The sequence below is a fragment of the Rhipicephalus microplus genome, chromosome 6 (genome assembly GCF_043290135.1).
Source record: "Rhipicephalus microplus isolate Deutch F79 chromosome 6, USDA_Rmic, whole genome shotgun sequence".
In the NCBI taxonomy this organism is placed as follows: Eukaryota; Metazoa; Arthropoda; class Arachnida; order Ixodida; family Ixodidae; genus Rhipicephalus; species Rhipicephalus microplus.
In genome coordinates, this window is record NC_134705.1 from 108741090 (window position 1) to 108885268 (window position 144179).

Here is a 144179-nt window from a genome sequence, read left to right on the forward strand (position 1 = left end):
TGCATTTGGGGGTGCAACTGTGCGTCTCACGGGCAGATTCTAGAATGTTCATCCCGCTCTTGTGGTACTTTTCTTTTTTCTTCTTGCTCTTGCGGCATACGTCGGCTTGGTGCCCCACTTGGCCGCAAGCGTAGCAGATATCCACCTGCCTTCTCTACAGCGAGCATTCCATGTACGCCTACACGCACGCGACGTGCCTTGGTACGCGTGAACATTCAAACAATACGACCACGGCTCGCGTGTTCTTGATTCTCTTCACGTCAATTGCTGTTGGATTACGGCTGTTCACAATTGCCTCGTCGAGTTGGGGCTCAGTGATCGACGGGTCTATGTTTCTAAGTACCCCTTTGCCGGTATTCTCCGGAGCCGCTACGTAGGCAGATACCTCGAAGGCTCGAAAGCTTTCGTGTATTCTTCGTATGGTTGCACAAGCCTTGGCAATTGTTGTCCCTGGAGTAGAAACAACGATAATGTTTTGTACCTTGTTCAAGTAAACGACGTCTTACTCTGCCTGTTGGTCCATGAGAGTTGCGGCCATAATCAAGGAATTCGAGAGTGCGAAGTGGTCCACTATGCAAACGTGCATGCCTCCCTTGGGACGGAAAATAACCCTGAGGTGTTCTATCGGAATGCCGGGCAGTCGGGAGCTGACTACAACCCTCTGAAATGTTGATGGCGTTCGTTTGTAAGGTCCTTTTTTCTTAGTCGCGTCTTCACTTTTCGCGCCAGACGCAGGCGTCACGTTCCTCGCCTGGTCTGGTCGTCTTTGATTACCATAGGTAATAATCTAGCCCGCGTCGAAAAGATCATCTTGCGTAGCGTGCATTCCTTCCACTGCGATTGTCTGGGGCATTGCGTCTGGTTTCGTCGAACGCGGACCTGACGGGGCCCGGCTCTGCGGCGTGTGCGCCGTAGTCCTGGTCAGTTCTAATGTCGAGCCTAGATGCGGTCAGACTCAGCAGCCGGTGCACCGCGTCGACTGGTCGAAACCTGATAAGGTTTCGAAACATTCACTCACTGCGGAAACTGCAATATCCTCGTAACGAGCACTGAAGGGCCGTTCACGTAGGTCCAAAAACTTGGCACTAGTTGTCGAAAAGATGGCTGAAATCACAAAGAAGTGGGAGCTGACACAGACATGTTCGCACTCCTCGGCGCCACCTCGCGTCTCTTGCAAGCCGACCAGCCCAGCGCGCCAGCTTTTCCACAACTCGCACCGCCAAGGAACACTTCACACCTGGTCACCAGCCCTCAAAAGGATCCTGCGCTGTTCGCAGGGCTTCCAGGTGATGACGTTGAAGACTGGCTCGAGGTGTATGACCACGTGAGTGCCATCAACTGAGATGAGCCCGCGAAACTCACAGTTATATTTGGGACACGAGAAGGATGGCCAGTCGGTACACGGCGCATGAATAAAAGGGAAGTTAAGGAAAAGAGGCTGCCCATACAAAGACTAAGCCGTTCTTCTCGGAACGCGTCTTCCTCGTCGAACACCGTGAGCCTTGTTCACCGCACCTTGTGCTGGGGAGTCACCCGCATGGCGGTAGCGCTCTCACCGTGAGCCAGACGGAGAAATAACTGGTCGCTGTCGTGATACGGCTCCCGACAAGATAATGTGACGCCATGCTGTAACAATATGTGTGGATATACGGCATAATCGTGCCTACCAATGCCAGACAGCCGACCAGCCGTTTAGACAGGCTTGTTGTCGCACTGAAATATCATTTAAGCTGTACGTCGTTGAAATGATAGATTTCTGCGTAGCCAATGCTCGGAGGATAGCAAAGTGTGGGAACGCAAAGGCAAAGACCCATCTCTGAGGAGAGGGCAGTTGTTTGCTCTATTGGTGCAGAATCGAGTAGGGGTTCGTCCTACGACGCTGTCTCAGGTGAAACGGGAGGTATTTAATGAAGAGAAATAGAGAAAAGGGAAGCTTTGTGTTCGGGCATCAGATCGGGAAGCAGGAACAGAGGTTGTACTTAGCGCAGACTCTAATCCGAGGTTGATACTACGTTGAAAGGGGACAAAGATCGTGCTTTGCGCAGACTATGATCCAAGGTCGATACTACATCGATACGTTGGTGTCGATGTGCTGAGTATACGAAGGGCTCGGCAAGTAACGCTGACATTAATATTAATACAGCCCAGTGCTTACTGTGTGGTCAGTTTAGTGGTCACTCCGGCCTTTGTTTTCAAATAAGTGTCAGTGTGTAACTAAACAAAAATTTGCCAAGCAGTGAGCAAGCAGTCTAGTCCTTCAACGTGTCGTCGTGATTATCTGAACCATCGGGATTACATCCATCGTCCCAATCTTGACTCTCACCTACGTTGAATTCTACTTGAGTGGCGACGCAAAGCGTGGTTTTTAACCACGCGCCAGATTTTCCGACACGGCTCGCCTTTTACCCGTCAGCTCTACCGGATTTTCGCCAACCCGCCATTGCGCTTGGATATCGCCAAGAAGAGGCTTGGTGCACGTGTTCAACGCCCCGGCGAGCCTTACACTTCTTACATCGAAGATGCTCTGGCCCTTTGCCGCCGCATCAACAACTATATGGCGGGAAACGACCGTGTGCGCCACCTGATAAAAGACATTGTGACTGTCGCTTTTGATGCGCCTGTGGTGCCGAATCCTCAGACCGTAGCCGATGTTGTCGCTACCTGTCACTGCCTTGAGGAGCTTCTGACCACTCGGGTGTAACCTAATATTTCTGATCTGCGCTCGAGTCATGACACAGTAGAGCTGCGCGCATCGATCCTCTCTATCATCTGCCAGGAACTTCATGCACAGGCTTCACCTCGCCACCTTGATATTCGAACGACGCCACCGGCTGCTAGTTTACGCGACGTCATGAGGGAGGAAGTGGCCTTGATCACTGGCACACCACTTCCAAGCTCACATCCCGTGCCCATACTAAGTTAGCTCACGTTGCTTCAACGACGTCTGCTCCCCACCAAAGCTTTGCCACAGTGACTGTATGCCACACCTGTTCCGAGCTCACAACCTGTGGCCAAGCCAACTTATGCTCAAGAAGCTGCTAGGACACCTGCTCCCCAGCAAAGCCCAATGCAGCTACCAGCACCCGATGTGCATGGTCCGCTTAACTCACTCGCACCACGACCATGTTCCCAGCCTTACAACGCCTGGTGCACTACGCGGCCGACTTGCTTCTATCGCTGCATCTGTGGTCATCTTTGAAGGTTTTGCCGAAGCCATCAGCAAGACGAAAGACGAAGCCACGATGACTTTGAACGGGACGACGTCTGCTCCACGTGACGACCCTATCGCCGGCTGTATCAGAACAGCACACGTCGGTCGCCGTCTCCGCAGAACTTTGGCTCAGTTGGCAGTTCCCATTTCTCACTCCGTCGCTCACCTTCAACGATGCGGCGTTCTTCTTCTCCCCTCCGACCTTCTGCTTCAATTCCAGACCAACAACTGGAAAGCTGAACTGTGCAGCTTCGGAAGAGAAAGCTGCATATTTTAAACTGCGTCAAACTCCTCTGGACCGGCCATCAAATGTTTTATTGGTGTATGTTGAAGGTATACAGACAGGGGCACTGGTAGACACAGGTGCATCACTTTCCGTGATTAGTGCAGACTTTTGTGCCCGCTTGAAATAAGTTAGGACGCCATAAGATGGCCCTCCCCTTCGTTGCGCATATTGAGTTACTATTCAGCCTTCAAGTGATTGTTTAACGACGGTAAAGCATTGGTCACCACCTTGAACCCAACTTCTTTGCCAGTGATGCAACCCCAGGGCCCTGCTGTGCGCTGCTTCGCTGACAGCGAGCCTTTTTCGCTGGTTCTCCTTCACGCTGAATCACCGCCTTTGCCTGCTACAACTAATATCAAGGCTACCACTGTTGCTTTAGATGCTACCATAACTCCTCACCTCACTGCCGAGCAAAAGAGAGACCTCTTAGACCTTCTCCAAAAGCATAGCCTTTCGTTTGACGTACATTTCAAAGTTCTGGGCCGCACCTCCATTGCAGAGCAAAGCATCGAAACCGAAGGCAGCTCCATTGTGCGCCGCATTGTGCGGCTTCGGCGGAACAAAAAATCATTGAGAAAAACGTCGGCGACATGCTCAAACGGGATATTATTCGACCTTCATCCAACTCTTGGTCATCTCCTGTGCTGTTGGTCCGGAAAAAGGATGACTCTGTTCGTTTTTGTGTTGAATAAAGAGCGCTCAATGAGATCACGAAAAACGATGTATATCCGTGGCCACGCATAGATGATGCCCTGGACTCCCTACAAGGCGCAGAATATTTATTCAGCCTTTACCTCCGATCCGGGTTTTGGCAAATACCTATGCGTCAAGCAGACAAGGAGAAAACGGCGTTTGCAACGCCTAACGGGCTTTACGAGTATAACGTCATGCCTTTTAGCTTATGCAATGCTCCAGCAACATTCGAGCGCATGATGATACTGTCTTACGTGGTTTCATGTGCAAAATCGGCTTATGTTTATTAGACGACATCGTAATTTATTCTTCTGCTTTTCCTCGGCACCTTAAGCGTTTGGACGAAGGTCTAACGTGCATTTCGAATGCTGCCCTTCAGCTCAATACAAAAAAGTGCCACTTCGTCAGCAAAAGCATAAAAATATTGGGTCACCTTCTCAGCAAAGATGGCGTTTGACCCGACCCCGACAAGTTTGCTGCCGTAATTAGTTTTCCAGGTCCGGGCAATCAAAAACGATTGCGAAGTTTCGTGTGCCTGGCGTCTTACCTGCTTATCAGTCCTTTTGATGCCATCGCGGTGCCGTTACTCAAGCTTCTGACGTCAGGAATGGCTTTCACTTGGACTGACGAGTGCGAGTGTGCTTTCCAAGCCTTTATGGGTGCTTTGACATCAGACCCAATCCTTTGTCACTTCGTTGAGTGTGTGCCCACTTTCCTGCTCACAGATGCCAGTGGCCACAGAATCGATGCTGTCCTCCTCCAGCGCAACGACACTTCGCGTGAGTGAGCAGTTGCGTATGCCAGCCGCACACTAACACCTGCGGAGCAGAACTACCTGTTAACAGAGCAGGAATGTCTCGCTGTCTTTTGGGCCATCGAAAAGTTTCAACCTTATCTGTATGGACGATACTTTACTGTGATTACAGGCCACCATTCTCTATGCTGGTTGTCCTCACTAAAGAGTTTGTCTGGGTGCCTCGGTCGCTGGATACTCTGTTTGCAAGAGTGCACTTTTGACATTGTATACAGTTCTGGCTAACAGCATCAAGATGCCGACACTCTCTCTTGCTGCCCTCTCCCACTTTCATCTCCAACCACGCATCCTCGCCACTTTCATCTCCAACCACGAATCCTCAATGCCCCTCAGGTGATCAAGCGGCTTCCTCTTCACCCACGTTATCACCCCTGGCAGTTGCTGGGTCACTATCTTTAAACAGCATCGTCCAGTTTGCCGCGTGCCAACGTGACGACCCCTTCTGTAACCGCATCATCGGATACTTAAATGGCTCGTCTTCTCCCGCTAATGCCACAATACGTCGTCAGCTACGGCAGTTCAAGCTAGAGAACAACGTCCTGCAGTGCTATACTTACAATGCGGATAAGCGTCGGTGGGTGCCAGGACTTCCCCACTCACAGCGAAAACAAGTTCTCGAAGCATTGCACGACGACCCATCAGCTGGACACTTAGGATTTAGGAAGACCTACAACCACGTTAGGAGCCCTTTCTTTTGGCCTGGTCTTTCTATTCTGTGGCTTATTATGTCGCTTCTGGCGCACTTTGTCAACGCCTGAAACAACCAACGTTAGCTCGTGCAGGCTTATTACAACCCATTTCATGTCCCGATACACCTTTTGTCGTTTTCGGAATAGACCTCGTCGGGCCACTTCCGGTAACGCCAGTGGGCCACCGCTGGATCGTCACAGCTGTCGACCACCTCACACGATACGCGAAGACCGCTCCTCCACGCACTATGTCTGCCTCAGACGTTGCCGCCTTCTTTTTAGAAGCAATTGTGTTGCGTCGTGGTGCACATCGCGCGTTATTGATTGACCGAGGCAAGGCCTTTCTGTCCACGATTCTTGACGAAATTCTAAAAACTTGTGGCACAGTTCATAGGACCACATACGTTTACCACCCACAGACAAATGGCCTGACAGAACAATTCCACCGGACTCTAACCGACATGATATTCAAGTACATCGGACCGAACCACGATAACTGGGACAAAATCTTGCCATTTGTAACGTTTGCACACAACACCACTGTTCAACGAAGCACCGCGTATTCACCTTTCTTCCTCGTCTATGTTCGTGCGCCGACAGTCACCATTGACGCCTCTTTCTTCAATGTAACGACAAAAGCGTCCACGACTAAGCCAGAACATTTTGTCTCCAGGCTCGCTGACATACGGCAACGTGCTCAACTCAACATGGAGGCCAGTCAACAAGACCGCAAGCAACACTATAACAGCTTTCGTCGAGACGTCACCTTCCAACCTGGAGATGAAGTACTACTTTAGACACCTGTTCGTACACCCTGATTGTGTGAAAAGTTTCAGTCACGCTTTCTCGGATCTTACGTTTTTTGTGAACGAACATCTCCTGTCTATGACCTTGTTACTTCCGTAGAGGGTTCCTCGGACCGTCGTTACCGTGCCTCCGAGATAGTCCACGTTTCACGTCTGAAACTTTTTTTTCGCCATACTTTTCCCGCCTAAGTCTCGGCCGGGCTGGCCGCTTAAGTGCACGGGGAAAAAGATTGTGAGCATTATTTATGCGTCCCATTTTTTATCTGCACATGCTCATCATCACCACTGCAATTCAGGTTGTGGGGCACATACTCGAGACAATATAAAAGTCTTCAGGGGAGGGAACGCCATCTTTATATATATATATATATATATATATATATATATATATATATATATATATATATATATATATATATGTATAAATATATATATTTATATATATATATATATATATATATATAGTGGGAGTAATAATTCAATGGGCCAGTTAGTCTTCGTGAAGGTATGGGATATGGCACAACGGGAGCGTTGTCAACAAGGATAAATGTACTTATTTCCCAACAGTTTCGGGAGGGGTCCTCCCTTCATCAGGGGATGAGTTATACTGTTGGGAAACTGTTAGGAAATAAATATATTTATCCTTGTTGACAACGCTCCCGTTGTGCCATATCCCATATATATATATATATATATATATATATATAAGGCATATTTTAGAAATATACACAGAGACTGTGTGCAGTGGATAGCGTGTCCGGCTTTTGTTTTTTTGTTTCCGGTGGTAATGGGTTCGACTCCACTTTGCAGAATTTTTTTCTTGTTTTCGGAAGTGAATTTTATGATAGTAATACGTAATTGAAGCCATGGTGAGCCCCGGAAAAAAGGGTTGTGTTAAAATTGATAGCGACCAAACTAGATCTGAGAAATAGGCTGTCTGACAAAGTGCCTGATGTAGGCACATCGATGAATAAATGGTGCACTGTGTGACGTGAATGGACTGTAGAAAAGACAGCACTGCAAAGATCTCGTCTTGCGTTGTTCAATTGAGTATTGTCGCGTTTCACGATCAATTATTTGATCCGACAAGTGAATATTGGCATTGCCTTTATAGCCACCTACAGACATTCGACGCCGTGTGTTAAGAAAGTACTGTTACACAAGAAAATCAGTTACACTGCAGCGACGAGTAGAACAATTATTTCCATTCTCTATTACACCCTATGTTTATGCTCCAATGCAAATACAATAACAGAAAGTAGGCTCCCACGATCACAGGTTGAAATACATTTATTAGTATAACGCCACTGACACGGACTAAGTATTTTGTGGTGATGTGAATTTCACCATCGATATTTCATGGAAAAAACAATGGACCCATAACGTGGCGGAGAGCTTTGGCCTATCTTTTCCGAATTGGGGGCAGCCCGCTACATGCTAGTTCACACCCCGACGGACTTAAATAAATTTTTTTCAATATCATATTGTGTCATTGTTAAAAAAGCAACCATCTTAGCATTATTATTCATACCAATGAAAGAACGTAAACTTTAGTATGGGCCACCCATCGGGGCTGATTATAGAACAAAAAAGAAATTGTACATTTTTTGCAGTAGACTTTCTTCAGATACAATTTTTCTTTGACGTCTTTCTTAGAACTCATTCCACGTCTCTTGTTTCACTGGTGCGTATAGGTAGGGGAGATATGTATTATGTGGCACGGTATTTTTTGGCCAAATAAATCATAATAATACATTTAGTAGTGCATTCTCAAAACATCGAAAGTATTGAATATAGTACAGAAATTGAAGACTTGCCGTTTCAGCACGAGTGAAGCCAGGGGGAAATGCTGAGGCTAATCATGCCTGAAAAAGCGACGGTGCACCAATAAAACATAAATACAGGCAAGTACATACAAGTAATATTTCCTTTTTACAAAGTATTTAGAAGTTAGTGTTTGCAAGTAGACGGTTGTTTGTGTACTTTTCAGCGTGATTTCAACCGAGGTTTACCCAAATTAACGTTACACCTTTTCAGAATAATCCGGTGAGTGGCGGGCTGTGAAACACGCAAAACTCTAAACAATTTTCGTGCGAGCAAGGTTAATCTGCAGGTTTGTGCAGCTTGTCAGTAATAGAGTATGGTTAAACCAGGCTACTCTACATTTCAGCATGTTACTCAGATTTTATTATTTGAAGGTATGTTCGGAATTGTGAATTTCTTGAGAATAATGACAACATTTACGAAATACTCTTCTGATTGGTGGAAACACTATATCAAAAGAGGACGTAGACAGCCTTATCAGACTTCGACGTGTCGTTGTCGACTTTACGACATAGAGCCAGCACGTCCTGTATATACGAAATATGCGGCCCTGTGGACGTCTGAACACGTATAGACAACTCTTTTTTTGTAGCCGCCTTTCGACCGATGCGCTTCCCAAGTAAGTCGTGAAGCTTCGCCTTGAATGTGTCCCAACTGCCCATCTGCTCCTCATGGTTCTCGTACCAGACTTTGGCCGTGCCTTTCAGATAAATTAGCACGTTGGTCAACATGAGAGTCGGGTCATACCGGTTGAGCCCAGTGGTACATTCGTAGTCAGCTATCCAGTTGTCAACATCAACGTCGTCGGTACCGCAGAACCTTCCTGGCTGCTTCGTATGCGTCGGCACGCACGTAGTTGGGGGTTGGGTTGGTGAAGGCGTTGCCGTGGATGATAAAAGCGTTGCCGAGGCCGATAGAGAGCTGGCCGTGGGACCAGTTCAGTATTTCATCACGCGAACTCCGATTTGACGACCACTGCGGAGCTCCATTGTAAGGCGCTTTGTTACCCAGCACGTCCACAATTTCGTTACGGGGATTACAAACCCACGGAAGAGAGAAACGAATGTACTTCTAATATTTACAAGTAGGTGTGACACCCAAGGGCAGCTAGCATCTGGCGCGACCATACGGTAAGCACTGGGCTGTATTAATAATAATGTCGGCGTTACTTGCCGAGCCCTACGTATACTCCGCACATCGACACCAACGCCTCGATGTAGTATCCACCTTGGAACATAGTCTCGTCTTGTCTCCTAGGAGATCTTGGAACATAGTCTGCACAAAGCACGACCTTTGTCGTCTTTCAATGTAGTATCAACCTCGGATTATAGTCTGCGCTAAGCAAGACTTATGTTCCCGCTTCCCAATCGCTTGCCCAAACACCAAGCTCCCCTTCTCTCCATTAATTTCTCTTCATTAATTACCGCCCGTCTTATCTGGGCCAGCCTCATGGGACGAACCCCTACTTGATGCTGCACCAATGGGGCAAACAACTGCTCTTTCCTCAGAGATGGGTCTCCACCTCTGCGTTCCAATCTTTGATATCCTCCGAGCATCGGCTACGAAGACATCCATCATTTCAACGACGTACAGCTTTAATGGTACACCAGTGCGACAACAAGCCTGTCTAGACGGCCGGTCGGCTGTCTGGAGTTAGTAGGCACGCTTTAGCCGTATATCCACACGTATTGTTACAGGATGGCGTCACATTATCTTGTCGGGAGCCGTATTGCGACAGCGACCAGTTATTTCTCCGTCTGGCTCACCGTGAGGGCACTACCGCCATGCGGGTGACTTCCCAGCCCAAGATACGGTGAACAAAGACTCACGGGGTTCGACGACAAAGACGCGTTCTGAGGAGAACGGCTTAGCCTTCGTCTGGGCAGCGTCTTTTCATTATCTTCCTTTGTTGTCAGGCACCGTCTACCGACTGACCATTCTTCGCTTGTCCTGAATATAACTGCGAGTTTCGCAGGCTCATCCCAGTTGATGGCACTCGCGCGGTCATACACCTCGAACCAGTATTCATCGTCGTCACCTGGAAGCCCTGCGAAGAGCGTAGGATACTTTTGAGGGCTGGTGATCAGGTAAGAAGGGTTCCTTGGCGGTGCGAGTGGTGGCAAAGCTGGCGCGCTGGGCTGGTCGGCTTGCGAGAGACACGAGGTGGTGCCGAGGAGTGCGGGCATGTCTGTGTCGGCTCCCACTTCTTTATGTGATTTCAGCCATCTTTTCGACAACTTGTGCCAAGTTTCGAACTTAAGTGAGCGGCCCTACAGCGCTCTTTACGAAGATATTGCCGTTTCCGCAGTGAGTGAATGTTTCGAGACTTCATCAGGTTGTGACCAGTCGACGCGGTGCATCGGCTGCTGAGTCTGACCGCTTCTAGGCTCGACATTAGAGCTGACCACGACTACGGCGGACACACAGTACAGCCGGCCCAGTGAAGTCCGCGTTCGACGAAACCATAAGAAAACATTCGAAAAACATTCGACAACATCGTGAGTAATCTGAAAGAGGCGGTTCACAAGGCAAGCAAAGAAATCTCCGTGGAGTTGGTGGTACCCGCAATAGACTCTAGGCTAGTACATTTCCTGGAGGCCAAGAACGCACTTCATAACAGATGGAAGAAACAAAAGCTGAACCGGCGGCTCAGAGCCAAAATATCCCAAATCACAAGAACTTAGAACAGCATGCCAAGAAACTCGCTGCACCGCAATGGAATGAGGTCTGCAACGAAGCAGACGGCAAAATGCGCAAAGGAAGCAAATGGGCCCTACACAAGAATCTGTTTACTGACAGCACAAAGTCATCTAAAAGCAGCGCCCGGTTGTAAATCGAGAGACTCGTCTACATGAACACTTCGGAAGGCTGCGATCTACAAACCTTTGCTGACGAATTGGCGGACATATACTTACCACTTGAAGGAAAATCTATACCGTGGGACAATCCTACATCTGAATATCAGGGAACCCCACAGACTGCGTTAGGTAGACCTTTTGAAGTTGCGGAGGTCGTGCAAGCCTTGAGGGACCTCAACGAATGGTCGGCGCCCGTCCCAGATGGAATCTCAAACAAGCTTCTTAGAAACCTTGACGACGCAGCGATAGACGTCCTGACAGAAAAGATCAATCAAGTATGGTCTGATGGCAATGTCCTGGAGGGGTGAAGAACGGCTAAGGTCGTTCTCATACCTAAACCAGGAATGCCGCTGGGACCAGAAAAACATGCGCCCGATATCACTTACATCAAGCCTGGGGAATGTGGCGGAACATGTCATTCATAATTGTATTAGCGGACACATTGAGGACGAAGGCCTCTTTCGCCTCAATATGGTGAGCTTCTGCAAATCCTTTTTGACAGACGACGCTATGCTTCTCATCAAGAGGGCCATACTCGATAACACGTCTCTAGAATTCAAAATGATATTGGCGGTCGATCTGAGGAAGGCCTTTCTCACACTGAAGCATGAGCACATTCTTAATGAGGTTTCCAAGTTGAGCCTCGGCGAAGAGTTTTCCAACTTTGTCAAGTCTTTCTTGGCAGATCGGAAAGCTACAATCAGTATGAGCCAAATCAAGAGCAAAGAGTACACACTGGGTAACGTTGGTACACCTTAAGGATCAGTGTTGTCCCCGCTTTTATTCAACATTACAATGCACAACCTGTCTCAGTGGCTCCCCGACGTTCCAGGCATTGGCTATGCAGTATACGCGAACGACTTCACCATATGGTCCGCGGAGGGCCCACTTGGGAAGCTGGAGGGAAATCTACAACGAGCACTCGATGCCACTGAGGACTTCCTGACGAGCACGGGGATGGAGCTATCTTCTGATAACTCGGACCTCCTCCTGCACAAGCGTTTTCCGAGGCGGGGGCAGAGATTTATGGGAAGCCTATTAGTCTGCGATTGAGAAGTGAAAAACCAATTCACATCTGTGAATCACTAAAGGTTCTAGGCATGACAATGGGAAAATACAGCAACAACAACATCGAGGCACTCAGATGTCTCGAGAAGAGCGCTAACAGCTTCAGTAGGGTCATCTCTAGAGTTGCCAACAAAAGAGAAGGGCTGAAGGAGGATAATCTCATAACAGCCTTTCATACGTTCCTCTTCAGCCACATTATTTACGCCGCGCCTTTCCTAAAACTTACAAAAAAGGAACTTAATAAGATCGACGCCCTAATCAGAACGGTGCTAAAGCGGTTCTCAAATAAGCACAAACACGGAGCGGCTCTTACGCTCAGACTGGATAACACAACAACGGAGCTCTTTGAAGCTCAACAAAAAGCGCAGCTATGCCGATTGTCACTTGCCAAAGCAGGCAACAGGATAGTCTCAGAAGCTGGGCTACAACCCCTCTTTATGCCACAAGAAAAAGGGAGTATATCTGCTGAGATAAGAGGGGCCATATGTGTCGACCCGGTCACCAGGAAGAACCATCCGGTGCACAACGAAGGGCGCCGACGAGCAAGGGCTGAGTACACCATGAGGAAGATTGGGCGCTCAAGCTCAGCTGCCCTCTTTGTCGATGCAGCCTTATACTGGAAGAAGGATGCGTTTGTCGTCACTGTTATTAATGAGAAAGGATGCCTAGTAAATGCGGCCACGGCGATCACCAGATTTACTCACGAAGCCGAGGAGCTCGCAATCCCGGTTGCTATTCACGAACGAAAAAAGGGATGTCACTATATTTTGGACTCAAGAACAGCCATCCAGTCATTGTCATACGGCTTTGTCTCTACTACGGCTGCTCACATCACGAATAAGGTACCTACTTAGGAAAATGATGTGGAAGTTTCATTGACACATATTGCATGGTTCCCGGACCATATGTGTAATCTCTCGTCTTACCCGACCGGAGATCCGAACTAGAGGGCTCAGCTACCCGCGGCGGTGGGCGGCCCTCTCAGAGGGGTAGCGAACGAGAATGTATGAACTTCAAGGATCAATTGATTACATTTCACGAGATCACCACAGCTGATAAACTAGGGTACAGAGTTTTCCATCTTCCACACCTTTAGTTGAATGAAGGTCAAGCAGTTACACTTCGGCAACTACAGATGCAGACTTACATCACACCAACCATACTGCACAGACTCGACCCAGATTTTTCACCTCGCTGCCCGCACTGTCATCACGAGTACTGTAATTTCGAATACATGCTCTGGTTGTGCCCCTTGAATTCGGGGTCACAACTACCAGACCAAACCTTGGCCGTCCAGAAGGCCTGGGACATCGCCGAGAGAATGATCCCGGCACCATCCTGGGCGGAGCCACCTGGCTGAGCTAGCGGGGCCTCCGGTGCCGTCCAGTCTCTTCCACCTTTGGACCAAAATAGAGTTCTCACTCACTCACTCACTCACTCACTCACTCACTCACTCGGCTTGCGACATTACCATACCCAATTCGTTTAAGTGGCGGCCTGAAGGAATCTGCAGGGATGTGTTCTAGAAGACGCTGGGGGTGTCCGAGAGCACGAGAGGACGCAGGAACCGGGCAGCAGTCTCCACCACTTGTAAGATGGCGTCCAGTAACCTCAACACGCTTCATTATTGTCTGGAAAGAACATATTTTAGGGTCCCTGCAGGAATCGTATGCAACTATGCTGCGTGGCAATCAGCATTCTACGCAGAGCCACGACGGGTCTGGAAGCTACTTTTCAGGTTGAACCCAGAGTTCATAAAACATCAATTGGGAATATAGTGCTTTCTATTAGTTTTTATAAACATCACATATGCACTAATATGATACAGCCTTCACATCAGGCAGAAAGAGGAAGCAACAAAATGGGAGAAGGCAGGGAGGTTAACCAGAAAGGCATCCGGTTGGCTACCCTACACTGGGGGATTAAGGAAGAGGACACATCAGGCAAACGTTAATTGTATTTAGGTGTCATGCAAGTTAATTTATGTAGGGAAGTAAGCGCTTCATATCTACTTATCGCTTCTGGTGTTCCTAATACTCATTTTCTTGCTGGCACTGTTGCGCAAGGTCAAGCGCTGCTTATGTACACTTCTGCAAGTGTTCAACACATGTCTGTGCATGCAGTAGTTGTACATATAATTTTCGTCATTTCAAAACATGTCGCTCTATAAAAAATATCAACATGGTCACCATCCCATCGCATGCCTCACATAACGTGATTTCCAAGGGTACGTAGGATCTGCCGAAACTTTTACTGTATCAATGCTATACTCGGCGACAACATTTCTTGGCGCTGAAGAAAAAGCTACGGAGGGGGAGCTTCTGCACATGTAGAACTACGCGTAGTAGTCCGTTTTAGTGCGTATCTCGTAACAATATGAAAAGTGACGGGGGCGCACCATTAGCGATTCATGTAGACGCAGACGCCGCTTAGCGTTAAACGTGCACGTAAAAAGGCGGGACTCTTTGGCCCGTTTGAAAACGCGAAGTCACAACGAATAAACTAAAGTAAATACGACTATCGTATTGGCGGGAGCGGCGCACTGGCTCAAATAGTTTTACGTAGAAAATAAAGGGCGAATTTTAATATTTCAAGGTAAAAATACGGGCGCTGTTGTGGAACTACATTCACTGGCGTTAAAAGGCCCACAATTTGGCTCTACAGTTTCCGCTCCAATTCCAAGAAAAGTTGTTGCCCAGTGTAGTTGAATACAAATTGTGACAGCCGTTATAACATTGCCTTAAGACGGCACTCGGCAACCGTCCAGATGCCGCCGATTAAATTACGGCCGTGGTGGTCTCATTTAGATGGTGGCGTAATGCTAGATGCCCCAGTACTGTGCAATGTTAGTGCACGTTAAAGAACACTGGACGGTCGAAGTTTACGAACATCTCTTTTAAGGCGTTCCCCTTTATCCTACCAGGTCTTGGAATGCAAAACACCATATTTTCAAAAGATTGTTATATTGTTGCGCGTATAGAAGGGTACTAAAGAAAGTGTATGGTATTGTAAACCTGGAACCTTGAGCTACCAGAGTATTTTGTTAGCAAATTGAAAGAGAAATGGTTCCCTGCAAAAATTCTCTTTTATTTTTGATCTAAATGGTTGCAACATGCTACATTATAGCGTGTACGAAGTGCAAGCGCTTTCACGTGGAGATTAATGGGTGGAGAAAACACCTGGACAAAAGTTTCAGATATTTGCACTAAAAACTCAACGGTGAATTTTATCATGACAAATTTCATTTCCAACACATTTCTACTTTCAATGCAGCGGAGTCTATAAAGTGTGACGCGTGGATACGTTGACAATATATTGATGAAATTCCATATATTCACAGTTATTTTAAGCTAGTTATACATTGTAAAAAAGAACTAAAATATAATAACTAAGAAAACATCTGTCATCATAAGTCAAGTCAAGGGCGGGCATAGCAGCATACAGTAAACGCTGCTCCAGATGTTTCATTGTAATATGTGTAATAGCTGTAATGTAATATCTGTAATGTAATAGTGCATGCAAATTATATATAGCATGTGGCATGAAGAAATATTCACTTCGCTTATTCGAGCAGAACTTTTTGGTCGCAAGATGAGCATAAAAGTTGGCTGCTTTTTGCTTTATTTCGTAGTAATAGTGCTGGCATTTTTCGTGGACGAATCAGTAAGTCCTAAAGAGAAAAAAGTAAGTAGGTATCTAGCAGTACTGAAGAATCGAAATACAATGACAAAAACTGATTTTCGGACTATGGGAGTCTTAAACTGATGCCTTCATTGCAGCTACTTATTCTTGGAACTTAGGCAATGTCTGTGAATATTTCTTTGCGGGTGTCTGTTGTTGTCTATTAATGAAGTCATGAGGTCGTCTGGGTTTTTATATTTTCTATAATAGGTGAAGATAATGTAACACTTGAATCTTTACTTCTTATTAATGCCACCGTGTCAAGCAAGTACTCATATCACTTGCGATAGGCACCATATGCCTATCATGCACCACGTAAAGACGTCTAAAAAGCCGGAATTCACTGACATGTGCTTTCAGTTAAGCATGTGGTGGTTAGCATTGCTTTTTTAGAGGCAAAGCTCCTTAAGCCAAGGGTCGTGCGTCCCCGATGTATGTAGTAGTAGAACAAGGCGGCCACTTCTCGTTTAGTACTTTGAATGTCAACTGGATGGCGGTACTTGTATATAATTAAAATATGATGAAAATATGCGAGATGGTGTCACTTGAAGAGCTTACTAGATGGACGGACAGACAGATGGACAAACGGACGAACGATGAACACACAGACAGACAGATGTACGGACAGACAGACAGACGGACGATCGCACAGACGCACAGACAGGCAGACGGAATGACAGACAGGTCGACGAATGCACGGACGCTTCAACAGATGCTTCAATGAATGCACGGATGGACGGACGCGCAGACGAACACATGAACGGACGCACAGATGGACGCGCAGTCGGACGGAAGCACAGACGGACGGACGCTCGAATGGTCTTACGAACGCTTTTTCCCACTCATAATCATTCACTTCATCGATATGCAGGGATTTTATTACATTCAAAAGCGGCAAGCTTGTCTCTGGAATTATATGTAATCTTGGTTGATTGAGGCGTGTCCTGCCGCCAGTTAGACACCGCAATATCACTGGCACATGCACGTTGTGGTCACAAGTCTTGAATTGCGTTCTCTTGTAGACGAAAGATGGGTTCGCCGGTTGAGTAGAGTATAATATCACATATTATTCAGCATTTCAATTTATTTTTCATTCATCAATTTTGAAGGATGACTATCGCAGTTGTGTTAACTAGCATATTTCTATACCTAAAGACATGATCGTTAGTCACCCTTCAGTATCGATAGATGAAAGAAAAAATTAACGGCTGAGTAATATGTGACATTTCGCTGCATCTATTAAACGAGTTATTGGTTTATTTGATGGAAAGTACGATGCTGTTTTTGCTGACGTGCAGCAATCATGCGGTGTTGAAAAGTATAAGTAATCGGTTTTCTTATTGAATAAAATTATTTTTCAGTCTGCGCTTGACCTTGTGTCATTTTCGTCTGTGTCCTCGCAAGTGTGTGCTATAGCATCACTATTCCGCAAAATTAACTAGGCTGTCTGCCCATATTACTGCGAGCCTTGTTGTCCGCGTCCATCACTGTGCACAAAATTGAAACCGAAATCCAACACCTGCACAAACTTCACTGTAAAAAATGACTTTATTTGTACGCCAACCAAGTACATTGTTAAAAATATATTGCAAAGGCATTTACTGCGGAGAATACAGCAGGTAAAAATGGTGGTCGTTTATCACCAGCCAACGTCGTCCTCTTTTGTCCCCTTACTTTATTATGCAAATGACTGCGACATCGTAATAATATGACAATACAATTCATGATCACATGCGCCGTCCGTCCATGAGTGCACTCGTGCATGCGCTCGTCCATCCGTCGATCTGTCTGTCCTTTCTACAAGTGGGCGACTTCAACGGGAAGAATATGGACCTTAAGACCTAGCCTCACCCACTCGTCATGATACACCTAATGAAGCTGTTTGAATTTTTTCAATTGAACTTAAGCTGGTACGGGCGCAATGAACACGTCACTTCTAAATAGGGAAAAAACCTAGCCTACTTTAAGCGATGCTTACATATTGCATGCACTGTTACAGGGCTTGCAGCCTAAAATCGCTAATCAGGCTTTTGCAATATGCCTCTAGCGATTGGCACCCACATCTTGATTAATTGTGTAACGTACTCAAATCAGCCTAAAATAAATAATGCCTGTTAAGGTTGGGCTTATATACCCGTTACAAAAGTGCATCTGTCTTGAAGGAATCACAAGATATCGTGTTTAGATTCACCTAGAACAATTGCCGGTTCTCGTTTTTCATAACACATAACATGGTTACGCTCCATTTGTTTAAGCTCGTCATGGCAAGCTTCCAGACTATAAATGCGGCAAGAACACGTCAATACATTAAGGCTATATCCGCCCCGACCAAATTTGATCTATGTTCGCTGTCAGCACTATTGATTGCAGAATGGAGCTTTTTTGCCAGGTCTATCATCTGGCTTGCAAAATCATCGCCATTTAAAGCTTCTCTAATGACGTTTATCTTTTTTTTTCAAAGAAAACCCTTCGTAGGTTAAACGTGTCTGCATATTTTGTAAAAAAAAAAAACGTTGATTGAGATGTGAGGTTTAACGTCCAGAAAGTAAAAAAAGTTAGAAATTGATACTATATATTGCAACAATGTCATTGCAAATATGCTTTGCTGGTTCATATTTCCAGCCTTTTTTGCTGTCTTCTCTGAATTGTGTTTCGTCCTTTACAACTTTTCGTATAAAGTTGTATTCATTGCTTCACGAGTTTGACGATGCTAAAAATGATAGAACTCTAAATATATGTTTCTAAAGTACTTCATATTTCAGTGTCCATTTTCACCTGCATAAGTTTACACAATTTTTTGTATTCACGTTTTATCCCCCCCCCCTCATATGTATTGCCGTTTTTAGGCCCATTACTCGTATCAAAATGGGAGTGAAGTAATCAGTCATATTTGTTGGATTTTGTACAACGTTGTAGACTGTTGGCTTTTTACGGCATCTTGATTGTCGCTTTTGATCAATAATTGATGTAGTTGGTAGTGGGCATTTGTATCTCTTCTGCCTTCTCAGTGGTGATGCTATTTTTTTCTAGGTTGCTCATCCACATTCTCAACCCTATGCACAGGCAAGTGAATTTATTTCAACGAAAACAGTGATGTTCGATGATAAGCCAAGTCACTATATCAATTACAATTCTCATAGAGATCAGAACAGACCCAGAGAACTGAAAGAAGAGCAAAAACTTTCAGGATGCGGAGCCAATATTATACGTATCGAGGTCAAACAACATGAAAATGTAAAGAAAGAATGCCCTTGACAATGCTCAAATGGTCGCTTCATTGAGAGTGTTTTACAGCAACAAATACCAGCGACAAATACCAGTTTATGTATGTCATAACTTTCATGTTGTCAGTTGTCATTCGAGTACTCCATACAGAAATATCACGCAATAGGAGTTTTTATGGACACCGAGTCAGCCCACCAGGCGCAAGGAAATGAGCAACGCATGTAAACAAATGTCATGTTCACACAAAAATCAAGTTATGATTTTGATTCATGATGAGACAAGCGCAAAAAATACACACACTCAGAGAGGACACAGACAAGCGCTTACTAGCAACTGAAATTTTTATTTCGAAGCGAACACTAATAAATACATCACACGCATGAACGTCACTTACCAACTTCCCCTGTCATCATCAAAAACTTGATAATACAAAATATGCACGCGCCCACAACCGGAAACAAACACGTACCCAAGAACTAAGAAAAGAAAACGTAAAAAACAAAGAAACATAAAAAACGAAACACAGATAAAAACACTGGGTTATGTGAAGTCCAAAAAAGCAAATTCCGCATCTGTTAGTAGACCTGACGTTTGGCTGACGCAACTGTCCCCTCCTTTTCTTATTTTATATGCTTCCATTATTTCTCTCGTCGTCCGCTTGTTGTGCCTGTCAATTATTCGTGTGTCGTAAAATTTCGGTTGGCATGTGCATTCCTTGCAGTGCATCGCTAAGTGTGAGTAAGAGGCCCACTTTAGTGAACTCTGATGTTCACAAAGGCGCACATTTATGCACCGACCCGTCTGACCAACGCATTCCTTTCCACATGTGAAAGGGGTTCCGTATACAACATCTTTTTTGCACTCAACGTACCTCCTGCCATGCTTTATGCTGCATTTTTTCGATTCCCCAGTTCCTTTCTTGATAGCTAGCCTTTCCACTGCTGGACAAATCTTTGATAACTTGTTTTCAGCTGAAAAAAAAAACCCGCACGCCATACCTTAATGCAACTTTTTTCAATCTATGTGAAATATTGTGCAGATACGGGATCACCACTGTCCGCTCTCTTTCACTCTCAACTTGTCTCCTTTCTTGGCTTGTGCCAATGATTGCATTTTTTATTTCCCGACGATTCTTCTCACAGGCCAAAAGGATACATACATCTTGGTAAGCGGCTCCCCTTAAGCGCTTGATATCCGCGGAAACCCTTTCATTCAATGAGTGTACGCACGATTTTATGAGGGTAGCTTTTATGCAAGAAGTTGCAATCCCATTCTTTACTATCTTAGAATGTGCCGAATGATAGCTCAGCAATGGTTTTTCCAATCTAGGGTGACACATCCAACACGGGTGAAAAGGAGACAAATACAATTTTTATTTCTAGGTCCAGAAACTGAAGGCGTTGTTCCTTTGGCACTTTAAAGGTAAACTGTAAGCCACACCCGTTTTTCCTAAAAGCTTTTAAAACAGTCACTAACGTGCTCATACCCGGATCTTTTAGGAAAAACGGGTGTGGCTTACAGTTTACCTTTGAAGTGCCAAAGGAACGACGCATTCAGTTTCTGGACCTAGAAATAAAAAGTAATTTGTCTCCTTTTCACACGTGTTGGATGTATCACCCTAGATCGGAAAAACTATTGCTGAGCTATGATTCGGCACATTCCAAGATAGTAAAGAATGGGATTGCAACTTCTTGCAAAAAAGCTGCCCTCATAAAATCGTGCGTACACTCATTGAATGAAAGTGTTTCCACGCAGATCAAGCGCTTGAGGGGAGCCGCTTACGAAGATGATTGTATCCTTTTGGCCTGTGAGAAGAATTGTCGGGAAATAAAAAATGCAATCATTGGCAAAAGCCAAGAGAGAAGACAAGTTGAGAGTGAAAGAGAGCGGACAGTGGTGATCCCTTATCTGCACAATATTTCACATAGATTGAAAAAAGTTGCAATAAGGTATTTCGTGCGGGTTGTTTTTTCAGCTGGAAACAAGTTATCAAAGATTTGTCCAGCAGTGGAAAGGCTAGCTAACAAGAAAGAAACTGGGGAATTGAAAAAATGCAGCATAAAGCATGGCAGGAGGTACGTTGAGTGCAAAAAAGATGTTGTATACGGAACTCCTTTCACATGTGGAAAGGAATACGTTGGTCAGACGGGTCGGTGCATAAATGTGCGCCTTCGTGAACATGTGAGTTCACTAAAGGGGGCCCCTTACTCACACTTAGCGATGCACTGCAAGGAATGCACATGCCAACCGAAATTTTACGACACACGAATTTTTGACAGGCACAACAAGCGGACGACGAGAGAAATAATGGAAGCATATAGAATAAGGAAAGGAGGGGACAGTTGCGTCAGCCAAACGTCAGGTCTACTAACAGATGCGGAATTTGCTTTTTTGGACTTCACATAACCCAGTGTTTTTATCTGTTTTTCGTTTTTCTATGTTTCTTTGTTTTTTACGTTTTCTTTTCTTAGTTCTTGGGTACGTGTTTGTTTCCGGTTGTGGGCGCGTGCATATTTTGTATTATCAAGTTTTTGATGATCACAGGGGAAGTTGGGAAGTGACGTTCATGCGTGTGATGTATTTATTAGTGTTCGCTCCGAAATAAAAATTTTAGTTGCTAGTAAGCGCTTGTCTGTGTCGTCTCTGAGTGTGTGTACTTTTTGCGCTTGTCTCTTCATGAACCATTACCAACACGCCCGAATGGCAGTCATCCTTTATGATTTTGATATTTACACCTTTATTTTATAATCGATATAGAGTCGTCTCGCATTATCAACGGTGGTGACTATCAAACTAGCCAACTGGCCGCGAGCACACTATTAGTGCCGTATGCATATTATTTTGCGCAATAAACTGACGTCATAATATTGATGTTCCAATCTTTCGTTCTCGTTTGATACAGTCAACTTAAAGAATATCAATTACATTGAGAATTAGGCTATCCAACCAGCCACTACCCTACAATGAGCACGTTATGTAAATCACGTCGTGCATAAAATTCCTGCAATGGTTTTTGTGCTAAGACCTTTCAATTACGTTGAAAGGTCTTAGCACAGAAACCATTGCAGGAATACTGTCCCCTCACGCGATACCAGTTTCAACGAATATCATTCTGGCCAACTGGTGGAGAACACAGCATGAACGCGGCATGCAATTGCTGTTGTCCACCATATTTAAGTAACGATTTTCGTGCTTCCCCCTATGAATCATGTATGTAATGCAGTCATATCACAAAATGCCCACTTTGGTGAAAATCGTTGAGACAAGCAAACTCGAGGACATCAAAAGTATCGCATGTAAACTACACTCTAAAACTTTTCCCGGAAAAGCTACTCAGATACCCCTACAATACTCTTTGCTCCAAAGAACGAAGTGCGCGTGAAAGATTGCACACGTCACGGCAAGGAGGGGCACTTTCCACTTTGTGGAGTTAAGTGCCTTTTTAAATCTGCATAAATGTTCGCGCTGTGTGCAAACGAGCCATCAGTGCCTACACAAGCCTGTTTCCTTTCGGACGGTGCCATTGTGGTGTGGCGTAGTGGTCAGTGCACGCGTATACTGACTTAGTGGTCGCGAGGTAAAATCGCGTGGGCTTGCTCGAAATTTTCCGAAGTTTATTTCTGAATGTGTTGCATGCACATAGATTGTACATGTCATCAACTCGCACATCGAAGGCTGGTTAAGTGAACCAAATTACGATTTTTTTCTTGCTTGCTGCTGCTATTTTGAGGAGTAACCCAGGAGACTGAGGTTGCTCCTTCACATTCGCTCCCGAAATGGTGAAATGGGCGTGGCAGGCTATTGGCTCCTCTAAATGAAGAGCTCCCCCTCCCCCAATATGGCATTTTCTCCCTTCATCTAACAGCACACTTCGCTGATTAAAGAGTAGGAACTTGGTTTCTTAACTCCTGTACCGGCAATTGTACTTATACATGATTCCTGCGGCTACAGAAGTTATCCTGAAGGCATCCAAAAAGTATCACATTTAAAGTATCTCGGACTCATTGCGTGAAACAATGGTGGAGTTTTTTTTTATTAAACAATCAGTTGCAAATGTTAACGTGCATGTATTATTGGCTTCTCATTGTTGTACTGAATTATTTTCAGTCCCAAAGGCGCCCCCACGTTCGTGGTTCAGCTCAGGCAAGTATTTCATTGTAATGCATTATTTTACATGTCCTGATCAAAAGTTTTACAGCATGATCATATGAAATAATTTTGTTACGAGAAGGAGACTCATTCGGAGGAGTAGTCATAAATGTATTTAAAGCTGGTTAAGTGAGCAGCGCCAGCCACAGAGATTAGCTCACGCCCGTCTATCTGCTTTGTCTTCTTCATCTCCATGCACTGGCACGTAGCATGAGCCCCGGCGGCAGAGGCACTACATGTCCCGGTACTTTAAAGGTCGTTATTTGACGCATTCTTGTAGGGCTTGATTTGCGAGACGTGTACATTATCACTGGACCACACAGCAGATGATGATGGATAGATTGGGCTGATATCCTAGATAACAGGTGTTACTTGCAGCACTACATGGTAAGGTCCCATGTAATGAGATTAATGTTTTTCTGATAGGCCCACATGACGATGAGGGGACCATAGTAAAATGAGGGTACTGGGAGCGAAATGTACCTCTCTATGTTCCGCATCGTACCGACGGCATTAGTTCGTTTGCGATGCCATCAGCCGAGCGCGGGCAGGCTGACGGGCATGATCGGCTTGCGCAATCGCGTCGCGGGCATAGTCGCTGGTCGACGGGTTATGAGTTGAGATGATTGTGTCCAGTGGTAAAGTCGGCTCTCTTCCGTACAATAAGTAGAATGGCGAAAAGTTCGCTGTGTTGTGACGGGTTGAATTATATGCGAATGTTGCGTAGGGAAAGGCAAGGTCTCAGTCTCGGTGGTCGGGCGACACGTACATGGCGAGCATATTTGTTAGGGTACGGCGAAATCATTCTGTGAGGTCGTTTGTTTGAAGGTGGTAAGCGGTTGTCAGTGTGTGTTGCGTGGAACAAGAACACAGAATGTCGGCGATGACTTGGGATAGAAATGCAGGACCACGGTGTGTGAGGAGCTGTCTCGGAGCACCATAAATCAATATAACGTCCCATAACAAAAAGTCAGTGACGTCTGTTGCACAGCTGGTCAGTGGGGCTCGCGTAATAGCATAGTCTGTAATTACAGCTATCCATTTGTTTCCCAGTGTCGATGTGGGAAAAGGACCAATCAAGTCTAACCCAACACGCTAAAGTGGTTCCGCGGGTGTATCGATTGGTTGAAGATGGCCAGCGGGTAGCAGCGACGGCGTTTCACGACGTTGGCATAGATCATACGTGGCGACGTATCAGCGTACCGAGCGATAAAGGCGTGGCCAGAAGAAACGGTGCCGGACGCGCTCGTACGAGCAGGATACGTCAAGGTGTTCGGCCGTGAGAGCGTAGTGAAGTTCTTTGAGAACACAGTGCCACAAATGCTTAGGCACACCAGTGAGAAGATCAGGCCCTTCAAGTAAGAAATCGCGGCGGTATAGCACACCTTTATTTGTGGCAGTAGATGAAGTGGCAAGCTAAAATTGACAACTGGAAGGCACGTACAATTCTCTGCGACGGACGAAATGGTATGCCGTAATGTAATGCCGGGGTTTATGAGGACATCAGTGGTAGGCGTCGGAACATAGTCACCTTTGTGAACTGGGGGTATTGAGGCGAGCTCTACGTGGGTCAGTGTTTGCGGAGGAAGGCGCGCAGTTCCCGATGTGCAGAGGCGACTTGGTCGTTGTGCAAGAGGTTATGTTGCGGTTAAGTGTACAGGGAGCGTACTGGTCGAACAGTCTATGAGGGCAGAATGCGCGCACAGGAAATGGAGGCCCAAGATTTCGTCGTGGGGGCATTTATCCTTGACAGCGAAGAAAACAATAGTGTGTCAATCTGCATAGCTTACATGAGTGGAGCACATTCCAACAATAGATGGTATTCCGCCATCCGCAACACGGGCAAACTGAGCGGTCGCAGGTGTGAAAACCTTCTTGAGTTTTCATTGAAAATCACTCGTCATCATGGAAAGTTGAGCGCCGATGTCGACAAGAGCAGCGACGTGTACGCCGTCTACTTGTACGTCTATAAGGTTACATTTTGTTTGTATCGTCAAGAGAAGATTTTATGTCAGTCAAAAAGATGCAGCGCCACTTCCGGGGGCTGCAAAATTTAGTTTTCCGTCGGGGTACTCCGTGGGAAGGCGGGGAAAGATGGTCGGTGGGGCAGTGGAGAACGAGACTCGTGACGTTAGGGGGAGGGAGAGCGGAAGTAGCGGTGTTCAGTAGCAGGTTCCTGGGCAAAATGATCACGGCTGGTTTCGTTGCGATAGGCGGGACGTGCATGGAAGGTACGAAAGAAAGCTTGTGCAGGAGGACCCCAGTGACTTCTGCAATGGCAAGAAATGTGCCCGATTCGGTGACACGAGAAGCAGATTGGCTTGTCATCATGTGTTTTCCATGTGGACAGATTACAGAAGAGTGAGGGAGAGCCACCCAAGAAGGGACATGCAGGCGTGTATTGGGGCGGGAATTTGGTGTGGGGAGGGTGTGAAATAGAGCCAATTCTCAAGCTGGCGGTTTCCTGCTGGACGAATCTTTGAATGAGGGGCAATGTAATTGGAAGGGAGGGGTCAGGGGACGTTGATCCCCCCTTAGCTGGAGCAGGCGCTTGAAGTTCCCGCATGACAAGTCGCGTCAAGTTGTCACAGGTGTCTGGTGGATGATATGTGTCGAGACACGAGGACATCGCAGTGGTGTTCTGAAGACGCTGGAACTGATGGGAGATGCGCCTGCGTTTTGCTTGCTGGAATGGGCGGCATTCTTGAATAATGGCATCAACAGATGACACATTGTTGCATACCATAAATTGAACGCATCGTCGGCGATACCCTTTCGAATTTGCGCAACTCTGTCAGGCTCGGGCGTGTTTTCATCAGCTAAGTGGTGTAGTGCCAGGACAGCCATAATGTAACTGATGTAGGATTCTGTGGAAGTTTGCACGTAGCTTGACTCATTCTTCGCAGCTTGACGACGAACAAAGGGGTTCCTAAAAAGCTCATGGATATATTCCTTAAAGCTGTCACAGCTTGTAATGTCATGCTCGTGGTTGTCGAACATAACACGAGGGGTTCCGCCGAGATAAAAGATGACGTTTGTGAGCTTAGCCGCGGGATCTCACCTGTAAAAGGTGCTGACGCGCTCATAGAGGCGTAGCCACTGGTCGACGTCAGAACCCTCACGGCCCGAGAACACGCCAGGGTCTTTGAGGGCGAAGAGCGACACGAAAGTTTTTGCGGGCGATAGGTTGACAGGCCGGGCAGAAGGGCGGGGGACCGGAGAGGATGCAGCCGAGTCTTGAGTGGTCGTGTTGAAAGCCGTGTGGGAGCGTCCACTTCGGAGTTCCGTGGCGAGCACGGGGATTGCACAACTTCACCAAATATGTTACGAGAAGGAGACTGACTCGGAGGAATAGTCACAAATTTATTTACGGCCGGTTAAATAAGCAGCGCCAGCCACAAAGATTACCTCGTGCCATTCTATCTGCTCTGTCCTCTTCATCTCCATTCACTGGCACGAAGCAATATTCAAGCTGATAACAAAAGACGAAACCACACAGAGGAAGTACCTTTAAAAAGGCACAATTTCTTTGTGCAAATGACGCTTAACGAAACCGCCATAATAACAAGAGCAAACTCTTCATCTAATCAGAAAAACACAGATGCGAGACCAGACAAGAAACTTCACACAGGAATGCCATGAATACGCAGCCGTAGACAGCATGAACGAAAAACTACGGCACGATAGATCAACAACTCACATCATAGACAGTCTCTTATATTAAATAGTATTGTAGGCTCTACGAGGTAATTGGGCGAATGCTCAGGCTCTCTCAGGCAATCATTCAAATCAATAAAAATGTGTACATCTCGAGCGCCACCGTCACTGCTCCTTTTCAGCGCCGAAATTTGTGTAAATAGAGCACGGTGGTTAATGGTGATACCGCGTTTTGAATGAGTTCAATTTTCTAGCGATAGAGCTTTGTGAGAGTGTTGAAAGTTTTTGGTATGTAGTGTTCTGTCTGTCACATATTTTCATGCCTTTTTAATATCGTTTTATTGCTGATTTCATGTGACCGTCCGGCATGTAACAACAGCAGGAACATCATTCTACGCCAGCAAAAATCACGTTCATTTAGAACGCTTTCACAGGATAACTTACCTGCAAAATATACCACCTTACCCCCCACCCCTCAATTCCCAACTCGAGGTGCTCATGCGAGCTTGGCCATCCACCAGTAAAGATTCTTGATCCCAGATGCAAGTGAACGTAGCCGTGTAGGTTCGTTTCTACATCGGTTACTTCTACTTGTGTGTTAACAGCGCTGAAATCTTCATTACAGAACACTTGTGCGTTGTAAGGCACAGCAACACCTGAAGAGATAGAGGACACCATCGAGAGTGACGAATGAATAGGTATCGATACGCAACAGACGGCACTGGAAGAAAGAGAAAGACGACGTTGGTGGCTGGTGGTTGATGAACTGTCGCCATCTTGTTCGCCGAGCACGGTGCATCGTATTTAATTTATTAAATAGGTTACCCGTAACATTATTGGTGGAGGAGGACGACTTCCGTACCTCGATGGAGACGCGCAGCGGTCGCAACACCGGAGACTCTTCGGCTACTTCAACTGCCAGTGCCTCATCCCCACCGGTCTCTCGATCCGAGTCGACAACCTACGTCACCCTGCCACCCCTGCGGGATCCTGGAATTTTCTCCGCTGATGGCACCATCGACGTTGACTCCTGGCTGCACCGGTACGAGCGAGTCAGTGCTACCAACCGCTAGGATCCCACGCTCATGCTCGCCAATGTTGTGTTCTACCTCGACGGCACGCCGCGGACATGGTTCAAAACCAACGAAACCGAAATCACAAGCTGGGATCTTTTCAAATCGAAGATCCGTGATGTTTTCGACGATTCATCTGGTCGTCAGCTAGCTGCCAAGAAGACTCTCGCCACTCGCGCCCAGACGTCTACTGAATCGTACGTCTCATACATTCTTGACGTCTTGGCGCTTTGTAGCAAGGTCGACCAGCGCATGTCAGAAGAAGAAAAAGTTAACCATGTCCTCAAAGGGATTGCTGACGATGCCTTCAACCTGCTGGTTTTTAATAATGTCACGAGCATCGGCACGATCTTGACAGAATGCCGCCGTCTAGAACAGGCTAAAGCCCACCGCGTCACCCACGGCATCACGCGCCTGCCGAACACAGCTGCTACTTCCTCTTGTGATGACTCCGTCCGCCCAGTTCCCTGATGTGACAACCTCACCCGCATCATTCGTCGTGAGGTCGAGGCAGTCCAACCAGTAGTTACTCAATTTCCAAAGCCTGAACCTTCACCGACCACTATATCACTGATACAAGCCGTCGTTCGTCAAGAATTATCCTACGTCGGCCTACACCCCATTCAACCAGTCTACTCTGCCGAGCCTTTTTATCGTCGTCCCTCTGCTCCTCGATTTGGTCCCAACTACTCTCGACAGCGCAATTTGTCCGAATGGCGTACACTGGACGACAAGCCCATATGCTTCAACTGCCGACGTGTCGGTCATATTGCTCGCCACTGCCGCAATCACTCGGCTCCGCCGGCACGCTATGGGCCTCCTATCCAGGCCACTTCTGACCACCAGTCGTCCTCAACATTTGATTTTGGTTCCCCTATGCCGACAACATCCTTTGATTCTGCCGCACCTCTGACGAGTCCTCGCTATATACGCCCACTCACCATCCCCTGCTCGCCGTCAATCTCGTTCGCCCCCACAACGCCGTCCTGCCTCTCCGACCTATTCGCAGCGCCCCCGACCGGAAAACTAGGCAGTGCAGCTTCTGGAGGTGGAGCTGCATTGACGACGACCTCTGCAAGAAATCATCGTGTAACGTTACCGACCACCCGGAATCTGTTGAACGTTACTTTAGACAATGTACCTGTGCGCGCGTTGATCGATACCGGCACGCATGTGTCCATAATGAGTGCTGCTCTTCGTCGCCGCCTAAAGAAAGTTGTCACAACCGCCTTGAACCGAGCCGTTCGAGTCGCCGACAGGGGAACTGCCGCGATTGTTGGCATGTGCTCTGCCCGTGCAACTATCTCCGATAGAAGCACTGCTGTTCTTTTCACCGTTATAGAAAATTGCCCTCATGAAGTAATTCTAGGCATGGATTTCCTAACCGCTCACTCGGCCCTTATAGATTGTTCACCCGGCTGTCTTGACCTTGAAATGCCTCTAATTTCTGATCTGACCAACCCACCCCAAAGTCGCCTTTGCTGCATTGATTTCGCACGCCTTCCGCCTAACTGTGTCACACATATCAACCTCTTCTCTACACCACCTGTACCTGATGGCGATTACATGGTGGCACCAATTCATGCCGTGATGCTTACGCATGGCGTCGCTGTTCCGCACACCATTTTGACAATCGTTGAAAACCGCACATGCCTTCCTATTGTCAATTTTGCCCTCACTGCCCAAATTCTTCCACAAGGTATTTCCCTGGCCGAAATTACTGCTCTAGAAGACCATACGGTTGAACCCTTCAGAGTGAATGATTGCTGCATCTCAGACCATGAACCAACTCTATCACGTTCATCGGGTGTCGACGTTGACCACATGGTACCATGAGACCTCGCTCCTGATCAAGCGGAAGCCCTTCATCACGTCCTGGCGTCCTATAGTGACATTTTCGACTTCGCCAGCACAGCTTTAAGCCGAACTAGTGTTCTTACTCATCGCATCAATACTGGTGACACGAGTCCCATTCACCGACGTCCATACCGTGTTTCCGCGTCCGAGCGCACAGTCATACAACAGGAAGTCGAAAAGATGCTTGCAAAAGACATAATCAAACCCTCTTGTGGCCCCTGGGCTTCTCCTGTCGTCCTGATCAGAAAGAAGGATGGAACACGGCGCTTTTGTGTAGATTATAGGCATCTCAACAAAATTACGAAGAAAGATGTTTATCCGTTGCCTAGAATCGACGATGCCTTAGACTGAAGGATGGAACATGGCGCTTTTGTGTAGATTATAGGCATCTCAACAAAATTACGACGAAAGATGTTTATCCGTTGCCTAGAACCGACGATGCCTTAGACTGCCTTTACGGTGCTACGTATTTTTCCACTATCGACCTTCGACCTGGCTATTGGCAGATCGCTGTGGATGAGATGGACCGTGAGAAGACCGCATTCGTCACTCCTGACGGGCTTTATCACTTCAAAGTTATGCCCTTTGGTCTCTGTAATGCGCCGCCCACATTCGAAAGAATGATGGACTGATTGCTCCAAGGGTTTAAATAGTCAACCTGCTTATGTTATTTAGACGACGTTATCGTTTTCTCGCCAACATTCAACTCCCATCTCAAGCGTTTATCGGCGATTCTTGAAGTTTTTCGTCGAGCCGGACTTCAACAGAACTCGTCGAAATGCCACTTTGCTCGTAGTCAAATAACCGTACTTGGCCACATCGTCGATGCCACAGGAGTCCGCCCGGATCCCGAGAAAATTCGCCCCGTCACGGACTTTCCTGTTCCGAAGTCAACGAAGGACGTTCGCAGTTTTGTGGGCTTGTGCTCCTACTTTCGACGGTTTGTTAAGGACTTCGCCATCATTGCACGCCCACTCACAAACCTCCTGAAGAAGGACACCCCGTTTTTATGGGGCGCTGGTCAAGCCTCATCTTTTTCCCAGCTTACGACGCTCCTTACAACACCGCCGATTTTAGCCCATTTCGATCCATCAGCTCCAACCGAGGTTCGCACTGACGCTAGTGGGCATGGGATCGGGGCAATGCTAATGCAACATAACGCGGACATGACCGTGTTATAGCATATGCAGGCCGCCTGCTATCTACAGCCGAGCGCAACTATTCAATCACGGAACGTGAGTGTCTCGCTCTTGTGTGGCAGTCGCCAAGTTTCGCCTATACTTATACGGGCGTCCATTCCGGGTAGTCACCGACCACCACGCGCTCTGCTGGCTGGGCTCACTCAAGGATCCCACAGGACGCCTCGCTCGTTGGTCCCTACGATTACAAGAATACACGTTCACCGTAACGTACAAAACAGGGTGGTCACACCAAGATGCTGATTGTTTATCACGCTACCCTGTGGAAGAGGCTGCCCATACTGACACCCTTCCAGACCTTCTGTCTGTGACGCAGCTACTCAACCTTGGCCACGAACAACGCCTGGATGCTTCCCTGCGAACCATCATTGGCAAGCTTGAGTCAAGGCCTCGCGACGCATCTCTGCAAATGTTCCTGGTAAAAGACGGCATCCTGTATCGCCGTAACCTCGATCCATATGGCCATGACTTGCTCCCCGTCATACCAGCACATCTTCGTGCGACTGTTTTCAAACAACTTCATGACGCTCCTTTAGCGGGCCACTTGGACGTCTCGCGCACATACGACCGTGTACGTCGTCGTTTCTTTTGGCTTGGTCTTGCCCGCTCTGTTCGACGCTACGTCGCTGCTTGTGAACCCTGCCAGCGCCGCAAAAAGCCATCTTCCCTACCAGCTGGAATCCTTCAGCCGATCGACATTCCCATTGAACCTTTTTTTCGAGTTGGCCTCGACCTGCTTGGCCCATTTCCGATCTCCAGCTCAGGCAACAAATGGATCACTGTCGCCACTGACTATGCGACACGGTACGCTATCACACGAGCACTTCCGACGAGTTGCGCAACCGATGTGGCGGACTTTCTGGTATATGATATTATTTTAGTACACGGAGCTCCACGCCAACTTCTCACTGACCGGGTCCGCACCTTCCTATGAGCTGTCGTTGAGGAAACCCTGCGCTCTTGCTCTGCCAAACACAAGTTTGCCACTTCGTACCATCCGTAAACAAACGGTCTTACAAAGCGCCTCAACCACACCATAACCGACATGCTTTCTAAATACGTAGCGGCTGCCCACCAGGACTGGGACGTTCATTTGCCATTTGTGACGTTCGCATATAATTCGTCACGTCACGACACTGCCGGCTATTCACCATTCTATCTTCTATACGGCCGAGAACCCACCCTACCATTTGACACCTTGCTGCCCTCGGTCACAGAGTATGCCGGCGAAGCCATCGCGAGCCGATCACGCACGCCAACTCGCCCGCAGCGGCCTGCAGGCTTCACAGGAGCACCAAAGACAGCTCTACGATTCCCATCATCGAAACGTGCACTTTTCACCGGGTTCCCTTGTCCTCCTCTGGTCCCCCACTCGGCGTGTAGGGCTTTCTGAAAAACTGCTGTCACGCTACACTGGACCATACCGCGTCGTTCGCCAGGTGACTGACGTTACATACGAGATCGTTCCAGCCGATTCAACGTCATCATCGTTCCCTTCGAGTGACATCGTGCACATAGCTCGACTCAAGTCTTATCACCCTCCTTCTACCGCATCCGAGTTGCTCAAGCACAGAGACGGTGCTTCTACCGCCGGGGGGTTATGATACGCAACAGCCGGCACAGCCTGTCTGGAAGAAAGAGAAAGACGACGTTGGTGGCTGGTGGTTGATGAACTGTCGCCATCTTGTTCGCCGAGCATAGTGCATCGTATTTAATTTAATAAAGAAGTTACCCGTAACAATATTTACACCACTTACCACCATTCTAGTGTGTGAAAACCCTTGCTTTAATGACGTACTAGTGTTTGTGGTACATAATATAACAAATAGCGCACTGCCTGTGTAAAAATGCCAAAATATAATGGGCTCTACATCAGAAAGGCCCATCATGCTTTTAAAAATGCAACCTACAGTTCACTAATATTGTTGAACCGATCTTAAATAAATGTTCAGTGGTGATATGCCTGCACTATGAATGATTAAATTATAGGTGGTTACGTGACGTCAAGTTTGCGAACAGTGACAACCTATAAGTTTGGTTGTTTCAGTTTGGTTACCTTGCCACTGCCAAGTAACGTTTCTTTTATTCGTCTGTCTTCATGTTTAAACTGAATTTTCTAATAATAAGGTCCCCTGTTCTTACCGTTGCCATGTTGCCTATTAGTTTTCATTCCTATTGTGTCTATCAAGGAAAAATGAGTCCTTAAAACTGTCCCCTATTTTAAGGTGCACTAATGTGCATTTTGTGAAATATGGCACGCAGACAATGCTTATTTTGACTGTGTAAATACTTCTGCTAAAATAACATACAATAGAGATAATGCGCAGGTGTGTGGAATACTCCATATTGGTTCACTATATATTTTTCAGTCTCCTCCGCCGTTATCTCACGCACCTTTCCCGATCAGTTCAATTAGGGTAAGTGTTTTACTTATGATCGCGAGAAAAATAAAGCACCATGCGGATGGGAAATGGTCGACACAGACATGCCGGACATCCCTTACTTAACCGCATCATGTTCTCTTTGTGCTAGCACTCATGAGTATTTTGCAACTTGCCCAATTCAGTACCCTATAATTATTTTATCCTGGGGAAAATTATGCTATTTTCGATGTTCGAAGAGGAGCTTACACAATGTCCATCTGATACAAAATGAAACACATATTCACGTGGCAATGATCGACAGTCGCACATAACTTGTATACATAAAAAAAATTGGGGGACCGTGGAGCTTCGCGTTTAAGAGTTGAGCCCGATAGCGAAATCCGGCCCCTGGTGAGCCCTTAAACTGCTAAGTGCATACTTATTTATATGTTTTGTTACATACACACGCACGCACACAAACATGCACACAGTAGATTGGACCAGCGCGTGCTTTTGACGCCTAATGAACTCGTTTTTGTCGTAACACCTGTTGAACGAGTTGCGTTAAAAAGACCCTGAAACACTTTTTAGTAACCATAAAATGAATTTACTAGAAGAGCTTATTGCCTCACGAATTGAATGCTGAAAAAAAAAATTACGGCACATTCACGGGGTGAATGATGATGAATGGGTGAAGCTCCGGAGGGATTCATCGGTAAACTGTGAATCTTCCGTGTAATTCGCCCAGTCGATCATCATGTGAAGACGTGAGAAACGCTGTGTGTGTATATACACAAATCAACTTTTATTTCTTCTTAGACGATGGATGGCTTGCGATGTCCCTTGCCTCGCGCGCTCGCACATCGGGATTCTGTCTGCGAGCGCGCGTTGCTGCCGCCTTGCGCTCTCTCCGCTGTGCAGCCTTATCCATCCGGCGACTCCGAGCGCGCGCCAACAGCGAACGGATTTTATTACAACGCTCCCCCTAGCGTACGTCGCCGCACTAAATCGAACGATTGCCTTCAACCAATGACACGCGCCATATGTGACATCATTCCTATTTTATAAGTTCTCGCGTCTTTCATCAACTACAAGTACCGCTTTCTAGTTTATAACATCTTGCATCTTTTCATCATCAGCTACAAGTACCACCATCTAGTAAACACTACAAGAACTAAACGAGAGGTGGCTACATACAGGAGACGGTACCACCATCTAGTGAACACTGCAAGAACTAAACTAGAGGTGGCTACATACAGGGGACGGTACCGCCATCTAGTGAACACTGCAAGAACTAAACTAGAGGTGGCTACATACAGGCTACAGGGGACGCACAGCCCACGCCCTAAGGAGCTTCGCCCCTAAAATTTTAAGAATCCGTGCAGTGCGAGGGGAGTTACTTGGGTTTGTCGGCAAGCTGCAATTGCATTGTTTCGTCTCTCGTCACAACGAAAGCGCTGGAAGCTAAGCAGGGAGAGGTGGCAGGGCGAAGAAGCTACAGCACCTCACGACCTTGAGTACTTTTTTTTTAACGCGCGGCTTTTTCAATGTGATCGCGTGCGCACGCTTGGGCAAATAGCGGCCTCCAGCGGCTATCTCGGTAAATTGATTTTTCGGTCACAGATGCACAGACGATTTCTCGCTCACAACGCTCACAACGGGGCTAACGCCGGCGACGGGTTTTCAGCGACACGAGCTCTCTAACGTTATCGCGTAAAAATTCTGGATAATTAGGTTTATTTGCAATCCTACCAGACGAATGAAAAATTCACTGCATATCCCCGCAGCGAATGATTAGGAGAGGGGCGAAGCTTCGGAGGGTTTTATAGGTAAATTGTGAATCCTTCGTCCTTTCATCCATTCATCCATCTGTCTCTCAGTCTGTCTGTCACTCCGTCCGTAAGTTTGTCACTCTTTTCGTCGTTGTGTCTGTGCGTAAGTCTGTCTGTCCATCTGCCCCTCCGTGTTCTGTATATCTGAGTCTCTCTCTAGCGTTCGTTCGCCTGCCTGACTGCCTGTGTGTCTGTCTGGCCATCTGTCTGTCCCTCCATCTCTCTGTAGCTACATCCATTCGTCCATCTGTCACTCCGTTGGTCTGTCTCTCTGTCCGTCTGTCCATCCGTCTGTCTGTATGACCATCCGTTCATTTCATCGTCAGTCCGTCCACAACTGCTGAGTGAATCATAGGAGTATGCGGTCCCGTACCAAGAGATACAAGCATGTACATACCCATGCCTTCAAGAGCTTCACACCTGAAACTTGAAAATCTGTTTGTGTGACTGTCCGCGCGTCTGTCTGTCCATTCGTCCATATGTACGTCTATCAGTTTGTGCGTACGTCTTTCCGTCTGTCGTCACCTGCTGGGTGAGTCATAGAACTAGGTGGTGACGTACCAAGAGAGACACGCCTGTGCAGACCAACGGCTTTCGGCACTTCGCCCCTGAAAAATCTACTAAAAACCTGTAGTATATCATGATGGGACCACCATTTACGTAATAAATGTAGCAGAAAAAACAAATAGCATCATATATACAAGGAATGTATGATGATGGACGGGGTGGAGCTTTGGAGGGTTCTATCAATAAACCGTCACCGTTATTGCTAAACTGTGCCCACCATCTGTCCTTCGTCTGCCTGTCTGTCTGTGTTCACCATGCGCTCGAATGTCTGCGTCTTTGTCTGTCTTTCGTTCGTCTGTCCGTTCATTCATTTATACGCCTGTGTGTCCGTCTGTCTGTTCGTCCATCTTTGTGTCCATCCAACCGTGTGTATCTGCCTATATGTCTGTCTTTGGATCCATCTGTGCGTTCGTCCGTCCACACAAGCTCAGTGAGTCATGGAACTAGGCAGTCACATACCGAATGAGACAACCATGTAGAGACCCACGGCTTTAGGAGCTTCGCCCCTAAAAGAACAGAAAATTAATTTTTTTACCACCACCATCATCATCCAGAGTATATCCGCAATAGTGCAAAGGCCTCTGCCCTACTGTGCCCGCCAACTCTTCCATGTATTTTCTACTGCCATGTTCACTCCTAAGCTTCTTGTTTTAATCTAGCCACCCAATTTTCGTCCTCCCCCTCTCAGATCTTCCTCTATTCTTGCAATCCAGTCAGTAACGCTTAATGACAACTGGTTATCCGGCTTTCGCGCTTCATCACTTGTCCATGTAGGGTTCACCAATGCCTACTAATTTAAAAATGAGATGAACGACAGCATAGAGTGGAACGACTGCACCTTCGATGAGGCGATTGATTATATTTTGTGTTACACCCTGACATAGACTAACAAGAGGTTTCACTTCTGCAATGTTCTAAATCAACTGGGCGGAAGTGATTCCACTGTCGAGAAGGTATTCGGACCATGGCGCTGTCCATCGAGGTTCCGAAAGAAAAGAAAAGCGCTGTTGAGTTTTCTCAAAGACACTGGTCTCTTTCATTGTCTGTCATGTGAAACGTGTAACTGTTCCGTGTTGGCCCATTCAGTCACTTTTTTCTCCTCCTCTATAACTTGCCTTCCTCCTCTCCTCTTACCCAGTGCAGCGTAGCCCACTGAGGCTAAGCTCTGCTGGAATTCCCCGTCTCTCTCCTTACTTCTTTTCTCTGTCATGTCAATTTCTGTTTTATTACAGCTAATATGTCCTTTTCACCAGATCGTTGCCTGACCCACTATGCTCTCTTCTTCTCTCTTAGGGTTACACTTGACACTTTCTTTTCCATTCCCGAAGCTATTAGGTGATAGAAAAATGCACGGGATAAATTGAACCCCTATATATAGGCTTCAGAGATTACAAAACATTTCATTTGGTCGAGATATCAGCCATTATGCAGGTATTACAAAATCAGGGCAGTCACAAAACATACAGAAACACCATGGAAGAAAACTGCTATGGACTTATAATCACCCTAGTCTTCTGTGAAGACAGCAACAGAAGGCCAGTGAAGAACGGTGTAAAGCTGGGAAACATGCTTTCCCCAGGCAATTCACGACGTACTTACAGAAGATTTTCAGGGTCCTACAGATTGGTAATCCCTTTGTTAAAACAAATGCCTCATTACTGTGAGGGTGAGCTTCGTGCCTATATTTCAACACTTGAAACAAGTGTGTTGTTATGCACTTCTGTTTCGTATTTTCACAGAAGCTTCCCAATGCGTCTTTAGGACATGGGAGCAACTCTCTTCTTCTTTTACACTCATCTCTCTATAATAACGTTATTTTACCGATATCGCTGTAGACGCTCTCACAGGGTTTTATTTAGAATTGCAAAAACAGCGTCTTTCGTGTATTATCAACCTCTCCTCCCCCTCCACGTCTAACCGCTGGCGCCATGTCAGTCACGCCTCCCCGTCACATTTGACTCCTGCCAGCGAATGTTTTCAGAAGGGCATTTGAACCACAAAATTAAGTGGAATCTCATTGACACCCGAAAGGTCAATTTTCATAATTTTATGAATAAAGGTCTCAAACAGTGCTGAAAAACGAAATTGAAGGCTCAATAACGTTCATTGTGACAACAATTTAGATAATAGACTTTTTTTTCACAAACAGGTATTCAAGCACAATAGCCCAAAACAGGCCTTTATAGGTCTAAAAACGCCATAATAGCCCTTATTCAGGTTGAGTTCATGCTCATCTATGAAAATGTATTGGAACAGGCATTTCGCTATATCCTGGTGTCTAAACGTTACATATCAAAGTGCACTTATCATTAACCTGTTTCTGTGAAGATACGTTTAATTTGCATTGGTTATACCGATTCCTTTAATAAAAAGAAGCACATTTCTACACATTTTTACTCCGATAAGAAAACATCTCTTGTCAGTAAGAAAAGAATGTAGATATGCCTAAGTGACCGATAATTCTGCAGGTGCTTTCAGGCGCCAAATTTATCTGCTCCAAATCAAGCTCATGCACGTACTTACACACGCAATTTACATCTTTATGTTTCAATTCACTAAACATATCTTGCAATTTCCTTCATTTTACTTTACATTTATTTCTATAGTTACCTTGATATACAGCCTGGCTCAACTGATATTCGCCATAGTTTGAAAACTTGTCGACTTAATTTACTACGACACAACCCGTGAGTAAAAAAGTGGTCAACTAGTAATTTATTAATACATACTGCAGGCTGTAGACCAAGTAGGAGTGGCTTGAAAGCTGTGCTTCTGTCACAGAACGAGCGCTAAAAATGAGCGCGCCGCCAAATTCTTGCGACAACGGGCAAAAGAAACGCCGCGAGGTCAAAAAAAAAGAAAACAAGCATCCAGGGCTCCCCGGGCGCGCGACGCCTCTCCTCTCGGAAGCGGCGAAGCGATGAACCTCCTCACCCCACAGCGGCGGCCGAGCAAGCCCGCGATTTTTCTAGGACGAAGGAGGCGTGGCTACGCTGAGATGAGTCATCCGACGCGGAGGGCAGTCGAACCGTCTCGCACCTCTCCCCAGCCTTCGTTGCGTATCGCGCCGACGAAATGACGAGAAATTTCTGGAAGGTGGCGCGGAAGGTATTTAATCGAGCGGCCGAGACGAGAAGCCAGGAGAAGACGGAAAGTTAGCGCCGGAGCGCGTAGGAATTCCGCCGTATAGTCGGCGAAGGTTCTGCCCGTAGTGACAGAACAGGAGGAGACGGAAGTGAGCGCCAGAGTGCGTAGAGAGTCCGCCGTGTAGTCGGCGAAGTTTTTGGTCCGTAGGGACGGCTCGAGCTACAGGCAAGAGCGTGGGTTTACCGCTATCGAGCGAAGACGCGGGCAACAGCTGCGTGTGTGAAGCCGACGGATTTCCGGCAAAGAAGTTTGAAGCTTGGAGAGTGGCCAATTGAGGACGCGAGGTTTCCTGGAAGAGAAACTTCGAGAGCTACGGAACGACAACAACGCTGGACTTTGAGTGAGTGATTCTCGGAAGAGTATCATTCAGACCTTTGTTCCAAGGACTTTGGACTGAATAGGTTTTCTATCGCTTTAGTCCTTAAGGGTCTTGGTTGTTCAATGCATGCGACTGCATTGTAGTGCGTATTGTTGACCGTGTCCGTTGTTTCAAGTGTGGCTGATTGTATTGTGTAGTACGTTGATTGATTGGTTTGATTGGTGACATATTGTACGTAACTAGTGTGGAGTGTGCATTTTTGTGTATTATTTTCGATCTGCCATTATTGAGAATATAATTTGTTTGTTTATCAACTCTCGGCTCTGTCTTGTTCTTTGGGCCACAGCCGGCGTCCGCTGGCGCACCAATAAGGACCACTTCTAAATTGTCCACGCTTTCGTGGTGCGGTTCGGGGGGCCGATACTTCGGCTCTTGGAATTAGCCCGGCGATCGCCTCCCTAATAAACGGGACATGTGTGACAGCTTCCGAAGCTAACTTCTACTATAACAGGGCTAGTCCTAGTGCAAGTATGTGTAGTCAAAGTTCTTTCTCGCATGAAGCGAAGAGAGTGGCATTCAGCGAAGTAACTTTGCGGGCTGCAAGGCACTTTTGTGGACAATGACCGCTTACTAAGAAATTTGATTGCAAAGCAGCTGGTATTAATTTCAAATAAACAACAAGCCATTCCCGGTCAGATAGGTGCCAGCGATTTATAAATTTTTTTGGGCAGTATTACTCTTGCAAATTTTGAGGGGGGGGCTGGACAGTTGCTCCTGCTTATATTTAGGTAGTGTTTGCAAAGGTGTTTTTCTGCTAGTTAGGTGGTCGGGCTCTTTTCTGTTCGAGTTTGACGCATCTGTGACGCTAAATAATTGTCAGACTAGGTCCCCCTTGATGCCCGCAATCGGCAGCCATATCCGAATTTGGCTGAGTATTATATCTTGATTCAGATAAAGTCATCACTGACGCTCCTGTGTAATATTCTCCTCGTGTGTTGTGCACGCCGTACTGAAAACATCGCATTACAGCGTGTTGCAAAAAACAATGCCTAATATATTGTGTTTGGCTCGGTTCACATTACTCCCTTCCTAAAGATCAATAAAACAGATGTCAATGTACATGGCGCTACAAATCGCTGTAAAATCATGAAGCATTGGCCTCTATAGGAACGTCCTTGATTGCAAAGAACAAAAATTTCATGGTGGTTTGAGCTAGTTGGTAGGTCATGACGAGTGTTTTAGGACAAGCTCAGAATGACGACGAAAGGACGAGTGCTTTTTGCCATTGTTCTCCTTATGTCATTGTTCTGAGCTTGTGCTGTAACAATCGTAGGAAATTCACCACTGATTATGCTATGACATAATGCGACTTCTGATAGCAGCTTCGTGTTGCGGCAAGGTAAACTGTGTCTGAAGTTTTCTGTTTCTTTAAACTGTCGTACACCTTATTATTCGCAATGTTTGTAGTATATGGCAGCAACCACTGCGTCAATATTCTTTTTACGAAAAGCGAGGCGCTCTGTGCGTATTTGTAAAGTGTTATGAGCACACTCGTGACGCGTCATGTGGTTGATGACAATGAAGAATTACGGGAGAGCATCATGCAGTGAACAGGAAACATTTACCGACACACTCGTTGACCACCTAACATTGCGCGCTGAGAGTTTGTTGCTTTGCGCTGTGTTAATTTACTACTCTGGCAATCTATCTTACATAAGCTAATGCGAATATTTGCCCGATATGATGCCTGTGTAGGCTTTTTCTGTGAGCAAGGTTGAAGAACTAGCGTAGCTCGAGGTTGAACGCTAATCGCACTCATTCACAGCGAGCTTTTTTCTATCTATATTTTTCATTTTTATCAATTACTTCTTCATGTCTATTAGTAACGCCACCAATGGTGATGGCAATAGCAACGTCGCTCAGTGAAAAAAAAAGTTTCATGCACTTCGTTGGAACTTCGCCCTAATGAAGTAGATGAAACCCAAGCAGAAAAATTGCTTACAAATAGAAAGGCAAGAGTATGCAGCTGTAGGCCACAAAGTGAAAAGCTACAGGGCTAATTCATGAGCACAGACTTCTTGAATAGAACTGGAGAATTATTACTGGCTCAAAAAAAAAGAACAGACAAAATAGGGGAGGAAAGGCACGGAGGTAAAGCAGTCCTAAAAAGAGTATTAAAGGAACACCGTACCACAGTCACCAAAGTGAGCGAATAAAAGTGCTCACCTGAACATAGCTCTCGCGTGGTAGTGTCACAACTTCTTGTTTTCAGTGACACAGCCTGTTTGATTAGACTATGACGCTTAAAGGTGCCATGCAAAACTTTTCCAGCGTTGTCACAAAGCGCTGCAGATCGGTTGTCGAAGCTACCAGCAACACGTGTGTCAATTAAATATAAGAGCACAGCAAGCTGAAAAAATTCTAAAAATCAGCAAAAAACAATGGCATATCAGCGGAGTACTTGATGAGGGGCGGCGAAGCGTCTGTCAGCTCGACCGTGGATCTGTTCATCCGCGCTTAAGCTCATCTGTTCGTTCTTGCTTTCATCCGTTCGTGCGTGCGTTCGTCCATACAACCATCCATGCGTCCGTCTGTGCATCCTTCGGTCCATCCGTGCTTTTGTCTATGCGATCGTGCGTGTGATCATTGGTGTGTCAGTCCATCCATGCGTTCATCCGTGGATGCTTCTGTCCATACTTTCATGCATACATCAGTTCATCCATCCGTGTTTTCATCCGTGCGTCATTCCGTACGTACGCCTGTCTGTTTGCATTTCTGTTTGTGCGTCCGTCGTTCATTCGCCTGTCTGTGTCCAACAGTCCGTCTGTCTGTTTCTGCATCTGTCCACCAATCTGTGCATACTAGTGAACACTAGAAGTACCACCTCTGACATCTTTTCATCTTATATTCATCATATATAAGTGCCGCCATGCAGATGACATTCCAAGGACTAAACGAGAGGTGGTTATACCTACTACTACTACTACATAAATAAGAGACGCAAAACCCTTGGCTTAAGATGGTTTGTCCCAAAAAAGGTCGCTTTCTTTTCTGTCGACAGATGAAGCTACGGGCTCAAAATCAATACGTCCCAGGCCTAGTATCAGTCATTGGCTGATTTGGGCAAATGAACTTAGTCGTTATTGGGGCCACCGTGGTATGCTGCAACTTGTCCACCCTTGCGTGCTCGATCGCAATGAAAATTCGCGCATTGGCAAATAAACGAAATGTTCAAGATGACGAAGCACACATGTCGTGTTTTCTTCTCTTGTACCATTTCTTCTTGTTTAGCTTCCAGCGCTTTCGTACGGAAAGGAGAAGAGAGAACGAAATTGCTGCATGCGACAAATCTTCGTATTCCCGCTTCTACTGGAAGAATCCATAAAATATTTGCGGCGATGGTCTCGCGAGGCCATACACACTTTAGTGAATCTTTTCAATGACTACGTAGAAATAAGTTGCAGGGCCACTAAAGAAATCAATAACTTTGTGTTAAATGAGTACGCGAACGTGCTTATATAAGCTGTTAATGGTGGTGGGCGCGTTCAGTAACAAGGTAGCCTGTGTGTCGTATATTATCATGCGTGGCTGTAAAATCGTTTCAATCTAATCGTCGAACGTGTACGAACGCTCAGTGCAGGGAATGTTAGCTAGAACCATAATTGTTGTAGGACGTTGTAATAAGGTATTGATGTGACACGCAAAACGAGTAGTTAGGACTTTTGTAGACCACATATTAGTGCCAGAGATAACGCTAGAGTAATCAACAATAAGCACGCAAAAAAACACACTTGTGTTCTGTTAACTGGTGTCTGGCAAATGTGCTGGTCACTATGGTACCGCTGGTGTTATGTGGCTGAATTCAAAATTTTTGGCGCACTTTGAGCAATACCAGTCAATAAAAACTCATTCCTGATGTTTCATACGTTAGATCATCACGGACACTGCTACGAGTTATCTCGCGGGTCATTTTTTGTGCCCGACGCAGCTTTGACGCTGAGAACTCAGCCGATATCACGAAGATACAAAGGCATCAGACGAACCATGAGCTAGCTTTTTGCGACCAGAAGACTAACCCGTACCCAATATAAAAGAAGCCACTATGTCGGCAGCTGTGTCACCTGATACGGCCATGATGCGGAAACTTGTGCTGCCGACGGATTTCTGTAAGTAGACGCTCGAAATCCCAGAAAAGCGAGCTGCAAACGTGCGAGCGGATTGCGACTTTCTACTAAAAGGACTGTGCCGAGTAGCAGCGTACCGGCATTGGTTTCTTGAAGAAACTACAAGAACCTCGGTACAGAACAGAAAGTCGTAACTAGTAGATGCCGCAATGGCTTAACAACCTCGTCTTATTTAACATACAACTAAATAACAAGCCTCTCACAAGGTGGCTGGTTGGTCCTCACCGCTTTACCAAGGTAGCCAGCTTCCCCGCGCACCAAAAATAAAGATATTGGCTCAGCCCCCCAAATCTTATGAACTGAGAAGATGCTGATGGAAATGAGTACTTCTCGGGCTTGCATTGCCCCACCATGGTGTCTAGTGGCTAAGGTACTCGGCTGCTGACCCGTAGGTCACGAGATGGAACCCTGGCTGCGGCGGCTGCATTTCTGATGGTGGTGGAAATGTAGTAGGCACGTTTGCTCAGATTTGTGGTCACGTTGAAGAACCCCAGGTGGTCAAAATCGGCGAAGTGCTCCACTACGGCGTCTCTCATAGTCATATGGTGGTTCTGGGACGGTAAATTTTACATATCAATCAATCGGGCTTGCGATAACATATCCTGAACCCGATAAAAAGCAATAGCCGTTTCTGAAATTCGCACACCAAGAATACCGATCAGTAGGCTGACTTGTCCCTGCTCCCTTCCAATTTGTATGGCATTCGTCAAGAGGCATCATTCTAGGCACAGGACCCCTAAACGTTCAAGGCACTGTCATCTGCATACCATAAGCGTCCAGGGACAATTAGGAATTTTCTAGGGTTTATACTTGAAAGATAGATCGTTATAAAACGTGCAGTACGGAATTAGATATAATGTGCTTTAGGCATGAATCGCTTGTTAAATTTGATTCTAAACAATGTTTACTACAAATGCAAATACTGCTTCTAAAATCCTCATCCAGTATAGATTATGTGTATGTGTGCATCTGAGTCAAAATTATCGTGTTATGTTGTGTTTTTTTCAGTCTCCACCGCCTTTAACCCACGCAACATCACCTGGTGGTGCAAGTTGGGTAAGTGCTTTATTTAGTGTTCGCGTTCACGAGATTACTCATGAACGCGAACATAACAGATTGTTCAGGAACTCACGTGGCCGCTAGCAATAAAGTTGGAATATTCGATGCCTTACGTATAAATACCGTGAAGCACGTCACTGCTTGTCAGTTGATCAACGACCGACGCTGTGTTCGCCGCTATGAGCACCATAGTGTATTGCCGTAATCAGACTTTCCGTTAACCGGCCACAAGTTTACATAAGAAACAGCTTGATGTTGGACGTACCCACAGCTGTCTTCGTTAACATCGCAACTCGCGTGACAAATGGCGGAGGTGCTTCTCGTTTAAATACCGAACACCCCCGTCAAACCGTGAACCCAGCTCAAGCCACAAAGAAGACAACGCAAAAAAAAACAAAAAATATCTTCATCGTAAAAACAGCTTCTGGCAGCATGATCTACCGCCAGAACACGGGCTTCTGCCGGAAAACACCAGGCGAACCAAGACTGCGACTTCACCGAAGGCACGTTGAATTAGTGAGAATTCTGTAGCCGTGCCGTTCTAGAATTAGTTTTTGTTCTAGTAAGAATTATATGTTTTGTAAAATGTGTCGTTCGCGTAGCAAATAGAAAGAATCGTTTGACGTTAGTTTAGGACGACAGACTGAATCTTTGAAAGTATGATTGCTTTCAGAATATCTGTGGTCGGAACCGGTATTAGGGAGTTTGCTTGCAGTAAAAGAATAAAAATATCTGCCTGTCATTATCTTTTCGCTGATAGGAATAACAAAAATGACAAATACTTAGGGAGTATTTGGGTCACATGACTACTCTACAAATATTGAGAATTTGGGATGTGCTTTTGCCAGAAAACTCTAAACGTAATTTTGCCAATTCACTTCATTGCCGTGCTAATAACAATATGTAACTACAAGCGTTACAAAACATTCTCGACAGAACACTGTTTTTTCAAAAAGAAAACACCATCATTTGCCAATTGTTAAAAAATACGGGCCTAAATCAGCTGGTAGTGATTTCAGTGGACAAACTGTTATTTAAACCCTAATGCGCATGCGTGAAAATGGGGAAATAAAAAACAACAGTACTGACGCAAGAGAGCCAAAATAATTTAGAGGCGTAAGAATTTAAAATCAATCGAGGCACGGCAGCACACAAATTTTGATGTCTGGCTTGCGACCCATGTCTTACTCGCAGGCTCCATACACATTGAAAAACAACATTCAACTTGCAATGTAACAGTACGTGAAAATGAGAGAAAGCGTTGACCGGCAACATCTATATTTATACATAAGATGTGTGAATGATGCACCGCTATCAGACATGAAGGTTGGTCTGGTTTAAACCTATCCGAGAAATACATCAATATTACAGTATTGGTATGGTATGGTAAACAATAAGCAGGTTTTGAAAATCAAACCTTTGATTGACGCAGGCGGCTTCCACATTTGAAGGGTAAGGTTTAACTTTGCCGCCATATTATGAGCCCGAACTAGGCGATTCGACTCCAACCTTTTCAATGCTACTGTAAAAAAACATACTTTTGTGATCACATGTGTAGGTTTACACCTCCCTAAATGTGCCGTTTTGTACTTCTTTCAGACTCCGCTCCCAGTAAGCCCCGTTAGTCCCGTTCCCGGTCCAAGTGGGGTAAGTGCTTGATTCATGCTGGCTAATGAAGGGCACTGCGATGCGAGACAAAGAAGAGCGAATGAGCAAATCCAAATGTTACTGTTGTACCATGTTCTGTCGGTGCTGCCTATGATTTTTAACGCTGTCGCGTTAAAGAGTTCTTTTCGGTGAAATTCTGGCATCTATATCAGTGTCCAACTGAGCGTCCTTGGCTGTGAGGAAAATCATATTGTGCATGATTGAAAAGTAGAGGAAGTATACTTTTGAAATCTAAGGCCAAATACAATGTGGACTTTAATTTCTGGCAGCCAATGACCCACACATTGGCAATCTTCCTTCTGAAAAACCTGCTCCTGACACTCTACGTTAAGGGCTGGTAATCATCGTTGCAGGAACAACTGGCCATGTCCCAACAGGATACTTGTGTGGCGTTTTATCTCGTAAACTTTAAAGAACTAACATTTTTCTGCAGTAAAAACATCACTTTTATGCAGGCTAAAGCAATTCCGGCTCAAAGTATGGTTCCTATTTTTTTTAATCTGTTGGAATTTGTTGGTGTTCAACTTCGTCAGAGCATACATTCGATTTTATTGATTTGTGGGGTTTAACGTCCCAAAACCACCATAAGATTTTGAGAGACGCCGTAGTGGAGGACTTCGTGATTTCGACCACCTGGGGTTCTTTACCGAGCACCCAAATCTGAGCACACGGGCATAGAACATTTCCACCTCCATCGGAAATGCAGCCGCCGTAGCTGAGATTCGAACCCACGACCAGCGGGTTAGCAGCCGAGGACCTTAGCCACTAGACCACCGCGGCGGGGCCGGACATTCCATTTTCTATGAGCGAAGTACAATAACGACTTCACGTTAAGATTTCCTGGATGAGCACGTTATCTGTGGGTTGATACATTCAGCAAAAATGCGTGGCGTCTCACCGTGTACCATGGGCCCTTTATTGCGGCTGTGCTCTAATTGAGATGGTCAAAAAAATCTGCGCCTAACCCGCAAAGTGAATGATGAAGGAGCCTGCTCGGATATGGTCGGGTAACCAGCAAATTCTCCTTACACATCTGTTATCATGATATTTATTTGACAACATTAATATATAGCTTACATACCCAATATTTTTTTACAGTTGGATGCATTTAATTAGTTTTGATCAACTACGAAAATTTGATATGCACAACAAACAGCTTCGGGTATGCTTGCAAGCGAGCCATATGCGCTTCTGCCTCCGGGGCAGCCACCATAGGGCCAGCGAACGAGCCTGAGCTCCAGCTGCGTGGCGAGCCTTCAAGTTGCTGCCTTGGCTTGTGGGTATTAGATGCGGCCGAGCGGTGACCAAGTGTGCTCAAAGCGTGAGCTCTCGGTGCCGTTGTCAGATAAGGAGACATGAAGCTAAGCGCTTTGTCCCAGGGTATCAGGTAACTCATCAAGCCATCATCATTCGAACGCCTATCTCGGCACTTCCTTCCGCCCCAGGGTCTTGTGAGAGAGAAGAGGAATGCACTCTTTAATTTTTTTGACCATGTACGTATATCTTCTTTATTTTCGCTGGTTTTGTTATGATCCTTGCAGATTGGGCACCGTCCAAGTCCCCTGATGCAACCTCTTCGTGATGTTCTGGCAAGTCTACTATTCAATTACAGCCTACGGAATTTTATGGTCAAAGTCTATTTATCTGCTTTGTAGACAGAGTAAACTGAAAACACAATGCTTGCTGGTATAAGAACTATAAGATAACATTTTTCGTTCATCTAACATATTTACGTCTTAACCTCTAAAAATTTAATAAAGTTTACGATCGGTCTCTAAATGTTTTAAATAAATGAATATTAGGCTGTCAATAAGTGTGTGAGTGTGATATATTTTAGGTGACAGTGACTCTATATTCTTCTTAGCCTGGCTCCCCCTCAAGTCCTGGATCTGCTGTGGCTGGTCCAAGTTGGGCAAGTGTGCGTAACTAATTCTAAGATATTTACGACATAACGTCTACGTGGCGTACAGCGAAGAGTAAATGTCACCAGGAGAACGGATGAATATCATCCAATTACCAGTTGATTCATGCGAGCAGAAATACGAGAGGATGCGGTGCGAGAACATGCGGCATTAGTACGCTTGCCTGCGGCATGAGACAAGACGCGCGAGCATGCGCGGGGGGGTGGGGAGATAGATGGCGTCACGTACGCCAGTTTTTTTAATGTTCTGCATTTAAAAAGCTGTCACGCAAGCACGCAGGACGAAGATTGTCGCTTCACAGGCATGGTGGCACGTCACAAGTTCCTACGATTAGTGTTACGTACGGGTACCGATATCCTCCCAAGCCCCCTCACCTGCCTGCTACCAACCGCGCTGAAGAACGCCTGATAGGTCCGTGTCTGCCACGTATGAGCGTTAGGCATTTGACTCACGTCAGTGGCCAGTATGGCATATTGAAAAGGCGGTGGGGTGTTAACGCGCCGATCAACGTGGTCAATACTGTGGAGTGCCGGCCACGGAGTGCCCAGCAACGCTGCCTTCGACGTGCACATCATTCATTAGTTCGTTGACAGGCTCTCCTGAAGAAATGGTCTCGCCAAGAAACGTTCCGCGCACCCCTAAGAAAGGTCCTCTAATGTGCTTTAATATGGCGATGACCTTTTTCAATCTCGTTGTCTTGCTTTTTTTTAATTCTCTATGAGATTAGTAATTCCAGGTCTCTCTCACCTTTCCTGTTTGTTTTTTATTCGCATCTTTCTTGCCTTCTCTTTCTTCCATGATTTCTGTCATATATATATATATATATATATATATGTTCGTTTCGTTCTGTATTTTAATTCATGATGTGTGTTACTTTCTCTTAATAGCTTCACAGTTTTTTTTCTTCATTTCAGTCTTTCCATTGCTTTTTTTTCCTCTCTGTAATTACACCGCCACAGAGGGCACTTCCATTATTAGAGGGTGACTGCCACGTGGCTCTGGTTGTATAAGTAGCTGGTGCGTTATCCAAGGGTAGCAGCTTTTGGTATCTTCTGGCGGCTGATCCTCTTTTCGTCGACTTTATTTTACGCAATTTCTAGACTACACTTAAATCGGTACAAATAATGCCTGTAATGACTTCCTTGGCGTCATAATTAACTGTTTTTTATTGAAAATGTGCATTTGGAGATGGCTGCGAGTTTGTTGTCTACAGATCTATATACGTGGTGCAGAATTTTTATTTGTTTAGAGCTTTGATTCCACATTGGCTTATCACGTTATCTTTCCTCGCGCAAGCGTACAATACCAATAATTGTAATCGGTTCCGCTGTTCGTGTCCTAGACAGGCAATGCCAGAAAGTGGCACAATGGAAAACACGAAAGAATTCCCCTCGACTCGAAGAAGCGCACTGTGGAGGTGGGTGTGAGTAAAAGAAAACGTGGGCAGAGAGACAATACTTTCGCGCAATTCCAAAGACAGCGGATTTTCTTGAATGAAAACACTTACGATTATGTGTCACTCGATGACTAGGAAGATTAATTTTCGAAGTGCTGAAAGGAAGAGGTGGGGGTTATACTTTTCTGTCCTCTTAAAGTGACAGGATTTACAGTGCCATTTAGCAGGATTTCGTTGACGCGAAAGATTACGGAGTCTGTCACAGCTGCCGAAACATACCAACTGGGCACCTCCGACTACATAGACCGTTGTTCCTATTCTTCTCTCCTTATTGCCAGGCTGACCAACCCTGCATCTCCACCATGATTTCACGAAACAGCGCCAAAGTTTCCGCATAGACAGTTACCACCTGTCATGTAAACAAGACAGGCGTGGATTGGAGAAATAAATCACCGACATTGCCATAAAAAACAAGAGAGCTCTCAGCACGTCGCCAGACTCACTTCGAAATTGACAGGACACACGACTCCCAAGTTCTAACAGCTGCCTGCATCTACCAAAAACCATTCGTTTCTTACGAAAGAGTTGCATCTGACGGGCTTGGCATCTCTTATAAATTTTTTTTTAATTCGGCGCATTCACTACCACTGTAGCCAATGATGCTTTTGATGGGAGTGGTAAATGCACTTCTAGGAACTGCCAAGGTAGTCCGTCACAGGGCGGACACAGGGCGGACAATAGTAACACTCTGGGTAATGTACGGTGAATTTTACGCCCAGGTGCCTACTGTAGTGATGGATTATTCCTTGCACGGCCAAAGCACAAAGAACTCACGTACAGAATGACCATCACTATAATTTTTCATTATTGTTTCTTCTATAAGAGCAGGTTTTGAACACAAAAAGTTCATAATAATCAATAATATTGTTCATAGCAGTTCTACGGATATTGTAATGAAATATATACACTGTTGTTGTTTACTTTTCCGTATTTTGCTTGATCATGTCGTTATCTTCTTTACAGCCTCAGCCCGTCTCAAGTCCTGGAGCGGCTGTTGCTAGTCCAAGTCAGGCAAGTGTTTTACCACAATGCAACAAATATTCTGTGTGTTCAAGAGCTCAGTTTTGGACGAAGTCGACCACTGGGAAGGAGAAGAAAGGGGGTCTGGTGTACGTTTTTAAGCGTGAATCTGCTAAAACAACGATGGCCATGACACTACCGGTGACCTTGCTAACAATGCTTGCCTCATTCGATCGTGCAGCTTTGCGTCAACCTTTTGCTTTACTTATTCGTTCGTTCGCCATAAAGACGAATGCTACACTCCTATAAAACGTTTAAAAAAAGCTTGCAACCACGTGCGTAATGTTAGTAACAGCAGCTGTTACTAATCTTGCTTGGGCATTACTAACCTTTTATGACCATTTTACTTCCCATGCTTACCAACGCTTGCAGCTTACAACGGTTACTGCGTTTCGCGCACTGTTGGTAACTTTTCGTCATGCACGTATTTATTCACCTTCTTAAACAAACCTTAGAGGTTATTACTACGAGCGTCTAACAACCTATTTAGCAGCACGGGGATGCATTCAAGCTCTTAGAGGCAATATATGTAAACTTCCTATTCAATGTTATGTCTTGCGTATTAGGCCGTGTTGAGGTGGTATTATGCAAAATAGACAAAACTAATTGCTTTTCTTATTATGCTTCATAGAAGTCACAGACTATGTTACATCGCTCATCATAAAAGGCTGTACGTTTCACAAGTTTTCCCACTTAATTTAAATTATACAACCTACAGCATAGCCACCCACCAGCACCAGCAGCATTTTTCAAAATTAAGGCTATAAATACTCCTAAAACCGCTCAGAAGCTGTACTTTTCGCGTGGACTTGTGTACGTCTTAAAAATAAAAAGAGTTGTGTAGGTGTGTTGATCTTCTTTGAGATAGTACGTGCGTAAATACTCAGTGTTATATTGAAAAGATTAAGCTTGCAAATACGACCGTTATAAAGCGGGTTATTCGTGAGGCAAAGTTATCGTGTCTAGTACATTTTTTTTCTGCTAGCAACCGTTACTACCTACGTTAGTTACCATAACTAACTCAGTAACGGTGGAGGCAGTAATGGTTACTAACCTCCGCGTTACTAACTTCCCTTACTAACCGGTTAGTAACATGTGTGACAAGTACATATTAAATCAAACTTAGTAAGTACTACCACCTTTTTTTAAAGAGTGTACAAGCTCTGCAGCTGGGACCCGCATTTTCTTCAGCAATAGTTTGGTGCTTAATACCCAGATAGTGTCAATTTTTTTTATCTTCATAAGTAGGAGTGTCATTGCCAGAGCGGTCGCTAATAAGTATGCACACTACAGCGGCAGTCAATAGAGCTGCCAGTACTAGTGGTAAATGCACCCATAAAAACGGCTACCGTAGTCAGTGCCCTTCGGGTGAGCCCTGCTGACGAACAGAGGTAGCCCACGTAAATAGTCATAATACATAAGTAAGTCTACAATATGTACTTATTTACAGATTCTGTGTTCAGTAAAGCATTGAGGCGCTTACTGACGGCGCATGAAAAATGACCGTGGTAGCATGACGACAGGACAAAAGGGCGGCCGCGGGAATAGAAAGGGTAATGATCCGCGTTGACTTACTTGGACCATAAACATATTGTCACGTTATCACAAATAACACTTATCCTATGCTGTTAGAACACTGGACTTACAACCGAACCGATCCTTGTTTTCGTTCACCTTCTTCTGTGGCTAACACCCTCGGGGTGCCGTACGAAGCATGGCACATATCCACGGTGGAGTATTGACCAATTATTCGGAATTTTAAATTAGGTAGATAATTTGAATTGTGCGTAATATATCAATAGTTTTTATTTGTGCTTTGCAATCGGGCTAGCAGGCTAGACTTCTGAATTGCCTGATATTAGCAATGTCAAACACATTTCATGCACTCCTATGATATATATATATGTGTGTGTGTGTGTGTGTGTGTGTGTGCGTGCGTACGTGTGTGTGTGTGTGCGTGTGTGTGTGTGCGTGTGTGTGTGCGTGTGTGTGTGTGTGTGTGTGTGTGTGTGTGTGTGTGTGTTCAACGCTACCATAAGTAGGTTCCGAAGCCTAAATGCAACAGCTGATTGCATCAAAAAGTACTTTTTGACAATGTATAACTTCTGTATAGTATAACTTCTGTATAACTTCTGGTGCGTATAACTTCTGCCCCATCTTTTAGAGCTGAGTAACAATTGATCTGTTAATATGTGAGTACCTGCCTTATGTAAAAACACAACGTTCATTGTTTTCTATATCTTCGGGGACACAACAAAAAGGCAATATTGCCAAACCAGTCCTTATTAAATGAAGATTATTAGGGGGCACATGATCCATTGGTTGTTTCTTTGTTGGCACATTCCCACTGTGGCTGCTGGCTGAGTAACCTTGTAGATTACTAAATGTGGTAACTACACAATTAATATCCTTCAATTACTTGAATGTAGAAAGAAAAAACTTTCAACTTATCTTTCAAGAGTAAACAAAGTAAAATAATAAATTAAAATCAATATACATAAGAAAAATGAGGGCTACCATATCGCAAAACAGAAAATTTCAACTGGCCAGACAATAGAGTTTTCTCCTTCTGATCGAAATTTAATTCATTTATTTATATTATCATTATTATCGCAATAACAGTTTTAGCATAATAAAGCAAAATTTATTCCGGAATACGACATCAAATACGTTTTTGTGGCAGTGTCCGAAAGTGTAGGCACCGAAGCTTAGCAAACCTTTCGCAGATCAACTTACAACTAACTTTTCACCTTACCAATTATATCGCTAGTATTCGTCAAGCATATATCAAAGATGTTATATCAGAATGCGTTTAGATTCTTGAATAAAATACATACTGTTTCAAATACGTTTCTGTGGCAATGCACGACATCGTCTTCATACTTTTTCCTTGTAATTTTGTGTTTCAAAATGGCACATAAACACAGTGGCGTAGCAAAAGCTCATTCCGTGCCCATCGCAATATTTTTCTGCACAGTTGATGGAAAAATCAGATATAACAATGATTTTACACACTGACACGTTCACATCTATCACACCACTATCCTCCTTCATGCTACCACCAGGCCGTCTACAAAACATGCTCTGCGTCGCCATCACCCGCCAGTCTTTTCCGACTGTAACCTTGGCTTGTCACCGCCATATGAAAACCACCAAACAATGCTCGTCAACACCAACAGCCATCTGTCATCATTTTTCTTTTCCACTATCGTCAGCCATTGCAACCACTTCAGCTTCAACCACATCCACTATTCTTTCCACCTCACTAAGATTTTCACCTTACTCACCATTGATTCTAGCATCCACAAAGCAGGTTTTTAGAATGCGAAGCATTTCTTAGCGAACTTCGGCTACTTTGAGCGTATCCGTCCATGTATCCATCCATCCATCCATCCATCCATCCATCCATCCATCCATCCATCCATCCATCCATCGATCCATCCATCCATCCGTCCGACCATCCACCCATCAGTCCGACCATCCACCCATCCATCCATCCATCCAACCGTCCATCCATCCGACCGTCCATCCATTCATCCATCCGTCCAATCGTCCGACCGTCCATCCATCCGACCATCCGTCCATCCATTCATTCGTCCGACCGTCCATCCATCCATCCATCCATCCATCCATCCATCCATCCATCCATCCATCCATCCATCCATCCATCCGTCCGTCCGTCCGTCCATCTGTCCAGCCATCCATCCATCCATACGTCCGTCCGACCGTCCGTCCGTCCGTCCGTCCGTCCGTCCAGCCATCCATCCATCCATCCATCCATCCATCCGTCCGTCCGTCCGTCCGTCCGTTCGTCCGTCCAGCCATTCGTACGTCCGTCCGTCCGTCCATCCATCCATCTATCCATCCATCCATCTATTCATCTATATAGCCGCCTACGATGCTCTCCTAGCTGTTTCGACAGTAGTATCGATACCAAAATTTATATGGCATAAGATGACTGTATTAAAAACATATTTGACTAGTCAAGACATGAAATTCATGATATGTATGCCATGAGGGTCATGATTTACAGTTCGTGGTCCTGCAGCTCTTGTGGTGGTTTCGTTCATATTACACGTTACATGATTTCGTTCACATTACACTACAGACCCTAACATGAAAATCATGACTTGCATGTCATGTGCCAACACGACTACATTCCATGCTCATGATGCGCTCGCGGCTGTTCCGCTACCTTCACATACACCAAATTTGGTTTACGGTACGTGAATGGTTGACAAAAGTATGTGACTGGTACAAACATGATAGTGTAGTGCAAACATGATAGTCATTATATGCGTGTCATGTAACAACATGACTAAATGCTACGCTCATGATGCGCTCGCGGCTGTTTAGCCAGCTTCACATGTACCAAACTCGCTATTAGGCGGTGCGAACGAACGACATGTGTAAAGGACAAAACCATACATAATAATCATGACATGCTTGTCATGTAACAACATGACTGCACACAGATGATGCGCTTGCGGCTGTTTCGCTAAATGGATGACACTGGTATGTGACTGGTGCAAAGATGATAATCATGAGATGCATCTCATCTGAGAACATGACTACATGCCACAGTCAAGGCGGATACATTTCGACGTGACCCGGTGCGCGTGCTCACAGCGTTCATTCTTTCGCGTCACGACGGCGTTGCCCCGCTAGGTGCCGGCCCTGCCATATATTCGCAGGCAGGAACGGCGCTACGTTGCTTTGACGCATGCGCGTTTGAGCGCATCCGGCATCCCTCCGTCACAAAAAGAGGGAGACGCAGTGTTGTCTGGGCAATGCATCGGCACGAAACGCAGCATGTCGTTTTTCACACCGGTTGCCGTAGGGCCGCGCCGACGGACGCTCCATGGTAGCGCTCAGCGTGAGACTATGGAGTGCACCCTTTTTGCTAACGTTGCGACACATGTGGCCAGCGTGCGCGCGCGTCAACGCTGCATTGAAGTATATTGGGCCCTTCATGATGCGCCCGCGGCCATTTTGCTAGCTCCACATATACCAAATTGGGTATTACGTGACGTCAATGGATAACGAAATTTATGACTGGTGCAAAAATGATATTCTTGACACGCGTGTCATGGAAGAACATGACAACATACCACGCTTATAGCATGCTCGCGGTCGTTTCGCTAGCTCCACATATACTGAATGTGGTATCACATGACGTGAATATATGACGAAGATAAACGAGGCATCCAAACATGATCATCATGACACGAAAGTCATGTACGGCATCATTTACCTCCACCTCGTAACGTTGTGCAGCTTTTAGGGTGAAATATCAACATTTCTTATTCGTGCTTCACATATCATCGATTCCCACTGTACGTGGGATCTGCCAATTTTTGTTCAGGCTATTCAAGGAAACCAAAATATTTATTTGATGAATCTAATAGAAGGAACGTTTGGAAGAAACCGCTAAGAGGTGCTATAGTATACGCGACAAAAAATTATAAATGGAGAGCTCCTGGCGTCACCACGTGAAAACAAGCAAACTGTAGGACGTGTTCTGGCTGAGCACCTTAATATGTAGGGACAAGGTCATAAGAGAACGGAAGGAGAAGTGCTGTGAGTGTGATCATGAACTTTGGCGTTCCAGAGAACGTGCGGTGTGGCGGGTGAGATAGGCTTAACTCACTCCACGTGGTAGCTGCCCCGGTGGGTTTTGTCAGGATGCTTCCAGGAAAGCGTTTAGTACTGCATCATACACGATATGTTTAACTTCAATAACCCACAGCTAATTACCGTGCTCCTCGAAAAGTCGTGTTGTGCACTTCTGAAACTCGTGAGCAGAACGTAAAAAATATAAGAAGGTATCTTGATTTTATGTCGTTAATTCGGCTGTGTGTCATTTGTGTTAGCAGTGAGAGTGGAAAACACTTACGAACTAAATATGGGAAGACCCTCGGCATATACCTCAGCGCCAATCAGCCAAGCTCCCAAGATACGAACACAATTAGGCAAACGTCAAAACGTTTGGTCATTTTAAAGACAGCTAACTGCTTGCTTGAGACATTATTTTATTTTTGACAAAAAAAACTGTGTACAAAGCAAACAGATGAAACACAGTGCAGCGTTATGTTGCTTGCGTCAGCTTGCACTTTTTTATTATGCTTACTTTTTCACACATGCCATAGCGAAATACGTACTTATTACAATTATTTGTTTGCCTCTGTTCTTTTACCCATTTTCGTTCCATATACTTTCAGCCTGAACGCACCCGAAGTCCAAAGAAGAACGATCCGTATTGGGCAAGTTTTTCGTTTTATATTCTAGTACAATCTGCGTGATCACTGCTGTTATAGAAAGATATTCCACAATACCTTGCCTGCCTATATGTAATTATTAAATGTAATCAGGCTTTAGCCACAAAATGCTCTTGCCATCGCTTCTCACAAGCCGCGCCACATTGTTTGAGAGCGTAACGATGCTTGATACAATTTTGTTAAGGAGTCGTCAGATTTTCAGACTATGTTGCGGAATCTGACCGTGAAAAGTGCCGAAAACTGTTATGGCTACGAATATTGCGAACGTATTGAAAGGTTACTTTGGAGCTGGAATTTTATCTTACAATATGTTAAAGTGTGTCTCTTATGTCCGCTTCCTTAGCCTTTTTACTTAGGTACTCGTAAGTTAAGACGTGCTGTCTGCCGAAATCGTGACTTTATAAATAGGTCGCTAACACAGGTCTACAGAAGCCGAACAAAAATAATCAGCATGCAACAAAATCACAATTCTGACGTTTATATACAATTGTCGACGAAAAAAGATATTCTTTTATATAGGTTTCATAATAATGAAAAAGCCAAATGCACTTCAGCGTCGCATTCTGGTTGGACCTGTGTAAATGTAACTTAGTTTACACATGTGCAGACAAACGTTCAATTTGTATCTTGCAAAAAAAGTGCAGAAGTGTCTTGTGGCATTTCCGCACTTCCGATCAAGGTGTCAAAAAAATACTAGCTATTCGTTTTCAAAGCCCGCTCTCCCGAGTAGCATTTATTTTCTGAATGATGAAGACATTTTTTCAATGGTGGCTGCTAAATCTCGAAAGTGAATTTTTTAGCCGAACGAAGGCTTACACGTAGGATGAGTTTTTCGGTTTTATTACAGTAGCAATTATATTGACACTCTTGGCTGGATTTTGCCGTCGGCGTCGGCATCGACATCCGCGTCGATGTCATGCACCGTTTATGTATACATATCTATATAAATGAAAACGCAAGAGGAAAAAAAATTCCAGAAAACAGAGCGCTACGCGCGGAATCGATTGTAGGACCTCCGTGTCATGAATCTGAGGCTTTGAGCCACTGAGAGATGCCTCATTCAACGCTGAATTGGTAAGCTACTCATATCTACCACTTGCCGCTGTTGGCGGGCATCTCGGGGGGCGAGGGGACTTTTGGGTTTTCAGCATTATCAGCAAGATGGCGCAGTGAGCGCACGGCGGCTCTCGTTTATCACGCGTACTTTGGCCTGCGTAGAGAATAAGGAAGTGTACGCTCGATCGCGTGCCCTTATCTTGAAGTGGGGAGAATCGAACGTCTTGGCTACCCTTTGAGTTTGTCTGAATAATTCTGCTGTAGTTACTCGGCGCACAAAGGTCACTGCAATTGTTGCACAGCCTCCGTTTGCGAAAAGAGCATGCTTTTCAGACACAGCAAAAAGACAACTGAGACGCTAATTCGCGTTATTTTGTACCTGTGAGTATGATTCGTGCGTTCTTTGTGCATGAGAAACGCGGGGAAAGTTTTGATCTGCTTACCTTTCGGTGCGTGACCTTCCAATTTCTTGCTATTGCGTTTATTGCTTCGCCTTTGCAGCAAAGCCGTGACTTTTCTCTAGCATTCGAACTTATGTCAACTATAAAAAATCATGATAAAAAGTGCCTCGCAGCGCATCCGAAAGAAGGAGATAGAACACAGGAGATGAGCGCTGATTTGAGCCTTCTGTCTCGTCTCTTTTATATCCTCCTGTTCTATCCGCTGATTAGCACCCTTTATCCCCCACAGGGGCGTCCGCGCGAGCAGGCGTTTGGTCTGTAGCGACACCATGGACCTAAGCTAAGGGGGGTTTTCGACTCCCTCCCACGCCTTGCTGTGCGTGGCTGAGCCCTGTCTGGAGAGAAGGGGATCCTGGGGTTTGAGCTGACGCTGAGTGCTTGGACCTTTAGGCCCCCCGGCAGAGGCAACAAACGCCTTTGGTCCCGGCTTCACGTAGACCGCACCGCTGGGCTGACACATCCAGGGGAAATCGGCGGTCATTTTTTCCTATCCCCTCTCCTACCTTTTCCTTACCTATCTTCTTTCCTTACTCTCCTGTCTTCTAATTCTTTCAGTTGCTTCCTAGTTTTTGTAGGCGGCCTGGGTTAACCTTGTGTTTTATATTCAGCCTTGGATATATTATATCGGTTTATAGCAGGTATATGGCTGGCGTCTACATGTGTTACCCAAGCATTGTAACGTTCCCCTGATGGGCTGTATGTTGGGTGGCTACCATAAGCTCAATCATAAAACATTTCATGGCTACTCCTTTCCCCCCGCTTTCCGATCACTCTCTCAAAAGAGTGCGCACCAAATGACATTGAGCTCTTTTGAATCATACAAAGACAATTTCACCCAGTCTCATGTAATCCACAGCGAGCAAACCAACAAGCCAGCGAGAGGTGTCTGAGCTTTTCTTGGTGCCAAATGCTCCCGAGAAAAACTAGGACCAGAATATAAGATAAGTAAAATTTCAAGTGGATATCTTCTTCTTGAGATATTTGTATATCCCTACATGAGAAACTTGCCAGGCTTTAGAAATTTGGAGATGTCCCCTTAACTGTGACAGCACACAAATCATAGAACACAGTTCGTGGTGTAGTGACAGACAATGACCTGATTACACTGACTGATGCAGAATAATTGGACGGGTGGAAAGAGCAAGATGTGATTGATGGTAAAGGAATGATGATACGCAAGGATAGCAAATAAATACCAACCAAGCGCCTTATTCTTACATTCGGCTCGAATAGGCTCCCAGAACGTATTGAAACAGGGTATACGAAAGTTCATGTCAGAGAGTACATACCTAATCCCAGACGATGTTCCTGGTGCCGGAGGTATGGTCACGAATCTTTGAGTTGCAGAGAACGGCCAACGTGTGCAAAATGCGGTGAGCATGCACTCTCCTCTGATGATTGTAACACACCCCACGATGCGAACTGCGATGGTGAACACCCTTCTTACTCCCGATCATGCCATGCATAGAAAAAGAAGAAAGGCATTATAACTGTCAAGTTCACAGAAAATATATCGTTCAAATAAGCACGAAAGTGCTTTTCAATAGTACAGCACACTACATATGCCGATGGGACACGCGAGGAGGCAGTGTCACAACGGCCAGTGGCTTCCGCTCAAACCTCAAGCAGGGATGTAGCGGCTAAGCCACCTGCCCCCTAGGTGAATTCAGCACCTGCTGCTGCTCTGCCCTCAACTAAAAATCAACAGCCTAGCTGCTCGGTGCCCTCCAAGGCCTCTTCTCGCGAGTCGAGGCTGAAACAACAGCCTTCGCACAGTATGAATTCATCCAGCGTCTCCAGTGAGGCGATGGATACATCAACAGTCACCTCAACACCAGTGATGTCGAAGGAGCGGCATCGCTCTCTTGAGCGTGCTGCTACAAACAAACAACGTGTAACAGCTCCTCCAAAAGAAGGTCTGCCATGAAACAAATCCTGATATACGCAGTCGTTTTCACTCCTGGCTGCAGAGATCCTACAGTAGAATTTTAGATGCCTTTACATAACCTAGATGACGTGCGAGAATGAATTGGCACATTTAATCCTAAAGTATTTTGTATACAGGAAACACGTCTACAGCCAAAATACACAAAATTCTTAAATCAATATGTCATTTTTCGTAAAGACCGTACTGACCGCCTTGCCTTGTCAGTAGAGTAGCTATCATTGTAGTAAGGTCCTTTGCAAGCAAGCAGTTACAACTTCAAACTTCTTTGGAGGCAGTGGCCATTCGTGTCATCTTGCCTAATAGAACAATAACTATCTGCTCTCTATATATCCGCGCAGATCAAGTGCTTAGCAGGGCTAATTTTGAAGACCTAGTTAACCAGCTCCAAGAGCCATTTATTTTACCTGGGGATTTAAAAGCAAACAACTGACTCTAGGGAGACTCTCGGTGTGATACACGAGGCCGCTTGATGATGCGGTATCTCTTGAACTCTGGGACATGCATTTTCAACAAAAAACAACCAACCTATTACAGCACCACACACAACACTCATTCTACGATAGACCTAACAATCTGCTCTGCCACTCTTTTACCCTGCCTATATTGGAAGGTGGTTCAAAACCCCTACGGCCAACTTTTCTATCTGTCTCAAGACCACAGAGAACCGTTTTCTACCACATAACCCTCAGTTGAAGTTAGCATGCGCAGATAGAGAAAAGTTCTCTCGTATAAGTTGTATATCTAGGAATGCTTTTAATGAATTTAACCTAAACGATGCTATTGCACATTTTACTGCTTTTATAGTTGATGCTGCGCTTGAGTGTATTCTCTTGACAAACGGGGCCAAAAGAAGAAAGCGTGTTCTACGGTGGAATGAACCCTGCAGAAGTGCACGAAAAAAATAGGGTATGGCGTTTCCTACGGCAGAATGCGACGGCAGAAAATCTTGAATACTTCAAACAAGTACATTCGGAAGACAGGGGCACTCGTCGTAGTGCTAAAAGAGATAGCTTGGTGAACTATCTCTCGAGTATCAACTCATACACACAAGAAGTGAAAGTTTGGAATAGGTTAAGATTACTATCAGATAAGCAGTTCAACGCCCTCCCTGCCGTTGACAACCAGAGATACAGCCTTCAAGACCAGGCATATGCACTTGCTGAATATTTCGAGCACGTGTCTAGCTCTTCAAACTACTCAGCAAGTTTCCGTAAATACAAGGAAATAGCAGAAAAGAAATCACTTAACCGTAAATCTAATAGAAATGAACAGTACAGTCGTCCCTTTGGCATGACTGAGTTTATGGCTTCCTTGAACTATTGTCACAACTCTTCTCCGGAAGCCAATAAAATCATATACACAATGGTAAAAAATCTACATCCTTATGTGCAAGTGGTGCTTTTCAGTCTCTACAACACGATCTCGTCCGCGGGGTGTGCTCCTTTAGCATGGAAAGAAGCTATCGTATTGCCCGTCCTGAAACAGGGCAAAGAACCATCTTGTGCAGCAAATTAGCGGCCCATAGCCTTGACAAGCTGTCTATTTTAGCTAATCGAAAAGATGATATACAGCCGTCTTTTGTGCTTCTCGAAACTAATGGACTTCTTGATACGCATCAGTGCGGTTTTAGACAGGGCCGCTCCACAGCCGACCATCTCGTGCGTATTGAGGCCTACATTCGGGATGCATTCATCCACAAGCAATTTTCTCTCAGTGTTTCATGATTTGAAGAAGGTATCTGACATTACTTGGCGATTCCGAGTCTTGCGAGACCTCTCAGAATTATGTATTCGAGGCAACATGTTAAGCGTAATAGAAAGGTACCTAAGTGATCGCACCGTCCGCGTCAGAATAGGCAACGCTCTGTCTAAGCCATTTATTCAAGAGACTGGTGTTTCGCAGGGCAGAGTACTAAGCTGTACCCTTTTCATAGCAAAAATAACCTCTCTACGGTCATTAATTCCAAGAAACATGTTTTTTTTCAGTCTAAGTTGATGACGCTTCGATAGGCTTTAGATCCTGCAATATTGCAGTATGTGAGCGGCAGATACAGTTTGGTCTCAGTAAGCTGTCAAGTTGGGGCAGTGAGAATGTGTTCAAATGAAACCCTCAGAAAAGCTCCTGCGTTCTTTTCCCAACAAAGGGAGGCCTATATCGTACCCCTGATGTTCATATACAAGGGCACTACATTCCCTTGAACGAAGAACAAAATTTTTAGGTGTGATCTTAGACTGAAAGCTGACTTTTATATCCCACGTTAAATACCTGAAAAACAAATGGCTTAAACCCATGAATATTCTTAAAATACTGTCACACATGGCATGGAGCAGTGATAGAGAATGCCTTATAAAACTTTACAAAAGCCTCATAGCACACGCTTAGACTATGGCTCTGTGACTTACCATTCTGCCGCTCCAAGTGCTTTGAAAATGCTCGATCCAGTACACTATCTCGGTATTCAGCTGGCTATCGGAACATTCAGGACGAGTCCAGTAGGAAGCCTTTATGTGGAAAGTGACGAATGGTCGCTTCACTTACAAAGGGTCTTATTTAGGCTTTATGTACTTTCTTAAAATACTATCCGATCTACAGCAACCTACTTACACCACTCTAAATGTTGTGAGCTCAGCCACGCTGTATCCACACCGACCTGCAGTGCGACAGCTGTTCTCATTACGAGTGAGGAACCTAAGTGAAGAACTGAATGTCCCCCTTCAGCATGTTTTACTGCCCCCTGCGAGGTGTTTGCCGCCATGGCAGTGGCAGGTATTATAGTATGACACGTCTTTTGTGGAGGTAAGTAATCACGCCCCAGAAATACATATACAAATGTACGAAAGTCTAAGTATTCATGCTCTGAAGTTTTCACAGACGCATCAAAATCCAACGCTGGCGGGTCCTAAGCTGCTGTGGGTCCATCGCTCTCAGAATGCGAGAGGTTGCACCCACAGACGAGTATTTTTACAGCTGAGGGATATGCACTTCTTTCTGCTGTTAGGTATATTAATAGTATGAAGCTCCAAAAGGCGCTTAGCTATACAGACTCGCTTAGCGTTGCCAGAGCTTTGAAATCGCTAAAAACAGACAAAAATCCGATTCCTGTCGAACATTTTTCAGCTCTGTGCAAAGCGTATCTACCAGAACAACATGTTATATTATAATGGGTTCCTGGCCATAGGTGTACTGAAGGCAATGTGCTTGCTGACAGAATGGCTACTGCAGTAGGAACGGAATCTAGAAACCTTTCTATAGGCCTTCCTTCCTTAGATCTTGAAACATTTCTGCGTAGAAATGTGAGGGACTGCTGGCAACGATTGTGGGATACTAGGGCTTCGAACAAACTTCGCCTAATCAAACCACAGATAGCAAAATAGCCTCCTTGTTATAAAGTGCGACGCACTGAGGTCACGCTCTGCTGACTAAGAATAGGCCATAAATACGATAGACACACTCACCTTCACCTTAGCAATGATCCTCCTATCTCTGGTGAGTGTGGCGAGACACTAACAGTCCTTCACACATTATTTGAATGCCGGAGACTTGACACATTAGGAACAAAGTACTTCCCCGGGCGTATAAACAGAATATACCACTACACCCAGTGCGATTCCTTGGTTCAGACCTCTTATTCAGCATAGGCTCGGTTTTAGGTTGTAAATGAAGCTGAAACATTGCGTGTTATCGCCCCAACAGTTCCGTAGCTCAGCCTCTCAAGAGAGGCTGCTGCTGCGGTAGGGGTAACTGGCGCATGTCTCCAAGCCCTTGAGGTCAAGCAAGGAACCTGTTGAGCCAATACTGTCACTTTCACGAAACACCTTTGCAATTCTTTAATCTTTTGTCAACTCCTTTAATTCTTTTTAACTTCCTACCACTTCGAAATGTAGCTCATTGCCCACCCGAATCAGTAAACGAATCAAACTTTCGTTAGTTGTATATATCTCTTTTAGGCCTTTTTACAGCCACGATATTATTAACACATTGTTACTCATGATTCATCGGCATACCAACAAAAGTTTACATAGCGCTCTTTGGCCAGCTTTGGCCTTTGCGCCAAAAAAACACTATTACTTCATCATCAAACACCCTTTATGATGTTGTACCAAGTCGAAACCTACCGCCTTTTAAAGGGGCCTGAAACACTTTTTCAAGTAACCATTGAAAGAAATTACTGGAAGAGCTGATTGCCTAACAAATTGAACGCCGCAAAAATGTTAAGAATCCGTCCAGTGCAAGTGGGGTACAGAAGTTTGTCGCATGCGGCAATTGCATTCTCCCTTCTCTTGTCCAGACGAAAGCACTGGAAGCTAAGTAGGGAGGGATGGCTGGGACACAGAGGAAGGTCACACGCACTTCGCGACCTTGAGCACTTTTTTTCTTTTTTTTTTCCTTCGCATGCTGGCTTTCTCAGTGTGATCCCGCGTGCAAGCATGGAAAATTAGCGGCCTCCCATGGCGATCCCTGCAACGATCGTGCGCGCTATGTTCAAATCAGAAAATGGCTGATAGATGGGTTATGGACGTGTGATTTTTGGGTATATAACGCGACTTTTAAAGTGAAAAAAAGCAATTTTCAGCTGATTATGATAATTTATTGTAAATTTCAGGCCACGTGTTGTGCAACAATATTCGACTCGCGTGTTGTCAGAAGCCTTTACTACCGATCGGCAGCGTGTCCGGACCATGCTCAAAAAGTTTTGCAGAGCCCGTTTAATAACCACTGACAGTGGATTTAGCAGCCAAGCAGCATGCATCGAGTAGTTCCCCTTGGTAGAATCTACCATGCATGCATGCCAATACGGTAGCCACTTTAGACTCTCCTCGGCACTTCATATACCATGAATGAAAGTGGACTATTGTATATTCCAAGGCAATGAAATGCAGGATGTCGATGGCGAGCAGTTTTGTAACAACGTGCTCTGATGTTCAGCATTTTTTTTTTCAAGAGGTATGTAGGCAGAATGGTAAAAGAAGGCGACAACGCAATAGCGATATTCCCTTCGAAGTGCGTACTTCAAACACTCAGTGCGCACCTTTATTTCATAATGTTTTTGAAGAAATCTGAATGGAGGATTACTACAATGTAATCAATAAATTTAAAAGCGGCTTGTCTCGGTAAAGTTTTTGCTTACAGCGGTTATCTTCGTAATGGGAAGCATCATTCAAACCATGAGCATTTATGCTCGTGAAATGTTGTCGACCTTTTCAGGCACCCACTGCACGGGCTTAAGGAAATGTGTAGAGTAACGTCTGTGCCTTTTGTTATCAGTGGCCAGCTTTTAACTACGAAGTGAATGTATGGTTATTCCACGCAATATTACTGCGATATCAAAGGTCGCACTATGTAAACCATTAGAGTTGTTTCAGTGAATTTTCAAACAGAAGTTCTTTTCAGTGTATTTCCAAACAGATACCTGGCTGATTGGGTGGACACCTGCTTGATAAGTGAAAGGTCTGGTTTGTTTTGTCACTAGGGCTAGGAAAATTTTATTATGTATTTCATCTGCAACTCTCTCCAGTTTTCGGTCGCGGACAATGAGGTTGATGGGTAGGCAATGATTGATGAGCAATGATGTCATTAGACAACAATGCTGGAAAATTCAAATTTCTAATTTACACTTTAGGCAATATGAAGATGAGTTAGTCTGACACCCCTAGGGTGGCGACCTTCTATACGCTATTAGTTTCTGGACGACGTAGTCGTCAGTTTGCCTCACATGCAAGGTGACACCATTAACAGGAGCCTTACGTACCACATCGTTGCGGCAGTGATGAAACTTGTGGGTCTGTTTTGCCAAAAGATTGTTGCTTTCCTATCACCCGCTCATTATTTTATTACAGAGGGATGCATAAGATAACTTGCTTATTGGGAGCCTTTGAAACAACCATGACAGCTTCAATTCTGACGCCTTTAGCCTAACAATCATATGAACTTCCGAAGTTATTTGAAGCATTAAAAAGAAATAGTTCAAGAAATGAACCGAGTGCTTATGAAAGTTTTTGTAAAGATATGCGATGTTACTCAAACCAGGCAGATAAAATTTGTGCAATGATGTTAATTTCATTTCCCGTGTTTTACACGTAGGCATAAAAGCACACTGATCATCCACCTTGTTATGTCGCATTTTTATATTAGTCCTAAGTGCGCAATAGTAGTACTTACTTAAACACTTGTAAGAAATTTACAGGGAAGAACGTGAGTCTCTCTCATCCTTCAATTTCTAATTGTCGTTCAATTCATTTTCAGCTTGGACGCCCTCATTACTTCTCGCGGCTGTATACTGGGGCAAGTGTTTCCTTCTATTCAATATAACATGACAGAGGTGTTAAAAGAGCGTACTGCAGATGAATTATTTGTAATCAGTGCATACCGGGTGCACCACATGAGAACAGACAAAGGTAATACCCTTAACGTAGTAACAATTGTTGCCTCTATCCAGTTGCATGTGAATGCCTTGAAAAAAAAACAAGAAAACCACACAAAACAACAACATAGACAAAAAGCAAAACGAAAGAAATGCGAAAGCATAAGCGCCACATAGGCAAACATGACCTCTTTTGTCAAAGCTCAGTAATAGCGAATTTCACAATACTCAGATGTGATCAGCATGTGCGTCAAACTATATAATGAATAAAGAAAAACAAGTCACTGCTTCGTAAAAAAAACTGATTGCTGGGGATTTGGTGAAGAGTTTGGATTGTTTGGTGTTTTCGGAAATCATTTCGAAACATTGCTAACTTACGCATGTAATTAGGCTACAAACGGTGCACAGTTATATACAATGTTTACCGGTGTGGGTCACGATCAATATCTCGCGCTGAATTATGGTTTCCGTTTTGCCATTATTATGTGATCCAACTTCCTCCTTTTTTATGTGAGCTCTCTTATCATGAACCAAAGAGAGTTTTACGAAGGCAAACTTGTTGCTTTAACAAACAAAATAAGGAATAAGAGAAGTTGTATGAACAAAAGAGAAATTTTTTACAGGGATATCACATTTTTTTGTAAAAAGTTGTGAAAGTCATCAAATGCTAACATTCACATAAATCTCACTTCATTACACCACGTAGTAGGATGCACGACACCCGCAATGAGCGTGCATGTTCTGTGAAACCAAAATTTGCGCTGAGTTTCCGGCGCCTGATATCACCTTGTCGCCACTCAATTCTTAAAACATGTGCACAATGTTAGCACTAGACGTTGGGCATATAAAAATATCTGCATGTATGATTCGCGTGGTTATCGCCGCTTCTGCACTCGAAGACACACAAAATGAAGCGCAATCTGTTGATCGCGCTCATAGATATTATATATTATTGACAAATATTGGTGTTTACAGTCCGAAAACCACTATGTGACTATGACGGAGGGTTAGTGGAAGGCTCCAGAAGTTCTGTCCACCCGAGGTTCTTTAGCGTTGGCACGCGAGGGTTTATTCGTGAGGTTTAATCTCACACGAACAAAACAACTGACGTGACTCACTCTGGCAAAAGAAGAGTTCAGCACTCACCACCTTCGCTAGAAGAGGATGGGTTTGAAACAGTAATAAGTAAAAAGCATTGAAGACGTTCTTATGGTGCCATCTGCCGTCATCTAGTGTACTGGCTTGGCGTCGCGCACAGAAAATCATGCATAGCTTATTTACGTACACTGAATAGTAGCAATTCCCTATGGCAAATCCTGGGTTGGTGGATGCTTAAATCATTGGTGGATATGGTGGAAAGAATAGTGGATATGGTGGAAATATTAGTAGATATGGTGGAAACTGTGGTGGGCTCAATGGCTGATGGCGGCGAGGGTGGAAAAAATGGTGGCAGATGGTGGTGGTAGTGGCGAGCCAGTGGTGGTGACGGTGGAAAATGCCGGCTCTTGGTGGCGAGGCGAAACGTGTTTGGTGGAAAGCTTGATGAGCAAGGTGGATTACGGTGGCATGATGGAAGCTTGATGGATGACGATGGCATGATGAAAAGCATATGGCAGTATGTGAAATCACTTTTTCTAGTGTTTCATTCTTAAATGCGCATAGACATATATTTACGGTCAAAAGAAACCAACGCTGCTCATTATGCTTTCTAGTACGTTCTATTTATTCCTGTGGTGTCAACAACGCTTCAATTTTTGTGGAGCATAGAATATGTGGCCGGGAATATGTTTACATTTCGCGCACGTACTTACATCAGTTTGACATCCGCGATGTGTTTCTTTATGATTTTTAGAAACTAGAGTTGTCACTATGAACATGACAATAAATGTTTTACATCGGCGAGCAGTTGTCGACAAATAAATGGGCCCTAGTTCGCGATTGCTCTTTTCAATGTTAGATCAGAACACAGCAGTCACTTGATGTCGCCACGCTAGAAACGCAACTCTGGTAATTCTTGCACACTCTAATGATGGAGATGTTTGAGCCGTACCTTTAAGTTAACAAAGTGCGTGCGAATATGCATAAACTTTCACTTTCGACATGCGTCGATATGAGCCCCAGCAAATTTGACTTTCACCCTTTTGTTCTACCGCCACAATTTCGACCAAAGATTAGTCATACCGACCGAGCCCGAACAAGTGATATCGGCGCTTCTGGGTTTCAAAATACACAATTTCGACGAGTAAAAATGGCAATACAGCACAGCTGCGGCATCATTTACCCTACAAGAAGCCTTTTTTATTGTGTACGGTGTCCGCGCGAGAAGCGACAAACATTGATGCGCCGCACTTGCAGCACATCCACCTCGCCTCACCGACAGCCGCCGGCCGCACTCGCCGGTGTTTTGCTGGCTCTTATGCGAGAATATACACACGTCCATTTGTATGCCTACTGAACCAATATGATAGCACAATAATTCTGGCGCACTGCATTAATTTCGGACAAGCCGTTATGAAGCTGTTCCTAGCGACAGAGCTACAGCGCTGCGCTGGCACGACTGCGGTGTGCGTTGCGCGAAAAACATCAAAATCAATTGTGTGGGCCTATCTATTGAATGAACATAGAAGCGTCATAAAGCCTGAACTGATATCGCCCTGTGGAAGAAGCGAGAAAGTGACAATACACTTGGCAGTAACCACCGATAAACTCGACCTGCTCCTCAGTCCACTGAGTTGTTTTTTTCCTTGCGGTTGTAAATTGTTACAAAAACGTATTGTCGTTGCCATTATCGCAGTAGCAATTGTTACAAATAGCAGTTGTTCGTGTTTATCAAATGTGCAAATCTTAGTAGCAGGTGCAGATTCCTACCCTCCCAAGTAAACGACAAATAGAACTGAAGTTAAACAGTCACTTCGTGAGTTGACTACTTTTTTAACACCCGTATCGCCATCTGTTGGCTTGGCGCAGTGGTTAGTGTCGTAGCATCTGGTCACATGAAAGCAAGCATTAGAGGTTTCCTAAATGAAGTTGTTGATTCATGTCTCTTTCTAAAATCGCGTTTTTCATTGGAATACCTCACTACGGTTTCGCGTAAAATGTTATACAAAAAATTTAGTAGAAACAGCTCTTCCTGTTCCCCTATATAGAACAATAAACCATGTAGGCCCAGGCCGAAATGTCGTGAGCCGTGTAAAAAGTGGAGGTATCACCTGGAGCGAAATCCTTTTTCTTTAAATTGCACACTAGGACCTTGCCCGTGAAAACATGGATGCAAGAAAAAGGCTTATTCGTTCCTTGGGGCGTTGATTGCCTTCTCTGCAAAAAGCCAGAAACAATCGAACATGGTTTCCTGGACTGCTGGGATGCCGTCTTTTTCTGGGATGTTCTCCAAAGGACTTTGAAAAAGGATCTGCCTCTCGATGCCTATGGCATCAGATTTCTACCAGTATCAAATGAAGAAAGAATACCTTTCGACCTAGTTATGTTACTGGGCCTGCATGGTATATGGCAATCTAGAATGGCGGTGCGCCATGCTGATGTTAAAGCACGCCCGGGTAGGCAATACTTCTTTCAATCTGTCTGTTCGTTCGTGGAATCACAAAAGTTTCAACAAGAGGTGCCCCAATGGCTTCATCAAGTTGAAAGGCTTCAACAGATGAAGGAATTTCAAAAAGTTTGTTACGTATGACGCTTTTTACTTTCTTTCCTTGTTTCATGTTTCTGCTTTGTTTGATGTATATTTGTTTGCGAATCTAGTATGTACACAGGCAACAAAAAAAAGCAGTGGTTTGTGTAACATGTTCGAAATTCGGAGGTGCCAGGCTCAATTTCACGCTGGCGCACATTCTTTACGCGTGCTTGCTACATTCATTTATATACAACTATTTTTATTATTTCTTTAGCGGCCGCTCGTCACGGTGGTTCTGACGCTGCTTCGTGCTCCAGCATTGCTGGCTGGAGCACGCCATTGACCATACGCTCCACCATACGCCACCATACACCATGTGCCACCTTTTCCACCGCCCTAATCCACCAAAATGGTGGATGGTGGAATCCACCATTAAAAAGGTGGACGTTTTTTTCAGTAGGGAAAGGCGTAAGCAAGAAAAGTTTAGAGTAAGGAGAAGAAAAAGAAGCCAAGGAGAGTCTTTAAAAATGTGCATACTACAGCATAGTTATGAGCATGATAAAATAGCGATATGTGTCAAATGAAAATGGGGGTGGTGAAGATGGTAGGAGAAGAAAATTATCCTTGACCTTGCATAGTGTAGGACCGCAATCGATATGCAATTAGGAAGTAAAGGAGTGATGTGTGGGTGATGGCAAGGAAACTGAGGAGGGGGGTGATAGTGCATAGCCTAGTTAGTTTACAAACAGTGAACAAACGAAGGTAAAAAATAATGAAGAGGAGAGAGTGAGAGAAGCAGGGGGAAGCCAGCACTGCATAACAAATAAACATTGCCTTTACCGCCATGGGCACCGCACAAAATACAAAATGTCCATTTCAACAGCACGTTCACCTACAATTGCCCGCGTCACAAGACAGTAAACGAATCACTTCGTCGGGCTTAATAAAGCTACACGTTGATTGAAACTGCGCAATATTTTTCTAACATTTATATTCATACGAATTTTCCCCACAGCTACTACGTTACAAGGAGAGACACCAGTTATTGTCCCCACTGGTTTTATTGGCCGATGAATCCAGTGAAGCCATTAAGCTCTACCGATGCAATGTGAACTTTGTACAATAGCCATCACTTCAACATTATGACTGATTCTGTAAAAATATCTCTCGATACGAAAACAATTTGTGGAAACCATGTGTATGTAAGAATTCTTCTGTGGTAATAGTCATGCTGCCATTTTTTTCCACAGCTCCTTCATCCAACCCTGCTGATGTTGAAAGCTGGTCCAGGGGAGGTAAGTGCTCTATGCAAATGCTAATTTCGTCGCAATTGACGTTCGAGAAAGTGCATGTTATCAGAGAGAATGGGGAGCGCCGCAGGTATAATAATACAAACTAAGTGTGCTCTATTGACACAAAAAGGCGTATTTGAGCCGAAATTGAGAAACTAAAAAGAAAAAAAATTCTAGACACACAAGCACGAAGTATAACTCGAGCACATGCACTGCAAAAAAGCAGAAAGTGTTTACGGCCACACTAATATTGATGTTGGTGGTTGTTGCGGCGGGTTCGCGTCTCATGTCAATAGCTGCCCTGTCATTCTTGTGCAGGCACTAGTGTAGCTTCGAATCCCGCGCTAATGTCATTCCACGGTACGTATTGGTATAACTCTATATATATATACGGTGATTTTTGCAGATGCACTGATGTAAAAGTGTGTAGCTGACCCTGTATCTGAAGGTCACTTTTGACAGTGGGCCGCAGCCATGCAGTTTAGATCCGCACGGATCGTTTCAGGGCAGTACACGAGAGAATAAAGGGGGAAGAAGAGATTGTTCGTCTGTACGAATTGTTTACAAACGTTGTCATTCGAAAGAAAGGCTTTTCCGAAACTCATATACGGATCATTTTCAAAGGAGATGTGTTCCTAGGATTCCAACAACATGTCGACACCGATCTCCAAAAAGACCGAAACTCGATGGACAGATTCTGAAATTCAGTTTTTGTTTCACGATTATGTTTTAGCACATTGTAATTACACGGGGTACAGCAGTAAAATAATGCTTTATATATGAGTGCCTAAATAATATACCAACAGAGTCAGCAATGAAAATATTTGGGGGTGAAAGTCATGTGAACGCCGCAGAGCGCATGAAGGCCGCGGGCCGCAAGTGTACGACCTTTGTCTGAAAGAATCCTGAGCTGGTTGAGGCGCCGGTTCTCCCAATGGCACGTCGCGGGTATCAGTGGGATCATTCGGGAGCGGTTTCAAACTTTAAAGATAATTATCTCATATAATAACCGTTTACATCGGTATTTTGTAATATGTGAAGCCTCCGTAATGTATCGTGCGTGGATTCCGAGCGTTGTTATTCTTTTTAGGCTTGTAATAACTAAGATTGCGCGACTGACTGTGTCAACATGCGATATGAGACACTCTAAACAAGGCAGGCTCCACCCCAAAAGTTCTCCAAACTTTGGACTTCTTCGAAGTACCAATGAGGTGCATGGTTGGCGACATAATAGTTATTTGGCCTTCTTGAGTCTCCGTGGTGTGTGCGGTCATTGCAGTCGTGTTTATGTGTGTCCCATGTTACGCGCCTGCCCGACCTGCCATTTGTCCTGTCCTCTGAAGTCATCTGTCATCTGCTGTCACGTCCTACGGAGGCAAAACATGCAAGAGGTAAAAACATTCGAAGTCATGCACATCATCACAACAATGTGAACTTTTTGGTCTGCTTCGTTGGAAGATAGGGAAATACAATTATCTCCATCTCCAATCTAGAACAAAACCCGAGGTCACAAGACCGGCTTTGCCCCTTCTTGAGGGCTTCCTGTAATGCTTAGGGTAGCGTCGATGAGCCTTGTCCTAGGCTCCGTATTTCTCTTTCATTCATGTTTTGGAGGCTGTGCACGTAGATCGAAGGAATTGTTTTCAGAGACCGGTTCACGTTCACCAGAGAGCTGTATAAACCACGACTCCAGCAAAAGCCTCCTTTCTAGATTATTTTTCGTTTCTGTGACAGAAGTGCCGTCAGTGTCAATCTTGTGGCCGTCAGAAAGATGGAAGTGCAGCGCAGTGCCCTTGCAGAGCATTGTCAGAAGCATGACGGGACAGGACAAGTCATACCTCTTGCTATAGGAAAAGGTACGAAATAAAGTGGAGTGTGAGAAGAGCTTGGAGGGTGAAGAAGAGAGCTGGGTGATAACGATGATATTTGGCGTTTCACTCCTTCCTCAAAATCCTAATTTGATGATGTTAGATAACGTAGAGGAGTGCTCTGATAATTTTGACCACCTATGGTTTTATTAACGTGCAACTACATCTAATACACGGGCCTTGAGAATTTTCCCTCTGTCGTAACTGTGGCCGCCATGCCGGAATTAGACCTTAGCGTCCGCAGTAAGAGGGCCGAACAAAAGGAGGTTAAATGTACATCTTTCCACAGTCTTCCATAGTGTAGTTTAACGAGGATCAGGAAAAGCGAAGGGTAGGTATGGCGATACGAGGGTTTGAGAAGGGAACCAGAGTGCCAGCAAAAAATGCAGCCCAGCCACGGTGGTCCAGTGTCTAAGGCGCTCGGCTGCTGACCCGCAGGTCGCGGGATCGAATTGCCTGCGGCAACTGCATTTCCGATGGAGGCGAAAATGTTTTTGCCCATGTGCTCCAATCTGGATGCATGTTAAAGAACCCCAGGTAGTCGATATGTCCGGAGCCCTCCACTATGGCGTCTCTCATAATTAAATCGTGGTTTTGGGACGTAAAGCCGAACAAACCATCAATCAATCAATCGACGAGGTGTTAATGTGAGGGTAGAAAAGGTGGAGAGTAAGGAATAAGGGAAGACGGAAAGGAAGAGAAAAAGGCACTCCAGCTCGGCAAATCATTTTCATTGCGGGTTCGCATTTCTAGCAGGCTGCTCATTACGAACGCAAAATATTGCTTCAATATTTGCAATATTTTGTATCAATAATGACGTTTGAATCACAGAAAATAATATGGTTCTCACGAGGAATGTTGGAATGTTTACAATGTAGCGCACGTGTTGCAAAGAGGCCGCAAGTTCAGCCAATAACCAATAATCATGACGCCATGAGTTTGTGTCCCCTCATAAATTGCTACTCATAAAATAAGAAACTTCAAAGTCAGCGGCAAGATACAACAAAGAATGCGGCATTTGAAAGCATGGGCATTAAAACAGTTGATAGAAGCTCCTTCAACAGCCGCCAAGGCCCTAGATTGAGCATGTGACTTCATTCAAACCCAGGATCTGGTGGCTTCTTGAAGCAGGCAAAGGCACAGGCTCTTTGTGATTCCGACAGATTTATACAAAAAGGAGGGTTTTCAAATTGTGTATTAAAACTTTCTGATGACAAAAATCAACGAAGCCCTAGCATGGGGAAAGCTAGTGGTTTATACAAACATAAAGTTGGCAATACTTCTGTAGCGCGTTGATAATATGCAGAAATGTGGTCTGTCGCTGTTCTAACAAGCAAGACCAACAAACGAAACGTTTTCTTTGGGGCAATATTTAGTCAACGCAGAGTCTTGAAAACAATTGAGCCTTTCTTGAGTGCAGCGCCTTACTTAGGTTTGCGTTGTTGGCACATTTGCAAGAGAACTTTAAAAATATGGAGCCCAAGTTGAGGAGACCAATTCGTTCAGAGAGCATGTGGTATAAAAGAATGTATAACACTTATTTCATACCGTTCCAAATATATATATATATATATATATATATATATATATATATATATATATATATATATATATATATATATATATATGGGAAGGCATGGTGGTTGAGTAGCCGTAGCGTTGCATATAGTCCAGTAGATCCTCCATGAGCGGTCACAACGTGGTTTATTTCGACGTTTCGGCCTAGAGTCTGGCCTTCATCAGGATTAAAGATACAGTTTGTTAGTGCTCAGCTTTATACAATCTCAAATCAGAGGGCAAGGAAAGAGGAAAAAAAGACAGAAAAGAAAAACGGAAAAAAGAAAGAAAAATAGGAAAGAAAAAAAAAGAAAAAAGAGAAGAAGAGAAAAATATTATACGGTAGACGCCCCTAGGGTGCCCCTTTTTCACTCTTCCTTCCACTTCCCCCTCCACTCTTCCCTCCACTTCCCCCTTCATCTCTCTCCCCCATCTACCCTTCACCTTTCTGATGTCAGCGGTCTTTGTATGTTTCCGTTCACTAACGCATTCCTCCCGATCAGACGGCCCCTCCTGGCACTGGCGGTTCGGTGTGTGGAAAAAAAGAGCTTTTCAGGAAGTCCTAAGCCTTTCACTACTCGGAGTCCCGTAAACAATTCGTCGTAGAAGGAGGGGTGCCGCGTATTGTGGCAGAGGCTGGTAAGTGGGCTTTTTAGGAAGTTCTAAGCCTTTAACTACTCCGCGCTCTGTCAACATCTTGTCGTAAAAAGAGGGGTGCCCCATATTGTGGTAGGCTGTGCAAGCGGGTGCAATGCGAATTCCTTGCCCGCTTCTGGAATACGCGTGTAGTGGGGGCCTCCCGGCTGTGCACCGGGTTGCTGTTGGGTATGTCATGCATGGCACAAATGATTGAGTAGTAAAATAAAACAGAAAACAGACGACAGCTGCACTTAGGAAGAGTAGTTGCACTTGGAATTGTTTTGGGTTGTCCAGTGCCCTTCGCAGCTGCAGTGCCATGAACTGTTACTATTTTCATTGTTGCCGTTATTGTTTTCTAATGCTTTATTTGCTGCAAGTGCACCAGGATTGTCATTTATTCCTCTATCGAGGGTGTTAAATCGGTGGATAAGGTATGGCTCTCGTTGTTCACGTTCTCGATTTGATTGAAATCCCGTCTCTAAGAGCGTTACTGATAGTTTGTCGAATGCATGGTCGGGAAGATTGAGATGTTTTGATAGATGTAGACTTGGGGCTGATTTCGCATGGGCTCTGTGATTATTGAAGCGAATCCTTAATGGTGTTTCTGTTTGTCCGATGTACTGCATACCACACACGTTGAATTCGAGTAGGTATACCACATTAGAGGAATCGCATGTTAGGTTTCCTCGTATGTTAATCAAAAACTTGGATTGCGTGCTGGTTGCTTTGTCTGTTTCTCGCATTGCTTTACATACAAGACATTATGGCTTTAAGCAAGGGCGGCATGCATTATTGTGGGGTGATGTATTAATTTGAGAGTTGACAAGGGTGTCTTTGAGGTTACGTGGTCATCGGTAAACGACGCCTGGAGCGGATGGGAATGCGCGTTTCAGACGTTCACTTTGTTCCAGAATGTTGTAATGTCGTTTAAGGATTTTGTTTACATTGGGGAAGCTTGTGCTGCAAGTAAAGCAGAGGTTTGTTCGTTGTGGGTCTTCTCGTGGTGGTCGCTTCATAAGTAAGTCTTCACGCTTTAGTTTTCTCGCTTTTTAAACAGGGTTATTAATTACATGTGGGGGGTATTTTTGTTTCTCGAGCATAAGTTTTAGCCTCTGTGAGCTCATGTCAATGTCAGCGTCTCTAGAGCAGATTCGCTTAAACCTGTGAGCCAGGCTGTATGGAATACTGTTTTTACAGTGGCGTGGGTGATCGCTTCGGTAATGGAGGTATTGTTGTCGATCCGTTGGTTTGCGATATAGGGTTGTAGAGAGCTTCTCTTCTATCGTTATGGTAACATCAATAAAATTCACGGTAACTTGCGAGTATGTGTGTGTGAAGTGTGTGTTCGGTTGTACAGCATTGTAAGTGTCGATAAAGCTGAGAAGTTCGTCCTCGCTGCGGGTCCAAATAAGAAAGATGTCGTCTATGTATCTTCTGTATAACATTGGTTTCAAGAAACTTTGTGCAAGAAATTAGGATTATAGCTTTCCCATAAATATGTTGGCATAATTAGGTGCCAATTTGGTGCCCGTAGCGGTCCGCTGATTTGTCAAAAATACTCTTGGTTAAACTTGAATGAACTTTATTCGAGAACCATCCTCGTCAAAGTTTCAATGGCAGAGAAATCTGGGGTGTTAGATTGTCTATGGTTTGTGTACATGTTTTGAAATGCAGCTATGCCGTCATCGTGAGGAATATTTGTATATAATGAAGAGACATCAAGAGTAACCAAGTACGAGTTTTTCGGCACACAGATACCTGCAATGTCTCGAAGAAAATGTGTGGTGTCTTTTATGTACGACGCGAGGGTGCATGGAATGTGCCTTATTAGTTTTTCCACGTACCCTGATATGGGTTCAGTTATTGTACCGAAGCCTGATATGATCAGTCGACCTGTGTTACCGGGTTTATTAATTTTTGGGAGGATGTAGAAGCGACCTGGACGAGGGTATGCTGTTTGCATCAGTTTGTGGTCAGTGTTGGTTATCTTTTCTGCATCCAACAGTTTCTTTAGTTCTGTTGATACGATACATTTGTATTCGTCTGTCGGATCACCTGGGAGGCCTTCGTAAAATCTTGTGTCGTGTAGTTGGCGGTATGCTTCTTGTAAGTAGTTGGTTGTATTAAGGACTACAATTGCTCCTGCTTTGTCAGCGGGTTTTATTGTTATGTTTGCCCTAGATGCCGAATTTTTCATACCTAATTTTTCAGATTTTGTCAAGTTTTCTCTGTTTCCTTTCTGTCTGTAGTATTCGTGTACTATATATTTCTGTACTGCGGTGATATAAAGGTCCAAGCACTTGTCTCGATTACTGTTAGGTGTCCAATCATTTCATTTACGACGGTGAATTGTGTCGTGGTTAGAAGGCCTGTCCAAGAAATATTCGCGCAACCTTAAGCTTCGAGCGAAGTTGTCGAGGTCTCGTAGCAAGTGGAATTCATGGAAAAATTTTGTGGTCGGGCAGAAGCTTAGTCCCTTAGCAGTTTTTCTTCGTCAGGTGACAAGCTCGTGTCCGATAAGTTTACAACCACAGTGTCACAGGGTGTGTTCCTAGATGGGTGCTCGTTTGTACCATTAGTGATTTCCTGGGTGGTGGTGTTGTAGTGATAAGGAACTATATCAGGGAACGTGGGTTTGCGCACATGGTCTCTTTTGAGTTTATGATTTTTTGTGGTCATGATGGCTTGGTATTTATTTTGTTCAAACTCTGTTAATCACGTGATTTCTTCGTTCGATAAAAAGTTGTGGCGGAGAATAGTGTTGGTCATAGCGACTAGTTTCTTTACCTGCTTATCGCTGTGATTAAGAGCGATTTCTGATAATTTAAGAGATGCCTCAAGGAGGACGTTTTTCCATGTTATTTGGTCGTGTTTATCTAGATTTGTAGCGGCTGGTGTGAGGGAGAGTGTCATACTCTTGGGGGCTCTTTTAGCACGAAGGTACACTTGAAATGTTGATTTATGCATTTCATGTCTAATTCGTTTGTCAGCAAGTTTTCGTACTTTAAGGAAAGTGGCACTGCAACTGGGAAGCGATGAGCTGGACTTACATTTCAGAGGTCAATCTTTTTTTGAGTGTGGGGATGGCACTGATGAGTTGCGCAGGTTGTAGTTATGTCCGGCAGGCCTTCGTTGTTGTGGGGAGTATTTTGGCGTTGGGCTCCCGGCGAACGTGTTCGTTGGCAGTTCCGGGGTCCGCAATAGGGGGACGCGGTTTTGTAGTTCGGCAGTTCCCTTTGAGGAGTGGTGTAGTGGTGGTGTCGTGTAGTGCTTTTGGTCTCGACATCCGCAACGGAGGGACGCGTGTTGGCTGTTCTGCAGACTTCCCCCCTAGTAGTGGTGCGCTGTTGATGATGATGAGGGGGTGCTTGTGGCTCGCGGGAGTCACAGTTTCGCTGATCGTCGGGAACTCATCTGTGATGTTGGGTGGGTGTGGGGCTCCTGGTGTATGTTGATATGCAGAAGTTTTCTCGTGGGTGTCTTGTTGTGTTGAACGTATATTCACGGGAGCTGCTGGTTGAGTCGAGCACCCCGTGGTTGCATCGAAATCTCCACGACCGAGTGCTTTCTTGCGGGTTTCGGCAATCAAAGCGACACCCATAAAACTCGGATGAAGCCCATCCGCAGCAAGAAAGCGTCTTGGTGGCAACTGCTCGAGTTGGTAGTCAATGTATGACACCTTGCTGGGTCTTCGGCAGTAGGCCTTGACTGTCTCGTTGAATTGACGAGCGTCCCGGTTGAAGCGGTGCAGGAATTGTTCGTTCGATCGTTACAGATGTAGGTTGAGGTAACGGGGCAGCACGCATGAAACAACGAGCCTTTCGAGTTCCTGGCGTGTCCAAAGCGTGTTGTTCACTAGGCGGCGAAGGCGGCGTAGCGATTCCTCTAGTCCGTACGACGCCAGCTCACTCGCATCAATGTGAAAAACGAGCGTGGTCACAACGAAATGTTGACAGGGCGCGGAGTAGTTAAAGGCTTAGAACTTCCTAAAATACCCGCTTACCAGCCTTTGCCACAATACGCGACACCCCTCCTTCTACGACAAATTGTTTACGGGACTCCGAGTAGTTCAAGCTTTCCTGAAAAGCTCTTTTTTTCCCCACACCGAACCGCCAGTGCCAGGAGGGGCCGTCTGATCGGGAGGAATGCATTAGTGAACGGAAACATACACAGACCGCTGACATCAGAAAGGTGAAGGGGAGAGGGGGGAGAGAGATAAAGAGGGAAGTAGAGGGAAGAGTGCAGGAGGAAGTGGAAGGAAGAGTGGAAGGGGGGCACCCTAGGGGCGTCCACCATATATTATTTTTCTCTTCTTGTTCTTCTTTTTCTTCTTTTTCTTTCCTTTTTCTTTTTTTTATTTTTTTCCTTTCTCTTTTCTGTCTTTTTTTCCTCTTTTCTTGCCCTCTGATTTCAGATTGTATAAAGCTGAGCACCAACAAACTGCATCTTTAATCCTGATGAAGGCCAGACTCTAGGCCGAAGCGTCGAAATAAACCACGTTGTGACCGCTCACGGAGGATCTACTGGACTATATATATATATATATATATATATATATATATATATATATATATATATATATATATATATATTGCCAGTAATATCATTCATGTGAGCAGTGGCGTAGTAATCAGAACTGTGGCAGCTGCGACCGTTCAATTTATTTTTCACATATGGTTCAGTTTTATGTAAAAGTCATGTACGCCAATATTATGAGCAGGTTTCCACCTGCCTTTAATTTGTGTTTCATATACTTCGAAATATCATGAAAATAAGATGGTTTTTCGTTGCCTTGAGAGTCGCTTTTTCTGTTGACGCATGCATCTCAGAATCGCTGAAGATAGATTTAGGAATCCTAAAGAAAGTCATATTTGACATTCACTAGATTTTGGTGGTCCTGTCGAATGAGAGAGTTTAAGTCTCCAATGAAAAAAACGCATTGCATCTTAAGGTGTTGAAAACGATGCTTCTAGTAAACATCAGAAAGCAGTGGGATTCACCTAAGTTTATCGGTGAAACTTAAATCAAGACGAGAAAAAAGTGAACTCATTCCTCCGAGACTTATATACAGGGCAAACATCGTTATATAAAGCATCCACCGAGTTCTTTGTGCGGCAGTATGCGGATCACTGAAACATTCATCATGCACTATGCGCATACGCTAACGAGTGCGCAAGAACTACACTTCTGAAACAGTTTTTTTTGTACGGCCATGTCATTCTGTTCGTCTGCTCGTGGCACTAATCGTTGCTTCGGTTCCAGTTGTGCCATAGAACTTGGTTTATTTTCATTACGCGACACCAATAACTAGAGACCAATTCTTCTTTGTTTGAAACTGCGATGACTTATTTTCATAAAGAACTTCAATTCTGCTATTTGAGAAAACAGCCCAAGTCAGCTAAATGAAAATGTATCACTTACTTTTCTAACTGCTGTTTCAGACGATATAGGTCACCATTTTAGGATGTCTGCGCCTGCATATTAAAGAAATGTGAAGAAGTCAAAGACTACTTTGAGGAATTCAGACAATTGTTGACACACACCATACACAACGACAATGCACTAGTTTTGATTTACGTGCCGTCCCTACCCTTGGTCAAATATATATATCCTTCATGGACCATAGATTGTCTCAAATTTTGAGCGGGGGAGAGCGTTTGAAGTGCTTACGCATGTTGATGACTTCTCAGTTGCTTATTGAACAACAATGAACCAACGCGTGTTAGTTCATTGTTGAGGACTTTCTCTAAGACTTCCGCCACAGTGGAAACAAAGTCGTCTTTACGCATGAGCTGCACACGCTAACTAAATGAAGTTTGAATTATAATTATTAGGCCAGCGACGGATCAATCCAGCTGGAATGGCGAACAACGACCAAGGAAGGGATTGTTTTTAAATGGGTCAGCACGTTGTCAAACAGTTATATACAGTCTGTTTCGTAAGGCCATACCACCACACAATGCAGGGAAGCTTTTCCGACACTTGGGTAGACTGCATTTTATATTTATTTATTTATTTATTTATTGTACCCTCAGGGCCAGAGGCATTGAAGAGGGGAGTGGGTTTACAAAAAATGGATTCAGAAGGTGATTAAAGGGGAGTACAGGATACAACGTTTACTGAATAATCAATTTTAGCTGATAACAAAATTAAGACACAAAAGCAGAACAAAAGAGATCTAGTGTACATATTTTAAATAATCTTAGTATACAATTCTAGCTACAAAACACATCAGAACACGCAAGAACATAAAAAAACGAAAAAGGCACACGTCATAAGTAACCTCAGTTTACAATGTTTGTTAGTGCAGCGCGAAACAGCTGATAATCAGTAATCGCAGCAGTCGCTCCAGGAAGCTGGTTCCAGTCTTTGCTAGTGCGTGGGACAAAAGATTCTGAACACGTTCTTGTTTGGCATATCGGTATACCAACTTTGTGCGCATGATCGATGCGAGAGGACACGTAGGACGGTGAAAGAAAAAGATTAGCACGAAGGTGGGGGCTGTTATGGAAAATTTTATGAAAAAGGCACAGGCGAAAAAACTTACGACGAGAAGAAAGGGAAGTCAGCTGCAACGAGTTTTTCATAGCTGTAACGCTTGCTGTTCGATCGTAATCGTGTAGAATAAACCGGGCAGAGTTATTTTGGACCAGTTCGAGGGCTTTGATCAGATAAAGCATGCTGGGATCCCAAACTGAAGCAGCATAGTCTAATTTACTTCTAACCAAGTTCTTATACATCAGTAGTTTTAGAGAGGCAGGTGAAGAAGAAAAATTGCGACGAAGATAGCCTAACATACGGTTTGCATTGTTAATAATGTTGCTTATGTGAACGGACCAGGTCAGGCAAGAAGTAATGTGCACACCTAAGTACCGGTAGGATGAAACACAATCGAGTAGAACATTATTAAGATGGTACGAGGCGGGAGTGGTTGAAGTTCGACATACGCGTAAAACTTTACACTTTTTAATATTAAGGTTCATTAGCCGAAGACTGCACCAGTTTGAAACAGCGTTAAGGTCGTTTTGTAAAATACTAACATCGCTTGTGTCGTTAATTTCACGAAATATCACACAATCGTCAGCGAACAGGTGTATGTTTGATGAAACGCAATCAGTGAGGTCGTTGATGTAAATTAAAAATAAAAGGGGGCCCAGGACTGAGCCTTGGGGTACGCCCGAATTAACATAACATTCTGGGGAATTATATGAGTTGGCTGCAGCAAACTGTGTACGGCCTCACAAAAAGTGTTCCAGCCATTTGAACACATCACGATCAAGGTTAAGTTTGCTAAGCTTAAGGAGCAGAAGATTATGGGACACTTTCTCAAAGGCTTTTGCAAAATCTAAAAAAATACAGTCCGCTTTGGAGCGACGGTCAAGAATGCGGTGAAGCTGGTGTGTAAACGACAGTAATTGGGTTTCACATTAAAATCCCTTTCGAAAACCATGTTGTGCATCCGTGAAAAATAAATTGGATTCGAGAAACTTTACGATGCTTGTGTACAAGACATGCTCCAAGACTTTACAAGGAATGCTCGTAAGGGATATAGGGCGGTAATTTAAAGGAGATTCTTTGCTACCTGATTTGTGAACGGCGACCACCTTACCGATTTTCCACTGAATGGGTAGGGACCCGCTGTCAATGGATTGTTGAAAAAGTTTGGTAAGAAGAATTGCAGAATACGAGGCCGTACCTTGAAGAAATTTAGAAGTTATAGGATAAACACCAGGGCTTGAAGAGGGCTTAAGTGACTGTATTATTTTAGAAATTCCCAGAGTGTCAATAATAATTCAATTCATGAGTGGATAATCGTACAGCTTTGGGGAAGGAAGAGATGTACTGGAAGAAACCACAAAATTACTACAAGAAAACCTGTTCAGGACAACCGGACACTCATTGTCGGGAATGGATTCGCCATTATGGTCCAGAAGTTTAATTGACTCAGTCGTGCTTGGATTAATTACATGCCAAAAGCTTTGGGGATTGTTTAGAAGCAGGCTAAGTAAGGTACTCTGGAAAAAGTTGGATTTTGCATTTTTGACAGCGGATACATAGGAATTGTTAGCTACTTTGTATGCAACCCACCGAGCGTACGTGGGCAGCAGTTTCGCTTTACGGTAAAGGCGCTTCTTGCGGTTTGATAGACGTTTTAAGTAGGCATTGTAGCATGGAGCTCTGGCATGCGAAGAGATTTTGCGAAGCGGGATGTATTTGTTGGTTAGCTCGTCGACTTATCGCAGGAATAGGTTCCAGTTAGCTTCAACTGTACGGTTGTAGAAATTGTCTAGAAAAATGTCAAGAAAAGTGGACAGTTCAACGTTAATGGCATCGAAATTTGCTTTCTTATAATCACGAATTTGCTTAGTTGTCTTACGTGTTTCTAGAGCTGGTACTGAGATGTCGAAAGAAAGAAATTAATGATCAGATAAACCAGGTAAATATGTCCTGCACGAGGCAGAGTCGGGGCGTGAGGTAAGTACGAGGTCTAGTATTGTTGCTGTGCTGTTTGTTATTCTCGTCAGCTGGGTAACTAGTTGGGTAAGGGTGAAGGTTGAGCAAAGGTTCAGAAAGTCGCTAACTTGTGAGGAACTTGAATTAAACATGGGCGATTCGGAGGACCACATGATTTGAGGGAAATTAAAGTCACCTAATAAGAAAATCGGGTCGTTTGGCAGGCGAGTTACTACGGTATTAAGAACATCGTGTAAGGAGGCAGTAAAAGTTGGCGGGGCGTTAGGGGGGGCGATTACATGACGCAAAACGAATTTCTGGTGCACCACCTCAACACACGATAAGATAATTTCAACATCGGTTTCAACAGCAACCTGGTAAGAATTGTGTGCATTCAAAACAGCAAACATAACGCCACCGCCTTGGCGAAGGTTACGGTCACAACGGTAAATTGTGTAGCGGGACGCATCGTAAAAATTTCCGTGTTCCGAATGTTATTATTCAGCCAAGTTTCGGTTAACGCGATAACATTAGGTCTGCACGTGTCTACGATAGAGTTAAAAGAGTGAAGTTTATTAAGCACACTCCTGACGTTCGCAAGAAGTACAGATAAGCGTGACGGGGGCGGCAATCGCCCACATGTGTCTCTAGGTTTGCTGTTTGCGTAGCGTCTAGGCCGTTGTTTTGTGATGCTTTGCGTTGATGCGTTTCAGGGTGGGGAAAGTTACTCGTTTCTGTTACAGTATCGGTTAAAGAGTCATATACGTAGCATTGTTGGTTGACATACAGTTTCGTGTAGTGCAATTTGTATTTCGGGGATCCAGGTAGACCCTTAGCGAATTCAGACAGTTTCGTTCGTGCCTCACGAGTCGCAGGCGAAAAGTCTTCGGATACCAAAATACCGGATTCTTTATGTTTAGCGCGCGCTGATAATAACTTATCTCGGGTTTTAAAGGAACAAAATTTCATTATAATGGGGCGGGGTTTGGATGTAGATAGCGTCCCTATACGGTGAGCTCTTTCGACCTCTGAGGGGGGTATTTTGACGCCAAGTGCGGAGTGTAACGCGGCAATGCTTTCTCCTCCGCATCGTTCCACGTTTCTTTCGAATCTTATATACCATGAATAACGACGTTATTTTGTCTGGAGCGATCCTCTAAGTCATCCAACCGCGTCTGTAACATCTCTTGTTGGGACGTCAGATGGGCGGTGGAGCTCCTAATTGACACGATATCTTCCTGGAGTGCATTTAGGGTTTTCGATTCATGCTCCAAGGTTTCAAGGCGGGTGAATATATCTGAGAGACTAGTTTTTATAGTCTCCTGGTTATCTTTTATTGCTTTAGCATCCGTGGTTAGATTGGCTTGGCTCTCAGTTAGATGAATTGTTAGTTTGTTGATACCTTTGAGTATTTCAAGTATGGCGGCACTATGTACAGGAGTTTGTTCTTCACCTATGTCTGCGCTGGAACTGCGAAGAGTAGGAGGGCCAGGGTTAGTTTCTACGTCGCCTGAACAAAGCAACAGCAAACTCGCATCTAAGCATTCTTTCAAGATAATACACAGCTCACGTGGGCATGGGAGCACGACTAAGAAACGATTGTCACTTTTTTTAGCATGCAGTGGAGTATATGTACACACCTGTGGGGCGAAGAAGATCAACATGTTAGCCATGCTTTCACAGTGGCTGCTCCCATGCCCACTTAAAGCGGGGAAGGATTTCCGGAGCCTTAAGTAGTCTTTGGGTCCAGGGGTCGCTGTGGAGTCGGTGCACTTGTGCGCAGAAGTGAAGGGCAATGATGATGTCTCGATGATTGCGCGCGCAGAATTGTCTGGGAAGGCTGGTACCGTATCGGCGTCGGCACCGAGAAACAGGCACGAGGCAGGGCAGGGTGTTGCAATCAGCAGAGAAGCTGACAAGGTCAAAACAACCTGTGGGGCGAAGAAGATCAACATGTTAGCCATGCTTTCCCAGTGGCTGCTCCCTTGCCCACTGAAAGCGGGGAAGGATTTCCGGAGCCTTAAGTAGTCTTTGGGTCCAGGGGTCGCTGTGGAGTCGGTGCACTTGTGCGCAGAACTGAAGGGCAATGACGATATCTCGATGATTGCGCGCGCAGAATTGTCCGGGAAGGCTGGTACCGTATCGGCGTTGGCACCGAGAAACAGACACGAGGCAGGGCAGGGTGTTGCAATCAGCAGAGAAGCTGACAAGGTCAGAACAACCTGTGGGGCGAAGAAGATAAACATGTTAGCCATGCTTTCGCAGTGGCTGCTCCCATGCTCACTCAAGCGGCGTTCTCCTGCTCACTCCTACCATCACTAGCAGAGTGACTCCTTCAGAAGATGTATGGTGGAAAGCAGGAAAGAGAAGCCAGAAGTACTAGGACTGAGAGTATACATACAGTGTGTGTGCCACAACAAAAAAAAAACACGGCTAACTGACACTGGGTGCCCATCTTGTCATTGGTATCACACAAATTCACACAGTTGTAGCGGCACATCCTCTGTTAATTTAAACAAGGGGCATGCTTCCACTAACATATGATATCCCAGAAGAAATAAACATAAATCACCATGCCACTCAGGCAGTGCGCATAATACTCCTTAACATGAAACGCGATGCCATGAAACAATTACTATCGGTCTGCAAAACAGTGTTCTTACCTTTTCAGTTTGAATATTTATTGGGTTAGCCGCGACAATATTTCAACACGCTTTTGGGCCCTCTTTATTAGTACCTGTTATCACACAAAACAAATATTACTATTCCAGGTCTTCCAATATACAGCTAAATTCAAGCTATCCACAGAATTTGTCTTTATTGCAACGCTGACGAACATTCAATTACAATTGATTCAACAGAATAACAATTGTTGAGACACTATTTCATTGAACGCTTTCTTGCGCAGGGTTGATTTCTAATTTTCGTGTTGTCCTCTTTTCAGCCTGGGTCACCTGAGAATCCCGGAACTATCCAAGCTGGTCCATCACAGGCAAGTGTTTTATTGTTATTAAACTTAACTGATGTTCCCGGTTCAAGGTGTCTACTCCATCGCGGCTGTGCAACACATCACGACCACTGACTGCGGAGCAAAGGACGACAAAGATTCACGAACGCTCAAAGAAAGGCACATGTTCGAAAGAAAGTGAGAAGATTGAAGGGATTAAAATTTTGTCTACTCAGGGCACCAGCGTTAAGGCACGTGGAGCTGTCTTCTTCGAGAGGGCAGCTGGTTTTATTAGTGGTCCAGTGATTCCTACTCCCGCCTCCTAACTACAAAAAGAAGGATGAGGGGGAAACTGTGAAATGGGGCACGGTAGACAAAGATGGCCTGAGATGTCAAATTCCGCACGTAAAAAAAGAAGTTTGTGAAAGAATTCGTTGACCGCTACTATACTGCGTAACGCGACATATAAGTGCAGCTTTGTGTAGGTGTACAACCAAGACGATTCAAAGTTCCGGCTATTAGCAGATGTTTTTTTATTGCTTAGCGCGTATTGCTCTACATTTGTATCCACACTCCTCCTGACAGCCTTTTCAAAGCTGGCAGTAATTCGCAAATAAATAAACGACATTCGTGGCACATTGCCACAGAAACTACCAGCGCTGCAGTGCGAGGTAGAGCACATTGTGCATTCGAGGAGCGCTGAACTAAGCGAAATGCCAGCAGCTCCGTTAGGACAAGGGAAGCCGACGACAGTGCATGTGCCAGCTCTTCATACGCACGAGCTCTGCCGAGGGGCCAACGCACATGGCTGAGAAAGAACCCAGCGCTATCTCGTTTATCTCCTCAATCGTTCTATTGGTAACGACAACACCAACCACGCCGACAGCGAGGCCACTGAAAGCAGGAACGGTTGCCTAAAACTGCTTTCCATACATAACCGCTAAGGCAGGATGGACTATTCGAGTTGCAGGCTATAAGACAAATAGGTGTAGCTAAGTGATAGTATTAAGAAATGTCTGCCCTGGTCTAAGGAGACAGAAAATGGCAGTGTACCTTTATAATTATTGTAATAATGACCTTCAGTTGAGTCAGTTGGTCTATCAACGTTAAAATAAACGTAGTGCTAAAAGTTGCTATGCGTGAAACACAAAAATACAAACAGACAAAGTCAAGTTGTACTGTCAACGCATGATACCACTCTGTTTCTCTTCAATATACAGGATGTCCCAGCCATCACGCAGCGCCATTAAAGAAAAAAAGAACATCGTTACGCAAAGCAGGTCTTCTGCATATTATTCGCAGTATACTATAGTAGCCACTGTTATGTTAAGCGCCAATGTGAGATAATTTGTCCTAATTATAATAGTATCTCCAAGAGTACTCGTAACTCAATGAAGACGAGGCAGATGTGGTTCTGAAGCATTGACATATGCCAGTGGTGATTTCAACAACGTACTGATTGCGAGCTTATTTTTTTCGATTAATATACAAAGCCTGCATAATATGAAAAGAGCTGCGTGATAACATTGGTGCGTGCACTAAAAAGCAGCGTCCTCAAACTGGCTTACTGAGAGGTAGCCCGCGTAAATTAAAAAAAAACACATGTGGATAGAAAAAACGTTACATTATACCCATAAAGTGATTGATAGCGATTGATTCAGGAAATAAATTTCGTAAACTATGAACCTTTCGAACATTCACTCAATTATCCTACAAAGACGTGATACCCGGGAGTGTGGTGTGAATTCATGTATCTGACGTAGGAAGGCAGTGACTTGTAGTAGAAGCTGAGAAGGAAGAAGTCAGAATGGAATAAACATGGGGTATGAGCCAGGCTACGTCTCCCAGTCACCATAGCGTTGTCACACGAGTCGGCAGGATGAAGACCTGGTGGCCAGTTCATCAACCAGCCATCGTCATCGATCATCTCAGCCAGATGCAGTGACCGAACGTGGACCACACAAGTACATCCCATTTCTAAACCAAGACCAGCATCATAACAGCACCATCAGACGACCTTCACACCCCCAAGTACACTGAAACAGCGGACGACGGACCCGCACAGGACTGGTTTAACCTGTTCGAGCTCAACGCCACTGCTGCATCCTGGTCGCAACGAGGGATCATCACCAACTTCACTGACTACATCTTAGGTGAGGCATTCAAATTTTACCTCACCTACACCTTCGAGAACGATGAGTCTTGGAAAAAGATCAAAGAAGAATTGATCACCCGTTTTAAAAAATACGTTGAAGACCTGTCCATCCATCATTAGTTGAAGGCTTTTCAACTCACCCATCACAGTTACGCGAAGTGTTGCCGGAGTGAGTGTATTTCCCAAACAAAACTTCAGAGTAAATATTCCACCATTGTACCATCATATGACTCGTTCGAATACACGTCACGCATTACAACACTGATTAGGGACATCCACACCGCAGCAGACAAGGCAATGCTATCGTATGCCGATAGTAATGTAGACTATTTTGCCAAAAGAGCGAACTAACAGTTGGTTTTTCATGGGCGATTAAATCGTAATTTCCAATGTGTTTACGGCACCATAACACTCCAGATGTTACTGAACAACCCGAATTACTTGATGCTTCCTGTCGCACACACGGTCCACCCGGCTTCGGATGTATGGCGGCAATTACGCGTGACCAGTTCAGGAATCCACAAAATGCCTGCCCACTTCCTGATGTTTAAGACCAGAGTCTTTCAAAAGACGTACTCAGCTCAATTACGCAGAAAAACGAAAAACAAACGTCATCAGAAGCACCTCAAGCTACGTCTGCTGTGCTCTCATTTTCAAGTGATAACACACATGTGAGTCGGAACACTACAGCAGTATTGAATCCACCAAAGCCGGCGCATTTTGAACTGGCAGAAACATTAACAATGTATGATGACACACAATGATCTCGGAAGCTTTTCTCTCAGTCTGCCACGCCGCTTTTATCTCAGAAAAATCCCTGCAGTACAGTATCGACTACCTACTATCTACTGATCGCATCACCATGCAAAAAAAAAACAGACTCCTAATCCTGAAAGATGCCCATCTGACCAACTTTCGCTATAAAACGAGCAATTTCAACAAGGGCAACTCCACGAACCCTAGGAAACACAACAGCTACTCGAACAAGAACAACGATCAAGTGAAACCTCCTCACGAGTACACTTGTGGCTTAAAGGTCATCAGAGGCAAAAGAAATTAAAGAAGCAAAGACAAAGTAAATGTTTCAGATATCTTTCCAAAAAGCCACGTCGACAACATTTTCTGCACCAGTTCTCAAGGCCATGTCTCCGGTTCAACAAACTAAGAGAATGCCACAGAAAGTTACGAAAGAGACATGAAGCTACCACGTATACAACGGAGAAAAAAAGACATCGTCCCATCAGCCTTGGTTTTCACGCACGCCGACTAGAAGCAAAGGTCTATTGCAACGACTGCGCTGGATCAATGCCAATGACATCTGTCAATCCAATCTTACACAGATTTCAAGCCTTGTTCGTTCCTCACAAGACCTCAAGTCGTGTCATCATCAGTGCAGATGTACAGGGCGGCGTTATGCTATCCCGGGCGCAACAGCCAGCCTCGTCCACCAGAGCTACCCTAGATATCACCGGACTGCTGCCCTGTGCTTTGAAGCTTTTGTACAAGTCAAGAAACTTCCTTTTGAAATCGAACTACTGCGTATTTTGACATTCTTCACTTATTGTTTTTGTTGTTTTTTATTGTAACGCACGCATTGTTTCGGGGGGAAGGGGGAATCCTGTGACGTAGGAAGGCAGCGAGTTGTAGTAGAAGCCGAGAAGGAAGAAGTCAGAGTGGAATAAACATGGGTGGCCCTGCTTATAAAACAAAGCTTCTAGTTGTCTTGGAGCGAAAAGCACTGCGAACGTGCCTGGGACTCCCTAGGTTTGTGGCTATCAACGTACTGAACCAGGGAGCGCACCTGTCTACATACTTTGTCGATTTCGCATTTTGACCGTACAAGCATTTTGTGTTAAATTTATAGCTTACCGGCAAGAAGATCTCAATATGCTTTTATCGCAAACCCAGACGCCTTCTTTTTTGTTCATTGGCCATGGTTGCACACACCTCAGATAATGTTTGTACAAAATAATCTACAAAGTATAAACATGAACATTAGAAATGTATTTGAGACTAATGACTCGAATTGTCATGTTATTATTCAGTATTATGATATTGTTACGTGAGTAACGAGACAAAGTATTGCGAATATATTCGAAAAATATATTTGCAAGAGCGGTTGCAGCACTGGCCAGTCTGGCTCCGAGCTCGAGCAGCCAGCGAGCCTCATCTTCTTCGTCGGGCGCACACGCGCATTCGCACTATGGTTTGTGGCAGCCTACAGGTAGCATATAACCCCCGTCGGCAAAGGCGCCGTCTCGGCGCATCTAGATGTCAAGATCATTGGGCGAGTGGTACTGCTTCAGGCGTGCGACGTGTACGATGTCGCTGGCCCTAGGGGTGGATGAAGACGGCGAGGCAGCAGGAGTGATTTCATAAGTGACGGGAGTCACCTCACGAAGCACTCTGTAGGGCCCTGTGTACCGAGAGAGCAGCTTGTCAGACAGGCCAACGTGCCTGGTCGGAGACCACAGCAGAACCAACGAACCGGGCGAAAAGTGCACATCGCGGTGTCGTTGGTCGTACCGACGCCGTTGGTTTGCTTGGGAGGTCAGAAGGCGAGCACGAGCGGTTTCGCGTGCGTGGGCGGCCCGGCTGATGGCGTCCAGAGCATATTGTGAAGTTGGAGCTGCTGGTAACGGAATCGTCGTATCGAGGGGTAATGTGGGTTCGCGGCCGAACAGCAAGAAAAAAGGGGAGTAACCAGCCGTGTCGTGGCGCGAAGAATTGTAGGCAAATGTCACGTATGGTAAAGCGATGTCCCAGTCAGAGTGATCTGAGGAAACGTACTTTGCAAGCATGTCAGTTAGGGTTCGGTTCAGGCGTTCTGTGAGGCCATTTGTTTGCGGATGGTACGACGTAGTGAGCTTGTGGCGTGTTGCACAAGAGCGTAGAATGTCCGCTATGACTTTCGATAGAAATGTGCGGCCTCGGTCCGTGAGCAGCTGGCGTGGAGCACCATGTTGCAAGATCACGTCGTGTAGAAGAAAATCGGCGACGTCAGTGGCGCAACTTGTTGGAAGGGCGCGTGTGATTGCGTAGCGTGTGGCGTAGTCTGTGGCCACAGCTATCCACCTGTTGCCAGCAGAAGACAGAGGAAAAGGGCCGAGTAAGTCCAAGCCGACGCGAAAGAAAGGTTCAGTAGAAATATCGATTGGTTGAAGGCGCCCAGCTGGAAGCGTCGATGGTGTTTTGCGGCGCTGACATTCCTCACACGCCGCGACGTATCTTCTGACGGACCGTGCCAGACCTGGCCAATAGACCTGGCCAATAGAAGACCTGGCCAATATTCCTCAAAAACGCCAAGTTAAAATATGTCAAATTTTAAATAACCTATTATTAGATTACTAGGACCATGTAGAAACTTAAAATATAATAGCCACAGATGCTTCACTAAATAATCAAAAGGCAGGTGTAGGCATTGCCTCTGATTCACTTGACTGGTCCTTTTCAGTGAGACTGCCTGATTTTACTCCAGTTTTTGAAGCGGTGCTCGCGGCGATTAGTTTAGCTCTTCAAAAACTTCCGTTAAATCAAAACAACGCAGTCATAATGACGGATTCTCTGTCAGTTTGTGCAGCTCTGACAGCTTCAGAGAACTCTCGAATTCTAAGGACATTCAAAACATTAGTGTCCTCGCAGTTGAGACTCCTGAGGTTACTATGGGATCCGGGACTCTGTGGATTAAGAATAAATAAATTGGCCGATTCCTTAACACGAGCAGCACTTGATAGCCCAGATTTATCCATACTGCCAGATGTTGAATATATTACAGCAATAAGATATCGAAAATCAGCAATCTTCACTGAACGATAGAAAAAGTAACTACATGGACAGAATATAACCACCTCAAGTTTCCATGGCGACCCCACTGGAGCTAGTCCAGAAAGCTCGAAGCTTTAATTACTACATTTTGATGTCGTGTCCCTCCCCCCTAAACCTGTATCTACACAGAGCTGTTCAGAAAACACCACCCTTCTGCACATTCTGCGGAAAAATAGAATCAGTAGAACATTATTTTTTGTATTGTCAACGATACGCTATACTTCGTAAAAGGTTACTAGTTATTCTATTTCTGAAGATAGGCGTTAAAGTGACGGCGGAAACTGCACTAAACTTTGGTGCATCAGTTTTAGGAAATTGTCACAGGCATGCTTTCAATGCAGTTTTCGATTATATTCAGGCAACCAAGCGTATACCTTTGTGATCTTCAATCAAATAGTTCTTATTTATTACTCCCCCCCAAAAATTCTAAAAAGCAAAGTGAAGCAAACGAAGCTGAGTGGTAATCACAACACCTGAAATTTCAAAAATTACTCAACTTGACTTTTCTATTCTTTTCTCGTTTGCTCTCTTTTTATGTGGTTTTTCTTACATAAGTCGTATTATAATGCAAATTCATAACACATAGTTAAAATGATCGCAGAAAAACTGCACTACGCTTTCTTGGCCAATCCCCCTGAGTGGGAATGGGCCGTCAGTCTAGGGAAACAAACAAAGAAACAAACAATAAACAAGGCGTATGAGCTAGGCCACGTCTCCTTGTCATCATAGCGTCACAAGTACACACTATATACGCAATGTTTTATTATTTCCTTGCTGATGCAGCATATTTACTACATACGTGATGATTTAGCTACTTATATCCGATCTTGCGGACCACAAGGGTTCCCCTGGTCATTGTTATTTAAGTGACCTGAAGCTCGAGAGAATTCGCTTTGAGTATAACGGCCTTGTCCATGAAAAACAAAGCCAGAGGATTGTGAACTATTGGGCGTACTAGAAAATTCCAGAACGTCATGGCCTTTCAAGTTAGGTTAACTCATGTTGTGCTCCGGCTTGTTGCTGGAAGAGCATTGACAGAGTTTTACGCCTGTGGCCCTCATCTGAGGGTGCGCTTGTTGCCGAGCCATGCTAGTTCGACTGCGCTAGGCCTCACCGATTTTGTCGCCTCGGTGCTGGTGCTGGCGTCTCACTTCAGTTTTGCGAGTTTTTGCAACAGGGTCTTAACGGCGAGCCTTCGCTTCTTAGCTTTCGTGGTGGAAGCTGAATAGCAGCACCGAAGCACACTGTAGAATTTTCTATGAGATAAGAAGCGCGCCTACGAGCGCTATACATAGGCGCGGCCATCTAATGATGTCCTGTCAAGGCACTTTTGGGCGGGTGTACGTCACCAGCCCGCGTTTGCAGTACTGCCGCGTGAGAGAACTGCGCATGAGCAGTACATAACGTATCGATTTCAGAAATGCGCGCGCGCGTCCGTAAAAAGATGCTGCGTACGTAACGCAACGCTTATTACGTTACGTTCTCGCGAGACTTCGATGAAACCAGAACGAGAGTATATGTTGGCAGCAATGGCATTTGACGCAGACAGCAAATGCGGACCTGATGCAAGGCATGTGTATTTCACAATGAAAGCCGTTGTTTTCATGCCAGACAAAGTAAAATCATGCGACGCATTCCGGCATCCTGATAATTGAGAAGAAATCACTTGGCGTTTCACGAAAATCCTCAAAAATGGCCTTTGATAGGTGGTGTGCGGGAATGCGTCTTTTTCTGTCAGGTCTCTCGGCGAGCGAACCCGTAAATAAAGTTTCACCTTGGTACGTACTTTTATTTATAGTGCAACATATCACACCTTCGATGTCGTGCGAGCTCTCACACATTGAATGTGCTGGTAATACATCATAAGGTCTTCAATACCTAAAACATGAAAACTTTCTGCGGGGTACGTAAGTCTCATCCGCAGCAGTGGTTGATACATCGCTGGGGTCGATCCAGTGTGGCCACGCCCGATCCGACGTCGTTTGTACATTGCGCACCAAAGCTCAAAACAGCAAATGGGAACATGTGCATTTGGTGCATTCAGGAACCATGCTAAAAATCTACATAGCGAATGCCACGGCCTGGCTTGTAAGCTGGTGGCCCTTATCCTGGCAGCCGTGTTTCGTGCAGGTCACAGGAGCCACGTTATTCCTGGGACGTCGGTAGTGGGACCAAGCATAATTCTAACGTCGGTGGCACTGATAAGCATTACAAACCCTTGCATCTCACATACCATCTATTTGAGTGAAACGCATCATGGTACGTTAAACTAAAGGTGTTGTCGCACACTACACCTGCCACGTACGCAACGTATTTTCACAGCGTACGCAGCTTCTCTGGCGACCAACTAAAAGTGTCAAAACCATAGAACATGCACTAAGAGTAGACTGCCGTTTAAGTGGCATCGTCCACGTGAGCCCTTGAGCCCTTTTGGAATCAACACCGGGAGAGCACGCATGGGCATGAAGCGAGAGCAACGAGAACTAGCCCGGGTGGTGCAACAGCGAGAGACGGATCGATGTCACATAGAAAAATATTTTCAGGTCTGCTCGCGTCACTTGTTTTGCTCGAACGAGCGCCCGCACAGAGGGCTTTGAATTTATTGTCACCGTCGTCTCCCGTAGAAATATAAGGCGTTTCCGGCAAGTTTTGCATGCTTAACTGCTTTATTCTGCCTTTTGCGACAAAGAAGGTTCTGGTTTAAGTAAAGCATTGCCCTTGAAAACGCTTAGAGATATATCTGTAAGAGCAAAATTTGGTAGCCCAACAAAGTGACAAAATATTCAAAGTAAAATTTGTGCAATCGTTTTTATTTACACACACATGTACATGCGCGCGCACACACACTACGTGCCGAAAAACTGTTCCCATTTATTGGCGAAATTTCTGCAGACCCATTTGTATTCTCTCTAGCCTTTGAGACACATAGATATTGACACATGAGACACATAGCTGCAACAAGTATAATATTCAGCTTATTACCCCCACAAGTATATTATTCAGCACAATATTAGAGTGCTGACCGTTGCAAGAGGAAACAAAACCTTTGGTTCGGCAACACCTTTTGTGACCGAAACAAAGAGCAGTGTTTACTTGTTTGATCTCTTCTTTCTAGCACTGCTGCGTAGTCGCTCAAATAACTTGGGTCCCAAGAAAAGTGTTAGTTCTGCGTCTATAATAAACCGTGTAGCCCCTTTGGGAACTTCTATGGCACCACCGGTGTTTGTATTGACATATTTGCTAGTGTTTCTTGGCTATTCAAGCTTGAACTAGAGCTCGCACATCTGGAAACCATTTAAGAAAGCGCTTTACTGTAGGCGTTTACAGGCGTCTAAATTTCAAGGAAACATATTAGGCCAAGATTCTGGCGAGACTAGCACAAATTTATAACACCCAATAACATTGTTAAAACACCGGCAATGAAATACTATGCACAAAACCGATGCACAAAGCAATGCAGAAGCGATCTTTCCTGTTTTTTCACAACCTAGTAAACAGAGATAATGCAACAAGTACGTGGTGCTAGTCGCCAGTAGCCAAATGTTTACCGAAAAAAAGGTTGTTCTAAAAATGTACATACTGCCACACACGTGTATAATTATATTGCCAGGGCTTACGTTAACAAGTCACAAGCTCACCTGCCGCGTTTACTTTAGAGCAACAACGTAATATGGTGAATAAGGTGACTTTGGGACGACTTTTCAATATTTAGTACGAGCACACGTACCTTCAGGTATTGAACAAAACGGATGTCGACGTCAGCTAGACGAGCGACACGCTCCCATTTGGTTCTTCGGTTCTTCTTAGGAAAGGAGAACACTCGCAACTTCGGTTCATTTCCGCGACAGTTCAACACACCACATCGCCCAACTGTTCGTATTTGCAACCGTACAAATTGTGAATATGAGTAAACGAAGCGCCACACATATGAGCGCTGCAGTTCAAGGACACAGAAAAAACGGTCTTCTCGAGTCGCCAACAAGCACTCGGGCACGCCACGGGAACGTTCTTCAGGCTGGCAATGCATATCTGTCGAGCAACGAGAGCAAGCCTAGGCGCGTCTGTGCAGCGAAACACGGTGGTCTAAAGCAAAGTGACGTCAGCACCTCGATGAAACGGTTAGCAGGCCTGAAATTATCTAGGTGGCATTGGACTAACCGCCCGAATAATGAGCGAACCCCTAAAAAGAACAGGTCACGGTATCTGCCACTTCCCGTCCAGACAGTGCCACACAGTTTACACAGTAAGGCAGTAATAACAAAGTGTGCTGTCAGCGCTTCGATGAAAACTATTGGCCGTGAAATAAGGGCAATGATAGTGACGTACAACTGGCCAGAAGGAATTCCTGAAAAATTGCTACGCATGTTGTTGGCACTCCATCTGTGCCTTTGCTAATATTGGTTGGTTGGTTGGATCCTCATCAGCTTCGCGCAACCCACCCAGGGGGACAGGCTATGAATAGGATGGTGTCTTGCTATTTAAAATAATTCACTTCTTGAAGGAAATGATTCAATTAATTCTTTATTACAGGTAATAAAGTTGTAGGATTTCAAAAAAGAACAAAAATTGAAAAGAATGACGTAAGAAACACACTCAAACAAACGCCTATGCTTAAATCAACTGAATTTAGCTACCTTTATCATCCCATTCTTACTGTCCTAAAAAATTTAAAGCAGTGAAAACGCTGTCGCTAAGACAATTACAAATGCACCAAGTGAAAAGAATCACCGGAATTGACTAGGTTAGGTCCTACTTTAGTAGGGGTTCTTCTAGAAGTCGTTTTCTTTGACTTTTGAATCTTCGGCAGGACAAAAAATTGTGCTCCAAAGATTCACTCTCATTACAGTGAAGCCATAAAAGCGACGGTGCCGGAGCCGACCCGTGAAGCTAAAAGATCATTAAGAGAAGTCGGAAATGCAGCCTTGTGACTATTTGCTTTGTTGTTGATGAACACCGCCTATTTTTACAAGGGAATTAGGGAATTTTCGGTGTGGGTAGTCTGATGAAAATAAAGAAGATATTTCGAAGTTATAGAGAGTTGTACGTTTATCAAAACGTGCTGCTGTGATATATTCAGACGTAGGCAAGATAGGCCGAACAGGACCATCCAGGGGAGATATAGCTTGCGCATCTGCATGCTCATTGAGAGCTAGACCTCAATGACCTGATACCCTTACTTGTCGAACTAGTCGCACATTTTCTGGAATGAGCAAGTAGTATGTTTCTAAAGTACGCGAAAAGCTTGGCGCGCTTAAGGCAGCACAGACAAAAAGACAGTCTGTTAGAACAACCACCGCTGATAGACTTTGCGGCAATAGTGTGATTCTAGGACTATTGCCAGAAGCTCAGCTTGGTAAACAGCGGTAAAGACGGGTAATCAAATCGAGAAAGCCTAATCTAGAGAGGCTGAAATGATTCCTACACCTGCCTTCCCTTAACAAACGAAAGCGTCAGTCGCTATCACAATGGATGCTTCTAGATTGGACATTTAGATACTGATGTGGTATATTTTTAGCATTCTTGAGATATAAATTATCAAATTCAATCCTAATTGCATGTAGAGTGTTGAGTACAAGTACCTTCCAATGGTTAACTCTTAAAAGCTCTAAAAGTTTCTGTCAAAAAATAACTTGAGGGCACCGCAGCTTGTGGAACGCTGCAAATGGTAACGAAAAAAAGCTGAGTGGTTGCTTGCAATAATATAATTTTAGGGCACTGCTTTTTTGTGGGTCAGAGCATGATCACGTCTCATTTATAAACTTCGCAAGATGTGTTTCTTTATCAGAAAAAAGTAGCTCTGAATTAGTATGTTGTCGAATGTTGCAAAGCCAGATGTCATTCTAGCAGGCTTGCGATTGCCTAAATGACAATTTATAATTTGGTGATTATTTTGGAGTTACAAATAACTTTAGGAATAACTACTTAAAAAATAATAAGCTGTTGCTACACTATATTGAGAAAAATACCTACTACGTCTGCGTCACAGGGCGCCATTCCTTTTCCTTAAAATCATGCAGCATCATAGCGGGGACACTATGTGAAAAAGGGACGTACGAAGTTTTGCGGAGCACTCAGGCGTTTCTGGCACATACGCGAAACCTCTCCACGTCATGCTCAAACGACAGCATTGCTGAGGAAAAGGGGTGACAAGGTTTGCGTTCACGCTCGTGCTGCTGTGATAGACCAGAGGTGGCAAGAGGGTACACAAATCGCTCAAACGTGACAAGCCAATGCTGCAGACATACGCTGCGTGGACGATGTAAAAGTGAGAGCCCCATGAAGCTCTCGGCGCTGAGTTTTCACAACAAGGAATTGGGAACCACCCGCTGGCAGTGCGCTCCTCTACACTTGCGGCGGCCGAAGCTACTCAAGGGTGACCAAAACTGAAATTTCATTTTTCGCGCACAGGACACACTTGCGATTTTCAACAAACGTCGCAGGTGAGGAGAACGAACAAAAGAAAAGAACGAAAACAAGTTATACGTATACCAACGGCGAAAGAAGAAAAAGAAAGGAAGTAGCATTTCATGGCCTCAGCGCTAATTTCACTAATGTACCAACAAAACGTCATACATCAGGTTGAGTCTGTTAGGCACTTGGGGGTAACCTACACCGAAACACTTAACCTGAGCCCCTACACAGAAAACATGGCTGCTAAAGGAGGTACGTGCCGTAGGGATGCTGTGCAGCCTCAATAAATATAGTACCGGTTTGCGTAGAGAAGTGCTCGTCATAAATCTCGTGATATACTGCATGTACATTGGACCGATAACAGAATTCGGCTGTGTTTTGTTTTCTGGCGCGCCTGCCTATAAAGTTCGACCACTGATTCTGTTAGAACGCGAATCGGTACGCTTATTCTTAGGGGTACCTAAATATATTGCGAACAATATCTTATATGAAGAATGCCACCTGCCTTCTCTTATCAAAAGGTTTCATATTCTAACAGTACAAACATTCCTAAAAATCTACGCATCACCTCAGAGGAGGTCCAGAATGTGTTCATCAACCAGCAGGCCTCATTTTGCAACCACTAATGATCCAATATTGGGTACCCAGAAGTTATTTTTACGCAGCAACTTTTGAACACCTTAACAGTAATTCTCAGGGAAATACTTGTACACTGTTGATGGAATTAAAATTGAATTTGATGATTATATCCCGAGAATGCGGAAAATTTGTATATAAATGGCATTTTGGAAGATCGTTTGGCCAATCTATAAACATCGATTGTGATAGTGACTGACGCTTCAGTTTACGAAGAGAAGGCAGGCGTAGGAATTGTATCATCCTCTCTAGGTTGGGCTTTCTCAATTTGATTACCTGACTTTACCCCTATTTACCAAGCTGAGCTGCTGGAAATAGTTCTAGCATTGCGTAAATTGTCCAAAGGTCTATCAGCAGTGGTTGTTCTAACAGACTGTTTCTGTGTCTGTTTCAACTTCTCGCGTACCTTTGTAGCTAGTTCGTCTAGTTTGGATACCAGGTCATAGAGGTTTAGCTCTCAATGAGCAGGCAGATGCACTAGCTGTATGTTCCCTTGATAGTGCTGTTCTACCTATTCTGCCTACATGTTAATATACCACAGCAGCACACTTTGAAAAACGTACAATGGTCAATAACTTCCAAAAAAAATCTCCTTTATTTTTATCAGACTATTCACAGCTAAAGTTTCCTTGGAAGAACAAGTGGCGTTCATCAAGAAAGGGGGAAATGTTGATTACAAGGCTGCATTGTCCAGTCTCTTCATTGAACTTTTACCTTCACAGGTCGGGTCTGGCACAGTTGCGTTTATGGCTTCACTGTAATGAGAGTGAATCTTTAAAGCACTTCTTTTTGTCATGCCGAAAAAGTCAAACGAAAAGATTACTGGAAGAACTCCAACGAAAGATGCACTTAAAGTTGTCACTTCTGGTGATTCTCTCTTATGGCGCACTCGCGTTTGTTTTTAGCCACAGGACCATTTTTACCAGTGTTAAAAATTCCTACGAGAGTTTAAGGAATGCAGTGCTAAACGTAAATGAATTCAGTTGTTTTTCGCGTAGATGTTTTTTTTGTTATTGTGCGTTTAGTATAGCATCTTTTTTAAAGTTTTTGTTTGTTTTGAAATCCTCCAGCTTTAAACTTTTACCTGTACTACCTAATGAATTCATCCCTTTTCCTGAAAAAGTGAATTAGTTTGAAACGCAATGCACAGTCCGATTCATGGCCTATCCCCTTGGGTGGGTTGCAAGAAGTTTTTGAGGAACCAATCAATTAACCCTACCTGTCGGTTCAAAAAGTGATCAAAACGTCACTGTGTGCTGTATGTTTTAGTAGTCTCGGTAGTGGTTCGTTTTTAAAGACGATAGTCTTTCTTGGGGACGTTCGACGCAAAAATTTTGGTCTGCCTGCCTGCCTGCCTGCCTGCCTGCCTGCCTGCCTGCCTGCCTGCCCGCCTGCCTGCCTGCCTGTCTGTCTGTCTGTCTGTCTGTCTGTCTGTCTGTCTGTCTGTCTGTCTGTTCTTTTGTCTGTTTGTCCACTCTTAACGGCACCGGGTACTTGAAATGGCCAACCCCATCCACAGCGCCCACCAATATTGCTTAATTTAGCATTCGTACTTGTGCATTTGTGAACTAAAAAGCAATTATTGCGCCTTTCTGGGGCACCATAACAACACGCATATAATCAGCATGTGCTTCTTTTATTAGAAATGGCATGCTTAAGTAATTTATGGACCATAGCGCTTATCACGCTGCGCTGACCATGCAAACCTTGCACGAAAAGGTGAGTGTTTCCAACGCTTTGCTAAGACGAGATGGTTGTAGCACCTACCCGTAACATTGCGTTCTACACCTTCTTTCCTCTGAGACGGGTGCGCACACCCGTCTCAGAGCCACCCTTATTGCAAAAACAGCGTGATGCCAGTACGTTTTTTGGCACTGGTACATGCTGGAGACGCTGGTACACGCTTGTAATCACTGGCCCTTCGCGGGGCGCACTGGGAAAGAGCTGTGTCGCACTGGTAGGGGCAATGGCTCTACCACTGTGATGCTGGTGCGCACTGCGAAGCGCTGGAAGCGCTGGAAGTTTCACTGGCAAGCGCTGATAAATACTGGAGCAGGTACTGTTTCTACCAGCGCATTGGCAGCGTGTATTTATTGTAGCGTGTGCCGTGATTTGTTTCGGTGTCGCTGAATACAAAACGCTTGATTAGACGGCAGGGGGACATGCTACTCCCACAGATGCCGAGCATACGTATTTTTTTAACAGATACTGAGCATACGTAAGCGGTCTTACCCAGTGCCCGGCTCAGCGAGCATTAAACCTGTCAAGCCAGCTGCGTTGGTATATATGTTACCGGCTCTCCTCGCTTCGTGTACACACAACTTCAAAGTGTGAGAATAACTGTGAAGTATAGTTTAGACATCCATGAACCTATATCAACAATTTCATCTTGTGTCGATTGTCGCAGAAGGAGCGCTGACGATTGATCGTCGCGCCTTCAGCTACGCAGGCTGCCACCGAAAGCTGCCGGCCGCACTTAGCCGGTACTTCTCCGTCTAATATGTAACAACACGGAATTTTCAGTTGGTAATTTAGTACGCCTTCGTGAACTGACTCCCTGGCATAAGTTTTCAGTGGATTGCATTGGTAATTCTATGAGTGTTTTTTTTTATTTCTCGGTATTGATATAACTGCATATATGTACACTGGCAGTCCCACTGTTTACTGCCAGTGGAGGACAGAAAAACGGCTCTCGCTCGCCATCGCCACTCCGTGGATGCATATCTGGCATTGATTGACTTTCCACTTACTTCAGGTACAGTTTAGGTAACAGTTTGAAATATTGTGAAGCTCAAATGCAGAAACTTCAAGCATCGCAACTCAGCTGCTTCGAAAGCAGCCTTACCCAGTGCCCCGTACCAGCGAGGCCTATCATGCCACTCGCGTAGGTGTACCTTCTGCCGGCGCTTTTTACTTTTCGTAGACACAATTCTAAAGTGTAAAAATGACTGTAAAGTTCAGTTTAGACATCTCTGAACCTAAATTGACCATTTATCTGCACAAGGAGCGGCGACGATCGATGTGCCGTGCTTTCAGCAACGTAGGCTGTCACCGAAAGGCTACTTCTGAGCGCAGGGGCCGGTACCTCTCTGACTCGTACGTAAGAACACGCAATTTTGAGTTGGCACTTTGGTACGCGTTAGTGAACTTACATAGTGGTATGCTTTTTCAGCGGATTGCATTAGTCATTTCTTCGACGGTTTCTTAGTTGCAGGTATCGATATAACTGCAAATATGTATTTTGGCACGCCAGATGTGTACTGTTACATCGTCGCTTGCGTGAAAGAAAATACTCAATATTGACTCGTGTCCGTGGATATCTACCAAACAATACATGTAAATCATCTGCACTTGTTGAGCAGTAGCAAGTGCTAGAAACGACTATAAAAGGAAAAAAAGAGTATCGGCAGCAACAGCTGGCAGTCTGTGGCTGCTCCTCCAGTCAATTTGAGATTTTGCAGAGTTAAGATGCAGATGCTTCAAAGAACTTTGAGCTCTTGCTAATATCTGCACGTCATGCGGTGCCCGGAAGCCGTTCGTCAATGTCGAATCAAGACGCAATTGTTATTTGGGAAGGAATATCGTGTCAGTCTAGACTGTGTGACTTGTAAACATGGTTGAAGGCGCGTTATTCGGATGACTAGTCATTTTACAAACACCTTGAGCATGTTCTGGCAAGGCGTAGTGGGTAGCGTGCTCGGTTAGAGATCATGAGGTAGCAAGTTCAAATCCCGTCAAGAGGTCTTATATTTTTAATGTTTATTTTAAAACCTTTTATTGTTAATGCGCGTTATTTTACTTATATATTTATTTATTTATGGTGAATAGGCACCCCCATTTTATCCCTGGGAAGCCATTTTGCACAGAATACTGGGACGCTGCCACTCCAGCGTCCCAGTACCTGCGCTGGGAGGCGTTGGTACCAGCGCCATACTGGGCCCATAAACAGGCATGGCGCTGGACGCTGGTACCCAGTAGCGCTGGTTTTTGCAATAGTGTCGCGCTTCGTTTTCTAACAAAACTGCCAGGTGGCGCTCAAGCCTCACATGTGGCATGACTTGATGCGCTCGTTCACCTCCGCTGTACGCTAGAGACACTCTAACGCCGCGTCTCCAGAATACCATTCACCAATTTTCTTGTGCAGAACATTTATTAAATGTTTTGTTTACTCTCTCCATACGCAAGACTAAAGTGTTTTGACGAAATTTGCAGATTAACATGCAGATACGGGGCCAATATCTGGAGCTGCTGCTTGAGCCAGCTAGTTTGCGTGGAAGAAGTACGTTTGGATTAAAAGATAGTGGGTGTTATAGCCTAAAGTCACAGTAAATGTGATTGCTTGCATGATCTTGAGGCAAAAGGTTACGCGAGGAGCCGATACTTCTCGCATCGAAACCGGCTGGCTAGCCGAGGTTTACGGCGTGCCACAATTATTCTTCAAATTTTTCTGGATTTTTTTGCTCCATGATACCATCTTATAAATATTCGACTTAACAAGCACACATGCGTAAATGCTAGAATTATACGTCACGACTGCACGGCCAGGCAGTCACCCAAGAATAGGCCTCAAATAAGTATAATATTATCTCTAATGTAACCGAATGCCGCAGTTTGAGAAGAAAAGGACCAAAAACAAGATGGTGATTTCAACATTGTTTTAAGTAATCAATACGAGCACGTTCTTTTGGAGTCGAGACAAACAAGTGCATGCTGACACAGTAAACTAAGTAATTGTAGATAATTCAACAATTGCTCTGGACCGATATTCACAACGTAAACCAACGTAACATGTGTGACTAGCTTTAGGAAGCCTTTTTCTACAGCTTAGTGTTAAGTTGCATGTACTTCTGAACTGTTTTTGCCTTTTTTCGTTGCCATTTCATCCTCCTTTCAGCAATGGTTGGCGTCTGCATTCCACCGGGGCTTCATTCCTAGAGAAAGGGCAAGTTTTTCATTCTCTAGCAATGTACAACGTCCCTTTCATTGAAAAAAATGTACTAATTTATCGATTTATGTCTTGGGTACATAATCAAAGTATAAGTTATTGCATATCACAAACTGCGTACGTATACCTAAAACAGACAAACAAAACACTATCATAGTACTACAAAGCTAATGATGCAGCAAAAAAAAATAATGCATTGCAGCTGTAGGAAAAAATAAAAGTTTTTTCTTTTCTCTACCAAAAGGGCTGCTGGGTTGTTCACACTAAACCTCATTTTCTTTGGTCTCCGCGACCAATAGAGGCTGATAACCTTCTATATATAGCAGTATGAATGTATCAGAATATTTCCGATAACTAAAGGTCATGCAGTTTGTGTCAGCAGCTTAACATGGCCAAAATGGTTTTATCAGCTATATCAGGGTATATACTTTTCCTGTATTTGTAGAAAAACAGAACGAGCTCAGCTGCTGACACAAAGGTTGAGGGTTCCAACTCGGCCACTGCGGTCACATTTCGATTAAGTCAAAATAGAAGAGACCCGTCTGCTGTGTTATGCTAGTGCACGTAAGAGAAGACCAGATGGTCATAAGAGCCCTCCTCAACGGCATCTCTTTTGATTTTCAAACGTAAAACTCCACAATTCTTATTACACAGAAAGATCACTGCTCATGAAGGGCAAAAATAATCGTTGTCCTTGTTGATACTGTTATATTTCATTGGTGGAGCAGTGTTTTCTTTTTACGTGGTATGAAAGATTTGAAGTTACATCTCAAGAGTGTATTGATGTTAGGTTGTCTTGTTACAATGATGAATGGGGCAGACTCATTTGAGGATTATACACTTTGTGTCAGCTGGTACTGTTTTTCTTTTGTTACTCCTGCGCCACGCACTACACTACCTAATCGTAGATGCGGTGACTCCAGACGCTTTGTCAAGAGGACGACTTCCTAGCTCTTGCATACTCACTGTAAATTTTCTGGATTTAATGAAGGCATCATTGAACCTCATAACGTTTCAACGAAAGCTTTATTGCTCGGGACATCAGTTATCTTGCTCGGAGTATCCTGGGCTTACTTGTAGTTTTTATGGATTCTGGTGACTACTATTAAGCAGAGGAGAGTAAAAAGGGCAGCCTTGTGTGACCTCCTGCTTCAAAGTACTGCTGGCAATGTGCCTCTAATCTTAGGCAACAATAGTGATGTTCTGGCAGCCGCAGTGTTTTCATTTAGAGGAGCTGCCATGCCCCCACCTTGGGTCCCCTGTGACGCCGTGGTTTCATTCCTTAAAGATCGATGCGAATGTGGCCTGCCTTTTTAACTCACTGCAATTCCAGCGACTTCTCTCAGGAGTTGAAGAAGGTGCCGTTAACCTCGGGATGAGGGTGATACCGGCCAACGATGCAAAGGGCCGCACTGTAAGATGCCGCACTGTAAGATTTTGATAACCAAAAGACTGAATCCCAAGAGTGCTGCTCAGGAGTACGCGGTACGTGTACTCAGCAAGGTGTCTATGAGAGTTTCCACGGCTATCAGTCCAAAGAAATGTCTAGGCGGAAAGCCACATGGAGGTGAGGTTCTTTACGAAGACTCAAAGAAAGTGAGCGGTGACCGTAGTGAACGTAGTTGAAGACGGCGCTGAAAGCTCCCAAGGAGCAGCCGAAGGATTAAGCATAGGACAGTGCTGCAAAAATCGGCTATTGCGACGAGAGCGCACGTGCGCTCCTTGTTACCAGAGGGGTCGAAGCAATAGAATGCTCAGACGCCTCTGAGGCCGAAGTCAGTCAGGACGTGGAGGAGGAAATTTCAAATAGGCCTCTTGATAGTGAGAAGGGCTACCTACGTCTGTTCTGGGAGCAGATAAATCTCGACCACCAGGAAATACTGTGAAATTCCATAAATTTATTCTGGCTAAAACAGCGTTAGGCAAATGGACAAAGTAGAATGGGATGCGTATGTCACAGCTCTGATTTTGGCCTCAGTTTTGTTTAAGTAAATCAGGCTACAGAAACACAAACTTGACGCTGCGAACTGAGAGGCTAAGATACCTCACAGCGTGCCCCTGTATGTCGCCCTTCCTTCTCCGTCGGCATTAGTAGCACTTTTTTTCTACGATGTATGTGGAGACTGAGCACATTTGCTTTAAAAAGGCAACCACAAATTAACCAGCGCCAGTTACAGTAGCAGAAGAGAGGCTGAAATTATTGGCACCGCCACAACCTCATCTTCGCCACCACATCTTAGTTCAACTATGGGCACCACGAATAGGTCACGCTCGGCGCAAGCGACACTACAGGGTCTGCTAAGTTGTAGCAACGACTGATACAGTTTGATGATTTTTTTTCGAACTCAAGTTCTGATAATATATGAGCAGACTAACTTCCGAAAAACTCCATATGATTATGAGAGACGCCATAGCGGAGGACTCCGGCAACTTTGACCACCTTGGGTTCTTTAACGTGCCGCCGAGTCTGAGCACATTGGCCTACAGCATTTCCGTCTCTATAAGAAATGCAGACGCCACAGTCGGAACTTGATCGCGTGGCCTTCGGGTCATCAGCCGAACACCTCAGCCACTAGACCACCGCAGCGGGGCTGGACTCAAGTTCTCTTCAGGCGAAAATTGCTGCGAGGAAGCGCCAAGCTACAGTCAATCTGAGCATCATCACTCGCTGCTTGTCGCTGCTGTTAAAGTGTTGCACTCGAGCGCCAGTGACAGAAGGCGTGTGAACTGCCTTATAGGCGGTCGTAAGATTGCCGTATAACGCGACGCCCCTGCATATTTTTTTCGTAATATTGGTTTTGGCGGCTTGATCTGTAGACCCCCAGAAGAAGATCATCACGTGATTCCAAGCATGTCAGCCAGCTTCATATTTCTCACGACGCTTAATGCTGAGTTGAGGTGTGGGCCATTGGAAAACGCTCAACGCAGACGTCATTGTCTAAGAAGTGTTCTGTGCTGCAGCTCAATCAATACGTATTTGAGCCAACCAATTATTTAAGTGATTGGAGCGACGTACAGCCATCTTGCAGCTGCAGACGCCAAGATGGCTTTATCAAATCGATTTTGTTGCCATCATACTATACCTATAGAAGAAACGTTGTAAATACATCAACCTATGCGTGAGATGGATAAACTATTTGTTGTGTATATACAAATGAATCTGATTGTTCTCTGTACAATGTGGGTAGCACGCACTCGCACTGATCGTATGCGCCATCAAAATATTGTGCCACTGATTTTTTATCACTTTTACGATAGTTCCGACGCCTGGGACAGCTCTGCAACGAAAGGACAATCTGCGAAGAAGGTTCATGTTGTCTGCAAATCATTGGGAAACCTAGACTGTGTCATCCGGTTGCCAGGCGTGGTGATCCTTGTTCACCAAGGGCCCTTACGAATGTGTATGTCGACTATTGCTTCTGTGGTTATAATGAAGGTGAGAAAAGTTTTGAATAAGCAATAATATCGCTCACATTGCTGAGCTGCTCACTTTCACGTGCTTCGTGTGATTTTACACTAAGAGCACCTATGTGTAACGACATCACTGCAACCACACCTCGATAATCTTTTGCATTAAGTTATTCGCTACGCTAGCGAATTCGAACGAATATGTGCAGAATAAGTTCTGCTTACATTAAACTTTAATAATGCCATCAATCCAAAATATATTTGTTTTTACTTGAACCTGCGTGATCGGACAGGTCTTCTCATTTTTATATAACGCGAAGCCTCATTTTCATCACCTACTTTTACAATTCTCTTTTGATTAAACAGAATTTAAGTGCTTCAAATTGTTTCTCACGGTACAGCAGTATATCAGCTTTTTACTTCGTAAACTGCACAACCACGACCATTCTTTCTCACTTCGCTGCATCGACGCTCAACACTGCGTTATTTAAAAAAACGAGTTACAGAAGTTAGTTGTACGTCCTTAAGAAGCTTCTGCAAGTTCCCTGGTTGAATATTCTCATGGATTTATTGTTCAGCACTGCTTAACATAATGAAGGATAAACGTACAAAAAAGTAGGTACTTCCACAAATGTTTTACTATGGCCCCAATGTGACAAACTTCTCTTCGGTGCTTCTTTGTGCCCCTTGGCTTGTTGATATTTAGTGTGGTTGTTCGCATTCCGATGAGTTTTATACAATAATACCTAAAGAGGAGCCTGGCGCCGCAATCGTGTATCTTCATGAGAATCATGGAAAGTGCGCTCTTCGGAACGAACAGGTTTACATAGCGAACTGTCTGCACACATTTTTATGCAGTTTTAGCTTCGTTCTTCGCTTAGCGCGTGAAGTGGGGTGCGGAGAAAACAGCTAAAGCAGTGCATTTGTTGAAAGATGTAGAAGACCTCTAGATCTCTTGATTTCCTGCGAGGTTGGAGCTTTACGAACCGTATTTCACCGTTTAAACGAAGCGCCGTCCACTCACCGCTGCGCCAAGATGTAGCATCTCATTCCAGTGGAGTATATTGCAGAGAGGTCATGTTTTTTCACGAGCATGTCTTGCCTAAGCTCGTTTTAAATTGACTGCAAAACGATGGGGAAGCTAAGTAGATGCACCGTCACGCGCCACTGACTCGACTTCACAAAAAAATCTAGAGGTGCGTTGGGGGCAGACCACTTGGACAGACGCACCTAGCATCGCAGGACACAAAACATTATGTATAAATCACTTAATATTGTACTGTTATTTTCATACATAGATAGTGCTCTGCTTTTGAGAAAAAAACACAACCATTCCTCTCATTATTTTAAACTGTTGGAATAATACATTAAATCTTGATGCCAAATCAGAAACGTAATGGCAGAGCAATGCATACCCCTATAGTTAAATTGGCCAAGGTTTCACTTTTGCCACCTCTCACGAAAACGTATTGCAATATAGTTTGCTTAAAATAAAATAAACAGTTTAAAATTGATATAGGTTCTTATTCTTTTACACTCTGAAGAGTAGCGTAGCGAATCACAAGAAGGTAATCTATCCGAAGTGGATCCGAAATCCGTACTTCCCATATATCCCAAAATCGGGGTAGTGCCGCCGAAGCAGCCCGCATAGACACTACTTCCAGATTCCCCTCTAGGTATCATTGTATGAAGCTCCATGCTCGCTCTGGTGTGAACTTGCGTGGATGATCATTGCTGCATGTTTTTTTGCGAATTTTCTCGCCATTGCACACCACTCTCAAATATTCAATGCTTGTCCACCTCTCATTCTAAGATTCGCCTGCAGAAATATCTGGCGTAATGGGAGTACTACAATTCTACATATTCCATATTAGTAAAGTATCTATCAATGAAACGACTTTTGGCACGTCCAAGGACATGGCGGCCTCCACTTCGCACTCTAACGAGACCACATTCCGTTGCAGCGGTATTTCAGAGGTACGCGAGAACAGTAAGAAAAATAAGCTTCTCTACTTATCTACCTTCGGATGACCGAATATGTAGCTGTCTCATTCAATACGTTTATCTTGCGGGAAAAGTCTGGTATTATTTTACTGTGAGTAATAATGTTGCCGCGGATTTGATATTGTAGAGGGTGTCCCACATGACTGCGTGTTCCACATAGCTTGGGTGTCCTATATACAGGGTGACCCACATAACTTGAGCCAAGAATTTGAAAGTGAAGGGCACCTAGGAGGCCACTTGAACCAAACGCATACTACTCACACTAGCCTGTAGGTACTCAGGCTAATTTTTATTTCCTCCATATTATACTATTAAAAATCTTATTTACCTAATTTTAATTATGGGCTGTAAATCCTAAAAAATGAACACTGAGATGTAGAGCACTTTGAGAAACCACCGGCTGAATTGTTTCCTGTTTGATACGTGTCACGTTGTTATTTTTTCCACGCTGAAAAGAAAGCCCAGGAAACGTAAAAACAAGCCGTGTGATACACCGTGAGTGCACTGCTTTTGTGCTGCTATAGGCACTCTTTTGCTGCGCCTCGTAGAATAAAGGTTGTAATGATCACTTACCGGCACGTGCTCATTCAGTACTGAAGTATTCCATACAGATATGTGCCAGCACGCTCTGTTGTGACTCAGTCTTTCGAGACTTTTTTTATTTCTCTGCTATTCTGGGATATCCATAATGATCAACTTTGGGCTGTTTTGGACTTTATATGTTGGTGAGAGTCCTTATTTAGTAGCAGTAAATGTTTTACAAGTACTATTGGTACTGTATAATAAGGCACATCTAGCAGAGCTACGATACCTGCATGATATAGCAGGTAAGCTGAAAAAGTTTAACACCCTTCTATAACAAAAAAAGTCAGCTCTCTGAAGTTTTTTTTTCTAAACTGCTTTTTCTTGTCGTCAGAATAGTTGTCTCCTCCAAAGATTACAGTACGATTTCTAGATGCCTAAAGAAATAACACTTTGAACTTTTTCAGGCACGTGCGAGGACGGTACCTGCATTTAAGGGGAATTCGTGAGGAATGAATATGCGCACTACGTCATGCGAAGAAAATAAATAAACTTGGATTTGCCTTGCAATATGGGAGACTTGAAGATTCTTCTTCCATAGACTGCTTGAACTGCACACATGAAAGTAAAGCGGTTTGTGTATCACACGCACAGAAGACAGAGTCACCCACGGGAATCACTGTAACGCGATCACATTCTTTTTTTCATCTACAGGGAAGGAATCATCACATTTTGTTTGCTCCTTCAAGGCTTTTCAACTAATGAAACTTACGCACCGTACGACTGAATACTTCAGAATTTTCGAACCTAGGAGGAAACGCCGGAAAGCATAGGATTTGCCAGCACTGTTTTACACTGAAAGCGCGAAACCTTTTAAAAAGCTTTTTTGGGAGGGCTGTTGCTGATGGATTGTGTCTTTTTAATCGATTTCCAATTCAATAGCCTTGTAGAGGCTATAGAAAAATATTGATTTCTGCGATTGAGAGTAGCACGCCTTGGTTAGTTTTCTCTAGTTTGTAAACATTTCAAAGGTGAGGGTTATCTGGCTACATGCCATTTTCGAGAATTTGTAGGCCCTCTTATAACGGCCATATTGGCCCTTCTAGGATATATTGTTACACACTAAATAAATATTAAGATATATCAGCGAATGTGCAAATACCCAAACAATCGAATAAACAAGTGTGGTTAGGCTATCCAGAAACCTGGCCGCAACTTTCTGGGGCAGCACGGCTAAAGCTACGTCGGTGGCGCTTATGCACATGCGTTACTGTGCGAAGTAACGCATGTAACGATCATAACCGCCTAGCGCAGTAACGCCCATAACTTTCTAGCGTTTCGGTTTTCATCTCAGCAGCGCATTCCGCGTCATTACGTTCTCACAACGGTGTCATATAAAAAAAGTTGAACCTGCTTTCATGTGAGCATGTGATAGTATATCATATGTTTGCAAGCAATCTGATTTGCTAAAGTGGTATGTTTATTGACTCATAAAATTTATATATTTTTCAAGGGCAGTGCAATTCTGCACGCAATAAATATAAGTAATTTGTAAAGGTAGTGTTAGCTTGCAGACACATTTTTGTAGTTTTCGCAGTCTGAACTCACTGTTCAGATGACCTCATGTGCAAAACACAAAGAGTGTTCCAAGGAAGTGCAATGGGGTGCAATAGAAGTTTTTAATTTGGAGTTCTATAATAAAAACGTAAATCCATGGGTGAAAACAGGCTTTATTGTACATGTCGCAGCATAAAACGCTTTTGAAACATAACAACGCGCGAGACAATGGCTCGCAGACATTACAATATCACGGTTTACATTCACTGAATTCACACTGTCAACCGCGTTAACATTCACGCGTGACGTAAAAAGTTGCACCATTCTGCCGGTCTCTGCATCGCCGTCGACTTTCGTTTTCAGTACTATTAGCACGTCAATGTCGTGCTCTATTACGAGATGGTAAAACTGGCTTTGTTTCATTTTACCTGAGAGGCTTCTGATGTTAAGGGTGAAGACACCCAACAGAAAGGCAGGCGTAATTTCTATGAAAGGAAATGAGAGTAGCATCATTGGGCTCATCTTTCACGCCTAGACCATGGCTAGACGGTACTGTCGTCGCTGGTGCCATGTGGTGGAGCTGTAGAAAACTGCCCGATGGGCTCGACATTGCCGCCACGCTTGCCGGCGGCAACATTAGCACACGGTCGAATAGATAGCCGCCGTCTATTTGAAGTCATTGCTGGTGGTTGTTAGAGGCCAGCTGCGGTTTTTCCAGCACTATGACAGGTGAGTGGCGGTTGGGGACGTTTGAGAACCATGGTGACGTTGGTGGGTGGTAGCACACCACTTTTTCCGGCGGTGGCTCGTTCGAATACTTGCGCTCACTAAGCTGCGTTGCTGGTGAGCATTCGGTGGCTTTCAACTTCGACACGGACGACACAGTTGAATCGCGAGCCGCTATTTGAAGGGATGACGTGTCACCTTTACGGGTGTCACACCATAAAGCCGCAGGTGGAATCTGTGTCAGCGGCTGGTCGACAGAGCCATCCAAGTCACCTTTTGCTGCTTGGTTCACAGGGACCTCATTTTTCGGGCCATCACCACCGCAAGGCGTGAATGAGTATAGTTGTTCAGCCAGATTTTTAGCCTCTTTGATGCCCCGTGCCGCCTCCTCTCCCTCGATGACATCAGTGACGTAGTGTCAGTTTCGGTCCCAGGACCACTCAGCAAGGAACTGAATCAAACCACGAGCGCACAGACACACACAAGAGAATATATTTACAGAGAACGTAACTATGAAGAAGCAACACCTAAAGTAGTAGAAACACGCAGTCAATAGCTGTACTCAATGTCTCTCTAAATTAGAAAAGTCTCACCGTGTTTTGATGTGGCTTGCGGGTCGCCGGCGCCGATCGCTCGTGGGCTGTGTGCCGTCTGGCTTGTTGCCGTCCTCAACGTGCGTCGGACCACGCCATGACACGGCCTTCTGCCATAGCAGCAGCAGTCGGTAGCTGATTGATAGCTCTGCAGCAGCTCTCCGCCACCAGGCTCGTCTCAGCAGCACACCGGGGTCGCGCCAGCCACGCGGAACGGCAGCAGGAACATCAGGCCCGCAGCAACCAAAACCCACAGCCACTCTGGACGGCAGTCAGCACCGCGGAACCTCGCCTGGTCCCTGGGCCAGTCGCCCAGCCGGAGTACAGGCCTCGTTCACAGGATGTCCAGCTGTCCGGAACGGCAGCCAGAACAGCAGTGGATTGCTTGGTCCCTGAGCCAGTTCCCCAGCTTGAGTACAGGAACGATAGAGCGCCTAGATGCCGTTGCCTGGTTCCCCGGACCGGACGTCCAGCCGAGAACTGACTCCTTGCACGCGCTGCCTTGAACCACCGCATGCAACACGCGCACACTTCGTTTTCCTCTTCGCCCCGCAAGGCAAACACTGAATTCTCTTTTTTCGGCGCCTCTGTATTGTGACAACATCAATCATTTTCTCACGGTCGCCCGCCCATGACTGCCCTTTCGCCAAATTGTAGGTACGGATGCAGTCCGTGTCCGCATGCTCATGACGCTGGCACTTCGAACACCGAGGCACTTTGCAGTGCCGGCGGACCTGTTCCGTTCCAACACATCGCAGGCACTGCATTGCTCGCCTGGACACCAGAACGCGGTCTTGGGGGAAAGTAATTTCCTTTGAATCCGGGCTTCAATTTCAGGGGATGGTTCTTGTGATTATTTGATATGTAGGGTTTAACCTCCCAAAACAACCACTGGTATATGAAAGACGGCATAGAAGAGAGCTTCGCAAGTTTTGACCACCTGGCATTTTTTAACATGCACCCAAATCTGAGCACATGGGCCTACAGCATTTACACGTCAATCAAAAATGCAGCCTTTTCAGCCGGAATGGTTCTTTTGGTTGAGTCCTCCTTCATACCTTGAACCCGCCAATGCTCTCGAGTCACCTCGTTGGCGTTGCCGAAGACCACGAAGGTTGTCTGGATATTTTCGTCTTGGACGCCATGAAGCCTCCAGTGGAGGCATTGCTTTCCATGATGGTCCTCTAGGTAGAAGATCGTACTCCGGCATCCGTTAACTTTAAGTTCCTTAACTGCGACTGGGTTTTTGGCGGCTTCACCAGTCTTCGAGGCCACCACCTACACATGGTAAATTTGGAGTTCCCCTAACGCCATGACATCAGGAAGCCCACCAACTGAGGTGAGGGCATCTCGGAAGTTTTCGTCCCTGCAGGGCCTCTCACGCACGTCTTCGTGCAAGAACTACGCGTTGAGAACAACACGGTCATTGCTAGGCCAGCTAATATACCCCCTGATAAGCAACGATTGCCTCACTAGCGCCAATTAGTCCCCTGGTGTTTCTTAGGCCAAGCTGCGAAACGACAAAAAACAATGAAAAATTGCTGTTGATCCTATGGTAATGCTTTTGTTACTGCGTCAGCCGCAAGCGAAACAGCACCGGTTGCCTTTTGTTTTTTAGGTTGCGTTACTACTGCATACTTTGTTTTTCCATCTCTCAGTCATTAATGTTTTCGGAGTTTCACCACGTTACCAACACATTTGTTTGGAAATATTTTTTCGTTTAATGCACCCGAGGTGGCAAGCCATTAAGCGTGAAAATTTTGTGTGGGGAAGAAAGGAACGTATTACAACCCTTGCAAAACCATTCGAGTCGTGAACGATGTGCGACGAGAAATCGCGTCAACGGTGTTGTCTCACGTCGGGCCTGTGTATAAGGCTCAGTGCGAGTAGAATCCAGCGTGCAGATATAGAAAAAGGGAAGCGGCCACTCCAGTTTCCTACCACGCAAGTGCAGCAGCCGGGGACACCGCGAGAGGAGAGGGCATGTAGCCTGAAGAACTCCATTTCTCCTGGCAAGATACGCCGGCCGGGGTTACCGTGGCAGACATGGTAGTATCCGGGCCAGGGGGGGGGGGGGGTAGTTGCGCCATTTGTTAAAATGCGGGAAATTAAACACTTTACTTTAGGGCGTGTTCATCTGGATCTCAGCTGTTTGAGCATAAGGTATTCAGTTTTTGTTTTTCTAAAAGGCAATACATAGACAGTAGCTACATCAGTGGCAAGAGAGACCACAGGGCCTGGTTGATTGTCATGCACTGGGAGTGGATGTGAACAGCAGCGGGCTTTCTTCTGCAATGATCATACTAAGGCGAATTATGATAATGATAACGATGGTGATAAGAGCAAGCCTGGTAGTTCTCGGCGTTCTGTAAAAGTGGGGTGCATTCGCTTTCAATTCGTGGCATCAATGAGTTCAATTCGCGCAATACCTGTTAGACCACTAAAGCAGGGCATTTATTGAATACAAGACTCCCGTATTTTGCTGAACATCAAATCCTTCTTTCTTACTCCACACAGCATAGGATGAACAATTTTTTTTATGAGCACCAACTACGTGCATATACCATACTCGCAGGTACCTGAAAAAAAGAAGATATCTCATTATTTTTCTCCTTTTCTTGTTGGCCAGTAGAAGCACCACAACTATTTTTCCGCTGAAGCTGTGATTGCTACATTGCATCGGACACGTGTTATCGGTGCGCGCATTCTTTCCTCGACCGTTACTTCCCAAATCCCCTCAGTTACAATTGTATATTTTGTGTTAAACGTGAATGCCATCACAATCGAACGAGAACATTGGGTTGTCGCCATGGAGTCGGCGACAACCCAATGCTCTCACTGAAGTTTTCGACGCACTTACCGAAGTCGTTGGGTGGCCACAGGTGACAGCATCATGGAACGAGCTGCCCTTGACGACCACCACAGCGCCATGCTTTGCAACGTTGCTGACAGTAGTCTTGGCGTGTACAGGTGCTTGGCGACGCGTCCCGGAGCGATCAAAAAGAGGCGAGTATGACGGCGGCTTTGCGCAAAACCTGCCAAGACGGGCCGTGCGGCTCGTTCACTGCATCGTTGCCGCTGAAGTTCTGGCAGCGCGGGCGTTTCATGGTGCACGATCCCGTGGTGTGGCTGCCACTACAGTGGAGGCAGCGCTCGTCGCTCCAGTAAGTCGCAGCAGCGTAGCCGAAGCGACTTCAGCGAGCACTTTGAAAGGACTACGACAGCCGTGAACGCACTCGACGTTGCCGCTTAAAGAGTAGAATATTAAGAAGATGGTTGTTCCTTCGACGGTCCCCCTGAGGCTGACCTTCAAAAAAGCAGTACGAGGTCAGCCTGCGGCTGACAATCTATGCGCGCACACAACACGACGAAACTGCCGAAGCGATGTTTGCCGCGATGTCCGTCGGGGGCTGGTGCATCATGGAGCCATTCGGATGCTGGTTGATGCTATACACAATGCTGACGATGATGATGATCATGATGATTGATCGATTGATATGTGGGGTTTAACGTCCCAAAACCACTATATGATTATGAGAGACGCCGTAGTGGAGGGCTCCGGAAATTTAGACCACCTGGGGTTCTTTAACGTGCGATGATCATGATGAGCCTTGAGCTTTGCTGGCACTCACCCACAAAGGAGGATCGACCAAGAACCGGGCGGCAGGATCATCAAGTGTGCTAAGTCAGGCATTCAGGTAGTCTCGTAGCCATAAATAATAACAACAGGCTAACAAGGTAATCTTTTTGCTGCCATTATGTACTCACACAAGGCAGAGTAAATCTCCCTGTGGCTATAACCTAATGTGATCCCTCCGAAGGATAAAATACTTCCACGTTTATTTTTAAACCTAGCTTCTCAATTGGTTCGACCAGGTATCTTTTTCTTTGATAAGAATATCGTTGACAGGATAAAAAGAAATGATCTACTGATTCTGATTTCTTGCAAAAAAGACATAACAGAGATGCTGCTAGTCCAGCTTTATGAAGGTAGTAATTCAGATGCGGAATTCTGCATCGTAATCTGGTGATTGTAATTTCTAACTAGCGAGATACACATCACTGTTTGTTCTAGCAAAATCTTAGATGTACGAAGTCTCTGACTTTATCCAATGATAATCTTTCTATTTCCTTGTGCCAACAAGCATTTCTATATCTGAGTGCTGTTACGTAAGCGAAATTAGGTAATATATGTTAGAGTGGTCCATTTAAAGATGCTTTGGCTAACGAGTCTGCTATCTTATTTGGATAAATCCCGCAGTGGCCAGGTATCCATAGCAAGTGAAAGTTTTTCAGGTTTGCTGTTAATAAACTGCTAATCATACTCAAAAATGTCAAATTTTTTTGCTGTAGATAGTGCATACTGTGATAGAATCGGTAAGTATGATCGCTTCTGGTTCGCTTTGTAGGAAGTTAACGAAGCGCTAGAATGCTGACAGAAGCGTTGCTACTGGAACGTTTGCACTACACCCTCGTCTTTCAGATCGTGTCCACTTGAAGTAGTGGGAAAGGTCCGAATGGGGTTGGGTATCAACAGCCACAAAGTTGCGCCTGTCGTGGACGTGCACATGTCTGACGGTGGGAAACGTTGCAAAAAATCGAACAATCGCTTCCATTGTCGTAGCCAAGAAATTGGCTTTTTTCAACTGGTCTCCGTGCCGATTCGCGGCGGGCTACGGTATTCATCTTTCGTAGAATTAGGTAGTTCTTATTTTTAGTGATCATACGTCAATTTTGGTTATTATAATGGTCACTCATATAATATTTCATCAACGTATAAATTATGTTTGTAAAATATTTTATTCGGCATGAAAGCGATACTCAAGCCACGAATGTGCTTTAACATGTACACTATGAAGGCATTCTATTATGCATTCATACACAGACATCCCAGTTATTGCATAACATCATGGTCAAATTCATATTCATTGCACACTTGGCCGTTAAATGTATTGCCATATCAAGCAATGCGACTCATAACGGTCGCTTCACATTAGACGCTATCACATCCTATCTTTTGCCAGCTTAACATAATACCCTTCACCCAAATGTACGTCTATAATGTGTGTGTTTTGAATTTAGGGGCAAATCTCCTTAAGATATGGCTCTGTCTATTCTCCATTGTTGTCGTGCGTAGCCACGAGGTTGCAAGTTGGGAGATGGTGGTACTTGGATTGTTCACTAGATGAACGCGTGAACGGACGCAGGGATGGATGGACAGCCATACTAGGAGACGAACGGATAGATGGACGGACGCGCGGAGCGGGTATGTTCCACAGGGAATGTGAGATGCGAGATGGCGGTACTTGGAGCGTTCACTAGATAAACGCACGGACGAATGGACAGACAGACTAGAAGACAGACGAATATGATGAATGGACGCGTGGACGTGTGGACGGATGGACGCATGGACCGACAGATGGACGCATGGATGGACGCGTAGATGGTCGTGCGAATGGACGGAAGCAAGTACGAACAGATAGACGGAAGCACAAACGGACTGACAGACATTTCGCCCCACTCATCGTCATTCACTCCGTGGATATGCGGTGATTTTTTCAAGGTTTTTCACCGAACCCTCGCTATCGACATATTTCCTACTTCCTTGTTGAATAATCCCCATAAAACTATAATGGCGTTCTCTAATAACCTGTTAATAACCAAAGTTCGCACTAACAATAAACATATAAGCATTGTTTTTTCGTTAATTTCAATATGGAATATTATATCACATGATATGACAGATACAATGCACAAGCATATTTTAGGATGAAATGAAAAAAAATGTCCCTTAAATGTATTCTGCTGCATTTTGGTAATTTTCTATATTTTGTTTTGTTTATTTGTAAAAACTTTTTAAATGCTGATTGATTGATATGTGGAGCCTAATGTCCCAAAAGCAAATTTTAAATACTAATATAAACACTTCAAAATGTCCTTGGTACTTGCTTTTTCGCTGTTTGCATTTTAGCTTTTTCTCTGTAATAACAATGGAGGCCCCGCCTGCGGTTTCTTACCTGGGGACATACTTCTCACATTTTGCTTACAATGTAATACATTTCTGACAAAAACAAAGAAAGATCGACTGATTTAGACAGGTGCTGTCCCATTGCTGATTGAGGAGTGGGTGAGGAGGGGAGCATGGTAGCAGCTGGGCCTTTCTCAACGGTGTCTGTCGTGGATCCTTTGTGCGGGACGAGTCGAAGAGACTAAAAAGCTTTGTGCGAGAAGAGTCGGGCCGAGAGATATGAAGAAACAAGAGGCGGCCGCTTTATCTTTCTCCCAAGTAAGTCCAGCAACAACAGGAGAGGGCATGCAGCCTGTGCGACTCGATTTGTCTTGGCAATTGCAGCGGCCTGGGTTACCGTATCAGGCGTGAGGTATCCGACAGGTCGGGAAGGCCTCTGTGGCTTTCATTTTCAGCCAGCTACCTCATGCAGAGACTACATACTTCTCTAGCTGAAGCCTTTACTGGGCGTCTGATTAGGTCAAGGACACAGCCATGGCTCGCGCTGACCTGTCACTTCCAGTGGTGGATGCTATGAGAGTAGCTGACAGTTGAGATGACTGGAAGGAGGCATTTCTTTCCCCAGTGGAAGCTGTTACTGGTTAGGGGAACGAAAAACGCTTTGGTAGCGCTGGCATGAGCCGTGTCCATTGGCTGTACTATCAGTTACGTCATTCCTAGTGGAATACTCAAGCACGAACTCCATTAACTGCGTTGTTAGCGCCGTCGTCCATCCCATCCCAGCTGGCGCGCCGAGCCCAAGCGCATCAGTTTTTCTGGACCCTTCGACAGGGGGAACATATGGGCAACCCTAGAAGAGTGCCGACAGTGGTACATGAGGAAGCTTGCATTAGCCAGGCTGACGGTGCATTCTGGGCCCAAAACAAGCCCGGGAAGTCGAGTGCTGAAGGCCTTCTAAGCCTCGCGAAATTGCTAAAGGGAATGCAAGCACTGGTGGCATACGGATTCTGCAAATCGTGCCGCTGAGGTGTTTTATGATTACCAACGCTTGCAACGACGCCGCGTCGAACAAGTGCCTTTGCGGACATGACAGCGCCAATGTGGCGATTGCGGGAGGGTGTTTTTCGGGGTGAACGTCCGCTTTCAGTGGGACATTTTTCTGCGGCTCCTTGGCTTCGGCTGCGATGTCTTTGACTGGTTATTGTTCGTGAACAATGCCTATGATTACCGCATTGCGTGACGCATTTAACCACTCCATTCATTCCTCAACGACCGGGATCAAGTGAGGCGAAATGTGCGGCATGTGGAATAAACACTGTGGTAAACCGAAGCCAGACGCCTGTCTAACCTCACCAAGAAGCACGAAGACATAACCAATAGTTGTAAAATGCTTCTTTGCAGCGTCAGATTGAATCCACTGCTAAACAGCGGTGCGCCACCGTATCAGTTGTCGCCAGTTTAACGACTTGTACGGAGTGCTTGGTTGGTGATTCTAAGGCTTTTAGCCGACTCTCTTTTGGCCTTCTTTTTTCATGTGCCTCTTTTGTGACATTTTGCAGCTGTCCTGGCCGCTGGTCTGGCGTTGACGCGTTAGTGGCCTCCTTTTCTGCTCTCTGGTGCAGCCTGAGGACAACGTACAAGGCGAATATGAGTTCGTCTTCCTGATACAACTCTTCCAGTAGCTTGACGAACAAGGCGAATATGAGCTCGTCTTGCTGATTGACTTTCTCCAGGAGCTTGACGTACAAGGCCAATATGAGCTCGTCTTTCCGATAGAACTCCTCCCGGAGCTTCCGCGCCTATGAAATCTTGTGTCCTTGAAAAGGACTTTGCGTGCAAAGGCATGGAGCTGCTAGCAAAAGCCATAAACGTACGAGTGGAAAAAAGGTGCGCCCTTATTGCTCAAAAACTTCAAAAAACTCTCTCTTGGCACAGCGCACAAGTACCACTGCTAAAGAAGTATAAATGATACTGTAAAAATACAAATTGTTATCGTTTCCTTGTAATGATAATATGCCAGATAGTTTTGAGACAATTTGCCAGATGATGCCTTGCAATGTATTCCTTGTCTCACCACGGTGTTGAGCGTTAATAAATTTTCATGAAATTGTAAGTATCAATCTTGCAAACAAGTTTCTTTTAGCGTCTTTTAGTGCAAAACAGGTAATACTGGCATCAAGGTGCGAAGTGGTATAAAAAGATATATATAGACAATTTTTCTAACTTTGGCAACCTATAAAAAACGGGACTTGTGGTAGGAGATGCAATACTTCTTGACTCTCTTGTTACTCACTTCACTATCAAAAATGACCAGGCTTCTTCTAACTTGAAGAAAGATCGTTCTTGCTTCTTGCGTTTTTTCTGTCTGTTTTAGAGCTTCACTGCGCGATAATTTTGTTTTCTTCGTTAAAGTACGAAGGTCACCAAAAAAGACGCCTGAAATATTTCGAAACGCGTATTTTGTTGTGGTTTCTTCTTAACCAACCATCTTCCTTGGTATGCCATGCAAACTCATCTACCACAATAAGCCACGTGCAATATTTATCTTGAAATGATTAAGATAAAAGTCAATCACTCAATTACGATCCGCTGGCCACTTCACGTTAATATAGTATATAAGAACTTGTAATGGTAAAATTAGTGTTGTCTCAAATAACATTATTTTGATACTGCGAATCGCTTCAGACGAGCCTCAAAATTTTGTCGTGTATGTTTTTATTCACGTGTGCTTGCATAACAAATCAGCCTACCTGCAGCTGAAACACTTTTCACTTACTTGCAGGTATAAAACTCTATGAAGCCAGTTAATCAGAGATCTTCTAGCTCGAAGTTTATACGAACGCTAGGACAAATTCCATCTTACCTTGATTAGGACCACATGGGCAAGCACCGTTGTACACATTGATTAGAGCCCTGGGTGAGCAACGGTCACCACAACGGCCTAGTGGTTTACATCGTTTATGGGTGCGGCCGTATTCCAGACAACAGGTTCCTTCTGCGCAGATCGTATACTTGCTGCATTGTTCGTTCTTGCGCCTCAGCTATAGTGACGTGGACAAAAAAAAGAACGCAGCAGTATAGTGTCACAAATGCTATGCTAACGTTTCTTTCCGACAACACAACACTTGTGATATATAAAAATATTATAGGCGAAATATTGTTGTTTGTCCAACAAATGCATTCGTTTACTTATATGGAGTGTTTCAGATTTAGGTGCAGTATGATGCGATAAAACGAAAGTAGGAAGCTGTCTTGCTGGCAATGAGGGCTGTACTAACAACGTTAGGAACTAACTTGCTTTAGTGTCATCAAAGCCGCATCGGCAGCCACTTTGGGAAAGCAGCTTTCGGGAGACCTTGCCTGGGTGGATCGACGTGCATCAATCTGCACCGTAATTGTGCAAACAAGTGGAATGCTTCTTTTTTAATGGGCTGGCACTCTTCTAGCTCCACAGCGTTCTGTTTGCTTGAAGTCCGCTGCTCAAAAAGTGTAAACGACACGTGTGAATATTCTCTAACAATAACGATATTAAATTCAAAATACACAATTAACATTTATAAAGAGTTACACGTACAACCGGCCCCGGTGGAGCAAATATATCCCGCATATGTGGTCCAAAATTGAGACGTGCATACTTACAATGACGCTTTTTATTAGGGCCGAATATATTACAGGGCTTTTTTTTCACTCAATATTTTGAATGCTCACATTGCAAGACACTCTAGTGATTACGCTAAAAATATACACATGGTCATAGAGACAAATCTGTTCGATGACATCAGACAGAACGTTGGGTACCACCTAAGAAGAATCTGACGCTTCTAGATCAGAGAGAGATAAAACTTGTGGCAACCAAATATGCGGCCTGTAACTTTCAACCTTTCCTATCAAATTATCTAGGATACGACACTTACAAAGTGTCGCTATTGAACAATCAATTGGAAGGATTGAGCATGACTTACAAACGTCATGCAGAAGTATTGATTATTATCCTGCTACAGTTACATGTGCGATAACTCTGCGCACTTCCAGAAAACGTTATAAGCCTCTTTCGTGTCGGAGAAAAATGACCCAAATGAGACGTTGCATTTTATTACTTGGCCTACACTAATAGTTTTTTTCTTTTTATTATCGTGTTTGATATGGGTGCCCTAACATATTTCTTCTTCCACGCCCACAGTGCACCTGCTAGGACACGAAACATTGTTGTTTCTACATGTCCAAACTGCAGTCACATGTTCATAACCAGGCAGCACTAAAATCAGTCAACGCTGAATTACAATTAACCGCTAAAGAATGTCAGATTGTGGTGTGAACGCGGGTGATTATCGACAAGTCTCAATTCAAGACAGCATTATTCACTTGAAACATGAAGCTTACTATTTTGCATGTGAACAGCGCACAATCCAGGGATACATTTCGAAGACTGCACGTCGATACGCTGGCCGTGGCGACGTTTGTCGAAGTCTATACTTCTGACCCGACCACAGTATGCAGCTTATTAAAGCTCCGCTTAAAGTGTTCATAGATCGTTTCAAAAATATGGGAGGTATAAGCATGAAGAACCCATGCACTTCCTTCATGAGTCTTAACTGTCTTACTTCAGTAAATCTATTTTTTCATTTTATTGACTTGTACGAGAAAACGCAGCTGAAGTTCTTACACGCACACCGCATCTCTGTCAAAGCTTTTAGTTTCAGCACTCTCAACAATTTTCGAAACCATTTGAGAAGCAAAACACAGCTGAGTTGCTAAACAATTTTCTGAAAATACAACTACTTTTGTTCACATGAGTACAAATAAGTATTCCTGTGATAAAGACTGACCATGCAAGGCATGATCACACGTCACGTTTCCTCGGCTTTCGACACCTTCTTGCCCCTTGAGTGTGGTGTGGCCTGTGCATTCAGGACAGGAGGCTGGTGACTGGCCGGAAACGTCAACAAAAACATCCAGACACCCATAGGAAGCATCTTTATCACCCATTGTATGGGAATAACAGTGCCCTATCCTGACCTCTACGCAGTCTCATCTTGCTGGAAGCTACGGAGCTTCCCAGCACTGATTGATTGATATGTGGGGTTTAACGTCCCAAAACCACCACATGATTATGAGAGACGCCGTAGTGAAGGGCGCCGGAAATTTCGACCACCTGGGGTTCTTTAACGCGCACCCAAATCTGAGCACACGGCCCTACAACATTTCCGCCTCCATCGAAAATGCCGCCGCCGCAGGGGGGATTTGAACCCGCGACCTGCGGGTCAGCAGCCGAGTACCTTAGCCACTAGACCACCGCGGCGGGGCTTCCCAGCACTGTCATAGGCTTCTTCATTGACAGGGATATGCGAGTGTCGCATCGGTGACAGGGGTGGTAGCAGCTTCAGGTTCGGGGCCTTTGTCTATGACATGCATTATTGGCTTTGTTTTCAATCACTTCTCAAAGGCACAGGGCATTGCTCCCAAGCCTTCACACCGTCAGAGCATATACCACCGACGCGACGATGTGACGGGCTGGACACACTACTGCTAGGGCGGTGGCCTTTGAGACGCGAAGCAGAACTGGTAAGTCCAGGGCCACTGACCGAATGCGTACCGGTCTCCTCGTCACTATTCCAAGCCCCCTCCAAAACCTTAAATTCTTGATAACGTGCTGTTTTATTTTATTTAGGTAGCTGGCTCTTTCGATTGCCGCCGATGACGGTCAAGACCGGCTGTGGTGCTCTGTTTCCTTGCCATCCCCGTCAATATTTCATACTGTTGGTCTTGTGTAGTTAGTAATGCTTTTGTTAGGGTGGTTTTCAGGGCGACGTATTCTTCTATAATACCGCGGAGACCTCAGTGGTTTTACTGACCCACTATGGCGGGCGAAGGCACTGCAGGACTACTGCTTCCCCCTTCAGCTGGTAGCAATGAAGTCTAGATTACCTGAAACTTAATCCGTCATCACTTATATTCGTCGTGGTCGTCTTCATAAAACTGTTCTTAATCATTCAAAAAGGAATTTTTGTCTGAACACAAACAATTGATAGATTGATATGTGAGGTGTAAGGTCCCAAAACCACCATATGATTATGAAAGAAGCCGTAGTAAAGAGCTTCGGAAATTTCGACCACCTGGGGTTCTTCAACGTGCACCCAAATCTGGCTGAACGGGCCTACAGCGTTTTCGCTTCGATCAAAAATGCAGCCGTGGCAGCTGGGCTTTGATCCTGCGACCTGCGGGTCGTAGGATCAAAGCCACTAGACGACGTTTGCTGTTACTGAAGTCTGGCTCGTGAGGGTGAGGGATGCTGCCGGTGCGGTGTTGTTTCTTGAGTTCAGCTGTGCTGTAGGATGACTGGGTGCTGAAGGTTGCCCAGCTTGATCCACTCGATGCCGAGAGTCATTCGTTGATGAATCGCACCAGGCAGCTGATGTCACATCCACCGGTCTCTTGAAGCACAGGTCGCGGATGTGGCTTGCAAGCAACGACACACCCTCGAAGCTCATATGAAGCCGTCTTCTGCGAGGATGCGTGTGGGCGGTAACCATTCGATTTCATGATCTGCGAACAACTGCGAACCACTGCGAATAAGTACGGAGCGCACTCGGAAAACAGAGCTATCCGCCCAGCCTAATCACAGACGCCATCAAACATGCAGAAGAGCTCGACTGTTCAGATCTGCAGAGTACTAACAAAAGACCCCAAGATAGTTCATAGACTAAGCTAATTTTGACATATGCGGACTCAGCTCGAAATGCAAACCATACTTAAAAAACATTTTAACATTTTAATACAGAGCGAGCGGCTCAAAGGAATGTTTACGGAACAAACACGCGTGGTCTATCGACGATCGCAGAACCTTCGTGATTTACTAGCCTCATCTAAAACCACGTGTTCAGGTCATGAAGGCTGTCATCTCTGCAACCAACCACGTTGTAAAGTGTGCGCGCACATGACGACATCTAAAATAGTTTCAAGTACCTCATCCAGCCCCGCCACGGTGGTCTAGTGGCTAAGGTTCGGTAGCGGTGCGATTACAACACGCATCTAATCTGAGCTGTCTGCACTTGCAGGTATCTCAGATAGCAGCGACCAACGCATCCGGAGCACAGAGGCGTCGTTTTTCGATGTGGTGGCCACTACGACCCAAGAAGTGAGGGCAATCCCCATATCCACGACACGTAACTGACTGCGGACTGGAAACTACGCCCACCAAGACGCTGCTTCAAATATGACAAACTGACTGACCCGCTCAACAGTTCGGCAGCGGTGCGAATACAGCACGCATCTAATCTGAGCTGTCTGCACTTGCAGGTATCTCAGATAGCAGCGACCAACGCATCCGGAGCGCAGAGGCGTCGTTTTTCGATGTGGCGGCCACTACGACCCAAGACGTGAAGGCAATCACCATATCCACAACACGTGACCGACTGCGGACTGGAAACTACGCCCACCGAGACGCTGCTTCAAATATGACAAACTGACTGACCCGCTCAACAGTTCGGCAGCGGTGCGAATACAGCACGCATCTAATCTGAGCTGTCTGCACTTGCAGGTATCTCAGATAGCAGCGACCAACGCATCCGGAGCGCAGAGGCGTCGTTTTTCGATGTGGCGGCCACTACGACCCAAGACGTGAGGGCAATCACCATATCCACAACACGTGACCGACTGCGGACTGGAAACTACGCCCACCGAGACGCTGCTTCAAATATGACGGACTGACTCACCCGTTCAACAGTTCGGCAGCGGTGCGAATACAGCACGCACCTAATCTGAGCTGTCTGCACTTGCAGGTGAGAATTACCTAAATATATATTGTACTGCGTAGCTGTCGTTTACAAAACTCACTGCTGCCGATCAAAGTGTCTTTTTTTTCTCTCTTGTTGTGCTGCCATTCTCGTTACTAGTCATGGAACCATATAATATAAAGGACATAAAAGAAGTTGGGAAGCTCATTGAAAATCTGAAGCGCGACTTGAGAACAGAAATGAGGGAATTGAAGGACAGAATGAAGTATTGCTCGGACACATGCGATGATGTGATGGGCCTGAGCAAAGAGATTGCAGCACTCAGAGAGGAAGTGAGGGAAATGACAACCCTAAACAGAAAATTAAAAACGGAGAATGAAAGACTGTCACAACGAATTGACGAATTGGAACAGTATCAACGCATGAACAATCTGGAAATTAAGGGAATAACATAACAGGCTGATCCCATAAAAGTTGTGGAACGGATAGGGCAGTGCATTGGTGTGACGATTAGTCCGACTGATATTGACACCTGCCACTGGGTGCAGACTACAAAGGCAGGAACTAAGAACATAATTGTTCGATTTGTTCGAAGAAGTAAGCGAGATGAGGTTTTCACACTGGCAAGGAAAAAGAGGTTAAATGCAGCAACACTGGGATATCAGACTACAAATAATGTGTTCGTCAATGAGCACTTGACACAGGCAAACAAGAAGTTGCTTGCAGCCGCAAAACAAAGAAAGAGAGATGTAAGGTGGTGATACGTTTGGACGTCAAGAGGCAAACTATGCGCAAGAAGGGACGACAACACTCCTCTTCTGCGCATAACTAGTCTAGACGATCTGTCCAAAATGGCACCATTGGAATAGACGGGCAGTGTCTGAGAGGCATTTCCAAATGGCAATCCAAAACAAAAAAAAATGGATATATACCTTGGGTAGACTTGCGAAAGAGTTAAATGAAGAGAATGCTTTGAGAGCCGTACATATTAATGCCAGAAGCATGAGAAATAAAGTAGAAGATATAAGCATCTATTTCGAATCGACATCAGTAAAATTCGATTATATTTGTGTAACCGAGACCTGGATGACGGTACATGATCAAACTCCATTTTTTCCTGGCTATCATTCTGAACACCTGTTGAGGAACAAAAAGAAAGGGGGCGGAGTGGCAAAATATGTCTGTGACGTATGAAGGTAGCGATGGTTGGTAGAAGCCGAGAAGGAAGAAGTGCAGAGTAGAATAAACATGGAGTGTGAGCCATGCCACGTCTCCCATTCATCGTGGCGTCACACAAGTCGACAGGATGAAGACCTCCCAGCCACTTCATCAGTGTCTCATAATCAACGCAGTTCTACACAAGACGCCCTGACCATACATCGGCTACGGAATCATCTCCTAGGTGCACACAGCCACCAGCACCATGACAGAATCATCGACCGACCTTCCCATCCCCAAGTACACCGGAGCAGCGGACGATGCACCTGTACAGGACTGGTTCGACCTGTTCGAGTTCCACGCTACCGCTGCATCTTGGTCAGAACAGGAGATGGTCACGAACTTCAGCGACTACGTCACCGGTGAGGCATTCAAGTTTTACCTCACCCACATATTCGACAACGACGAGTCTTGGCAAAAGATAAAAGAAGAAATGATCATCTGGTTTCAAGACTATAATGAAGCGTCAGTTACAACCAGCCATATCGATGCATTCAAATTCAGTAATCACATTCATACGCAGCCTTCACGCGTTCGAGCACACAGCAGAAGTTTACAATGCCCGTCAGGCGAAGTCAGTCATCTGCTCATAGAAAGACATCCCAGCCGTTTTTCTACAGGGCCGAACCTTCCACCTGGTTTCCCATCTTCACAAATGTCACCAACGCTAACCTCTTTCACACACAAATCAAGACAATACACAAATCAAGACAATATTCAAGCACCCAATGTACTTGACTCGTCGTCTTGCTTACGTAAGCCACCACCTGGTTGTGTGCCAAGTAGCTCGTCTGGTGCTCATCACTCTCATCGCACCCCTCAAGATATCGTCACATACGCAACTGACCACCTGAAATATCGGCCAAATAACTTGTCAAGCCACTGCTATTCGGAAAGCGATTGTACTTCAGGAACGCTTGGCTCAATTCTCCCGCAAAGAAACAAATCTACGGAATCAGAACCACTTCAAGCCATGTTTGCGGCGATGTCAATCTCAGGAACCGGACGAACCGAAAGTCAAAACGTTACGGAGTCACCATTCAATGCAAGTCTCGCCGATAAAAACGAAAATGTATCTACTGCTTTCTTTGACAGAAATAATGCTTGCAACCCACACGTAAATAATGCTGGGACTACCGACAGCGTCTCCTTATTCAACGACGATGACCGCCCGCAATTTTCTCCGAGCCATCACCAAACTAAGAAAGTACGACGACGAACGAAAACTTCAACGGAAGCACACTCACAACTTGAACAAGTTAAAAAATTAAAGACTTTGATACAAGGGCCCTTTCAAGAAGTAGGACGTTTCTGGATGAAGGAACATCGCCACAGACGCACTCTGCGTCTGCGGTTACACAGACAACACCACAGAAAACGCTCAGAAAGACGCAGAAGCACTTCTTGCACGCCGGCAGCACACAGGCATCTAGCCGTCACCATCTCTCAAGAAGCACGCATTCTAGATACAATGCGTCTGTCGCAGCCACGACTCGAAATCCGACGCATTAGACATCCAACCTTCCAACGCTACAAGGACTCCCAACCTTGTTCATTTTTCGCTACTATCCAGGCTGTGTCATCACCATTTTCCACGTCGAATGCAGGGTTATTCTCTCCAGAACGCAACAGCCCACCTCGCCCACCTGAGGTCTCCTATAGATGTCACTGGACTGCCTTCCCTGTGAAGATTTGTGCAAGTGCATGGAACTGCCGTGTTACATGGAACTACTCTATTTTGTGATAGTTTTTCCTATGATGAGACACCACTCTTTCATGCTTCATAGTTTGTACCTCGCGCATTCTTTCGGGGGGAGGGGGAATCATGTGACGTATGAAGGTAGCGATGGTTGGTAGAAGCCGAGAAGGAAGAATTGCAGAGTAAAATAAACATGGAGTGTGAGCCAGGCCACGTCTCCCATTCATCATAGCGTTACATGTCAAAGACACCCTTTCTTACTCTGTGGCTGAAGAGCTCTCAGAAATCAGTGAGGATGTCGGGTGTTTAACGCTGCGAAAAGGAAAAACAACAGTATCTGTAATTTACAGGCCCCCGAATGGGCCAAAAATTAATTTTAATAATTTTTTAGAGCGGTTACTTCAACAACAATACCAAACAAGTCAACTCTCCATTATCATGGGTGATATTAACATAAACATGATCTCAGAAGACACATGGTCACATGAGATAAGTAATCTTGTTCATTGTCATGCTTTCAAAAACTTTATTGATTTGCCCACAAGAATAACGCAACTTCTGGTACTTTAATAGACGTATGCCTATCAAACATATGCAGTAGTGACATCAATGCAGGTGTTCTAGTTTCTGATGTAAGCGATCATCTAACGATTTTTCGCATTATCAAAATCGGCTACAGTATCGGAAATGCATGTCGCCCAGCTAATTTTCATCGCAAAAATAATGATCAAACATTGGAGAATTTTAGGCTGTTGCTGTCAAAAGAACGATGGTAAGATGTTTATTGTGAATCCGAGGCTGGGAAGGCTTACAGTATCTTCTTGCAGCATATGCGTGATTACTATGACATTGCTTTTCCATTGCAACAAGCTTATCACAGAAACAAAAAAGCAAGAAAGCCATGGGTAGATAAAAACCTGTATAAACGTATAAAACATAAAAATTCAATATTTCACAAGCTTCTTAGAAATCACGATCCAGAAGTGCTAAAGGAGTATAAGAAGTATAGAAATAAATTAAACAGCGATATTAAAAGGGCGAAAGACGCGTACTTTAAGGAACTTTTCTATCGGCTGCGAAATCAACCGAAAAAATTGTGGGAAGCAGTCAACAATCTAGCAGGAAGAACAAGAAGTGACCAATCCCACACAGTCCTGACGACAGCAGAAAACACGAAACTAGTTGACGATATGAACAGAGATTTTATAAAAGCCGGGTCTTATCCACCTGGTGCAGAAAGCAGTAGAAGTAATAATGAAGTTAAAACCGAAGTAAATGAAACTATTTTCTTGAGACCAACACATCCCAACGAAGTATAAGCAGTGCTAAAAAAGCTAAAACAAAATGTCGCTGCGGGTATATACAGAATTACTTCGAATGCAGTAATACATGTCGCCCATGAGATTAGCGAAGTGCTAGCATATTTACTAAATTTAACATTAACTGGTAGAATTTTCTCGGAAGAATTGAAAATAGCCCGAGTTACGCCAATACACAAAGGGGGGATAATGGACAATTTAGTAATTACAGGCCAATATCTATCTTGACTGTGTTTTCAAAGATTTTGGAACATATAATTTACGTCCGAATAATTACAATTTTTAACGCACGCAAGGTAATTACAAGGAGCCAGTATGGGTTCCAAAAGAATAAATCCACTGAACAAGCAATCTTGTATATCAAAGATAAAATAATAACTAATATTGAAGACAAAAACTATACGCTTGGTCTATTTTTAGATCTAAAGAAGGCATTTGATTCTATAGATCACAAAATTTTGTTACAAAAATTAGAGAAGTACGGAATTAGGGGTGTTGCAAGTCGGTTGCTGAAAAGCTATTCAAATAATCGTCAACAGTTCGTACGTATGCAGGATGTTTCGTCTAGTTATCTAACGCTTGAACGAGGCATCCCTCAGGGCTCTAAGCTAGGTCCGTTATTATTCATAATTTTCGTAAATGATATAGTTAATATACCTGATTCCCCAGAATTAATAATGTACGCCGACGACACCAATCTATTTTTAAATCATGGGACATGAATGAATTGGAATACAGTGTGAATCACTACCTTGTATCACTAGCTTGCTGGATGAATCGAAACAAATTGCAATTAAACGCTGAAAAAACAAAATACATTCAATTCAGGTCGCGCAATACACCCATCGTTAAGGAAATAATCATTACTTATGCAGGAATGAAACTGCAGCAAGTGACATAACAGAAGTTTCTTGGAGTGACGTTTAATGAAGAGTTAAGCTGGAACGTGCATATTAGCCAACTATGTGTAGACTCATCAAAAAGCATTCGTATTATGTACAGAATTTCTAAACAGATTCCCCTATGGCTGAAACAACAGCTATACAATTGCTTTTTTTATTATAAGCTGTGCTATGGAGCTTTGGTGTGGGGAACAACTACCAAAACTAACTACAAGAAACTTGTACTTCTACAAAAAAGTGTTCTTCGCATATACTGCAAACACCAAGGAAATTACGCAAACTTGAAGACAGCACCTTTGTTTCAAAGATATCATATGCTTCGTGCCGATTTAGACTCTTAAATAAAAATATTGCAACTCATATACAGCAGAAAACTGTATGAGCCAAACGAAGGAGCTAGACAACACACTTATCCGATCCGCCAAATCTTACGACGTCCACAACGAACAAGAAAAAATATTAGTAAACAAACTTTTACCCATCAAACAACTTGCATATTAAACAAATTAGAACATAAGCTTAAATTGGACTGTACAAAAAAAAAAGCATTTAAGGTACAAGTTAAAGAAGTGCTAATGCAGTAAAACATACTTTTCGATGGATCCTAAAAAATACTGATGTTAGCAATGGTAGTAGTCGGGCGATGGAAATGTTGTACTGCATGTACTTTATTAACTACAAAAATATAATGGTATGTATCACATGTTTTAATGTTGTAGTCTTATTCCTTCCTGAGTGATTGTTATTTAAGTATGTTATGCAGTAAGTATGTTACAAGATTTGTATAATCATTCAGATTCAAGGTAACATGATATTTTGTCAGCTATTCTTTGCTCTGTTGCTTCTTTTGTTCATGGAGGTCTGGATGCCGCGAAAGCTGTTTTTTTATTCTTTTGATTTACGAACTGTGTACAAGGGTGTTGGGTCCTCGGCCAGGCTAAATGCCTTTAGCCCCTACATCTTTTTGTTTCTTGTGTCTTGTACAAGAAAACAATAAAACAAATTTTGAAAATTGAAATTGAACTGAAAATTGAAGGTACTCGGCTGCTGACCCGCAGGTCACAACATCAAATGTCGGCTGCGGCGGCTGCATTTCCGATGGAGACGGAAATGTTGTAGGCCCGTGTGCTCCGATTTAAGCACACGTTAAAAAACCTCAGGTAGTCGAAATTTCCGGAGCCCTCCACTACGGTGTCTCTCATAATCATGTGATGGTTTTGAGACGTTAAACCAGACATATCAATCATATCAATCAATCAGAACCTTATGCATCTTTTCTTTAAAAATAAATGGGTACAACACATGTGATTGTACCAACGTCGTCTATCTTCTCGAGTGTTCAATCTACAAAGCTCAATACATATGTCAAACAGAGACAAGCTTCAGAAATCGTTTTTAAAATCACCGTGCACACGCTGTAAGCCTTCCCAATCTACCATTGTCGAAGCGCGTCAGTATGCCTGGCCACGGTTTCGACAAAACTAGGGCCTTTATTCTTCAGTCTGGTTTCAAGACAAATCACTATTGGGAAGTGAGGGCGTGCTTCTTGATCCACAAATTTTACACCATTCGTTCAGGTATCAATGAAAACGCAGGAAAGCTCAACTGTCTTGCACTATACCAACACGACTTCTTAGATTAGTAAAATCTTTTCTAGTACATTATTAGGTATATTAGCAATCTGTGGTTTCTTCAAAGCTCTTTCACGTGTCCTGCCAAGCACACTCTGTCCTATGTGTTCATGCGCAAGGAAATTTAAAACTTGTATACTCATGCACTCATCTCATGTCAGTGATGTTAACAAAAGCTTTCTGACATATTATTCTGATTGTACTAGTTGCTGCACCGAGAGTTCATCACGTGAGCCCATAAAAGCGGCTGCATTGTGTCATACTAACTTACTCTGACGAAGGCCATGCCACGGCCGAAACGTTAGTAAGGGCATTTTCCTTTTCAAATATGCTATCTGCAAGTTCATTGAATATAATGATTGATATGTGGGGTTTAACGTCCCAAAACCACCATATGATTATGAGAGACGCCGTAGTGGAGGGCTCCGGAAATTTCGACCACCTGGGGTAAGTTCATTCAATATAGAAATTACCCGGACCTGTCGTGCCTTCCCTTCAATATATATAAATATATATATAAATATATATATATATCTATCTATATATATATATATATATATATATATATATTCATGGAAAACCATTGAATATTTAAGGGCTCGTTTTTCTTGTTTTACACAATATAATTGAGATCTAACGGACAATAATGCCAAGGAAGGTATAGGGGAAGTTATTAGGCCAATTGTAATGTAAATGAGAAGAAAGAAAGTCCTGCCCACGGCAAGAAAGGATCCTGCCCACGGCAAGTTATCTTTTCACCCACTTTTCTTTCTCCTCATTTACATTAAAATTGGCCTAATAACTTCCCCTATACCTTCTTTGGCATTATTGTCTGTTAGATCTCAATAATATTGTGTAAAACACGAAAAAACGAGCCCTTAGGTATACACTTGTTTCCCTTATTCATTAACGATGGTTTCGTACTGGCAGGCTTGGTTCCCTTGGGTTTTATACGGGGGACTATTGGTCAGCTGCAAGTTAGTAATAAGTTAACGTGCTACGTGACGCCAAACAAGCTCACAAAAAATGTGCCACACTCGCCGCCATGGCTACTAGTGGCGCTGACTGACACTCTCACGTTTAAATTGACATAGATACCGAATAAAGTGGCTGAGGGATAGCGGTCGTGGTAGCTCAGTGGTAGAGCATCGAACGCGTTATGCGAAGGTCGCAGGGTCGATCCTGCCCACGGCAAGTTATCTTTTCACCCACTTTTCTTTCTTCTCATTTGCATTACAATTGGCCTAATGACTTCCCCTATACCTTCCTCGACATTATTGTCTGTTAGATCTCATATATATATATATATATATATATATATATATATATATTAGAAACCTACGCAGTGACTGTGGAGTAGATAGCGTGTCCACTTTTTGTTTTTTCAGCTCCCAGTGGTCATGGGTTTACCTACCATTTGCACGACGTTTTTTTCTACTTTTTGAACGCGAATTGAATGATAGTAATACGTTACTGAAGCCATGATGATCCCCGCAGAAAAAGGTTATGTGTTAAATTGTTAGAATTGATAGTGACCATACTAGAGCTAAGAAGTAAGCCCCCTGACAAAGTGCCCGATGTCGGCACATAATGAAGAAATGGTGCATTGTATGATGCGAATGCACTGTAGAAAAGACAGCACTGCGAAAAAATTGTCTTGCATTGTTGAATTGATCACTGTCCCCGTTCCACTATCAATTATTTGATCAGATATTGAGTATTAGCGTTGCCTTTATAGCCATATACAGATATTCCACGACGCCTGGAATGAAAGTACTGTTATACAAGAAAATCGGCTGCAGTGACGAGTAGAACAATTATTTTCACCCCATATGACACCCTATATTTATGTTCCTACGCAAATACACGAACTGACAGTAGGCTGCCACGATCACAAGTTGAAGTACATTTATTAATGTAACGTTACTGACACGGACTGTATAGTACGGGGTGATAAAAATTTCACCATCTATATTTCATGGGAAGTTCAACAGGCCCAAGACCTCGCCGAGAGCTTTGGCCACTATGTCCCGATGGGGGAGCAGCCCGCTACGTGCTAGTTTACACCCATCAGACCTAAATAGAGTATTTTCTTATCATACAAATTCATAGCAATGTAGTCATCATCTTAGTATTATCGTGTATACTAATGAAAGAACGTAAACTATAGTGTGGGCCACCGATCAGCACTGATTTTAATGCAAAAAAAGAAATTCAGCTTTTTTTGCAGTAGATTCTAACCAATTACAATTTTTCTTCGAACTCCTTTCAGACGTCATTACACGTCACTTGTTTTACTGGTGCGTAAATGTAGGGGTGACATATATTATGCGGCACGGTATTTTCTGAACTTATAAATTATAATAAGACATTAAGTAGTGCATTCCTTGAACTTCAAAAATATTAGATATAGTAGAGAAATAAAGACTTGCCTTTTCAACAGGAATAAAGCCACGGTAAAATGCTGAGGCTAACCATAGCTGAAAAAGTGATGGTGTGCCAATAAAGAAAATAAATACGGGCAAGCGTATAATACGTAATATTCGTTTTCACAAAGTATTTCGAAGTTAGTGTTTGCAAGTGGGCGGTTGTTTGTGCACTTTTCAGTGTTATCCTAACCGAGGTTCCCCGAATTAACATTAGGCCTTTTACGAATAATCAGGCCAGTGGCGGCTGAGAAACAAGGAGCGATCTAAAGACTTATCGTGCGAGCAAGTTTAGTCTACAGTGTTGCGGAGCTTGTCAGTAATAGAAAGAGCATAGTTAAACCCGGCCACTGGACATTTCAGCACGTTACTCAGAATATATTACTTGAAGGTCTGTGCAGAATTGTGAAATTCCACAAGAACAATGCCAACGTTTTTTAAAATATTCTTCCAATAGGCGAAAAAAATATATTAAAGAAGCATCAATCTATGTCATTGGAAAGTTGGCCTGGCCCTCGAAAACGACACTCCTTACACTTCAGGAGAAGCATGTGCAGTTTATGATCCGAACGGCATATTATATACTCCCTCTAGTGGGATGTGTGGTCGGTCTGATAAAGGCCAGACTCTAGCTAAAACGGCCACGGCCACTCCACCACCATGCCTGCATATATATATATATATATATATATAAATAAATATATATATATATATATATATATAATTAAAAAATCAAGGAGCACACTTACGAAAACTTGATATTTGTTTTTACTCTACGTTTCAGCCATGGCATGGCCTTCGTCAGGTCGTCAGGCCGTGCCAAAAAGACAGAAAAAAAGAAGAAAAAGAAAAGAAAAGAAAAAAGAAAGAAAGAAAAGAAAGAGAAAAATAATATAAGGTGGGCTCCCCCAGGCGCCCCCTTCCACTCTTCCTTCCACATCCCCTCTATCTCTATCCCTTTTCTCCCCTTCACCTTTCTGGTGTCAGTGGTCTGTGTATGCTTCCTTTCACTAACGCATTTTTCTCGACCAGACGGCGCCTCCTGGCTCTGGCGGTTCGGTGTGGGCCGGTGTGGTGTGGTGTGGGTCGGTGTGGCTCTGTCTTTTTTTTCTGTCTTTTTTACCTCTTTCCCTCTGATTTGAGTTTGTATCAATCAGAGCACCAACAAATTGTACCTTCAATCCTGATGAAGGCCAGACTCTAGGCCGAAACGTCGAAAAAAAACCACGTTGTGACCGCTCACGGAGGATCTACTTGACTATCTGCAACGCTACGGCCACTCAACCATCATGCCTGCATATATATATATATATATATATATATATATATATATATATATATATATATATATATATATATATATATATATATATGAGGCTTATATGCAGAAGAGTAGCTTGAGTTGCCGCAACGTTATAAATAATATAGTAGATGTGCTTTCACATAACGACTGTTTATTCAGCCGATGTTTCGACAGGAGCACCGTCTTTTTCAAAGCAAGATTATATATATATTTACACATTTTTGTGTCCTATATTTTCTCGAAACAGGAGGAAGGGGACAGACAAAAAATACTAACAGCAAGAACAACATCCGCCGCAGCAACAACAAAAAGAAAGAAAAAAAGTAAGAAACGTTAGAAAGAAGAAAGAGACACGGCGGGATGAGGAAGGGACACGAACTCAACAGAGTAAGGCGAACGTAGACGGGCAATGCCATCTTTGTCGACAATACCTCCAACGCACCCATCCTTCCCCCAAGTGGACAATGTGACCACCGTTATTGTATTGCACCTTCCGGTGCAATCTGCTGGTGGCTTGCCCTCTTTTGAAGTATAAGATAAATCAGTGGGGAGAGCTTAAGCGCTTCAAGTGCATGTTGGTGGCGTCGGAAGATATGAAAGAGCTGGTAATTGTGGTGCCACCATCAATATTCATTACATGCATTGGATCCTATCAGTGAAGTAAAAGAAGAAAAAATCCCAGGGAAGGATCGCATTATACAGAAGCATCTCCGCAACCTTCCGCAGCAAGCCACCGATTCCCTACTCCTGTATCTCAACGCTTCCAACGACAGTGGTGAGATACCGGCTACCTGTAAACATTCAGAGATTACTATGATCCTCAAACCCAACAAGCCCCGAGAATCTGCGCCCCATTTCCCTTACCTCGTGTGTAGGGAAACTATTCGAGCACATGGTACACAACAGGCTAACCCCGTACTTCGAAGACAAGGGATATTTTCCGAACACAATGTTTACATTCAGGCAGCACCTACCAATGCAAGACATCTTCCTTTTGCTCAAGGAAGACCTCATTGACCACCTCAGCACCAGAAGCAAGTCTTCAATCGTAGCAATTGATATAAAGGGAGCTTTCGACCACGTGAGCCACGAAGCAATCTTCTGCAATCTTGAACATCTGGACTACGGGCCTCGGTTATATAACTACGTGAGAAATTTTCTTAAGCATTGCATGGCCCCAGTGGGAATTTATGACCTTCGCAGCGACACTTTCCGGCTACCGAACAGAGTTACTCCAAAGGATTCGGTCAGTTTGCTGTTGCTTTTCAGCGTTGCATTGATCAGCTTACCCAGCCTCCTTTATGTCATACAAGACCTGCGACACGCCTTTTATGTGGAAGACATTACGTTATGGACAAGGGCCTCAAATACCAGAATGCTAGAAATGCGCTTACAAGAAGCAGCAGATACTATCGAGAGGTACTTAAAAATTGTTGCCTCGAATGTGCTCCCGAAAGGTTGAATCCCCTCATCCTGAAGTGCAGAACGAGAGGGCGGCCTACCGTCTACATTAAACCTGATCCCAGCGTCACCCTCAACGGAGAGCTCATCAAGAAAGTGGAAAGATTACGAGTACTAGGGCTCCACATCCACAAAGATAGGTCAGGTGCGGCCACACTCCCTCGACTACAGCGCACGCTGTCTTAACTCATGCATCTCGTCAGGTGAATCACGAACCGCAGAAGCAGCCTTAAAGAGCAAGACACACTGCGCTCTGTGCAAACTCTCCTCAGCAGTCGAATAACCAATGGCACTCCTTACCTCACCCTGAAAAACGCAAAGGTAGAGAAGCTCGACATCATGATTCGTAAGGCCACCAAAATAGATTTAGGGCTCCCATTCGGGGCTTTCTCTGCGAGACTTTATTAAAATGGGCGTGCACAACACCTGGGAAGAACTAGCCGAAACCCACAGGGCTAGCCAGCTAGAGCGACTAAAGCTTGCGCACACTGGAAGATCAGTGCTCCAACGGCTAAACTATAGCGAAATCTTTACAGGCGACACAGACGCGGACCGAAAAGAACAGATTCCGGCAAACATCCGCGAACCTTTCTGGATTGCACGAATCTCCAGCAATATGCACCCCACACATCACAAGGAAAGAAGGCAGGCACGAGTGAATGCTTTACGACGAAATCACAGCCAAGATCGAGACGCCAGATATACAGATGCAGCCAAGCATCCCGGTAGAGACGCCTACGCTTTGAGCGTCGTTGATACTCGTGGTGTAGAGCTCGCATCTGCCACAGTACGTACCCGAGGCCCAGAAACTGCAGAGGCGGCGGCTATTCCGCAAGCTACCACAACGTGCTTGGATGCAGCTGTGGTATTCAAAGACTCTCAAGCAGCCATGCGAAACTACAGCAAAGGTTGTGTGTCTACCCAAGCAATTTAGATATTAAAGCACCGAAGCACTGCGATGCCATTCACCTGTGTGACATGGGTTCCTGGGAACGAAGGGCTGGAGGAAAACGAGGGAGCTTATGCCGTGGCCTGGGATCACGCCTACCAGGCCAACCCTTCCAGCTTTCTAGACTCCAAGACTTTGTCCACGGAGGCTGAGTCTGTACCTCAGACTTACTCTGCAATACTCCAACACAATAGGTGTGCGCGCAGAGAGTATCCACCACTACACTCGAAGCTCAACAAAGAAGAGAGCACCATACTGAGAAGTCGGCAGAGCAACACATACACACACGGCATACTAATGCACCGATTGTATCCAACATTACATAAATATGTTTGCGCGATTTGCGCCGTACCTGACACGTTGGCCAACCTAATTCTCGAGTGTCCATGCAATACAAATACAGATTTGTCGCCTCCGCTGAACACCTGCGACGCTGGTAAAAACATAAACACCTTCTCGAAACGTGGGGGCGAAGCTCGCCTTGGAGGACCTGGACCAACAACGACGTCTCGTCGCCAGGGCCAAGGAGGCAGCGAAGGCCAGAGTGTTCCTGGAATGAAGAGACTTCCCACTTAAGGTGAACATGGAACCTACACCTCTACACCATTTCGAAAATAAACGTTCATCCCTCCTCCTCCTTTCCCTTTCCTCCTGTCTCGAGAAGTCATAAGCAGACACGGAAATGTGTAAATGTTATTATGTCTTGAAAAATATGGGGCTCCCGTCGAAGCGTTGGCTGAACAAACAGTTGTTATGTGAAAGCCCATCTAAATTATACACTTTATATATATATATATATATATATATATATATATATATATATATATATATATATATATATATATATATATATATATATATATATATATATATATATATGCGATCACGCACGGTTGAAGTAGCTCAAACACTTGCCTGACTTGGACCAGGTTTGATACGTCCAGGATTCTGGGGCGATCCAGGCTGAACATGGAGACAACCATAATAAACACTAGACGAAAGCACATATGACTAAGTATCATCCTAAAGATTGTAATTCTAAACAACCAGCTATAATTTTATATTTCACAATGTTGTACCATATACTGGTTGTACGTGTTTGTGAAACATAGGTGCCCAATGCTATATCTAGTGTAATTCAAGTTTCATTTGTGAATGAATGCTACCATCTTGGTTAATAAACTATTCAGGTTTACCACGTTACGTCATCACATTTAAACATTGTACTTCATAATAGGTGCAGAATGACAGTAATGTTTGCTCGACATGTGAAAAGAGGTCTGCCGTTTTGTATTTCAGTGCACCGAAAGTTCAATTTTTCTACTATGCCTCAGCTGGATTTATTGTCCTTGTATTCAGTCTTCCGTGTATCCAGTGCCAATAACAGCTGCTATCTTATATTGTTGTTCGGAATGCAAGAATACCTAACACCGAAGCCTCAAATCTTATCTCATAACAAATTTTGTGAATTTGTGCTGAAATTGATCTACATTGCGTGAATCTTCTTAGACTTTGCAAAAGTGTGTACAAAATATGCATTAAGTGGGCCTATGTGAAAATGTTTTTTACTGACGGCAAACATTTATTTTATAAAATATTGCCATAAAACCACAATTGTGGCTATTTTACATAAGACCTATCTTGCATTTATATCATTCTTTAAACCCACAAAATTTCTGCTTAACTTCAATTTTCCCAGAAAGCATGGGTTCAAACAGAAGGAATGCACTGCAAAAGCAATTGGAGTGGCTGGCTAGCACGTAATTAGGTTGAATTATGAGTTGTGAAACATTGATGAAATAACGACAATTGAGCACAAACACTTGTTCATTGGCTTAAACTTAGGGCGTGCCGTGCTCCTCGAGCGTCAAATGTCTGTACACCAATATTGCATCTTCGATTGTTCAGAAACCACGAAGCACAAAAGAAAAACACAGGAAACTTGTTGCCAGGAAGTTCGAGCTTCTTTGTAGTGTGTTGTCTTGATTCATTAATCTTTTATCCCATAGATCAGCTTGGCGTTGGTGTTGTTACATTCACCTCTTTAGGTTTTTCCGCAATGAAATTATGATGCTGCAATACTGAACTGATGCATTTCTCAGAACAATCTTCACAAGTACTTTGCATCAGAGCGGCATACACTCGTATTTGTTGTGTGGCTTAGCTTTGTGATACGACCCGTTCTTTAAATCATAATTTTGTAAAGCAATACTGAATATTCGATTGCTCAGCCCATAAGAGAAATGTACGCAAAAGTAAGCTCTTGAGTCTTCTGAAGTGTGTTTTTTTTTCTCATGTGTCTCGTTCCATTTGCGCAATACAATGTATAATTCGGCATATTAGCGTCAATGTCGTTTGGCCTATCCTTTTTTATCTTCATTTGCTGCATTATCAGAAGTGCTGGAGTTTTACGTCCTAAAATAGTCACATAAAGACTGTGGGTTCCATAGTGCAAGTCCCAAGAAACGTTGACCATGCCTGTCTTTCACGTGCTCGTAAAATAATCCAAACCGGCCATCTACGTTTTCGCCTCTACTGAACTGCCTCACTGCGAAAATGAAGCCTGTCATCTTGAGGTCAGCATTACAGCACCTAAATTATCAGGCCACCGGTAAAACTTTCTCTGCTATGCAGTGGTAGCACTGCTATACAAGTGTTGTACATGTAATACTCTCGCAAATATAGTCAGTCAGGGATGAAACATTGGGCGCTTTCGCCGGCAGTTTATGAAAGCGACATCGTGACTGCGCGAGAATAAAACCAATGTTATTGTATCTACAGCCACTCCTCAACATCAAGTGGGCTGGAGGTTATGAATACTTTCACATCCGCACTGTTGTCCTAAACAGTTCGCACCTTCAATCAAACAGAAAGACGTATAAATTGCGAAGCGGTTATGCGCTACCACTTGATATTGGGAAAGTGCATGCTTGCGTGTCATACGTGGAGTCTGTTGGCGTCAAACGAGGACGCAAAAGTTTTGGTTGGGATGCAGAGGTGCGTTCTTTTCGCGCCACCTCTTTTTCTTTTTCTATATATTTCAAGGGTCTAGAACTGAACTCATAAAGCTGGATGGATTCACACCATTTATTCTTGCGAAGGTCGAAAGCCTGAGGGATGGCGGCTGGCGCCATTTCAGAACAAGCTGCCATTTGAAAGAAAACGTGTCTCACATAGCTTATGAAGGTCATTTCTGAACATCTTGCGTCAGGGCTCCGACAAAATGTAAATACCAATCTGCATTATGAATACAAACACGAGGCCGATTCTGAAAGGCAGTGTTGTTTCACAGTGATCTATTGAAATGTGGGGACCACAGAGTGTGCCTCGCGAAAAGAATCCTTGAGCGCTGTCATGTCTGTTTAGCTCACGAACATACTTGTCATGACAATAAAAAAATATGTAGCGACGTTGTGCCGGCCGCGGGCCAAATTGAGGATCGGGGGCCGCATGCGGCCTTGTATTTGAGACCCTGGCAACATAACTTGCTAAAATACGCTAGCAAAGCTTTTAATAGAACTTTTTTTTTGAAAATCAAATATAACACATAGAGTACTAGACAGAATGCTTACCTTACCTGGGCGTGGCTTCAACATCAGCAGTGTTGGATGGAGTGGCTGCTGCAAATATCACAGCATAAAAATGAGGATTGACGAATGTACCGTACAAGAA

At 44.6% G+C, this 144179-nt stretch overlaps 2 protein-coding genes across 11 annotated transcripts; one reads left to right on the forward strand and one right to left on the reverse strand.

Moving 5' to 3' along the window:
* Positions 1-8120: 8120 nt before the first annotated feature.
* On the reverse strand, positions 8121-86083 carry LOC142764862 (uncharacterized). The gene is made up of 6 exons (XM_075865399.1): positions 85810-86083; positions 81137-81189; positions 59712-59864; positions 13726-13880; positions 13534-13646; positions 8121-8364 (listed from the first exon to the last, which is right to left on the reverse strand). The coding sequence occupies exons 4-6, from the start codon at positions 13872-13874 to the stop codon at positions 8321-8323; spliced, it is 306 nt and encodes a 101-aa protein (XP_075721514.1). The 5' UTR covers positions 13875-13880; positions 59712-59864; positions 81137-81189; positions 85810-86083; the 3' UTR covers positions 8121-8320.
* Positions 15824-111600, forward strand: LOC142764860 (uncharacterized). 10 transcript variants are annotated; one of them, XM_075865389.1, is made up of 17 exons: positions 15824-15933; positions 18961-18993; positions 23263-23298; positions 33460-33507; positions 44511-44558; positions 46161-46208; positions 47771-47818; positions 48094-48147; positions 50571-50618; positions 56849-56890; positions 66614-66652; positions 71610-71654; positions 87114-87161; positions 105038-105085; positions 108347-108524; positions 110310-110473; positions 111490-111579. In XM_075865389.1, the coding sequence occupies exons 1-17, from the start codon at positions 15841-15843 to the stop codon at positions 111529-111531; spliced, it is 1062 nt and encodes a 353-aa protein (XP_075721504.1). In that variant the 5' UTR covers positions 15824-15840; the 3' UTR covers positions 111532-111579. The 10 variants fall into 10 exon arrangements, with proteins under 10 accessions (XP_075721504.1, XP_075721505.1, XP_075721511.1 ...); XM_075865390.1 differs by having other exon boundaries at positions 110322-110473; XM_075865391.1 differs by having other exon boundaries at positions 15825-15912.
* Positions 111601-144179: the final 32579 nt, after the last annotated feature.

Bases quoted from the DNA above. Each gene is read 5' to 3' on its own strand.
- LOC142764862 (XM_075865399.1), bottom strand. From the start codon at position 13,874: ATGAAGCGTGTTGAGGTTACTGGACGCCATCTTACAAGTGGTGGAGAC. The intron at 13,647-13,725 runs GTATGGTAATGT...TTTGGTCCAAAG, and splicing joins CCGCCACTTAAACGAATTGG to GTGGAAGAGACTGGACGGCA. The intron at 8,365-13,533 runs GTTTGGTCTGGT...TCGCTTTTTCAG, and splicing joins AGGCCTTCTGGACGGCCAAG to GCATGATTAGCCTCAGCATT.
- LOC142764860 (XM_075865389.1), top strand. From the start codon at position 15,841: ATGAGCATAAAAGTTGGCTGCTTTTTGCTTTATTTCGTAGTAATAGTG. The intron at 33,508-44,510 runs GTAAGTGTTTTA...TGTTTTTTTCAG, and splicing joins TCCCGATCAGTTCAATTAGG to TCTCCACCGCCTTTAACCCA. The intron at 66,653-71,609 runs GCAAGTGTTTCC...TTTTTTCCACAG, and splicing joins TCTCGCGGCTGTATACTGGG to CTCCTTCATCCAACCCTGCT.